This window comes from Clupea harengus, chromosome 20 (genome assembly GCF_900700415.2).
Source record: "Clupea harengus chromosome 20, Ch_v2.0.2, whole genome shotgun sequence".
NCBI lineage: Eukaryota > Metazoa > Chordata > Actinopteri > Clupeiformes > Clupeidae > Clupea > Clupea harengus.
In genome coordinates, this window is record NC_045171.1 from 17,014,189 (window position 1) to 17,158,367 (window position 144,179).

The 144,179-nt window shown below is 43.6% G+C and overlaps 4 protein-coding genes across 5 annotated transcripts; 2 read left to right on the forward strand and 2 right to left on the reverse strand.

Annotated features, from left to right (window-relative positions):
• Window positions 1-2,514: 2,514 nt before the first annotated feature.
• ccdc69 (coiled-coil domain containing 69) lies at window positions 2,515-16,019 on the reverse strand. 2 transcript variants are annotated; one of them, XM_031587390.2, is made up of 9 exons: window positions 15,671-16,019; window positions 11,073-11,139; window positions 9,142-9,320; window positions 7,478-7,565; window positions 5,178-5,251; window positions 4,953-5,054; window positions 4,454-4,573; window positions 3,264-3,361; window positions 2,515-2,890 (listed from the first exon to the last, which is right to left on the reverse strand). In XM_031587390.2, the coding sequence occupies exons 1-9, from the start codon at window positions 15,689-15,691 to the stop codon at window positions 2,713-2,715; spliced, it is 927 nt and encodes a 308-aa protein (XP_031443250.1). In that variant the 5' UTR covers window positions 15,692-16,019; the 3' UTR covers window positions 2,515-2,712. The 2 variants fall into 2 exon arrangements, with proteins under 2 accessions (XP_031443250.1, XP_012689829.2); XM_012834375.3 differs by having other exon boundaries at window positions 11,073-11,142; window positions 15,671-16,017.
• Window positions 16,020-23,711: 7,692 nt separating this feature from the next.
• gm2a (GM2 ganglioside activator) lies at window positions 23,712-26,639 on the reverse strand. Its single transcript, XM_012834387.3, has 4 exons — window positions 26,365-26,639; window positions 26,067-26,219; window positions 25,120-25,302; window positions 23,712-24,451 (listed from the first exon to the last, which is right to left on the reverse strand). The coding sequence occupies exons 1-4, from the start codon at window positions 26,470-26,472 to the stop codon at window positions 24,296-24,298; spliced, it is 600 nt and encodes a 199-aa protein (XP_012689841.1). The 5' UTR covers window positions 26,473-26,639; the 3' UTR covers window positions 23,712-24,295.
• Window positions 26,640-58,310: 31,671 nt separating this feature from the next.
• Window positions 58,311-111,605, forward strand: fat2 (FAT atypical cadherin 2). Its single transcript, XM_012834344.3, has 24 exons — window positions 58,311-58,793; window positions 63,892-67,181; window positions 67,773-68,084; window positions 70,019-70,077; window positions 70,814-71,125; window positions 72,114-72,324; window positions 75,012-75,151; window positions 76,031-76,306; window positions 76,653-76,863; window positions 77,242-81,279; window positions 82,194-82,390; window positions 82,860-83,013; window positions 83,629-83,862; window positions 85,277-85,666; window positions 89,398-89,609; window positions 90,307-90,444; window positions 93,177-93,320; window positions 94,861-95,058; window positions 95,960-96,782; window positions 98,853-99,007; window positions 104,182-104,656; window positions 106,447-106,600; window positions 107,153-107,661; window positions 108,754-111,605. The coding sequence occupies exons 2-24, from the start codon at window positions 63,911-63,913 to the stop codon at window positions 109,299-109,301; spliced, it is 13,161 nt and encodes a 4,386-aa protein (XP_012689798.2). The 5' UTR covers window positions 58,311-58,793; window positions 63,892-63,910; the 3' UTR covers window positions 109,302-111,605.
• An 8,249-nt stretch (window positions 111,606-119,854) lies between these two features.
• Window positions 119,855-125,805, forward strand: mtnr1al (melatonin receptor type 1A like). Its single transcript, XM_012834343.3, has 2 exons — window positions 119,855-121,047; window positions 124,265-125,805. Exons 1-2 carry the CDS (start codon window positions 120,765-120,767, stop codon window positions 125,032-125,034), a joined length of 1,053 nt encoding a protein of 350 aa, XP_012689797.2. The 5' UTR covers window positions 119,855-120,764; the 3' UTR covers window positions 125,035-125,805.
• The last annotated feature ends 18,374 nt before the right edge of the window (window positions 125,806-144,179 follow it).

Below are 144,179 nucleotides of genomic sequence, written 5' to 3' on the forward strand. Positions count from 1 at the left end.
TGTTCTGTTATATTAGTAATTTAATTAATTTTATTCACCTAAATGGGGGATAATTGTGACCGGCAACTCAAGAAATGTCTAAATGAGCCCTGTTGTTCTCGCATTTGATCAATTACAAGTAAGGTTGCTTTTGATTACCTATTTTGCAGATGTTAAGTGTGTCCCTGAAGCACAAAAGTCCACACTGGGTCACAAGCTAACATGAAGTGAGGCTTAAACCTAATTATTTGGTTGCTGTATTTGTAAGTCTGTCTGTCATTAATATATGATTTTTACACACTCTGTGTGTGTGTGTGTGTGTGTGTGTGTTTGTGTGTGTAATTAGCAAGTCATGTTCTTGCACAGGTGGGTTAACATCCAACCTGACACCGAAGAAGTGGCGGGCGCAGCAGTGATAAGAGATCTGTGCAGACAGCTTCCACCGACCCCCACGTCCTTCCCTCCACACACACACACACACACACACACACACACACAGGGCCGATGAGGGGTTCCCAGGTGGCAGGCAAATGCCCTGGGAACTGCCTGACATCATAACAGGAGGGCTTGACCTGCACTTCTCGCCGCGCTCCGGCAGGTATTGTCTCGACACGCTGGCTGGCCAAACTGTGATCTCCTTACACACGGGCAGGCCACAGCTAAAAGGTGTGTATGTGTGTGTGTGTGTGTGTGGGGGGGGGGGGGTGAGGGGAGTGTGTGAACGGATATCAGTGCATCTCAGAGGTAAGAGCTAAAAGGGGATTGAGGTGGGGGTATGTGGGGAGGTCAGACAATATGTCACTAAATAACACGTCAATCAATCAGGCAGGCTTTCCCATCAGTGCTCGTAACCGTCCAGAGAAAAGACAAAGGCAAAGGCAGAAACACCTCAACAGGTCACACTCTCTCTCAGGGTGACTAGGCACAGTGAAAGTGGGGCGATCACCAGCCCAGTCCTCCGTGTGGAGCAAACAAAGAGCTGACATGTTAACAGAGAAACCCTCTCACACATAAGGCATCATTGCAGGTGCCAAATACACAGCGAGTGAGCATTTAAAATAGAATAAAATCAGTTTAATTCATCCATGTCCTGGACTCTGCTCCTGCAGGTTACTGTCCAAGGAAATGGAAAGCATGTCCGAGGGTAATGACATGACTGTTTTAAACATTGACATGATCTCACAGTGAGACGCACAACCCTTTTAGTCTCTGCCAAGGGGCATACGATTTCCGAGGTATAAAGTGAGAGACTAAAATATATATATATATATATATATATATATATATATAAAAGGCTCATGACTGGTTCAGCTAGAAACACATACAAACAACACATACACAAAGTAAACCAACACACAAACACACACACACACTCACACACACACATAAATAAGCAAGCTTCCAACAATCCTACTCAACCTTTTCTTTTCATCATACTGACTCTGTGCTGCCCTCTAGTGTTGGTTTGTCTGTAAACATCCAGCATTAGAGAAGTACACTGACTAGCCCACTTAATCCTAATACCAACATATCGCTAAAACTGTGGTGACAAGGCCTTTACGGTCTTCTGTTTACTTCATTCACTTTCAAGAAGAACAATTCTGCTGGGAACAACAGAAATCAACAACAACAAATCCAGAGCCTGTCTACCAATGCAGTGGCTCATCTCTCATCTCTACTCTTCTGAACCATCAGATGTGACCCATTTTGCACAAAATGCAACATCATTGTGATTTAGATGCAGCCCTTTATTGTGACTTGATCTCGCAGACAAACAGAAAGGAATACAGGCACTAGTTTAAAGGTAAAACAAGTAGACGGGGGGGAAAAAAACATAACATTGGGAAAACCATAACATTGGGAAAACCATAACATGGGGAAAACCATAACAGAAGGTACAAAGAACAAGTCACATGGGGCATAAAAACAAAAAACAATCCTGCATGTCGCTATGCAGGCACACACACACACACACACACACACACACACACAGAGACACTCTCGCTCCCTCTCCCTCACACACACACTCACAGATAAAATACTGATTGGGAAAAGTGCCAGTGCATCTACAATTCTGTATGCTTTGATTCTACACTTCCAAGTGCTGTTGACTCCTAGAAATGAATGAAAAATGTTCTAAGTCAGCAACTCAGCCTCAGAAACCCCACAGCAGCTGTCTATTTAAACCAATATAAAGAAAGAAACAAATAAAACCCCTAACCCTTTATTGAGTGGCATTTAGGATGTAAAAAAAAAAAGAAGAATCTTTCCATGGCAACAAGCAAACAAAACTGACTGAAAAAATATATAAAAAAAAACAGACTAAAAAGTAAAACATTAAAAATGAACAAACAAGTCAAACCAATGAGTCAAACCAGACACTCTCTTGCTTTCCTATGACAGCTACTGTGAACACCAGACCTAAGGGGGACCTCAGGCGGCAGACACCGCTAGTCAGCTTTTAAAGGCACAATCCAGACAGTCAGTTTTAAAGTCTCAGCCATGCTAACAGACATGGCTTCTCCACGAACCCCCCCCCCCCCCCCCCCAAATCAAACCAGACTACACCCAGAGGCACCTTGCTCTTGTGTGTACGTCAGTAGACCACTTGAGGTCAGGCTCAGGACTTTGGTTGAGGGTTGAGGAGTGGAGTGGAGTGTTGTGATCGGGGGGGCAATTAGTAATGTGCCACACAGGCGCAGCGAGGGGGCAGTTGAGGTAGGGGCAGTGGAATCAACTGGGGGACACCTCGGAGAGGATGGGGGGCAGGTGGAAGGAGGAGGTGGAGGAGCAGGAGTCTCTGTGCAGCAGTTTGAAGAGCAGCTCCTCCTTCTCCTGCTGCAGCCTCTGTGCCTCAGAGGACTGCCTCTCCAGCGCCTCCTGCAGGCTGTGCTGGTCTTTAGACAGCTGCCTGCACAACGGATCAAATGAATACACCTTATTAATCAATTATTAACATTATTGTATTGTACTCAAATCTTATTGTATAATGCATCTGTGTGTGTGTGATTATATATATATATATATATACACACACACACACACACACACACACACACACTGTGTACAACATGAAAACTATGATTATTATTTATATGAATTATAACTACTACCGCTACAGGTCAATTGTAAGGTCATTTCTGCATTTTAGCTCATGAGTGCAACAATGCAGCATCTGCAAAATTAGTAACCAATATGATCCACTGGTCATGAAGTGGCCACTAAGATAACCATTACACTGAGGAAACTAAAAATCAGCACAACTGGTTTATAATGCCACGTACTGGATGAGGGATTGGTAGTTCTCGATCCGAACTCTGAGGTCTTCATTCTGTTGTAGGCCGTGAACCACCTGGTCTTCCAGTGAGTGATTCTTTTCAACCTGTAAAAGGTAAGGAAGCTCATTTTATTTAAAGGATTTATTCTGACAGTTTGCATTACACACAAGACACAGCAAGCACAGACCACACAGTATTCTTTGATTGCATGAAAATACCCACAATTAAAATCACTCCCTAGGCATGTTCGGCGAACTGAGGCAATGAGTTCTCATTTAATTTTTTTTAAACTTTTCATTAATCTACCGAATTTCATGACTTTTTCCAGAGCTGGGAAATGGGATTTCAAAGTTCCATGAATTCCAATTCGAATTCCATTCCATGACCGCAGTAACCCTGATGTTTGCAGTGTACTCAAAGCAAAAAATAGATAAATACATTGAAAACGTTGTCTTACATTTGGCTTTGACATTTTGACCGCACCTCTGGTCATTTGCATCACATTCAAATTAGTTTACTCCTCCTCTGTGGTTTCCCAAAGAACCACCTCACTGTGGCAGTCCAGTAAGATCATTAGTAGGCCATGAGGCTTCCTACACACTACAGCAGAAGGATGGAATCCCTTGAATAATCCCTCATGTTACATCCTTCTGTCTGTGTGTCAGTTTGAGTGCCACACACACACACACACACACACACACACACACACACACACATACACCTTGATCACTACTCTGATCATGCATATGCAACCAACTAATTGAGACAAGCACACGGAGCCCTTGACTAAATTGATGGATTTGTCACGAAAGAAATTTGAGTGTCGAGCAGGCACATCCTATCCTGACGCTATTTGAGAAGATGCACACTTTTGATGGGAAAAAAAAAAAAAAAAAAAAAACACACGCCTACATTGGACCTTTAAGCACAATGTCATCACCATGCTGAGCATTTATATGCAATACACCCACAGTCGCTCTACAAAATACACTAAACCCTTCGCATTGTTTCATAACAAAGGCATAAATACATTTCAGAGTCGACCATCCTATGCTGGCCCTCTTCTGCAAGAGACTACACACGCCCACATTCGGCCCATGAGAAAACCCCTCTCCATACTCCTGGCTCGCCACGCCACACCATGCCACACCATGCCACACCATGCCTGCCTAAACAAAGCCAGCAGACGCCCGTACCAGTGTGTCCATCTGCAGCAGCTTGCTCCCCAGCTCCTGCACGCGCTCAGTCTTCATCTCGATGACGATCAGCAAACTCTCCTGCTCCTGCTCCCAGAATTCACCGGGGCTGCCGTGAGTCTGAGAGGGGGAACCAGACGAGGAAGAGGAGAGGGCAAGACGGGTTTACGCACCTGGGTAATTCAAAGTGCTTTTCAAAATGTGTGTTTGAGTGTTTATCAAAAAAGAGTGAAAGAATATAAGGGAGAAAGATACAGAGAGCTATACAAGGACAGGAACAGGAACGGGTATCGAGAATAGGAGAGGTATAGTGCAGGTCAGAGAGAAGCCCAGGGCCCATGCTGTATGTATCTGCAGGTGGTAGTTATTCTCATACTAAACATGCATAATTATTCAGCACATATTCACAATATTAACAACACAGTTGAAATCAGTGATCACACACACACACACACACACACACACACACACACACACACACACACACACACACACACACCTCTATGTTCCGCTGCAGGTTCCTCTTCAGCATAGACTTCTCCACTCTCTGTCTGAGCTCATGGAACACCTTCAGATCTACCAGCAACTCCTCCATCTTCTCCTGCAACATAATGGTCCACACACACACAAAGTCAGGATGCCTACTCATTTAAAAAAACAAGACAATTGAACTTAAATGGTTGTATCCCTATACTAGACATTCAGTCCTGGATAACTGGCTGACCTTCAGAGTGTTCTCTATGGCTTTGTGCGTTGCGTTCAAGGCCACCTTCTCTTCTCTGTGCAGGCGCTTCGTCTCTGTACGGCGCAAAAGAATGATTTACTGTTAGCTTTCATTGGAGAAAATCCTCTAAGGCTCCAGCAATGAGGACCGACCTCTGGTTCGAATTAAACACACATTTTTCCACACTCTGGCACTAAACTTCATACTGACCCGTGCTTGATTTAGGAAACTATGGGGATGTCTGCTCTCCCGAGTTATGGTGCTCATCTGGCGGCAATAAACCGGAGAATTCTGACTAGATAAAGCCAAATGCTGTGGGTGTCCCTCTCAGCTTTTAGAGATAGAACTCTGATTCTGACTCCTGTGCAGTGTTTAGGGTCATCAGTGTAGAAACAGCAATGCGCTCTCTTTCAGTTCATCACCCTCACAATCACAGATCTACATTAATGTACTTGTGTGTGCTTGGGGGTCATGGTTGTGGCAAGGGGGACAGGGAAGATGAAAGTTTCAGGGGGCTTAGCACGGGACGAGGAGCCTCAAGTATGCCCAGCAGTGTGGACTTTTGAGATTTAGGCTGCATCTGAAAGACATATGAAGACATATGCCTGCTGCCTCGCTACCTTCAGCTGTCTAATGAATCAGTTGTTTTACTAACCCTACCTGCTTTAAGCTACCCGAGTAGACAGCATTGGTTTTCTGTTTCAGACGGAGGCTTAGTCGATACAGATTGAGATTTTTCAGGGAACCAACCCATTTCGAACTGCGTCCCTGTTTGGAGTGGAGACTGGCCATCAGTTGAGGGCCAGGTTTAACTGGGACACACTGTATGCTGACACTGTACAGAGTCCAGGTGTCCTCACAAAATAACTTAAGGGAGACTGTGGCCCAGCTTTCATAACAATGTCCAAGGCATCTTACGGCTAAAAGTAGCTCCTAACTTGCTGATTTAGGATAAACTCCTAAAAATAATGTGTGTGTCAGTCTTAACTTTGGGGACTCTTAATTGTTTTTGACTAAGAGTAATTCACAAAGCCCCTGAGCGCTAAAACCAGCACATAAGTAGTCGAGAGGACTCCTAACTCACTAAGACCCAAACAAACAGTAATTGGCCGTCCACGTCACAATGTTTTGCAATTCAGATTCAGAATCACACACACACACACACAAACAGTGTCTTAATCGTGAGAGAATAATTATGGAGCTTGTAAAGGATGCAATAACCCCACCAACCAAACCAAACTACCCATTCGTTGCCAAAATTGTAACATTTTATTGTAAAACTAAACTAGCTACTGTCCACAAACATGTCATCATACAGATGCATTTTGAAAACTATGCAAAGATACTGCTCAGTAAAAGTTGGTCTTAGTGGCTTTGGCAATAGGATTTAGGAGAAAACTTTGAGTTAGAAACTTTTAGTGCAACTCATGAGTACTCTTGGCGGTAAGATGAATTGCTTTGTAAATACGGCCCAGAGCTATAAAGGCCATCTGCAAGATTGACTTCGTTTTTACTGGAGTGCTCATAAGAAATAACTGCAGTAGTGTACAATAGTTATGTGTCAAAGTCTATTCAGATAAGCAACTAAAGAAGCGAAGCAGTAAGACAAGTCATTGACCAGCCAAGCATGAACAGGTGTGTGATTCCTTCACGTGTACCATAACAATGACATTGGATATGTTCTAAAAACTAGTTACCTACATGAAATATACCCATCAGACATTAATTTTTTTTTTTTTTAATACCTTAAACACCTTCTTTTTTGGGGGGGGGGGGGGGATATGATGTGGATACAAGTCTTGTATCCACATCATATCTAGATATTATACTTCATATCATATCTGTGATTTTAACCAGATTAAATTTACACCTGTTATTGATATGTCTCTCCAGTGTCCACATTGAGATCGAAGCACTATCCGAATGCAATCCAAATAACCAAAACACATTTTAACGGCAGGTATAAAAAACCTTAAGATACAGAATGGAGGGTTCTGCAACCATCTGACCCACTGTGTACTTTGAATATGATAGATTGGTGGTAGATAAATACCTAATGAATTATTTCTTTAACAATTCTAAGATATCTTTTCATCAAGGGATGGCACAAGCAGTATATTTAGTGCATTCATGTAAATAAAAAATAAATAAAAAAAGCCAAAAGTGTGTGTATTACTCATAGCTTTCAGTCTTAATGCGTCCCACATTTGGAGAACTGGCCACTGAACAAATAGACAGGTAGCTAGAGCCAGCCAGGTCGTAAGGCAGGCAGGGGGAAGAGAGGAGGAGAACACTCTGACCTTCTGTTCTGCTTTGGTACTCCTCTGTCGTCTTCCTTATCTCCTCCTGGTGTGCTGCACTAAGCTCGGCTGCCGTTTCACTCTTGACCTGAGGGAGCACACACACACACACACACACACACACACACACACACACACACACACACACACACACACACACACACACACACACACACACACACACACACACACACACACACACACACACACACACACACACACACACACACAAAAACAATAGATCTACTGTATGCCAAATCAATTCTTATGTAGCAACCCTTCCATGAGTAAAGCGTAACCCGCACTCATTTAAGAAAGGCCTTTCTGTCAGATTGAAAACATGTTTGAAATAGGTGACGCAGGTTTGTGAGAGACAGTGATTGATGGAGTCCTGTTTGTGTGACTGGCACTAAAACAGCAGCCACTGTACCTTACATAAGACATCATCCATTCAAAGGCAAACACCTGCTGAGAGGGGTACGGCAGGTCAAGACGGACTCTTTTGTTCCCTCTCAGAGCGTGACTGAGGACATGTTTGACTATATGTTTACACAGATCAACTCTGCCTCCGTTCTAAAGACAAGGGTGGACCGACACACCTTCCAGGAAAACAGGTCTGGCTTTGTCAGGTCAGGGGGGTTTCAAAGCGGGCCGGGCATGCCAAAGATTTAGCAGCGCGAGCAAACAGGGTGGCAAGAATGGGAATCACGGAACACGTGGAAGCACAACGGGCACTGAATGTTGCCAATTATTTGGTAATGGAAAAGGAATGGCTCGTTTATGGTTGCCAACAGCTGCCTAATGTGTTCCCTGACATCACCGCCGTTGTTTGTTATTTGTTAGGGCAGCAGGGTGCTTGTAGCTACACGTCCTCCACAGAGACCAAAACTTCTAGCAGGTGACTTCCACGGGCGACTTTGGCAAGTAAACCTAACTGTTACGAGTTCCTCTATGGGGTCAAATCAAGGAACACAGTCTGATAGCATCTACATTGCTGCGTGGAGCGAAATAGGCCTCCAAAAGGTGATACAGCAAGCTGCTTTTTAAGCAATGTTGCCAGGCAATGTTGCTGAGCAGTGTTGTTCGGGCACATTCCCATTGATATTGGGAAACAAATGTAATTGTTGTGATCATCCAATCAGAACACTAGGAACTGGTCATGTGATTGCCCAGCAACATCCTTACTACTGCCATATCAGTTTGGAGACTTGCTACCATCTCTGTTCCGTGCCTTGGTACCTCGTTTGCATTGACATAGACCTATGGAACATCCTGCTCACTTCAACCATGAAACATGGATCCAAAAGCAGCACCTTTACCTCCTTGACAGCAGCCATAAAGTAAATGCTTTTTGGCAGCCAGGCTACCTACCTAAGCATTGATTGTGGAATTTAATAACACAAACAAACTAGCTGAAAAGCTATACAGTTATACATTTTTCCCGCAAAAACTGAATTTTGTTACTAGCCGTCACATGTCATGTCTATACAGAGTGAAACAGGGAAAATGTAAAAACCTACTGTGAATAAAATAAATAGGTAAACCTTCATATAACCATCTTTACAAAATAAACAACTGTTTACAGAATATGAATGGCACTCAAATCTGCAGGCAAGTATTCAAATTGAGATCAACTCGGGCAAAATCCATTCGTTCATCTGTACCTTCGCAGCGATGTTGTGGACCACCTTGCAGAGCGGGCCGTTCTGGTGTGACTTAAACAGGGTATCTCTCTCCGGACCCCCAGGGGCAGCCAGAAGGGCATGGAGGACCTTCAGCTGCTTCTCATACTGCTCCAGCTGCTGCTCCACCCCTCCGCCGAGCTCAGCCAATGGGACCTTGGCTGGGTCGAGACAGAACACAGGGAAATCCAATCAGCAATGTTAGAATGCTGATGTCACAGAGGCAATCTCACTTGATCCAAGTTTTGCAGAAGAGAGCAATTTATCCTTCAGGGCCCGTATTCACACGGTATTTTATCTCACCACTAAGAGTACTCCTAAGTTACTAAAGGTTTTTAAAGACCCACATTGCCATTACATAAACAATAACACCTCATTGGCCAAGAAGGCCTGGATTAATTGAAAGCGCAATGAAAAATGACCTAGGAAATATTAAAAACACAGAACATGCATGCATTCAGATGTTAACATGTAAATACAGGTAATGAGGTAAAGATTCAAGTAAAATTCCATCTCCAGCCAGTTGGCCCACTGGGTCCTTTTCTGACAGCCCTTCACTAGCCTGGTCTAAAGCATGGCCATGTAATATGACCTCACCAAAATGCAATGCAGACATAAACAGTGACCCAGCAGGCATGTTTAAATAAGACAAGCGCTTTATCTCGCACCAGCGCTCCCAAAGGGTTAACAAATGACCATGGAGGGGCGCGAAGAATCCCAAACTATTTAGCTGTTGAAAACAACAGTGAGGAAAGCAGATTTGTTTTGTTTGTTTCTCTCGCTATCTTTCTTTCTTTTTTTTTCAAGACATACCTTAGGGGAAGGACATGAAATTACACAGTGAGGGTGCCAGAATGGTGTTAGTCAGAGAGGAGGGAGCTTGTAAATCACAATCATGACAAGACCAGCCATTTTCACACTAGGAGGTGGAATGTACCCAGTCAGTCATTGTTAAATGGGCCTCTTGCTCACCCAACTACCTAGCAATTACAATTACCCAATGGCTGAGCGTCTCATCACACAGGCAATTTCGCAATTCATTTTCTATCAGACAATCGGGAGAAAATAAGGGTGTTTAGGCACAACATCACTTCCCGTCAGTTGCTCAGTGCGTCTCAGACCATAGACATATGTAGATATATGTCTATGGTCTGAGACACCTCCAGTTGTTCTTGAGGTACGAGATGCAGGTTTCTTTATATAGCACAATTCATACACACTGGTACAAAGTGTTTGCAAATGAGCAGATAGAAGAACATCAAATGTGTTAAGTAAATTAGATATACATTTGAGAGTGCATTAAAGGAGCAATATGTAGTGCTGTCCCAAGCGATTCAAATCGGTACTGCATTCCAAATTAAAAATATTGGAGAACATGGTCTCCCCTCTCCCCTCTCCCCTTCCCCTCCTCCTCCTCCCAGACTTGAAGCTCACACAGGTTGAGGACACTGATCATACACAAACGAGCACAAGACAAGCTCAACATTAAACTTTGACAATGGCAAGCGATGACGAGTCCTATACTATAAGCAGATCAGCTAATGTATATGTTTACAGTGATTCTTTTGTTTACAAATGATCAACCAGCTCATATGGATGTTTTTTTTTATACTCGGTCAGTGTTAGCTAGAAGCGTGGCTGGCTATGTACATTAGCCAAAGCTAAGCCTGTCAAGTTAACCTGACTGAAATCCGTGAAGTCAGTGAGTCATCCCCTCCGCCCACACATAGACACAAAGGACAACACAGACTCAGAGCAGGGCAGAGAAGACACATCTATTGATCGTCACAAAATTGAACAAACTCAAACTCATATATTTCAGTCACGCTGGTTGTGTTGTGTTTGTTCACAAAAAAGGATCTGAGAACAGCTAGGTTTCGAGTCTAGATTTGCAGGAGGAAACCAGCACTCACCACATCCACCCTGAGTGCTGTTGTTGGCCTCACTCTTCTTCTTGTCATCCACTCTCGACTTGCTCTTCTTCTGAGGAGAGACACAGAAGGAGGACTTAGTTTCACTGCCAGTTCACACGGTTCAAAAGCATGGTACATAGCAAGGAAATGAAATTTCAATGTCTTGAGGGGTAAAAGTCAATGAACTGCATCAGGCCACAGACCAGTTTTTTGAAAGCTAGTCAATAAGGCTGTCACTGTCAACACTTTATTACATTATTTGTCATCAGCTAGTTAAGCCAGCATGTTGTGGGCATCATTATTACATTTTATTACCATCTTCTGGTCAAAGAGGTTTTTTTAATTTTTCAAATAAGAATACCTTACCTAGCCATGGCCATCTAAACAACATAACAGGGTCACATGCTCTTCAAAACAGTGTCATGAGAGTCTACTTATAACATAGTGATTCTGGTCTCATCATGTCAGAATCTTCATTCAAAACTGAGCATGTGTACCACACCTCAATGTCTCCAGCTCCTCGACTGACAGAGAAGACTGGATCGAGACTTTTTCACAGGCAGTTTACCCATACCAAACTTTTTTTTATAGCGTACTTCAGACTTGTGTTCAGGGTAAAAACAGACAAACAAAACAAAACAACTTCAGGGCAAAAACATTATGTAAACACACGTAGACAACAAATAAACTGTTCATTATGGCTCGAATTGCAAAACAACAGCAACTGCACCCCTGAAGGGAATATCTATTTAATGGGTATTAAAACAATATGTTTTGGTAATTGGAACACGGCTGAGTTTAGGCTTCATCCAAGAGTCCAGGCAATACAATGGCTTTCGTCATCACAGTTTAAACATTTACTCTAGTACATTGCCTTTGCCATTGGGAGAATACATCAGTGTTCAACAGTGGCAGTTTCAACAGTCTCTAAATGACTGACGCTTGAAATGGCTGACTGGCAACAAGAGGAAAACTAAGTTAGCTAACAAGTTAGTTCAAACATCAGCCAGACATTGAGAAGAAAAAAAAACATATCAATAAATCAATAAATAGTTATGTCTGATAACACTCCAAGCTCCTCCTGTCAGTGTTCCTCATCAAAACAAAAAACATCACAGCTTCCTTCTCAAGCCTACAGTTTGAAAAGCACAGCTCCCACCATGTGACACTTGTTCAGGCAAGCGCTTTTGAAATATCTGACTCAAACACTGAGCTCATCAAACCGTCACGCTAAGTCGCTTCCTCGTCGCGTCAAAAACGGCAGTGCAGACGTGCCACCTCATCACTCACAGTGACAAAACAGATGTGGCTAATTTCCTCCAGGCCAGTGCAAAACAATGATGTCACCATGAGCTTTCCACAGGACCTTGGTCTAATCACAACCTTCTTCATCCACTCCTCTCCCAAGGAAAATAATACTGGGACATGGACACAAGGTCTAATCACAGACTTCTTCATGGATGCTTCATTGCGCAACCTGTTTGGAACTGCAAAGATCGCCGTTTGTGGTGATCATTATTACGTTAACATTTTTATTTAAACTTAAATGAAGATGCTTTGAATAAAAGCATCTGCTTAAAAACATACTTAAACCCAGAAGGAAAACAACATTGGAACAATGCACATGATAATGCAAGCTCCATTAGGCCTATGTGTCATCTAACCCCTAAACTATGCTGGCTGCATGGGAACGTCTGCAGCTTGCCTTACACTCCCAACAGCTCTTCAAGTGCAAGAGACAGTGAACTCCCTCTCAGGTATAAACAGACGCCTTCCACCCAGCGGCCATTACATAAACACTTATAAACACAGCACAGATATTAGAGTCAGATGGACACGCAGGACACTGAGGACTATTAATACATTCACACAGACAGCCTCACACAATGGCCGCCCTGGGGCTAGGTGTTTGCCATGGTATCCAACATGTTTGTTTGGGGAGTATGTGAGGGGGGGGTTAAAGTTTGTATGGTTTCTATGGCAACTTATACGTATCTGCCTAGAGTATGTGCAAACTCCTTATAACATACAGCCCACAGACGATCCCCAGACATTTTTCAGACTTCTGAACCACTATCCCTAAAACAAAGACCAGTACATGGCTACCATGACACTTGGTGCATTTTGCCTTTTAAATAAATAGTTGGCTTAATGATAAAGAATGCAGAAGCTCTGATATAGTTTCATAAAATGCTAGTGTTTGCAGCTTTTACTTTAAGTCTACAGAACACCAACTCTTACTGCTTTTGTAACGTTAAGAATGTCTTCTTAATTCCAACAGACTTGACCAAAGAATCCACCTCCTTCTTTTAATGGGTGGTGTACCAATGACAAAAACAAAACAAAAAATACATTTTAAAAAGTATCTTCCTTTTCTTTCCTTTCTTTACATATTGACTGGGACATAATTCATCCTGCCATGCCTCTCCATAGGCTACATTGTTAACAAGCGCTAGACTCAGCCAGTGTTTATAGTCACGCAGGGATATATTTACCATCCACCTGAGAGAATGTGCAGTTCTACAGCAAATGTTTAAGGTTCCTCGGTCAGGGCAGCTCTGCCAACGCAGCAAATTAAACTTTTAAAACTCTTGTGTTAAGTGTGATGTGATAGGCTCACAAGAGCAGAGATACTTTCTGTACAGACTGTGCAAGATATCACACATACAAACAAGTTTGGGAAACATAAAAGAAAAGATGCAGAAGATGCGATGGGAACAAGATAAGTTGGGCCGGCTGACAAGAATTCTGTGAAATGAGTTAAATAAACTCATCTACTTTAAACTCTGAATATTTTCACTATGCATCAGTGATCTCCTCCCCTTTAAAATCTGCTGCAACTCACCAAGCCTGTTATCAGTCAATGTATAGAACGAAGCTTCTGGTTTCCTGCGGCATTTCACCTCTAAGATCACGAAGTGCTCATGAGACAAATCCCAAGGCAGTGTGCAAAGCACACAACACCATCACATGAGACAGCTTGCCATGATTTTAATGTTTTCATTTCTTTTCTTAACTATACTTTTCACAATAACGTCCCACTGTTTGTACCCCCTGGAGGACAGCTATATTTCACTGGCCACATGTAAGCAATCCTGAGATGTCCCCTCTTCAAATGAACTTGATCTGCATTGAACTTCCTCTGGGGTGCTGCCAATGGGAAGTTCTGTGGATACGGTTCAACATACTGAGAGAATGCCAACGAAGAACAAACTAACAGGCTGGCTTAAACTCCTGTGAAGCAGAAGCTCACTGTATGTTACATCAAAACACAATACAGTGTCATAATACAAACCAAACCAACCAACAGTATTGACACACCAGCGTCAGTCCAGGTCATGGCACCTTGGATTGATGCTGTGTGTGTTACATAAATGTTGGCTTCACCACAACAGAGCTGCCCTAATTCTCCTCTCCTGGCACAGAGAAGCACAGGCCCAACAAATGCCCTTGTCGCCTAACAAACAACTAGTGAGCTCACACACTTCCCAGACTTGCACAGGAGTGAGGCTGGGGGAAAGAGCTAGTCTAGGTTATTGCTGACGTGAGTTTGTAACCCTCTGTCCCTTGCAGGGGTCTTACCACTACATCCCCAGTTGGTCATGTCTACTTTGGGAACATATGGCTGTGTGAACTGATAGTCGAGGCTCTGCCACCACTGTTTATTGTGTGCCTGTGCGAGAGGGCGACAGAAATTCCGGTACAGTACACGGACTGTGTCAAACATAACACTGGCCCCAAAGCCACAAACAATCTGGGCTAATCAAAGCTTTACACTGCAGGTTTATCTGGACTCTGCGTAAGGAGGAGGTGTAATGGAGTCAGTGGTGAATATTTAAAAGGATAGAGGGAGAAAAATAAATAGCATGCAAAATTCAAAGCTGTGTGCCAGCAATCCATCATTCACCGAAACCTGGCCAGACTAGCCGCGGAAAAGTGAGTTTGTAATTCATAGGGCTGCATCATACCAAAGTCCTGACCATACGTTGGCGCTGTAGCGAATTGCTCTTAACAACACATTTTATCACCGCACATGCTGAAGACAATAACGTTAAGCACATCTTGATTTTGTTTTGGTCAGAATCGTAACTTCAGCGGAAATGAGTGCACCACTGATTTGGCAACTCATCTGGGAGGGTGAAATTAACGCATAGCCAACGCTTGAGACATTTGGTCCTCAAATCTATTAACTTGCCTCAGTAGTGAAGTTGTTAGATTTTAAAGGCATATGTTTCTAATTAACATTCACTGTTCACGTTGCCCAGTTCACAATGTGCTTAACCCTTGGTAACTTCAATAAGTGTAAGAATTGTGTGGTGTCAAATATTTTTAGCAACTAACACATTGCCAGCTAGCCAGCTAGTTAACCAACAGTAATTATCAACGGAGAAATTACCAATAGTGAAAAATTAAACAATGTTGAGCTGTGGCATTGATAACATTAGGTATTCCAACTGCATCTGGTAAACATTAACATTTGCTGTCAAAATCTGGAGTAACAAAGGTACCGTTAGAGTGAAAGTGCAGTACAAGAGTTAAGGTCTCCGACTCTGAGAACGGGGTCTTCAACCTTTTCCTCCTCTAAATTGAATACACACCTTGCTTTGGACACAACCCATTCCTGAGCGCCCGACCTGCTTGCCTTTACCCGAAAGGTGAAGCCCGCTATCTCCAGATTCTCAGTTTGGACCGGTCACAGAGTTTACCCGCTATCTAACGCTATCCTCTCCACGAGCCAGTTTGATACCTCAGCAACCGCGAATTAAATAGGGCAGTTACGTGCAACACCAGCGCACAACTTTTTCAAGCTGTGAAGACGCGCCCCCACATAAACCTGTGCCGTTGCGTAGTTGAGCAAGGTATGTTAAGTCTAAAAATTGAGGAGCCGAGCATCAGTTCAATGCTCATTGTTATCGGTGGGGATTCGCTGGCACGTTATAGAATTTGAACTCTTTTTTTTTTTTTTACCGTAATTCACTGTGGAAATGCGCTAATACGTTGTAGACTAGAGAGTGAACCAGCTTCAGTTTGGTACGTTTTACTTAGTAGCCTATAATCAACAATAAACAGTTTGTGGGGAAGCACTCTATTGTAATTATGTAAATAATGAGTAACTGCACAAACAAATTATTTGTATCTTACCATTGGGCTATGGCAAGCCAGTGAAAATCAAATAAACAAACAAAAAATTTGATAAGTCCCCAATAGGAGACTAGACTGCTAGTCTACTGTATTAGTTGTATTGAACTTTAATTATTGTATTATATTGTAATATTTACACACTCTTATCAACAACAAAATTGATTCAGTATAGACCCTGAAATCACTTAAATAAACACAAAATGAATGTGTCCACTGCTACTATGTACTGGTGATGGGTACGGTCATGTTGACTTGACCATGTTGACAAGTCATTAGCGGCTCTTCAGTTCTCAACTGGCCGTCTGCTGTGGGAAGCAGTATAGCCTGAAACGCTGACCCTGTAAGGTGGAGAGCACTTGTAAAAGTATATAGCCTACAATGGTTTGGCCGTGCTTTTCAATAGCTTCTCAATAGCTGCTGCAACATTTATATCTGCGGCCTCCTTTGCATGCAGTATGTGGGAAAGCTGCGCTGAAGCAGAGCCAGGAATAGATCTGCAGGCAGAGAGGGTGTTAGTACCAGTGTGATTTTGTGAAGGGAGGCACTTTAAAATGGCTCATCAAGTATTTGGTTTGGTTTGCCCCTGGAACTGGAGCTAGAGCTGGAACATTAATTTCTGTACGAAATGAATGTGAATGGCGTCCTGAAAGAAACGAGAATCTCTATTTCGTGAAATGTCGTTATCACTGTCCGTGTTATCACTGTCGCTATCACTAAGTGTTGACCTTTTTAATTTAATTTGACACTTATGTAATTTTTTATAGAATATTTAATACAAATACTGTGTGTGCTTCTTGGGTGTTGAACTCATAGCCGTGGTGCTGTTAGCACCTTGCTCTACCGCTTCAGTTGCAGGAGCACAGATGGAAAGGATCATCCAGCATTGATAGGGCAGAGGTTGTTGCATCTGTGTTAGAGGACCAGAACTTGCTGCTCACCCCATCCATTTAGCTACATCAGCAGTACACACTGGCCATGGACACATACTTTTGTGTTTGGTTAATTGATTTCAGAGTCTGTGCTCAGGCAATTTTGTCAGAGTTGTTGATATGAGTGTTTTGTTTATACGAGTGTGTAGATATTGCAATATAATACAATAATTAAAGTTCAATACATGTAATGTAGTAGACTAGCAACCTAATCTATAATTGTGGCCTTATTTCCCCTTTTCTGTTTTTATTTCATTGGCTCAGTTACTCAGTATTTTATACACATTGATTGTAAAATCAATAGAGTGATTCCTCACTGTTGATATACTAAGTAAAATGTACCAAACTGAAGCTTGTTGACTCTCCATCACACCCCACAAGGCTACAGCAGTCCAGTGAAGTGACAGGGTGACTAAGCCAGTTTGGACTCGAGTATCTGGCACAGCGAACAACAGAATCACTGGCATGTGGAGTCACACGTGGAAATCATTGAGATCTCAGTTTGGGTCAATGGGTCCATGGCTAAGGGACAACTCTCAACACATTACACACAATTAACATTTTCTATGTTTAAAGAAAATATATATGCAATAAAAAATATTTCTGCATAATTAACTTCTTCCCCAATGATTCAAAGTGGAACTGAGAAAGTGCTGAGTTAATCTAGTTATGTATCAACTACATCATATCACCTGCGACGGAATTAGGTTTCATGGCTGAACTTTATATGGCCTAAATGTCATGAGGTCTAACTGAATTAGAAATGTCGCTTGGTACAGAATGACATCCCTGCATGCAGTTTGCTTGACTTCTTTTCATTCAAGTACACCTGTGAGTTATGGCACGATGTCTCCAATCCCCTTCGTCTGTGTCTGAGAGAAAGACAGACACAAACCAGGAGGAGAATGGCCCCAGCTTGCAGACACAAAGGGCCGTCAAGACAGTCTTCATGCCAGCTAGATGGGTCCAGTGGGACAGGAACGTTCTTTCTATGGACAGAAGGTTCTGCGTGGAACTTTTTGGCACCCTTAAAAAAGTTCTTCTGCATATAGCATTGAGCGGCGCAGCATACCTGAAGAATCTCATGAAACAGTATTGTGTGAGCTCTGGTGGGAAATCAGCAGGGCATTAATCTGTCATCATCTATGCCAACCATCTGTGAACGGCTGCAATCGGAGAATGTAAGCATAGGCACGACAAGATAACAGACCATAACCCCCTTTGTTTTCTTTGGCCCCTTGCTTTAGATTCTTATCAGGCCAACGAGGGTGGACACCATGGCTGACAGTCAAATTCAGGTCAAGGCAAGAGGGATGAAATGTACAGAACAATCAATTATCAGTGATTACATTTCAGACAAAATATCCTCAATGGTATTCCCTCAAAAGCACAGTAAATCCTCAAAAGTACAGTAAATCCTCAAAAGTAACAGTTTTGTTGTGGGGCAGCTCTCATTTGCACTTCTGAAGATACATCAGTTTATTCTGAGGTTGTGGTGTTACTGTAGTGTGCTGATATCAAAGATATCTTTGACTTAGTGGTTCACTGGTCTCTCGGGTTACATTTATATTAGGCACCAACATGATACCACCTCTAGTGTGGGTCATCAGGAGAATTCCAAACACTTTCAATTTTGTAAAAAAAGAGAACCCTTTCTATTTATAGGGCAGCTCTAATCTGACGTAAAGATACAGCAGTTGTTGCACAGGACGCTGCATGTGTGAGTGTGTGTGTGTGTGAGAGAGAGAGAAAGAGAGAGAGAGAGTGTGTGTTTGTGTGTATGAGTGTTTGTGTGTATGAGTGTTTGTGTGTGTGTGTGTGTGTGTGTGTGTGTGTCTGTGTGTCTGTGAGAGAGTGTGTGTGTGTGTGCGTGTGTGTGTGTGTGTGTGAGTGTGAGTGTGAGTGTGTGTGTGTACCGGGGAACTTTCCACGAGCTGGCAGCTGTGTAGTCAGTTACCCCTCAGGCCCTAACCTCAATGGCCGCCATAATAAAGTGACAAGCTGATAAATCAGGCCTTGCACTGCTATCTGCAGGAAAAACAATGTTGTCTTTTGCTAAAGACGTGGATTATTGAGGGAGTGAACGCCACTCGCTTGTGAAGTCATGGATATTTGAACGTAGGGAAGCCCCTAGATAAGGCACACAAGTCAAGCTCAAGTCTGTGACTGTTTAAGGATATCTAACATTTTCTTCTGTTGTGTGGAACAAGGATATTACACGGCATAATTCCTTCCAGTATGCCGTACAGCTCTTTAGAAGACCGATTAAGGAGATTGGCTTTCATAGTTGTGGACTTGAAAAATGCAACAAATTAATTAACACTAACCACAGCTTTTCACTAATCAGTTTTGCAGCTGTGGCTTGTCAGGGACCTCCCATGAGTAAGCCTCGCTCTGAACCGTTTAAGCATGTTTAAGCAGTAAAAGGAAATTGCAGTCACCACAACAGGCTAAGATGCTCAAATGTATGTGCTTCCTCTAGGATGTGTTGGTTATGCTTATAGCACATGAGCACATGCTTCAGTTTCATTGGTACATTTGAAGTGTCAGATGTTCTGCATTAATAAATAAATGAGAAAAAAACACACTCCGAGTTTCATGAGTTTTATGTTTTAGGTCAAAGAACCCGTAGGTGCGTAAGGAGGCCGGCTGGGCATAAATCTGTATAAAGGAGGCCCACGTGGAGAGCAGGGTACGGTGGTAGTGCCCCTAAGCTCCATGAATATGCCTTGTGCTTTGCTCTCTCTCTCTCTCTCTCTCTCTCTCTCTCTCTCTCTCTCTCTCTCTCTCTCCCTCTCTTGCTTTCTCTCTCTCTTCCAAAAAAAGAGTAAGGCCCAGTTTGACTTCACAGTCTGCCGTGAGATAACATTCTTTCCACTGGCCTCTGACCATGCGTGAACTTTCAGACATACAAGCACACACTGACAGACACATATACACACACACACACTCACAAACGTGCACAAACTCGACCCACGTACAAACACGTACACTCTCCCATACAAGCACTACACCCTTTTGAACATTTACACATAGAGGCACACAAACTCACACCTCAGGGTCGGGACTAAAGGGGAGATATCCAGACACAGCAGCTGTTAGAACAACGCCTGTAATTTTAGTCATATGCAAGACGAGATGTAAAGTTCCTTGTTCTCGATGTTGGGGGGCTCACACAACAGCCAAACAGATCTATCAGCATCAGAGGCGTATCTCTAGACATAAAGAGATCATGATATGATTTACAATATGCATTTTTATTAGACCTGGAAGAAAAAGGGCTGAAGAAAGGGGTAATCATGATGATATTAAATGAAAGCTGGAAAGCTTGAAAAACAAGAACTCCTCAGACACACTCAAAGAGCTTTTGTGCCTCAGGATGAAACAGACATGAAAGAAACCCACCTGGCCGTCTGCAGGGCAGGAGGTGATGGAGGACTGAGACCATCCTGAACAATCAGGCTGTCTGCAGGCCAGGAGGTGATGGAGGACCGAGACCATCCTGAACAATCAGGCATGAAAGGAATGGGGCTGTCAGAGAGGTGGTGTCTGAGAGGTCACGGCTTGACTTTGTTTTTTTACAGAGACACATAACATTAATGTAGAAAAATTATACCAAGAACCAAGTGAGAGTTAAGAGTTAAATTAGTGTAAATCAGCTTTATCATATGTATATATAGTAGTTCAGGAGGTAGAGGAGTCGTTTAGGAATCGAAAGGTTGCTAGTTCGATCCCGACTCCTCCTCACTAAGTGTTGAAGTGTCCTTGAGCAAAACACTAAACCTCCCGATGTGCAGGTTGGCACCTTTGATAGTAGCCTCTGCCATCGGTATATGAATGGGTAGATGTCTGAGGCATTCATCTGTAAAGCGCTTTGAGTGACTTTACTCTATGAGTCGAAAAGCGCTATATAAATTAAGTCCATTTACCATTAATATAAGTGTGCCCAAGTGGCGCATCACAATCATTTTCAAGTGTATTTTCTTGTGTCACCTGTTGATAGAACCCTTACTTTTTGAACGAGGACAAGTTGCAGAAGGTGATGATAAAAAGCAGTAGAATACCTATTTGGGGCTTTAGTGTCAATGTACAGCTGAATGTCTCCCTTTTATTTTTGGAATCAAAGAGCTACACAGGACACACACTGCAAGAAAACCCTCACACTGAATTCTGAAAACAGACGTGATATTAAGATTTCCAAAGTTGAGCACAGAGTAAAACATGGTAACCCTTCATTTTAATATCAATCAATCAGTAATAAGACCAATAAGATCAGGTATTCATCTTTAACCTCTGCATTTTCAAAATATTTAACCGTTTCTTATGCATTGGAAAAAAGTGGCAAGTAGACATAGAAGGAAATGGCGCCATCTAGTGTGTAAACAATAGAAATGGAGAAAAAAAATTGCACCATATCCTGGTTTCATTGCAGACAACTCATTGCACAAAGGACCATGGAAAAAGTAACCTCACAATCAGTGTGCATTCCTGAGTGCTGCATTATATTTTCACATTTGGTCTGTTCTACAAATGTTTGATTTTTACAGGCGCTGATAGCTGCTGCAGCTCCTAGCCAAGTGGAATGCCGTCCAGCTCCCTAATTTAACCACCATTTCACAAGCCCTTCCCTTTCGAAACGTGGAAAACAGAACCGGCCTTTATAAAAACATCCTGTAAAATGTAGTGGGGTCAGAGAAAGGTAATTAAGAAGAACACTGACAGTTAACCACTATGGGCCCTCAAGTTATATTTGTTAACTAATGTCAAACTATTCTGTAGAGGTTGTGGAATCAGTCTTAAGTAGCTATCAGTATCCATTTTAGTAATTTCAATTGTTTGTGCATGTTCAATCATATGTTCTCATCTGTAAGGAGAATGAAACATGAATGGCAGCCATGTTTTAACACAAGCTCTAGGCCGGCAAGTTGTTTCCTGTTTCACAAGAAGAGTAATAATGTTACCCCACACGGAAAACTAGAACATTTGAGTTCCGTGCGTCGTAGCTTGACAGATGACAAAACAGTTCAGAAATGAGCTGTCACAGGGATACAAGAGAAAAACAAGCCGGCTGTGAAGGTGCTAACAAGCGCTGTATGTCCAGTATATCAATGTGAAAAATGCATCACTGCCGAAAATATATCAGTGTCATGAATAAGGCAGTTAGGAAATGGCTTGGGGTGACACGCTGTCTATACACTGTAGTTTTCCATTTGGATTTACCAATGACCAGCTTGGTGGAGGCGTTCAAATATGCTAAGACCAGCCTGGACATGACTGTCACACAGTCTAAGGATCCAGTAGCCAAGAATACTGCTCCAATGGTAAAAACAGGGAAGAAGTGGTTCAACATGCACAAGGCGCATTACAAGCATAGGGATATCTTTGGGCAGGTAGAGAGTGGATGAGCAGGGTTTGGGCTAGGGACAGGTGGGGTACGGCTACTTTGCCGTACAGGAAGCAGATGGTAACTAGCGCGGAAACTAGATGAATAGCATCAGCTTCTCAAGTAAAACCAGGGCAATGAACAAACTGGCATGATGTTGAGACGAGAAAGATCAGCTGGAGAGAATATTGGGCTACAGACTCTAACCACATTAAATTCAATTCATTGTTGGAGCCACTTATGAGGTCCTCTGAGTAAGTGCGAGTGCATTGTTTACTTTAGTGAGTTCACGATTCCCTTTGAAGATGTGACTGAGGAAGCCTTTAAAAGGAAGAAGCTAAAGTATACTGAACCGGTAGCAGAAGCGAGGGGAACGAGGTTGGAGATTAGAGTGTTGTTAGGGTGTTAGAGGCTTTGAAGCTAAATCAACCACATCACTTCTGTCACTCAAAGGAGCTTTAAGGAGTTGTCTGAGGCTGCTGAAAAAGTGAGCCAGTGGTTGGGGCTGATCTGCTCGCAGACTACTTGGGGTCGTGAATTAACCTGAACTAACACTGAGATATGTGAAATCTTGTTGAGTATCTTGAGGTGTATCTGTTATGGTCTCTGGTAGTGGCACGTGTCCTAATCTATCATAAGTATGGAGGGGGTAGGTGTGGGACGCCAGACACCACTGAGCCTTCTGGCGATGTGCTAGGCCTAATTAAACAAAACACTGATAAAGGAAGGGGCATGCAGTGAAATGCTCATGAAGGCTCATGTTGTTGCTGTATCCTGCTGCTCAGGTTCTATGGCTGGGCAGTCATGTTGCTGTGTTTAGTAGTTGGCTACACACAGCGCATGTTGTACTGTGAAGGAGGGCCTTTACAGATCCCGGGTACGGCTGTTGTGTCCTTCTGCTCAGGATCTATGGTTGGGCAGCTGATAAATTGGTTAGGTTGGGTTGTTGGGTCCCCAAACAAAAACACAAAGAATGACACATATTTTCCTGAGTTTAACTAAAAAAAATTATCAATGATATTTAACATCCGTTTACATCTGTCTTTCCACATCATCTACTCTTTTAAAACAATAAAACAACCGTGATTTTCAGCTTGAACAAGAGATCCCAAATCCCAGACGAGCTAATTTAGGCACTAAATTTGTGTGAACTGACAAAAAAATGATGTACTCAGGAACACCCGCCGCAGAGCAGTGACTGTTTATTAAACAAAACAATAAAAAAATACTATTGTAAGTGCATTTCTGAAAGATAAAAACAGCAGTAATTCAGGCAAATTCTCTCTTCACCAATGATCACCAGCTGTGAGCACAATGTCCCTTATCAAACACAGAGACAGGCTGCCATCCCTACCACCTCCCAGTTAAAGCCATACACACATAAGACATACTGTGTGGTTGGAGATGAAATGACAGCTTTTCAGATCGTCAACTACAGATCACTAGCATTAATATAGGCTGTTGCAGTTTTAGGCCTGCATTTCCATCTGAAAAAGAGCTTACAAAAACTGACACAGCATGTGGTCTACTCCACGTCGATTCAGCCATTTCTGTGTTTTTTTTCCCCCCCAACCTCAATTCTTTTGGTTTTTATGAAACCCTGGTTGATTTGAAATAGGGTTAGGGTTAGAGTGTCCCATCTATGAAACTCTGACAGATACTCATTTAACTGTCCGTGCATCTCTTGGGGGAAATGGCGGACATGATTGTGCAGAAGAGTGATGGCCCCCTGTGCAGGTGACGCTGTTGGTCCAGCTGAGGACCTGGGCTCAGGTAGAGTGCATGGACAGGCTCACTTTAAGGCAGCCCAGCTCCTTCCCGTCTGCTCCCAGGACCCCCTGGGCTCTGTAGTTCCCGTTGGTGAGCCAGAAGGGCAGGTCTATGTCAGGCAAGTAGAACTCCGACTGTGGCAACGTGTAGTCCCCCTTTAAAAGGAAAAAAATGCAAAGAGTTGAAAGAACATCATGAGATGACACAGGAAATGGGTTGCAGACCACAGAGACTTGCAGAGAGAGCAATGTCTATGTTAAATTATGTGTCACTAAGAACGGCCTCTGAAAGGGATGTGAAACCAGAGCGCTGGCCATTTGAGCCCACAGAGACCCCCCACACAAAAACAGCATTAAGCTTCCTTAGGCCACGCAATGGGGAAGTTAAAAATGCCAGATTAGACCATGGCTGGGTATGAAGAATAAACGCAGATGTTACAGAAAACAGGCCAAGAGGAACAGTCATATGTTGTGAACCTCACAAGAAGCACTGTTCCAAATTCCACATATTAGCAATGTCATTAGAAAATATTTAACACCTGTGCTAACACTGAAATGCACATAAAGTTTGAGAAAAAACAAACACAGCCTTTTCTTATCCATACTAGATCATATAGCTTGCACAAAACCAAACACAGAAGGTGGTTAATGGTTAATGTTCGAATAGACTAGTTTTCCTCAGCAAACACTATTTCTAGTGGACGTGCTTGTGCTTTGTCAGTGCTTGTGCTTTATCTAAGGAACATCGGAGAATACCAGAAAAGATTTATTTATTTTTTAAAGAGAGAGAGAGAGAGAGATACAGGGGTGAATGGGCCACTCACAGCTTTGAAGGGGCAGTGGCATGGTATGCCGTATGTGTGCAGGGGCTCAGGACAGTCCTGCCCAGGAGGGATCAGCTGGTCAAGCAGGTCACAGGCGTCGGGGTAGTGACAACTCCCAATCTCCTCCAAGCACGGTATCTTGACCCAGAAACCAGCTACTTCCTTCTCCAAGGTCACATTCAACTAGACAAAAACAAACAAGGCCATTGTGTTTCAGAAAGCACTTGTGACTGTGACAAGAGACATTATTTTACAGCAGGGTTGTTGGCGTCCTAGTTTAACATGGGTCCTCGGAATTCGCTGACACCAACATGTTTGTAGCCTTATGAGGTCTCACAAGAAGTCTTGTGAGAAATCATGGGATAGCCTACAACTAATCAGGCACTTGAAAGAATCCCCTGTAAAAAGATTTAATTTCTGTATACCATAAAAATCTGTGTTGTTGGTCAGCTTTTCCCTCTATAAAGTTTACTGCCATCTGTCATTGGTCAGATGTTGAGTTTGCAAAACTTTCTCATTCTTGGCCTAAACACTGCTGCAATATTGCTGGAAAAAAGTTTGTTCCCCTTCTGAGGTCAAAAAAACTATTGTTAGACAATAGACAAATGAGCTAGACAATAGCACACATCCCCTGAAGTGAAACACACTCATGAACTACAAGTCAACTTCTTTCTAGTTTGGGCAGGTTACTACATGTCACAAGTGAGAAACACAGGGACAAGAATATTCTTGTTAGTCATGCAACCACAGTTCGAGCTCCATCTTTGATAGCTTGTGAAACAACAATAATTCTAGACCACCTTCACAGCAGCTGTTACCCATGCTGTTTAAGTACTGCAACATTAAAACAAAGCATTCAAAATGATTTCATTAATATACGCGTTATCAGTCGCGTCGTGAATTGCTTATCTCATCCAAACAGTGACCGAAGTCTTGACTTTACTCACAGACAGGGGAGAGCTGAGCGCAACTGATGTTGTCCCCATCGCACTTGCCATCAGGTTTCCTGGGACAGAGATTGGGTCTGGCGATATCGATAGGGTCTTCATGACAGCTGGGTCATCAGGTGATCCACAGTTTTTCCACGCAAACCCCAGGATCTATTTAACAGACGCTGTTAGTTCTTTCAATACACGGTGCTTGCAGTATTGATGGAAACGACAAACGAGCAGCAGTCACACACGAGCAAAACAGATAATGTAGAGTAGACAGATACAAATTAGGCCATTGAACTCAGTCACTCACCCCTTTCAATTTCGGACGCGGTCTAGAGTGCAAGGTACATGTGGACTGCGTTAAAAGGCTTGCGATGCACAATAACAACAATATACTCAGGTAATGGCTCATTCTCATGGCTGGTTATCAGAGCAATCTGCAGATAAAACGTAGGTCTAGCTAACTGCCGAAGAGAGAGTATGTTGTTCTGCTAAAGCGGTTAGACCACTGCCAAAACGAGAAGGAATCACCTACAAGATTCAAACGCGAGTGTTCACGCTGATGGTGTAACTTCTGCTTTGACTATTTGGGTGCCGCCTCTCCGCGTTTCTGGGTGAACGGGCGCATGAGAGACCTCTAAAGGACGGAGGACCACAGACGTGTCTAATAACTTAATTTGTTAACCCTGCAAATCATGCTTAGGAATTATCTGATTTTAAAAACAAAGATAACCTTGTGCATTGCTTTTTTTGTCCGTCCACCCCCCCCCCCCCAAAAAAATTGTTTCGAATTGCCAAACTCGCAAGATGATAAGCGTAGCTTCAGGGTGACAGCCCTTAGCAGATTACTCAACCAAGTTGCTTTGTTTCTACTTTAAACCTTTGCCACGGGTAAATCCAAAGGGACAAGTGTGCTCACATTTGTTGCATTGAGTCAAAACCCTAAATTATCTTGCACTGTGGGAAACCTGAGAGTGAGGTTGCATGCTCCGCATACATTTACATTGTGACCGCTAGATGGAGCAAAATACTTATTATTGCTTAATTTAAGGGTCCAGATTGTGTCCTGTTACCGGCATAGACATAGTATACATGTATACTATGTCTATGGTTACCGGTAACTGCCCGCCCCCCGCCCCCGTTTTCTACTATCATTGGCCCAGTTTAATTGGCTAATTTTGTGTCGTATAGGCTATGGGCACCATTCCCTAACAAAGTCTTATATCACTTCAAATTGTTGAGTGTTGTTTGTAGCATTCAATTACCCTACATGATTGTCATGGGGTTATCACCAGTGCTGTCTCACTGTCACATCAAAACTCCATCATGCTGTTAGTTTACACTCCAGCATGATAGTATAAACTCATGCAGAACTCCTTAGTGCAAATGAGTACAAAAATGTAAACAATCGTTATAATAAGTCAACCCCTCCATACATTTTTCTCTTTAGTTAAATGCTTATATATACTAGAATAATATGAATACCAACACTGATCATTTAAAGATTTTTCATTTTGAAGTATTAATTCAAATGGAAACTCTTATATTAGATCATATGGTATTCTAATGAGATAAAGATTGAATCCCAGGTTTTGACCTTGGCCTACAATTCAGATGGTTTTAGGGTGACTGTGTGTCATCGTAGGGCCACACGTCTGTGTGAAGATGAGAAGCTATTTCATCTCGGAACCAGAATAATTTCACTTCCAGCGAACCACTCCTGGCCTTACAGCATGGGCCAACTCTACAGGGGCCGCATGGTTGCAGTATGGATTGCATGATCAGAGTCATATAGAGACCGTTTAAAATATGGAAATTGGGACACTACCAGTTCTAGTTGGTGAGGTTAGGGCTCTTGTGATCTAGTGCTGTGAAACACGTTTTCCATACAGTTCCAAGTGCTCTGATAATGAATGCATTGGAAGAGCGTCTGCTGGAGATGAAGAGAAAAGAGAGAATTGAAATCCAGCCCCGGCGGCACTACTTGTTGATTATGCTTAATTTGCGCCATCTGTTGTTGGCAATTCATAATATCTGAAAGTCTGATTTGTATTTATCAACACATTTGAGAAGTGATTTCCTTATACTGTATGTTTTATGTTCTAATCAATAAGGTTTCTAATGTGCTAATGCTTTGTTTCTTTATAATATCTGCAGCAGCGGTGGTTTTTCTTGCCTGTAGAAGTCTCATACAATCATCCTTATAAATGTTGAGTAGACAGTCATGAAAAATAAAAGGAAACACAAACCAAATGATCTTAAAAACACAAATAGAAAAAGAACAGAAAAGAAAACTGTCCATTTTGTTGTATGAATTTTATATGACATCTGGTTTCTCTCTCCTCAAAAATGACTTGAAGACATGATGTAGCAATATCAGGCACTGCAGAAGATCCACGTCTCACCTGACACATCCTCAAGAATGCAGCACATTTCCTAACCCATTCCTCTTGCTCTGCCAGAACTGCCAGGGTGCAGTATGGCTTGTGCCTGCTGTCCAGCTCTGTCCTTCAGCAGCAGGAGGTCCCTGGGAAAGTGACGGATGTCTGGGTTTCACTGCAGCTCACCCCCCGTAGCTTCCCCCTGCTCTCAGTAGGGAGTCCAGGGGTTTATCAGAACATATGTTGGTTCAGGTGAGCCGCTCTGTCCTCCGAGGCCAGTGCCTTTAATTGATTAGACCTACACTTCCAGCACGAGTAGTCATCCTGATGACAGCCCGCCCCATCCAAACATGTAACTTATGTGAGGCTTTTTTTCTCCACTTTGGCACATAGAGTAGGGCAGGAATTTGTGCTTCGGGGCTCAGCCTTTCGTCTGTGTGAATCGTGGAGTGGGTAGAGATTTTCTGGGGATCAACTATCATTTGGGGGGGGGGGGGGGGGGGGGGATCAGTGGTCGCATTCATGTCAGAGGGTTGTGTAAGGTTGGTAGGAAAAGTGCCGTAACCTTAGTTTCCATTTGGCTGAGCATATACAGTAGAAATTGATCCAAGATAACTTGCCATCAATAATGCATAATTTCTTTACCTAGAGTCAGTCATTGATTTATTCCCCAAGGCAATCCCATGACTTGTTTGTGACCCACTGACTTTTTCTCTTGGGCCTCTATTACCATTCACGTCAGTGGCTCTAAACTAATACAAAAATATACATATCAAATCATGGGTCTTTAAAGAGGCACACATTTCATGCGTGCCTATGTTCAATATTCAATCCTAGCTGCCCTCCATTACAGCTGTCACTAACTCACTATAGATCAGATCACTCATGTGCATGGACCTAAAGAGACTGGGAGGAAGAGGGAGGGAGGGGGAGGGGGGAGTCTGAAGAGAATATTCTGCTGCATCATCACTGCTTGTAAACTGTAACTAGACAACAGGCTACTGAGTGTAGATTGCAAGTTTGCGGAGTGATTGTTAAAGTGTGCAAATTGTAGTTAGAGGTGAATGTTTTTCGCAAACAAGAATTAATCATCAATCTCTACTTTATAAGTGTCAATTTCTTCTTTTTTTCTTTTTTTTTTTTCTCTGTTTCAAATATGTTTATTGGGACATACAGCATACAGCAGTGAAATTGGCAATTGACAGCAACATGTTTCCTTTTTCATTTCACAAACTAAAACAACAGAGAAGACAAATGTAAACAAACATCACACAACATACAAAAAATTAAATACAAAATAAAAACCCCACCCAAAACAGACACCCTCCCACCACAACCCCCCTCCCTTCCCTTACCATAACCCACCCATCCCTCCCTAGGAGTGCATTTTACTTGGGTGTCAATTCAATTCTCTATCAAGATGAGAGATCAAAGGTTGCCAAATTTTCTGAAAGTCCCTCAGCTTGTCTTTCAGAATGAATCTAATTCTCTCCAAATGTAGAGTATCTGTCAAGTCAGTCAGCCAGTGTTTAAAGGCTTCTTTCTTTTTCCAGAGAAGTAAGATCAGCTTTTTTGCAGCTATTAGACCGTATGCCAGAAGACGCTGTTGTGCTACATTTAATTTCCTTAGTTCTTCAGATATTCCCAAAATTATTAAAATAGGGTCTGGCTCTTTGTGAACCTTCAAGATCACAGAAAGAAACCGAAATATTTCACCCCAATAATATTGAAGTTTGGGGCAAAGAGCATAACTATGTGATAAGGTAGCCTCCATGGACTCACATTTATCACACAAAGGTGAGACTTCTGGACACATTTTATGCAATTTTGTCTTTGAAAAGTGTAGCCTGTGCAGGATTTTAAATTGTATTAAACAGTGTCTGGCATTAATGGAACAGTCGTGGATGTATTCTAAACTCTCCTCCCACACATTAGGAAGTATAACGGCCCCAATCTCTTTTTCCCACTCCTCTTTTATTTTGTCCATTTTGGGAAGGCACATGCTTTGTAGTGTGTCATACAGTTGTGAAATTATGTAACGAGAGTTAGCAAACAGTTTAATAAAACTCTCTAACTTGTCTGCCACTGCCTTCTCAAAGTTAGGAAGATGTGTTCTGACATAGTCTCTAATCTGAAGGTATCTGAAGAACTGATTCTTTGGCAAGTTATATTTCTCTTGGAGTTGTTGGAAAGAAGCAAAAGTCCCTTCTATGTACAGGTTGCCAACATTACAAATTCCTATTTGCTTCCAGGTATTAAAGGTCCCATCCAGAACAGAGGGAGTGAAGGTGGGGTTTGCTGCTATAGGAAGCAAAAAAGACACTGCATTAAGTTTGAAATGTTTTCTTAGTTGTTTCCATATCCTAATTGTGTCGTGAATGATAGGGTTGTGTTTAAAACAGGTTCTAGGTGATAGCATAACTGCTCTAATAGAGAATGGTAGGCAATCCTCCCGTTCCATCTCTAGCCCATCGAAGGGTGATGGAGTGTCATCCAACCAGTGTGCAATAGAGCGTATTCCGGTGGCCCAGTAGTATAGAATAAAATTAGGCAGTGCCAGCCCCCCGTTGGTTTTGTGTTTGCAGAGATGGTCCTTTTTTATTCGATGAGACTTGTAGTTCCATATAAAGGGAAGAATAATAGAGTCCAGTTTCCTAAAAAAAAGATTTTGTAAGGTATATAGGCAAGTTTTGAAAAAGATAAAGTAGCTGGGGGAGGAAGATCATCTTAATAGCATTTACTCTACCCAACAGGGAGATAGGGAGTGTTCTCCAGAATTGAATATTGTGCTCTAGCTTGTTTAACAGCACAGGGAAGTTAGCCTTGTAAAGAGCGTTATAGTTCTTGGTAATTACTATCCCCAGATGCGTTGTCCGATATTATATGAAAGGGAAGCTGTATAAGTGTCAATTTCAATCAATGGACACAGAATAGGGATTAGGACGGGCACATGTTGCTGGCACAGAAAAGGCTAATACCTCTATTGCTGCTAGACATGGGCCTCCTAAAAGTGTCATGTCAGCCATAGGGGATGCCAGTAAAACAGTGTGCAATGAATGGGCTGTTTAGGAATCAACAACAACAGCAACATTCTGAACAGCAGTCTGCATATTACACCTCATCAGTCAATATCACAGGTGCACCTAAAGGCATAGACTTATTGGAATTAGCTTGTTATCACAGACCGATCAACCAGGCGATGTAGTGCTGTTCACGCCAGTACCACAAACTGCACAGCCTGATAAGCTGGCACGGACATAGACTGGAGTGTTGATGAACAGCAAAGCACTGTGTATGTGTGTGTCTGTGTGTTTGCGTGCGTGTTTGTGTGTTTTTCAATGGTGCCGAGAGTCTGAGCTATTTCTCCTGGCACGCGGACTGTGGAGGTTGAATGTGCTGCCAAGTGTGTGTTGCTCAAACAGACAGGGCTAGGGGCATGTGCAGTGCTCCCGGGCCCAGAGCCTTGCAGAGCACTGCAGTCTGACAGCACCCATCACTGGTACAGATCCAAACTGCAAATGAATGCTGCAGAACCCCCAATTGTTAAATATGTTAAATAAAAAAAAAAATGTACATTGAATGAATAAATAAATCAGGTGCATATTAATAGCTTTGAAATGATTGCATGTGCCATCTGTATTGTAACTGCAACAAACTGATTGTGGGAGTTGTTAGCAAAGACTGCTAAATATTTGGATTTTGTGCAATCATAGCTGCTTCGAAACAAGTCAAATGAGCTGGCAAACTGACCTGGTTTAAAGTCCTCCTTAAAAAAGATAAAGCATGCAGCTGTGCAGCTGTGAAGGTATGTTTGTATATGACCTTTTATTACTGGCAGTGTTACAGACAGCTTTAATGCATGGATCCAAATAGGAATACAAATACAATCAGGCAACATTCAACTCCAAGAGTAACTGTAACATGCTGTGCCTCTACAGTACACTACATACCCAAATATATGTTGTTATAAGCTGTTGTTGACCCTAGTAGATCAAACTGCTCAACAATCACGGAGTAACTTGGACTTTGAAAAGGGGAGCACAGTATGTCTATCTTAATGCTGAGCTTGAAGAAGACAGTGGGAAAATGAAGATATTAATCACAGAGGGAGGTTCTCAGTCATGCAAACAAGAGAACAGAGAGTTCAGGGCCGTGTTCTGTGTTGTGCTGCCGCCATGCTCCGACTTGCATATCTGAGCAGAAGTGTCCCCGTCCCTCTTCCCCCACTGAAGCCTTCAGCTCAACTGATAAGAGGAGAGGTCATGCTGGAACACCTAAATGCTATGTGCTTTAGCCGGTTGTAATGTTGAATCGTGTTGTTCACACCATTTTAAAGAGGAAACTTGTTTAAAAACAATGACCAAGTTATCATTGATCGGCAACTTTTTGAGGTCAAATGGGTTTGAGAGGGTTTTTTTTGTAACTTCAAAACCACTGGGTGCTACTGGAATAAAACAGACTGCTGAAAGGATTCTTTTTTACTAAATTCTGTTCAATATTGCCCCGCTGACATCAAGAATTTATTTATTATTATCTGCAATGAATGCATACAAAATTCAGTCCAATAAATGCTTACAGCAAGGTTGTATCAGGAAGGTCAAAGAGTATAGTTTACTTAGCAAAGTTAAGGCCCAAGGGGAGGGCAACTATGAGCCAGCATTTATAAGGCATATGTGTAGTTTTCTGGACAAAACCTAAAAATGAAATGATTTATAACACGTATACCGTTGTCAGTATTCCCCTTCCCATATGTAACGTATTGCTTCTGATAACCTGGGTGATAACCCTGGGGTTTCTAATCTGAGGGTGATGAGCATTAAGGTGGTTACACAAACGTTAGTCCATTGCTAACTAGCTAGCTAGCAGTCTTTTCTTGAATAAATGAGTGCTTCACCTCACCTTAAGAATCTATTGGATTGAGCTGAGTGACATGAGCCTGCTAAAAGTACTCCGCAGGCCTCAAGAAGCATTGATGTGGAGGACAGAATTTAACTTTATCCTCTGAGCTGAGATATCTGGGAACCAGTTCCCCAGCATCTGTTGCATGGTGAGTAAGCTGACGCATCTCACATTTGCTTGTGGTTTGCTTTGCAGTTGAGACTAATTAACACTTTAGTCACACCAGTTTTACAGAAAGTATATTTGCCAATATAGCATTGATATATCAGGAGATTAAAGTGCATACTTGACAAAGTAGGAGCAAGGCAGTTTTTTTCAATTCACTTAAGAATGCAACTCTTATAACCACCAGTTTACCAAGGCAATGTAATAGCAGTCTCACGTGACGGTATGAGGCCTCAAGAAATCAGAGGGGCTGATGTAGCCTGTTAGCACCCGTTTGAGGTGTAATTTCGTTGCAACAGGCACCTAAAAATATGGTGAGGTATGTACATACAGACCGCACATGGCAAACCCGAGTTTTGGGCAAAATTATGGGCAGAAAAGTACAAGGAGACTGATTACATGGGGGACAATGCACATTTTTTGCGGTACATATTTTCTGCCTTTGACAGTAAAAGCAGGTGTAATCCAGATAGTGAGTTATAGATGTGTTAATACGAGAAACTTACAGAAACAATTCAAGCAGTATGCTGAGCACAAGTTTTGCTAATTTATACCATGTTAAAGGCAACCTTACTTTGGTTGCCTTTCTATGTCTTGCCATCACTTTTTGACTTCATCCACTCTCCTGTGTTTAGATGCCCGCTGCAGTATTGACTTTGTTTGTTATAGCTGCACAAATAGTTCTAGCATTATTTATTCATTTATCTATTTTAGTGGTGTAGAATTACTGCCCTGTATTATCTCTCTGTTTGATGACACCATAATAGCACGTTTATTTCCTTATTGCTAAACATTTGACACGTTGATTTCGCGATCAGCCGCAGGCTTAGTAGCCTACATCCAACGTACAATGAAAAGGCATAATGCACTTTCTGTCGCTGTTGAGGCTGCAATCTGCCCCTCAGCGTAATTCAGGACCTTAAATATGGCCCTCATAATAATGTTCTATTTCCAATGTGAAGTTTGCCAGTTTAACCATGAGATGGCTACACATCCAGGTTATATTATTGGCAGGAAAACTGAGTTCCATTTCCAATGTGTTTACTGTAGCCTTGGCCAATAATGAGCCGCCCCTCTCCGTCAGTAATTCACGAGTACCTCGAGCTAGACTGACACAGATAATGGCCTGCGTTTATATTGATGGTCTTCAGAGTGACTGGGGCAAACATATAAGGCAATGTTGTACGGGTACACTTGAGAGTTCTTCCCCTGGCTGGATACATGGCTGGGGATGTGTGGAGGAGATAGATGGGGGTGTGCATTCCTGGCCGCTTTTCACCCAGAGACAAATCTGAAACAGCATAATGGCTGTTTACTGCAATTATGACGGTGTTAATCATGAACAATGATTTCGCTTCAAATTTCATAGCTCGAGGTACAAAATGACAGCTGACATGTCAGCCTATATGTTGAGACCTGCTGAGGGTTGTGTGTGTGTTTGTGTGTGTGTGTGTTTGTGTGTGTGTGTGTGTGTGTGTGTGTGTGTGTGTGTGTGTTTGTGTGTGTGTGTGTGTGTGTGTGTGTGTCGGCCTTGTTACCACGATTCAAAACCAATTTCCCCACTGAAACAAATGAAAGCTAGTGGTTCAAGTTGAACAAGCGTCATTAGATGGAGAGTACTGGATTCTCTGTCGGGTTCTTTTCTATACGAGCATAAGACACAAAGTGGTCTGACGTAGTAGAAGGTCATGAGACATGATTATGAAACTGAAAACATCAATCCATTAGCACACTATTGCTGTGTGTGTGGTGGGGGGGACGACGACGACGACCCTCATCCATAGCATTTTATTTGTAGTCTTTGTTTTGCATAAGCGCATAAGTAGATTGATGTATCCTCTGTGCCAGTACAAGGCCGTTTAAGTCTGAATCACTTCAAACTGAACCTAACAGAACGGCTGAGAACTGCATCAGTGCCATCAGCAATACTTACAAAGAGACCAGATTAGATGCACAGGTAGGCTGCATATTTGTACCGATACTGGAACTTAAATCTACTTTTTTAATAGTGTCATAGTATATATATATATTGTCATCTTAAAGGGATGTTACATTGTGATGTTTTTGGCACGCTGTGTTGATTTGACTTTAAACTTTAAATAGTTTAAACACTTTAAACACCTCTTCCTCCTGGAAACTTGCAAGTGTCAAGCATGGCGGTGTTCTTCATCAGTGTTACCCATGCACAGGGTTCAGAAGTGGACTGCAGTGAAATGCTTAGTCGAGCAAATCCACATTTAATTTTATAAAGCGGAGAGAAGAAGATAATGGATAGTGTCTGCTTTGTTTGAAATTCAAAATATTGAATGACACCTAGAGGAAAAAGAAACATAATGAATTAGTTATTAATTACTCCCATTTAAATAATTCAATAATTCACAAAGACTGTCCTCAGTGAGGAATCTGATCTAATGTTTGACCCAAGTTATGATGTTTTTTTTTTTAGTGCTTAGTGTGATAATAATAATTCAAAAAAGTTGTTCCTCTATTGCAGTTTCTCCGACTGAACCCCTGTGCTGAGGTGAGTCGTGGCCCACAGCAATGCTGTGCAGCTGTAGTGGATCGGTGGAGCCTGTGCCCATAGAGTGCTCCTGAAACTTGCCAGGACAAGGCGAAGGCAGGAAACAGATACTGTCCTACAAGAACGTGCCTGATGTTTGAAGAGAGTCTAGGTGAAAGGTTGAGGAACATGCCAGGGGTTTTCACATGACATATTTGAGTGATATGTGTGTGTGTGTGTGTGTGTGTGTGTGTGTGTGTGTGTGTGTGTGTGTGTGTGTGAGTGTGTGTGCAAGCGCGCTTGTATGTGTGGATACAATATGTACTTTTTTTGTGTGAGCAGCTTGTGTTTCAAAATGTGTGTGTGTGTGAGATTGTGTGTGTGTGTGTGTGTGTGTGTGTGTGTGTGTGTGTGTGTGTGTGTGTGTTTGTGAGTGTGTGTCTGTGAGTGTGTGTTTGTCTGTGTGTTTGTGTTTGTCTGTGTCTTTTTGTCTCTAAACATGTGTGTTTCTACATATATGCACTTTCAGTGAGGTGTTCATGTCCATAAACATGAGCATGTTTACATATGTGTGTGACTTTCTATGCTTGTGTGTGCACGTGTGAGTGTGTGTGTGTGTGTGTGTGTGTGTGTGTGTGTGTGTGTGTGTGTGTGTGTGTGTGTGTGCATGCGTATGTGTGTGTGTGCGTGCATGAGTGTGTGTGTGTGTGTGCCTATACATCTGTGTGTGCACAATGCAGTAGAGGATATCTTGTGTAAACATCAGTGGGACTGGAATGCATTTCCTGAATCGCTTTGTCATGTGTGACAGATTTACAGTGACACCATAACCTACCCTATAACCAATGAGCCATTACCTCATATACTATATGTATCCATACTGACTATGGTGCAGCCATGTGCGTTTATGAGCTCATCTCCACTGACAAACAACTTTAGCTGCATTATGGAGCTAAATAATGATAATTATCATTTATTCTCCTTGGAGAATACATATTCACAGCCAGACCTTTGCTCCACAGAGGGGCAGGACTGTGTGTGTGACTGTGTGTGTGTGTGTCTGAGAGTGTGTGTGTGTGTGTGTGTGTGTGTCTGAGTGTGTGTGTGTGTGTGTGTGTGTGTGTGTGTGTCTGAGTGTGTGTGTGTGTGTGTGTGTGTGTGTGCAGGGTTGGGAAGGTTACTTTTGAAATGTAATAGATTACAGGCTACTACTAGTGGGGGGGGGGGGGGGGGGTTGTGATTTGGCTGTGCATGTCTCTGTATGGGCTCTGTAAAGCGGCCCTCTGTAAAGCGGCTCAATGGGTAACCGTGTAGAGAGTCTTTTAGGGAAGGCACAAAAGGCAGCAGGGAGACAAAAACTCTGTGGTTGCAAATGTATTTGTCCTCCACCAAGTGTGTAATCCAAAATGTGAAAAGTATAAACAAAAAGACTAATAATATAAATTTAAACCAAAGATATTTACAAACAGCTGTATGTGTACAGTCAACAGTACAATATAGGTACATCTCATGGTCAAACTGGCAAACCTTTATTTTTGTTTTTTAAAGACCTGAAGCACCTTAGTTGCAGTGTTCACATATCCCATATTTAAGGTCCTGAATTACACTGAGGGGCAGACGGGCGTACGACTGCAGCCTTAACAGCGACAGAAAGTGCATTATGCCTTTTCATTGTACGTTGGATGTAGGCTACTAAACCTGCGGCTGATCGCGTAATCAACGTGTCAAATGTTTAGCAATCAGGAAATAAATGTGCTATTATGGTCTCCCAAAATGTACAGCACAAAGATATCAGCCTCACACTTCTGAGGAAGATAGAGCAGAGCATAGATATATGTAACTCACCAACCAAACTCTCATCAAAGAAGCTCTCAACACAGAAGCTCCCTTACTACTACCACGCAACTACCATTTTAACAGGTAACTGAACTCCCCCTAATTGGCCCATACCATCACAGGCTCACAGCACAGGGGTGATGTCATGTGGCAGAAGAAATACACATCATACAAATTTAAAATGGTACTAATACAGTTTTTCTCGATTGCTTACACACATTTAGCGAATCATGGGTCACCTTCATCTAATGCTCACATCTACTTTGCACAGCAAGAGTCTTCTCTGGCGAATGGGTTAACTATTTCTCATTGCTTTCACACAAATTTCTTTGAGTTTTAACACACTTTTCAAAACAGTTAACACACTTCTCAGAGAAAGACACAAAACCTAATTGAATAACCATGTCAACACATTGCAGACACTTAGTAGCAGCCTACTGAAACTGCTCTCTATATTCTAAATATTGTCAGCACCTGTGTGAACTCTTTGTGCAAAACTACAGTTTTTCTCGATTGCTTTCACACATTTAGCGAATCATGGGTCAACTTAATCCAATGCTCACATCTTCTTTGCACAGCAAGAGTCTTCTCTGGCGAATGGGTTAACTATTTCTCATTGCTTTCACACAAATTTCTTTGAGTTTTAACACACTTTTCAAAACAGTTAACACACTTCTCAGAGAAAGACACGAAACCTAATTGAATAACCATGTCAACACATTGCAAACACCTAGTAGCAGCCAACTGAAACTGCTCTCTATATTCTAAATATCGTCAGCACCTGTGTGAACTATCTGTGCACAACTAATCAAGTAGTTCTCAACCTCTAAAAGAGGTCAAAAGATTGAAGTTGATACCAAGCATGGATCGAGGAGGCCGCCACCAACAACCTCAGCAAGGACAAGGACGAGGACAAGGAAGAGGCCGTGGTAGGGTAGAGGGGCCCCTTCAGGGGACGTGGCGTTCGTGTAAGATGCTCTAATGAAATTACAGTAGGGCATCAGTCATTGATCACGTAGTCAATCATGACCTCTCCATGAGAGAGGCTGGCCAAACGGTTCAGCCATACCTGAGCCGTCATACTGTGGCATCAATTGTTTGTACGTTCGGCAATGACAATGACACTTTGCTGGCCTTTGCAGTCAATTTACTGTACTGTGTTTCACTGTATTTGCACTCTTGGCAACAACCATTTCTATACTTTTGTAAAGTGTGTTGCCACAATACAATGTAGTACTGTAGTTTCACTAAAGTAATTTACAACATATACGGTAGAAGTCTGATTACTGTATATTTACAGCCTATTGCACTATTTTTACAGAATCAACACACTGGCCCACACTGGTGGCAGGGGGAGAATGTTCACTGCAGAACAGATTTTACCTTTTTACTGTAAATTGAAACCTGTCATTTTGACTTCTTACAGTAGATACATGTAATGTGGAAAAATGACTGCAATAAATATTTTTGTGTCAGAATCTTTGCCATTTTGTACACAGTAGAACAAATGTAAATCAATGGTGTTGACAGGTCCTTGTTTAGAATATCTTTTACATGTATAGTATTTAGCAATACAAAAACAGAACAACAATATTTTTCTGTATACAAATTTTCAGATTTCAAATACTTTTTGACAGTATATTCCCTAAGTAAGAGTGCTCAGTACAAAACCCAAATTGTAGTATGTTGTCAGTGGTAAAATAGTCAATACTGTGAGGGTGTTGCACAAAAGTTGAAGTGATGGTTTCAGAGGTTGATATTGATAGCTGTAGTTTGAGTTTTGTTATCCATTGTTAAATAAATGAGAAAACATACATTTTCAATTGTACACAAATTGTAGGTTTTGATGGAAATATTTGGTTTTGATGGGTGTGTGATAAGTTTTGAGAAGGTGGTGTCATTCTGCAAACATCATAAAGTGTTTTGGTCATTTCAGCTTATGTTAAGGGCTGTGTGTGAGCTGTTTTGAAAATGTAAACAGTGAATGGAAAAATGTGCCAAAGCAATCGAGAAAAACTGTAATCAAGTAGTTCTCAACCTCTAAAAGAGGTCAATAGATTGAAGTTGATACCAAGCATTTTTCGAGGAGCCACCAACAACCAACAACCTCAGCAAGGACCAGGACAGGACAAGGAAGAAGTTGTGGTAGAGGTAGAGGGGCCCCTGTCAGGGACGTGGCGTCTGTGTAAGATGCTCTAATGAAATTAGGGCAAGAGTCATTGATCACATAGTCAATCATGACCTCTCCATGAGAGAGGCTGGCCAAAGGGTTCAGCCAAACCTGAGCCGTCATACTGTTGCATCAATTGTTTGTACGTTCGGCAATGCAAATGACACTTTGCTGGCCTTTACAGTCAATGTACCGTACTGTATTTCACTGTATTTGCACTCTTGGCAACAACCATTTCTATACTTTTGTAAAGTGTGTTGCCACAATACAATGTATACTGTAGTTTCACTAAAGTAATTTACAACGAATTCTGATTACTTTATATTTACAGTATTTATAGCCTATTACACTATTTTTACAGAATCAACACACTGGCCCACACTGGTGGCAGGGGGAGAATGTTCACTGCAGAACAGATTTTACCTTTTTACTGTATATTGAAACCTGTAATTTGACTTCTTACAGAATATACATGTAATGTGAAAAAATGACTGCAATAAATATTTTTGTGTCAGAATGATTTTGTACACAGTAGAGCAAATGTAAATCAATGGTGTTGACAGGTCCTTGTTTAGAATATATTGTATAGTGTTTAGCAATACAAAAAAAGAACTACAATATTTTACTGTATACAAATTTTCAGATTTCAAATACTTTCTGACAGTATATTCCCTAAGTAAGAGTGCTCAGTGCAAAACCCAAATTGTAGTATGTTGGCAGTGGTAAAATAGTCAATACTGTGAGGGTGTTGCACAAAAGTTGAAGTGATGGTTACAGAGGTTGATATTGATAGCTGTAGTTTGAATTTTGTTATCCATTGTTAAATAAATGAGAAAACATACATTTTCAATTGAGCACAAATTGTAGGTTTTGATGGAAATGTTTGGTTTTGATGGGTGTGTGATACGTTTTGAGAAAGTGGTATCATTCTGAAAACATCATACAGTGTTTTGGTCATTTCAGCTTCTGTTAAGGGCTGTGTTTGAGCTGTTTTGCAAAAGTAAACAGTGAATGGAAAAATGTGCCAAAGCAATCGAGAAAAACTGTAGTAGCAGCCTACTGAAACTGCTCTCTATATTCTAAATACCATCAGCACCTGTGTGAACTCTCTGTGCACAACTAATCAAGTAGTTCTCAACCTCTAAAAGAGGTCAATAGATTGATTTTGATACCAAGCATGGATCGAGGAGGCCGCACACCCAAAATAGTGCAATAGGCAGTAAATACTGTAAATATACAGTAATCAGAATTCTACCGTATATGTTGTAAATTACTTTAGTGAAACTACAGTACTATATTGTATTGTGGCAACACACTTTACAAAAGTATAGAAATGGTTGTTGCCAAGAGTGCAAATACAATGAAACACAGTACAGTAAATTGACTGTAAAGGCCAGCAAAGTGTCATTGTCATTGCCGAACGTACAAACAATTGATGTGACAGGCTCAGGTTGGGCTGAACCCTTTGGCCAGAATCTCTCATGGAGAGGTCATGATTGACTACGTGATCAATGACTGTTGCCCTAATTTCATTAGAGCATCTTACATGAATGCCACACAGGGGCCCCTCTATTTCTACTATGGCCTCTTCCTTGTCCTCGTCCTAGTCCTTGCTGAGGTACTGTACACACTGGCCCACACTGGTGGCAGGGGGAGACTGTTCACTGCAGAACAGATTTGACCTTTTTACTGTATATTGAAACCTGTCATTTTTACTTCTTACAGTATCCATTCTAATGTGGAAAAATGACTGCAATAAATATTTTTGTGTCAGAATCTTTGCCATTTTGTACACAGTAGAACAAATGTAAAATCAATGGTGTTGACAGGTCCTTGTTTAGAATATCTTTTACAGTATTTAGCAATACAAAAACAGAACTAAGAAATATTTTATGTATACAAATTATCAGATTTCAAATACTTTCTGACAGTATATTGACATCATATACTCAGTACAAACCCCAAATTGTAGTATGTTGTCAGTGGTAAAATAGTCAATGCTGTAAGGGTGTTGCACAAAAGTTGAAGTGATGGATTCAGAGGTTGATATTGATAGCTGTAGTTTGAATTTTGTTATCCATTGTTAAATAAATGAGAAAACATACATTTTCAATTGAGCACAAATTGTAGGTTTTGATGGAAATGTTTGGTTTTGTGGGTGTGTGATAAGTTTTTAGAAGGTGGTGTCATTCTGCAAACATCAAATAGTGTTTTGGTCGTTTCAGCTTCTGTTAAGGGCTGTGTTTGAGCTGTTTTGCAAAAGTAAACAGTGAATGGAAAAATGTGCCAAAGCAATTGAGAAAAACTGTAATGGCTGTGTGTGAGCTGTTTTGAAAAAGTAAACAGTGATTGGAAAAATGTGCCAAAGCAATCGAGAAAAACTGTAAATAAATGAGAAAACATACATTTTCAATTGAGCACAAATTGTAGGTTTTGATGGAAATGTTTGGTTTTGATGGGTGTGTAATAAGCTTTGAGAAGGTGGTGTCATTCTGCAAACATCAAATAGTGTTTTGGTTATTTCATCTTCTGTTAAGGGCTGTGTGTGAGCTGTTTTGAAAAAGTAAACAGTGATTGGAAAAATGTGCCAAAGCAATCGAGAAAAACTGTAAATAAATTAGAAGACATACATTTTCAATTGAGCACAAATTGTAGGTTTTGATGCTAATGTTTGGTTTTGATGGGTGTGTAATAAGCTTTGAGAAGGTGGTGTCATTCTGCAAACATCAAATATCGTTTTGGTTATTTCATCTTCTGTTATGGGCTGTGTGTGAGCTGTTTTGAAAAAGTAAACAGTGATTGGAAAAATGTGCCAAAGCAATCGAGAAAAACTGTAATAATTATAACTCAGTCAGGCCTTCAAAATCATGATACCAATAGTTATAGGTCACATTCACCATTGAAAACCTAACAAGATAGTTTATCGAATTCCCGAGGGCGAAACCATGTTCCTCGCGAACCTGCCCAAACCATAAATAAAGCACTTCCTAAGAAAACAAGGAAGATGTAATGGCGGCAAGGTCATTATCCAACATTGTCCATTGAATAAACATGGTCAGTATATTGTGTCATTCTTATATACATGCTATATGCAAAGGCAATTTAACAGTAAGTTGTCGAACAAAATTTGGGCAATAAAATGGAGATTTTGAGCAACGGTAAATGAATGAATGTGCAGTGAAATGTTTGGCGTAGTCTTAGCGATAAGCAGAGGTGTAAAGTAACGAATTACTTTTACTCACGTTACTGTAATTGAGTAGTTTTTTTGTGTACTTTGTAATTTTTAAGTAGTTTTTTGAATCGGTAATTTTACTTTTACTTAAGTAGATTTTGACTGAAGTATTGTACTTCGCTACATTGGAAATTACATCCGTTACTGAGTAAAAAAAAAAAACATAGTTCAAGGCAGGAATCGCGCACCACAATGCTCACTGCAGTGGTGGATGCTGCATAGAGTGGATGATGGAGTCGATGCAAGGCACCAGTACGGTGCCGAGTCACGAGAGATAGATATGGAGGAAGATGATAGTGCGGACTACCAACAAGCTGCGGACCACCAACAAGCAGAAGCACCGAAATTTCCGCCAGTTGAAATTAAAGAAGATGAAGAAAACCCGTGGCCACATCTCAGCAAGCAGTTTGCCTTCCAACGTAAAAGAGGCAACAGCTATATGCTGTGTAAACTGTGCCTAATCCGTCAGTCAGAACTTTCTGCTTATACAAATTCATCTTCAAATCTGCGCAAGCATGTGTTGGTAAGTACAGTATTTGTCCCTTTCCATTAGTAGTTCAGACAGCGTTTTTGTCATTTAGTTAGCTTTGCTCCATTAAGCAAAATATGCGTTTCATGGCACTAGTAGGTAGTAGCCTAATTTTGGCTAGCACTTGCAACCGACCTGAGTATGCTAACGTCGACAGCGGTCATCCAATAGACTAATAATACCATTCCTGTCTTCCATTCGTTTCAGGTCATAGAATTATTATGTTCAGTCTCTCATATTGTGTTAAAAACTGCAGATCAGTCATCAGCAATGAAATACACCACATAAACTGATATTAGGCTAATCATTTCATCATCATCATCATTGTTTATTCAGGGAGAAATTGACTGAGCACAGGGCTCTTTTGCAGCAATGCCCTGATTGAGGCCACATAGTACAGAAGAACAATACATAAACAATTTGGCTGCCTCCCATGCCTTGAAACAGAACAATGTATATGCGCACACCATCGTTTTCAGACAGTTGGACAAGTCAATGTGTATGTCGTTATCTGCAATTTATCACGATGTTTAGTCAGATATTGATAACGATAAGTGGTGGCTTTGCAACGTGCACGTCTTTCATGTTCATGCTAAGGGGTCCCGGTTAGCAAGAATTGAGGATTATGAATTGTGATGCATGTAGAAATAGAAAATAATGCTATAATTCTGTATACTGTAGGTCTGTCATCTCAAGTAGCTATTTATAGCTATTTCTGTGTTATGATGCACTCTTGAATCTTGATGGCAGCTCAATACTTAATTGTCAGAAATGTTGTTTGTCATTCTACAGGTCTAGTCTATGTCAGACAACACCTTGACCGGATGTTGGAGGCTGGAGCAAGTTGGACAACATTCATCAGATGAAGATGATTTATTTTCCTCAATGAAGTCCAGAAGGTACAGGGGAGTTAGAAGGGTACCTAGCCTGTGTCTCAGTCAATATGGATCTGCTGAACGCCTTTCAGAATATCAAAAAACTGTCCCTGAAACTCAATACTGGCCTACCTGCCTCGGCCGCGTGCGAGCGACTCTTCAGCTGTGCTGGATTGCTGTTCAATGCAAAGCTAGCCCGGATGAACTCTACTCATCTTGAAAATCAGCTGCTGCTCAAACTCAACAAGAAGTTTGTAGACTAATGCTCTAAAGGTGGACACAAGTAAAGTAACCAAAGTTTAAGTGGGGCAGCGGTATTTTAACTTTTTATTTTAGCTGTCATGTCTTGACATGTTCTCCCAAAAGTTCTTAAATGTTGTGTTGACATGTTTAATGTTTGACATGTTTAATGTCATTGCACTTATATTTCTAAAGATTCTCCTTTAATAAAAAATAACTAGTTTTTGTATTGGATTTATGACCCCTTGTCCTTTTTTGCACTATATAGGAGCGGCCCCCATCAAGTTGTTGAAAGTAACTAAGTAACTTTTACTTAAAGTACATTTTAAATGAACTACTTTTTACTTTTACTTGAGTAGATTTTTAGATGGGTAATTTTACTTGTACTTAAGTAAAATTTCATCAAAGTAATTGTACTTTTACTTGAGTACAACATTTCAGTACTTTTTACACCTCTGGCGATAAGTGTGCACCCCCTATGCTTGCACACACGCAAGCCAAGGTATACCAGTTCAGAGAGTTATGTAGACAGTGCAGAAGTCTCTGTCGACAGTTAAAAATGTATAACAAAAGTCTGGTGCGTCAGCCATTAGGACGCGGTGAGGACGCGCTTAAGAAACAAAAGAAATAAAGAAATAAATAAGAATTAAATTGAGTTGAATGTGTCCGTGTATGTTTTCGTGTGTGTGTGTGTGTGTTTGTGTGTGTGTGTGTGCGCCTGCGTGCGTTGTGCGTGCGTCTCAGGTTCATGGCCACTCCCACGTCTCACACATTGGGATTTGTGGCTTTTTTCCTGCGCACTGCACACCCCCTCCATACATTCCTCTTTATCTGTTTGCCGATGCTTTACAAAGACTCTCTTATTGGTGCTATCAGTCTGGACGCATCCCTAACCCCCCCCAACCCCACCCCATGCCACCCCCATACCATCATCTCCACACTTGCCGTCTTTCTTCCCAACACGAGCCTGGGCCGCTAATCTTATCAGAGTCACACTCTGGCCCACCCCACACACAGGCCTGTCAATTCCGTCTGCAGTGGGGGAGACTCCTCAAGGTTGCGCAGGAGAGAAGGGGTGGGAGTGGGGGGCATGAAGGGAGCGTTTACTGTATCAGTGCTGGCAACTAAAGAAGTGTACTCTTGTGTTCATGGAGGTCACAAGCAGCAAGTCCCAGTAATATAGTATCAAGTGGTGGGTTACAGAGAGCGAGAGAGAGAAAGAGAAAGAGAAAGAGAGGGTTTGTGTGTTTGTGTGTGTGTGAGAGAGAGAGACAGTGTGTGTGTGTGAGAGAAAGAGAGAGAGAGAGAGAGAGAGAGTGTGTGTGTGTGTGTGATAGAGAGAGAGTGTTTGTGTGTAAGAGAGAGAGTGTGTGAGTGTGTGTGTGTGAGAGAGAGCGAGTGAGTGAGAGAGAGCGAGTGTGTGTGTGAGAGAGAGAGAGTGTGTGTTTGTGTATGTATGTGTGGGAGAGAGAGAGAGTTTGTGTGTGTATTTCTGTGTGTGAGAGAGAGAGAGTGTGTGTGTGTGTGTGTGTGTGTGTGTGTGTGTGTGTGTGTGAGAGAGAGCGAGAGAGAGAGAGAGAGAGCACATAAATCTGCACATAAATCTTTTGGGAAAAACTATTTCATAAATGATATGGTGCGTATTGAAATGGCCCTAAAGTAAAACATAGGCTGTGTTCAGCTTGGGCTATATAGTAAAATATATTCCAAAGATGTGTGTGGTGTGTGTGTGTGTGTGTGTGTGTGTGTGTGTGTGTGTGTGTGTGTGTGTGTGTGTGTGTGTGTGTGTGTGTGTGTGTGTGTGTGTGTGTGTGTGCGCGTGCATGTCTGTCTGTATGCGTGTGTCTGTGTGCGTGTGTGTACTTTATAGTTAATGTGGCGCTGGCAGTGATTGACAATAAAGGCCTGTCTCACCTAGTGCCACTCCCTGTGGCCCGTGTTGTCTCCAGCTAAATCAACACGAGCTTGAGATGTGTACGTATGTGTATGTGTGTGTGTGTGTGTGCGTGCGCGTGCGCGTCTGTGTGTGTGTGTGTGTGTGTGTGTGTGTGTGTGTGTGTGTGTGTGTGTGTGTGTGTGTGTGTGTGTGTGTGTGTGTGTGTGTGTGTCTGTCAGTCTACATCAACACGAGCTCGAGAGGGGGGAGAACAGCGGTGGCACTCTGCAAAATATTTATTTAGAGATTTCACTGATCTAATAAGTCTTGCTGCTGTGCCAGCGCATGTAAATGTCAGCTTGCGATGGCAGGTGAACGAGACAATGAATGCCCTCGTCTGAGTTTAACGCAACTCCAGGAAGACGGATGATCCGTCTCGGCTGCAGTTTGGGATCTGTGGAGATGGATGGATGAATGGATGTGTGTGAGGTAATGAGAGAGTGAGGGACAAAGAGAGAGAGAGAGAGAGTGAGTGAGGGAGGGAGATAGAGAGAGAGAGAGAAAAGAGTGTAAGTCACTGAGAGACACAAAAAAAGAATGTTTTGGTTGCATGCACAAATCAGGGGTAGAAAATAGTTATAAACTGAGCATTATCTATACTGGAGAGGATGTCTGAAGTGTTCAATTGTTTGAGTGTGTGTGTGTATGTGTTGAAGTGAAAAGTGTGTATGTGTGTGTTTGTGTGTATTAGTATGTGCACACACGTGCATGTTTGTGTCTGTTTGCATAAGATTGTCCATGCGCGCACGTGTGTGTGTGTTCATGAGTGTTTGAGTCTGTGTGTGTGTGTGTGCGTGTGTGTGTGTGTTGATGTGAGGTGTGTATGTGTGTGTGTGTGTATTAGTGTGTGCACGCACATGTCTGTTTGCATAAGTGTGTCAATGCGTGCACGTTTGTGTGTGTTCAGTGTTTGAGTGTGTGTGTGTGTGTTGATGTGAGGTGTGTATGTGTGTGTGTGTATGTGTGTGTGTATTAGTGTGTGTATTCGTGTGTCCATGCATGCACGTGTGTCTGTGTTCATGAGTGTTTGTGTGTGTGTGTGTGTGTGTGTGTGTGTGTGTGTGTGTGTGTGTGTGTGTGTGTGTGTGTGTGTGTGTGTGTGTGCTGGAGCAGTGAGAGGGGTGCGGTCTCTGTGTGTGGCAAGCTCAGCACGTCTGCTGGGAGTATGATTGAGTTTCCTGGACGTGCTGTGCTGGGACACAGCCCATCCCTGGTGCCACCCTACTCACCTCCATCTGTCTGCACTCCTCCCTCTCCTTATTCTCTTCCTCCATCCATCCCATCCCATCCTGCTCTGATGGGCTTGTTAGTGGCTGGGTGGTGTGTGTGTGTGAGTGTGTGTGTTTGTGTGTGTGTGGGTAGGCTTTTGTTTGTGTATTTTCATGCTGTGTGTGTGTAGGTATATGTAAGTGTGAGTGCATTGTTGTGTATGTGTATGTAGACGTATGTATATGTGTAAGTGTGTGGTTGTATAGGTACATACTGTATGTGGTTGCGAGTGAACATTAGTGTGTGTGTGTTCGTGTGTGTTTGTGTGTGTGTGTGTATGTGTGGTTGTACACTGTGTGTGTGTGTGTGTGTGTGGTTGTGTGTGGTTGTACACGGTGTGTGTGTGGTTGTACATTGTGTGTGTGTGTGTGTGTGTGTGTGGCGTGGTTGTACATTTTGTTTGTGTGTGTGTGTGTGTGTGTGTGTACAGTATATGTGTGGTTGTACACGGTGTGTGTGTGTGTGTGTGTGTGTGTGTGTGTGTGTGTGTGTGGTGTGGTGTGTGTGTGTGTGTGTGTGTGTGTGTGTGTGTGTGTGTGTGTGTGTGTGTGTGTGTGTGTGTGTGTGTGTGTGTGTGTGTGTGTGTGTGTGGCGTGGTGGATCTCCTCTCCCAGTGAATGGGCTGCTGACGCGTGACACACTGAGGTGTTGGGCCTCTGCTGGGGTGCGGAAACCTGCCACGTGGGGAGCCCAGCTGATGCGCTGACAAATGCGCATGTAAAGCTGATCTCTCTCTCTCTCTCTCTCTTCCTCTTCCTCACACACTCTCTCTCTCTTCCTGTTCCTCTCCCTCCCACTCTCCCTCTCTCTCCCTCTATCTCTCTCTCTCTCTTCCTCTTCCTCACACACTCTCTCTCTCTTCCTGTTCCTCTCCCTCCCACTCTCCCTCTATCTCTCTCTCTCTCTCTCTCTCCCTCTCCCTCCCACTCTCTCTCTCTCTCTCTCTACTCTCTCTCTCTCTCTCTCTCTCTCTCTCTCTCAACAGTATGGCTCTTTGAGACATATGGCAGGCTGCAGCGTTTGCACTAATAACGTAATGAAGATTTGAACAGGAAAAAAAGCAAAAGTGCAAACTGGGGAAAGTCAAAACCGGCAAGATTTTTCTATTAGTAACTGGCGTGAGCTGATGGTCTATTGCCAGATTCAAAATGAAATAATTTAAAAAAAACAAAGAGGAAATGATTTCTAAATTATCTAGCGAAAAGCTATACTTTCTCAACTGTGTCGGCATCCAATGCTGACCTAGCCATCACTCACTGACATTTGCAAATGCGTAATGCTCAACTTTAGCCACTTTGTAAACACAGAAGCTGTTTTCTGCATTGCAATGCTCAGTGTGAGCTTTTTAATTATGGGTTGGAGCATGATACTGATGGATTTCAATTGCTTAGGAAGCACATTTCATAAGAAACGCTGCCGGCTGTGTTGACTGAGTGAATGAGCGAGGATCAAACATGGATTATAGGCTTCTGTTTCATGCCTTTCAGCTTAATGGGACCAATTCTTTTTGGGATTCTGAAAGACATTGAATAATTATAATGTATGAAAAAGAGTCTGGAGTGCTATGTTCCACTTTGCCCCAGGGATTTCTATTATTTGTTGATGGTGGACTTAAAAAATAGAAAGAAAATAGGAAAAAAAAAAGGGAAAAGATGCCCATTGTCTGCGCAGTAGTTACTCTCCTTATCTGTAATTACTTGTCTAACATTGTCTCACACCAGTGATGAGATGCTTACCGGTTACTTTCTTCTTAAACCAAAAGGCTCTGGAACGATGTGCCCGAGGAAATTAGGTTGGCTTGAATTCAAATCAAGTCAAGTCAAGTCAAATTTATTTCTAAAGCATATTTAAAAACAACTCACGCTGACCAAAGTGCCTGTACAATTAAATCACGATAAAATATCAAAACAAATAGAAAAACAGAAACAAAACAATTAGATCACAAAAAAATCAATTAGAAAACCAGAAGCAACACACTCAACTAAGCATCTATATACACATAAAAGAACAGAAACACCTCTAACAGAAAGCAAATATACAAATTATCAATTAAATCAGGGGGATCCAAATGCTAAAGAATAAAAGTAGGTTTTGAGCCTGGACTTGAAGGAGTCAATAGAGGGGGCTGGTCTTATAGAGAGGGGGATGCTGTTCCACAGTCTAGGCCTAGGGCTGCAACAGCAAAAGCGCGGTCACCCCTGGATTTAAGCTTAGATTGGGGGACTGCCAGGAGCCCTAAGTTGGACGACCTGAGGGGCCTGCTGGTGGAATAAGGGTTTAAGAGGTCTGTGTTATAAGAAAGGGCCTGCCCATTAAGGGCTTTAAAAACGAACAGGAGCACCTTAAAATCAACCCTGAACCACACTGGAAGCCAGTGGAGAGAGGCCAGGATAGGGCTAATATGGTCTCTTTTCCGGGTACCGGTCAGGAGCCTTGCAGCAGCGTTTTGGACTAGTTGTAGGCGGGACAGGGACGAATGGCTAATTTCAGTATACAAGGAATTGCAGTAGTCTAGCCGGGAGGATATGTAGGCGTGAATGACCATCTCAAGATCTTTGGGTGACAGAAAAGACTTGAATTGTCTTTTATTTCCTTGAAAATAATCTGTATTGTTGAATTTCTGTATTTGTCTTTTAAAATCTGGTGATTATTTTAAAACGGTCTGTTTTTATTTTGCTGTCTCTGTGGAGCACTTTGTAACATGAATATTGAAAAGTACTATATAAATATTTGTATTATTATTACTATTATTTGTATGCGCCCAACCTGCCAGTAGGCACTCTGGTACATTGAGTAGAAAACACTGCTAGACACAAGTAAATAAGCAGCGGGCTTTCAAGTCAAACAAAGTTGACCATAAATGCACTGGATTGTGTTCTGTCTGTCAGTTGAGTGAAATTACAGGGTTCAACTATTTGGGAGAGACATTTCTGCAAGCTTTTGCCCTGGCTGCCTCAGTCGGGGGCTCAGACATGAGTCATGTTTCATGTTTAAACTTCCGCCGTTCCACTTGATTATAGCCTATCACAACAACAATGCACCAAGGAAGGAGCTTTTTCAAATCAGAAAAGACCATTTCCTTTTAGGTGTAAATTCAACCCCTCTTTTCTTGGACAGAATGATGCAATTTTCTAAGATGTCTGAACACTGCACCCTCTGAAGACTGGTACAGACAATGGAAAACAAAACAAAAAAAAGAATCCCCAAAGACAACGGCCAATAGACTGTGGTACAATTAGAGGCATCCTCGTCAATGTCCTGTTTTGATGTTCAAAGACCAAGTATGACCAAGAGTGTCTCCTCGAAGCTAATTTACTTTCCAGAAGGTTCTGCATCAGCTCAAAGACCTTGGCACAAAGACATTGTTTTTTACGATAGACAGGATATTACTTAAATGTATCAAATAAATCCCCCAAAACACATGTACCTTTTTATGTTCAAACATACATGAAGGGCCTGTGGGAGCCAGGTGTCATTTAAGCAAACTGTAAATCTACAGTAATTTGTGGGCTTTGTATAGACCTGGATTGTGTCAAATAGAGAACAAACCGAGTGGCCATTAAAAAGATATGTTGTCCTTTGAAGCTGATCAAATCCAAACTCGGTGAGGAGTTCCCCCTTGACAGTCCCAAGAGTTTATTCAGAGAAAAGAGTGACAGATAGAGCAGTGAAGAAAGGAGAAGGTGGAGAAAACAAAAGGAAAGGGGAGAAACATTTCATAAAGAGCAAGTTTGTCCGGCAAATAAACCTATCCTCAAGCCTTAAAGTAGTACAGTAGAATCTACCATAGACGCATTGATGATGAACTACCATGATTTTACTGAAAGCATGTAATAACCTGCATCTAATCCACTGGTGCCCATTTGAACCCAAAGGTGTATGGCAGTGAACCACTGCTTAATGTTACCCAAACAGCAACAGCCATTAAATGGCCTGATGGTTCAGCTCACAGTATTTGTTTAATTGAACATAATAGCCACTGAATACATAATGGGTCTGGGCATAAAACATGTTTTTTCATGTGTGTGAGGAGTACAGATGCTCTGTGTTGTCAGTGATTTCTTTGATAATTAGAAATAATACAAAAAGCAACTTTTCACTTTCAAACCCCGCACAGCATTCATCTCACCCCTCCACTCTGCTCTCTGCCCCTGGGTAAAAGGTGGGCGCATAAAGTGTTAGGGGGTTGTAATGACCCCGGCGTGATAATGGTGATAATGGTGCCTGTCCAGCATGCAATGCAGCTAATTGGTAACCAGACTTGTGAAAAGGGCCAGTGGTGGACTGTGTGACTGGTCACCCGTGTGGCGGAGCGATAGCCTGGTGGTGTTTGCGAGGAGTCGACAGCTGCAGGCTCCAGTCACTACAGCAGCCATCAACACAGCAGACACCTGGGTGATTGGTGGGGGGAGGGGCAGGGAACGGGTGTGTCTAGAAGGAGTGTGTGTGTGGTGGGGGTGGGAAGGGTGTGGAGTGACTGCTGTGTGTGTGTGTGTGTGTGTGTGTGTGTGTGTGTGTGTGTGTGTGTGTGTGTGTGTGTGTGTATGTCCTTTCCAGGAGTGCTGCCCCTATATGTGTGTTTATGTAGCTGTCTGAGTTTAGCTGTGGGTGTGTGTGTGTGTGTGTGTGTGTCTGAGAAACATCCCCATCCCAAGCAGGGGGGGTTGGTTGACTGACTTCATAAACAACGGTAAAAGAGGAAGCTGTCCACCTTCTCTCATGGAGAACCTCTCCTCCTGAAGAGAAGAACAGAAGCTCGTGGGTCAGGTCCCCCTTCTAAGACTCCATGAGAAGCCTGTTCTGTGTTATCAGTAGTGTCCTTCTGGATGCCACTCAAACACTCAGTGTGTTTACATGATGGTATAATTCGAATCTTTGCTTAGTCGGACTATGCTTTCTTTCGAGGGTAGGTGCTATTATCCCAATATACATGGCAGTGAATAAATCGAATCATTGGCCGAAAGCATGTCATATCCGATACGATAGGTAGCGCTGTTTTTATTACAACTAGTGGTGATACAGCCCTTTCCGCTTGACCTCTTCACCACTACCAATAACAACAACAGTTGATTGAGCATGAATCGCGTCTGTTCATCGGTCCAGAAATGCGTGTTGCCTCTTGGGTTGTTTGTTTGTTTGTTTGTTTGTTTCTGCCAGGCCGATGTGTTTATAAGTTACATTATTCAAAGGTGAAAGATAAAAGGCGAGAGAAACGCACGCACATTCACACACGCGCGCAAATAATGGGTTACAGCCTAAACGCATTGCCCTTCTGCCAGTTGCATCAAATTGTTTTAGTACTTCTTCGCTGTCGATTTCCAAATCTGTGTGAATATTCATGAGAGCAAGTCCAGTCAGTCTTTTCGTAGATAGATACAAACCTTCAGGACGCAATGAATGTTTGGCTAGAAATTTGCCGAACTTTCCAGGGCTTGATAAAGTTCACTGCGTAACTCATTTAGCTGTTTCCAGCTCTGTATCTGCATCGTCAACGCTGGGCATTAGTTGTCTGTACTCCGATTTTATAGTTTCCCCATTTTAATAAATATGCGTTCATGATATATTTTTCTTCTTCTCGCGTAGCAGAAGGTACGCACAGTGCGTACGGCTGCATGCGCCACTGGAACTCTGTGCAATTAATACAATACATAATAGGCTAATTGATACAATATCTCCTCGTTTGAGTGTGGTTGTTTGAGTGCAATGGGAGTGTATGATCGATGTTGTCTATAAAGGTATTTAGGTAAAGGTATTTACGGGAAAATATCTCGATCCACCTGTCACGTCTCTGTCTTTAGAGGGCAGCGCCAAATAACTGAACACAACTAAACTCACGCGTGCCTCGCGGCCACAATACCAAATTTCATCATATTTGATAGAATGAAGGACATATTAGTTGTGAATAGTATCACCGAGTTTGATAGGTATTGGTCAGGTAATAGCCGAGTGACAGCTGATTTGCTTTCTGATTTGACAGTACTAATTCGTGTTTTTTTTCAGCGCCAGATAACTGAACACAACTAAAGTCACGCGTGCCTCGCGGGCACAATACCAAATTTCATCATATTTGATAGAATGAAGGACATATTAGTTGTGAATAGTATGACCGAGTTTGACAGGTATTGGTCAGGTAATAGCCGAGTGACAGCTGATTTCACAAGCATTAACTTTAAACCAGAATATTTTAACGTGCCGGCATAGTCGCCCCGTAATGCCGTGCAGCGGGCGCATACTGTTATACTCTGTGATGCACTAGCTCAACGACGTTCCCTATATGTTCCTTACCGTTCTAATTACATGTCGTTGTTCTGTGTTGGGACAGAGCTTATACAGGTGGGTGACGGTAGCACAGTCTGTTCGTGGTAACTTGCACCAGGGCATAAAGCCCGTGCCATTGTGACAGTGTGTTGTGTTTTAGTGTTTAATAAAAAGCCATAACAAATATACCACGCTTCCGTGATTTGTTACAATATAATGGTCTTGCTTCTATAATGTATAAACACGTAGGTTACAGGGTGGGTGTGGCAGAGAGAGAGAGGGAGAGCGATGATGCACACGGATATATCAGATTTAGCGACCGGAGCAAAGTTATGTTGCTGTAACGTTGAACTCTTTGCAATCAATAAATACAGTACTTAATAGGCTAATTGATACAATATCTCCTCGTTTGAGTGTGGTTGTTTGAGTGCAATGGGAGTGTATGATCGTTATTGTCTATAAAGCAGTGTTTCTCAAACTTTTTCAGACCAAGGACCACTTAGCCAATAAAAAAAAATTCGCGGACCATTTAACTAAATATCCCCGGAACAACATGCCTCCTACCCAAGACCTGGCGCCAGACAATTGTTAGCGCACACATGATTTTCGCGGGTGGGCTCTCCTTTTGTACGTACCAGTAGGCTAGTTATAGATATGACAATGCGCAAGGCAAAGCATCTGGAACCCTGCTCCATGCGTGACTTGGTTATGTTACAAACTATAGTTCGCTCACAGCCTCATACTCCCATCACACACTCAGACAGACATCACAAAACACAACGATGCGCATACTGACCGCAGTATTTCACTACCAACAGTAGGCTAGCCCACTGGCATTAATACAGCCATCCTAGTAGTCAACTTTTCATAATTAAGAGCTGTCATTATCCAACGTCACACAACACAGAATATAGCCTAGTTATCATCTTGCTGTCTCAGCGGGAGAAAAACACAGTGTTTTGAATGCAACTCCGCGGCGAGATAATTCCCAAATGAGGCTGAACCACTTTCTCCTTGTCTATGTTAGAGGCTTTCTCATTTAATTTTCTTTTCATAGTTCCTGTCTTAAGCCACCAATCCATGACCTTGTTAATAGATTAGGCAACTCTTTATTAGATTAGGCTACTACTGGCTGTGTTCTCTTCGTTCTGAGTTGTATGTTAGAAATGTCGCAATAATTTACTTGTGGCCGTCGCGGACCACACTTCATCATATTTGATAGAATGAAGAACAAATTAGTTGTGAATACTATCACCGAGTTTGAAAGGTATTTGGTCAGGTAACAGCCCTTTGACAGCTGATTTGCTTTCTGATTTGACAGTACTGCTGTGTGTTTTAAGCAAATAAAATGTGGACTGTTTACAAGCGGGCACCTGCTATCGTTGATTATACAGTAAATACGTTGTGAAATGAAACAAAAACACATCACAGTTAAAGATGTATTAGTATTGATTGATTCACATCGATATGAATGGATGACATGACTAACAAGTGGTGGGAAATTAATATGAAAGTATTTGTTCGGTGAATTAGCGCGTTCTGTCCAAACAGTCGCAGTCAACGTTTTTGTCAACACTGGCACCACATAAGTATCGTAATTTGAACGTCCTTATACGTTTTTAAGGAGGGGTTGTAAAGGTACTCATATCTTCGGACCTCTTCTGTTATGTTTGTTCATAGTCAACAAGAATAAGCTTGTGAGACAGTCTGCAGGATATTCATAAAGTATGTTAGTATGTACAGTTGAGACAACGTATCGTCTCTTTCGTCTTCCGGGTCACGACCTGGCAGGGAGGGAGGGAGGAGGGCGGCGGGATCTCAAGCATGCGCAAAGACGCAAAGTCCAGTTCCTTATCCAATTCACCGTTACATGCCGCAATAGTCGAACTATCAACTGGATCGGATCGAGTTATCCAGGGGTGTTAGTCCGACTATGTGCGGTCCGACTACGATCCGACTAAGGTGCTTACATGAAACGGATAATGCGATTTCAGTCCGACTAAGGCAGTTATTCGAATCCATGTAACCACGGTCACTGAAGCCCTGTCTGACTGATGCAGACACAGGCTCTCTCACGCTAAGATACTAGTAATCAGTGTTTCTCAAGTTTTTTCCACCTCCATTTATTTTGCCCCTTCTTATGACTTTTTAATCTTTGTCAGAGTCACGGGAGCAAGCTGAGCCACATGTCAAATGCCCAAATAACTAACTTAACCTCTCAGGGGAGCGAGCCAAGGTGTCACTGAGAAGCATGGTCCATCACTCGCTCAGGGTGAAGGCAAAGATAACTCTGACAGGTGTCAGAATTCCTTCCCCATTTTGAGCACTTCCATACTCTGCAGGGCTTCATAAACCATATACCGCACACTCCTTGATGTCTCCTGACAAAACAATCCCTGGAACATTATATGGCAAGGTGTCCTTGCTCTGCAGCCTAAACCATGTAAACACGAGCGGCTCTCTCTGTTCGACCGGAGCCCAAGGTACAGTGGGTGCATGGAATGTTTCAGCATATGTGCTCTCTGTGGTAGGCGAACCCCTGACCTCCCTGATGCCAGATTCATGCATGTCCAGCAGGGTGGCATGAGCAGGACATGATCCGAGGCCAAAGACTATAGGCACCATGACAGCATCTATGTAATGTTGCGTATTTACATGGTCTATACATCCAGTGCATGTCTGGATGTTGTATTGCGTGTGTGTGTGTGTTAGTGTGGGTATATTATATGTATGTGAGGAAATTAGAGGGTTTGTGTGTGTGAGAGTGTGTGTGTGAATATGTATGGGAAGAGGAGGAGGAGAGAGAGTGAGTGTATGTTTGTGTGTGTGTGTGTGTGTGTGTGTGTGTGTGTGTGTGTGTGTATGCAAAGAGACCTATTATCAAAAATCTTTGCCAACTAATAAGCCAGTTTGCTAAAGTTTTGTAGGTCATTTGCTATATTGCTTCAGCTCAAACTGAAACAGTATCCCATCTGTCTGTTTTTTAAAAGGGCTTTCCGTTACGACACACCATTCACGGGCTGGCATACTCTGTATCTCACAGTTGGCAAACAGTGCTACTAATCCCTCAACATTTTTATTAAAAATGACTAAAGGTTTTCGTGTAATCATATGCGGGTGGCTCTTTGCCTTTTTCTTCGCTCAATGCCCTCCAGCTAGCATTTCATTTCTCATTTATTTATTTTATTGTAAGAAAACGTCATCTTCAAAGTGCACTTCTGTGGTATCCACCTGCTGCCAGTGGACCCATGCCCACCTTCTGTTCGGGCTTATTTGTGGGCCATGAAGACACACCGCCTCCCCCCAGGTCCCTGTACCCACCGTGCACATGTCCCACATAGCTTCTTTCTTCCATGTAGGCCTCCTCTTTTCAGGTCTTCAGCTGGGGACTGAGGACATGTGTTGGCTATCCAAAGTACATAAATAAGACCTAAGTGAGGTAGTTAAGAGACTGTTAACGTCTGATTAATTTTTTTCTACCCACAATCCTCTGTAGACATCACTCTCTGAGTCACTTGTTTGAGTGTCGCACGCCACTCCGCTCACCTCACTCGACACGCGGCAGCTAACTGGAGCATGTTCAATGATCTCTGTTTACAAAACAGTGAGACAAAGACCATGGGCTCCAGGGTGTAAGTGGCAGCATGAGAACCAACAAAAGGTAAATACTTAGCTATCTCTCAAAAATCACTTGCTAAATCCTCCTCCTTAGGGATTATTTCCCCCTCTTTAGGGATTATTTCTCTGCAATCAGCCACATGATCCTAAATCAATCTATGCATTTTAACTGAAAATATTCTTAGGATTTAAGTTAATTTTGTGGATCCAAGTGTGTCCCATCATTATTTGTTTACATTTGACAGTGCAGAGCCATCAGTATTTCCCATGAAAAAAACCACCCATCATTTTTCACACAGTTTTTGTTGGTCTTACTCAGTCCCTACCAGTCATGCTCATTAATAACGTGCTCCATTTGTCTTACATGTGAATCTCTGTGCAGGGCACTAACCATCAAAAAGTCTTGTTGCAACACACTCTCCTGGAGCACTTCCCTGGCCTGGGCCCAAAAAACAAACAATGTGAGAAAGAGAAAGAGAGAGAGAAAGAGAGAGAGAGAGAAAAAGAGAGAGAGAGAGAGTTCCACAATCTGTGCACATGTCCCTGGAAGGAAGGAGGGAGGGAGGGAAAAAGAGGGAGGGACGGTGTCAGTTGGATGTAGGCGGAGTGATGGGACTCCTGAGGGAAGAAGGTGTCTCACTCACACTCCAACTCAGTCCTCAGGAGTACAACAAGTTAGCCGAAAAAAGTGCTTTGGGAATTTCTTTGGCACAATGGGACACTGGAGATCAAAGTCCTTACCGTGCCGGAATGCCAATGCCACAAGAGCATAAAGGGCCGGGAATCTAGAGCCGAAAAGTTTGCTGGAAGAGCGTTCTCAGGGAGCCTCAGGTAAGTGTACCTCGCTGGCTGTCAGCTGGCGGTTCACTGCTTCAGCTGTAGCCTCTTCTCCGGTAGCAGCTTCAGTTCTCAGGGCTAAGCCTACCTGCAAAGTCCTGCTTTGGAACCAAATTAGCATGATAAGGTGTGCTTCCCTGAGACCTTGGGTAATATCTAGATTGGGATGGGTAGTTGGGTAATATCTGGCGGGGGGGGGGGGGGGGGGGGGGTGCTGTGGGGGTGGGTAGGTATTGAGGTGCCACTGAATGAAAGACACTGAGTCACAGTCAATGCATGGCACCTTGTATGGCTGGTTACTTTTGATTTGAAAATGTCATTAGCATTAGAAACTAGTCCAAAGTTTATGCATTTTTTTTAAACAAAACGATTTTCTACTTTTAAATTTAAGTCACCAAATCCATTAAGAGTTTAATGAGGTTGAATTGGAATGAAATTTACTTTTGTTAATTCATATATTGGAATCATCAACACATATTGTATTTTCTCTAATCAAAATGTATTGTGAGATGGTAATATAACTCCGATGAATGATACATGCACTTTCAGATGTAAAATGTTTGTGTGGGTTTGGCTGATTTTGTTCACGTATAAACATTCTAACCACTAGAAATATCAGACAAGGTTTGAATGCTGATGGTTTCTGTGCATCCCCAGAGCATGGGCTATGGTTACCCAAGGCGGTGATCCGAGAGCTCATTCCACCCTACGATCACACACACACACAAACACACACACACACACACACACCCTCTGTGGATATTGTCTTGTTCCTAATGAATCAGAATTAAGCCATTTGGCCTACCTGTTCACTTTGAAGACCACTCCCAGCAATTTGGCTAATGGCCCCCTGTGGCAAAGGGTGTAGGCTGGGGGCCTTCCCGGCCCCTATAACCATTATCAGAGAGCAGTCAGAGATGGTGCAGACAGTTGAATGGTAAAACCTCTATACCACTGAATCCCTTTTTAAAGTAACAGTGCCTCTGCAGTTCCCAAGTGACTGTGAAGCGCTTTGCAAATGTGTCTGCGTGTGTTGTGTAATCGTATGTGTCCTAATGTGTAATTATTGAAAAGTCTATTCCAACATTCCACTTGTTTAGTCAGTTTTAGTTTAAGGCTTAACAAACATGAATCTGCATGCAGAAAATGTACCTTTAAAGCTTGTTAATACATGCACGCCATACTGTAAGCTTACAGCTCATCCTGGTGATTTAATTCGAAATGTTTTATCGTTTGGAACTGCAAGCCTGAACAGATTAGTTTCTGACTAAATATACTGTATGCCCAGTCAGCATGCCATAGTACTTGTGGCAAAGATATACATCACATACAGAAATAAACTGGGGTCTGTGCAGGCGTGTTTCATCCAGCTAGTTTCAATCTGGAAGGTAAACTGACAAGACTCAAGGGCCATGCCAGAGATAACCATCTTGGCCACTCTGACTTCCATTCATATATATTATTACCAAAGGCACAGCCAACACACAGCTGGAGCCTGCAAAGGCTTGTGGGGCCTTCACTGAACAGTGATGTATGGGACAGAGCCCAGAGGTTGATTGGATCCCTCACATGGGTATGCACTGGTAACAGGAAGTTGTTCATAAAATACCTGTGGGGGGTTGTTGGCCCACAGAGACGTACATGATGGTTTTCCTCTAGTCCTCCAGGTGACTTATGTGTGGGAGACAGTGCTGATTTACAAGTTGCCTACACACAAATCTCTCTTATCAGGAGCTCAAAAGTGTCCGGAGATTAACACATCTTAGAGCTATGGAAGTAATGAAGCACAGTTAAAGAAAACAGTGAACACTGCTGTCATTGTTGGTTCACTGAACTGCAGTTCAGTCGTTCATCATTTGGAAAACCAAAAGTATGAAAGCAAACAACAGCAACACAAATCCAACCCAAGTATTACACACAAATACACTAACATGGGCAAGCTACTGAAGATGTTCAATCAAGTTCAATCAAGTGGTGGACAATAGTTTTTTGTTAAGGCTGGGGGTACTTAGTGTTGATTTACACTACATGTATTACATATCCTACTGTACATAATTCCTGGGTGTTCAGGATGTCTAAGGGTCGTGTTCGTTTTCGGAAATAGTGGAGAGTGAGAGTGAGTGTAGGATCGTGTGTGTAGACTTGTGTGTGTGTATTTGTGTGTGTGTGCGTGTTGCGGGAGGGCCTTCTCCGAGGCTGAGCGTGTGTGTACAGGTTGTCCTCTCCACGGTGTTTAACTCGGGGCATGACCACACAGAGCAGCCTCTACTAACAGACCCCACTGACTCATATGGATTTCACAACTAGCACTAACGCTTCAGGTCCTCAGGCCGGGGAAACAGGATAAGCTAATATGGGTACTAACATACAGGCATGAGACACAATGAGACACAGCATTTCCCCAGAGTATCACATCTAAATGTTTTGACCTGGTATACAGTGCAAGACTTTTCCCCTTTTGAACTAATATAAATTATATTCCAAGATAGTTCGTCATTTTTCAATGAATGTATCTTAAAAAGGTGTTTAAGTTCAACAATATACAATTTTTGAGGATTCATGAAATAATCTGTTGTAACCATTGTCCAATAACTCTTAACAAACACAAAGTGAGCTCAAAAAGTCTGATTCAGTCTTTTTCCTCCAGTTAATGTCAAAGCAAACTAATTCTTGTCCCTGAAAAGAGTTCATCAGAATTTCACCAATCAATTCCACTCTGTAGTCATATAATGTCTCCCCACATGCATGCACACACACACACACACACACACACACACACACACACACACACACACACACACACACACACACACACACACACACACACACACAGAGAGAGAGAGAATGCCGGAATACACAGGGTCTCTAAACATCAGTTACACTGTAATTGAACAAGCACATCTCTGACGAACAACTTAACGTGCGTTGTGTTAGCGCTATTGTTAGCGCTCGTCCGCCTCTCTCCACAGTTACTCTGTTTCCTCCACTGTCCCTGATAAGATTGGCTATAACACATGCAGTCTGATGCAGTCAGATAGAGCCAGTCAGGTCCAGTCCAAACATGTAAAACCTAATCATGACCAGATCTTCTGTGCCACTGCTAGAGGTGGCCAGGAATGCTCCATGTCCTCGGAGGCGTGAACTCATCAACAGCAAAGACTTATTGTTAACTACTCACCGTCCAGAAAGCTGGTGTCCTTTTACGCTAATGAGCCTGAAGCACAGATAATTGTCCTTTAGTGAAGAAGAACAAGTATCAACTTATTTTGAGGAAGAGCTGTGCAGATTCTTAAGCTTATTACACTTCACTGTAAAGTGAGTTTCATGCTGTGGGACACATTGTCGACAGACATGACTGATGTTAATATAACTATCAGTTGTTCTCTATTTGCATACAGATGCCTGCTTCTAATGCCAGGCTTCAGAGAGGACTTGATGGTTAAGAATACGTTTTGAGCTCTGACTGAGTTAATGCACTTTGATGTATTGAATGCACTTGTTGCACATGTCTACATTATGTCCTGCATATGTAAAAGTAGAGACTTTTAAAATCAAGGCACTTCAATCTTTTATTATTAGTTTTCTGTGTGTGAATCCTTTCCTGCTCTGACTGTCATATGAAATCATAGGACTAAACTGTATTCCTCTAAACTAAATGTTATCAGTGCTAACAAATAAATCACAGTATGCTGGCATAGTGTTTTGCAATCTACCAATGCAAACCGCCTACAGGTACTCTTCAGGCTGAAAAAAGTGGTTCCTGTTAGGAAATCTCTTGCTGTTTTGCGATATCTGATAGGCAAATCACTTACATCCTCCTACTTGGGCCTGAGTTAAAGCAACAACAAACCTCTAGCTGTTATCTCCTGAAACAACTTCTAATGTCCCCATTTACTCTGCACCGACTTTTAACATAACAGCCACTCTCACAGCAGGCAGACCTACTCAAGTCTTCAAAGAAAAGACAGTGTTTTATGTTGGAAAATACATACAGTATATGGACATCTCTGTATTGAGTCAGTTTGACAGGCAGCGCCGTTTATTATAGTGATGGCTAACACAAACAAGGATTCCATAAGTCTTTTTTTTTTTCAACCCCTCGAAAGCTCAAGTATGCGGACGCGACCACAAACATGCCACAGGCCAATCTATTCTCTGTGGGATGGGAGCAAGGGTCTACTCATTTCAGAATGGGCATGCTCTCATAGTCACAATGAACAGAGCCTGTCAAACAAGTAATCAGAGGAGACGCTCCAGTGCCGTGACGTTGACATGGCGTTTATTCGATCTGAGCAAAAACTGAGGATAGAGAGGGGAGAGAGAGGTGCCGTGCCGACACTCAGAGGACGGCTCCTCTTTTCATGACACCTCACGGCCAAGGCCTTTGAGGAGGCATGATTGTTGTGAGCCGATGCAAAGCAGAAGAATGAAACTGTCGTGTGAAAATGCAACACCTGTCTAAAACAGCTTGAAGGCTATTTTCAGGCTTAAACAATGTATTGCTTGCTTTTGTCAAGGCATGTCAGAACAGGAGGCCACATACCTCAATGCAGGTTTTCACTGTGCATGTGTGCAAGACCTGTATGAGTGTATGAGTGTGTGTGTGTGTGTCTCTCTGTTTGTGTGTGTGTGTGTGTGTCTGTGTCTGTGTGTGTGTGTGTGTGTCTCTGTATGTGTCTGTGTGTGTGTGTGTGTGTGTGTGTGTGTGTGTGTGTGTGTGTGTGTGTGTGTGTGTGTGTATCTCTGTTTATCCGTCTGTGTGTGTCTGTGTGTGTGTGTCTGTGTGTGTGTGTTTGTGCCAGAGTATTTGTGTGCATGCACTTTACAACTATGTTGCACCAAGAACAGAAGTTATTGAAAAATCGGTAGCCAGAGATTGTTATGTAATGATTTGTGATTTGTAAGTTATGCCAGAGAAGGCTGCCTAACAGGAAGTAACTGCAATCATGCTTGAAATTAGAATACAAAATATATTTGAACAATGAAAAAAAAAGAGTTTCTCAGGTTTTCACTCCATTCCTTTTTCTTTCTGCCACCCTTTCCTCCTGTCTCCTCCTTTGCTTCTATCCCTCTTTCCCCCTCTCTCTCAAAGGCTGCGGTTCCCTGAAAAGATGCTGAAAATGGTTCCCACTCGAAGAGCCTCACTTCTCGGGCTGATGGTGGCAATGCTGATTGTAACTGCATGTGAGGGAGGCTTGGACAAGGACAAGGACAGCTCCCCGCTGAAATTCACCCACCATCTCTACAACGCTACCATCTGGGAGAACTCTGCCCCCAAGACCTACGTGCAGAGTTCCATCCGAATGGGAATCGTGGTGGTGGATCCGTTCTGGGACATCAAGTACAATCTCGTTGCGGGCGACGACGATGAACTCTTCACAGCGGAGGAGGTCAGTGTGGGAGACTTCTGTTTCCTGCGAATTAAGACACAGAGCGGTCACTCGGCCGTGCCAAACAGAGAGGTGAGGGATGTTTACACAATCACCGTCGAGGCCATCGAGAGCACCCACAACTACCAGGCATGGACAAAGGTTTCAGTCCAAGTTCTCGACACCAATGACCTCAAGCCCCTCTTCTACCCGGCGTCATACAATGTGGCAATCAAAGAGGACACCCCGCTGAAGACGAGCATAGTTAAAGTCAGTGCAACAGATGCAGATCTGGGCATCAACGCAGACTTCTATTACTCCTTTTCCACCAGGACCCATCCGTTTGTGGTCGATCCTTTCACAGGGGTCATTACACTTGCCAAAAAGCTGAATGCCAGTCGAAGAGACAGGTACGAGCTGAGGGTGCTGGCCGAGGACAGGACAAAGAAAATCTTGGGAGCGCCGAAGTATGCCAACGACGCACGGGTGATTGTGACGGTCCAGAAGGTCACAGCCGATTTTCCACTGGTCATCCCAATTTCAGTCAAGGGACCTGAAATGGACAGTGACAAAATCAGCATTGATATTCAGGTTAAGCCTGAACCACGTCAGATCGAGTCCTTGAGCATTGTTTCAGGGGACCCCCAAAAGTGTTTCCAGATTATTCCATCCAATATACAAGGCAGCGACTACCAATTGGTCACAACCAAAAGAATGAACTGGTCGGAGAACGCATTTGGGCTGAATTTAACTCTTCAAGCAACAGACAGAAGCAACCCTCCTCTTCTTAGTCCAAGACAGGAAATACATATTCCCTCACCTCAAGTCACGCCGCTGAAATTTGAACAGGACGTGTATTATACCACCCTGAGTGAATTTGCCCCGGCTAAAAGTCATGTAGTTAGAGTAACAACAAACCAGATACTTCCAAATATTACATATCACTTGAAAAGTGGTCCAGACAGTAGTAAATTCCACATAAATGCAAAAACTGGTGTAATGATAACAACAGAGACTCTCGACTTTGAGAAAAAGTCTCGCCATGAGTTAATCATATCCTTAAATCAGAATCAAGCTGAGGCTCGTGTTATTGTTGATGTCACTGACGAAAATGACAACGCCCCCATTTTCACCCTTCCATCTTATCAGGACAGTCTCCCCGAAAATGTCCCCATAGGAACCAGTGTCTTGTCCATCACTGCCATAGACGTCGACCAGGACAAAAACGGGTTTGTGACATACGCCATTGCAAACACTGGTCCTCTCCCGTTCGCCATTGACCCATTTACTGGTGTGGTAGTCACCACAGAGGAGCTGGACTACGAGGTCATGAAACGCTGGTACCATCTCCGCATCTGGGCCTCAGACAGCGGCAGCCCCTTCAGTCACGTGAGTGAGGCGGCCGTCACCATAACCATGAGCAATGTAAACGACAACGCGCCTCTGTTTGAGATGGTGAACTGCAATGCCTCCGTCCCTCCGGACTGGTCGGTCGGGAAAAGCATCGGTATGGGCTTGTCCGCTGTCGACCTGGACGAGCTGCTCCAGATCAAGTACGCCATTTCATTTGGCAACAATGACAATCTGTTTGAGATTGACCCCACTAGCGGGGTCATCACACTAGCCAAACCCCTTCCTGCAGTGTCAGATGAGAGCGAACCGCTGTCATACAAACTGAAAATTATTGCAACTGACGGCAAGTATACCGCTGACCCGACCACTGTCACTGTCAGCATAACTAGCAAAGTCAAAGAGGCTGCTATGCATTGCCAGGAAACTGGAGTTTCCAAACAGCTGACAGATAAGCTAATTGAATCTATCATGCCTGTCCTGTCCGCACAAGAAGAAGAGTCGTTCTCAGATGTCCACATCATCAACCGTCACTCTCCGAAATTTGCGCTAGGAATGCTGAGCACCATTGATGTCAGGGAGGACACTCTAATCAACACTACTGTCCTTCACATCAAGGCCACAGACAATGACACAGGGTTTAATGGCAAGCTTGTCTACGCCATCACAAATGGAAATGAGAATGGGTGCTTTGCTGTGGATATTGACTCTGGAGAGCTGCGTCTAATCTGTCCATTAGACAGAGAGTCCAAGGAGTTTTACATTCTCAATATAACCGTGTATGATCTGGGCACGCCACAGAACTCTGTGTGGAAGTTTCTGGCTGTAAATATTTTAGATTTCAACGACAACCCACCACTGTTTGAGCAATCCAGATATGTCATAAACGTTCCAGAAAATGCCGAAGTAGACTCAAGCATCTTTCAAGCACAAGCTATAGATTTTGACCTGGAAGACAATGGAATCATTAGATATTCTCTGTTGACAGAAACTGATTTATTTCAGATTAATGAGGAAACTGGTGAGGTTAGTGTCACAGGGCGACTGGACAGAGAGATCATACCTAGGCATGACCTGCGGATAGAGGCAAGAGATCAGGCCAAAGTGGACCCTCAGCTTTTCTCACTGGTGGATTTGGTGGTCGTGGTGGAGGATGTCAATGATAATCCTCCCAGATTTGCTCCCAAAGTATACAGGATTAAGGTGCCTGAAGATCTGCCCCTTGGCACAGTGTTGTTGTGGGTTGAGATCTACGACCTGGATTTAGGGTCTGGGGGGTTAATCAGCTATAATCTCAAAAACAATGAGAACGGGATCTTCTTCCTTGACACCGCCACTGGGTCCCTGACCCTGGAGAAGGAGCTGGATTTCGAGAGGAAGCAAATGTATAACCTCACCGTTCGTGCAGTTGACCACGGCCTACCCCGATCGCTGTCCTCCTCCTGCTTCATTGAGGTTGAGGTCCTGGACATCAACGAAAACCTGAACAGCCCCACCTTTACAGAGTTTGTCTCCACGGCACATGTAATGGAGGATGCCGCAGTGGGAACATCTGTCTTGACCGTGACTGCTGCAGACAAGGACCTAGGCAGAGATGGAGTTGTCAGATACTTCATTCATGACGGCTCTGGTCTGGGAATCTTCACTGTTGATGAGGAGACAGGTATGTGCATGTGGTGCCTTGTATGTTTGTGCATACTTACACAATGGCTGTTTTCTTTTCTGTACTGATCTGATGAAAATGTCTTACCTGAAAAATGGAAAAAGAAACCCTTGAGGGGGTTTTGTGTGCTTTCACGCAGTTTCTAGGTGATGGATGCCTTATGTTCAACATTTTCAAGTTGCTGAACACATTTCCTGTTACTCAATCACCCAAACCTCTTATTTAGTGCTAGTTGTTAAATAAAAGACTATGGTAGTGTACTGCTGTGATAAGACAGAGTATGAATGCACACAGAGCACTTAAAGCTCCTTTTATCTTTCATTTCGATTGTCTTTGTTTGATGCAATTATCATAAATTGTTTGGTCGATCACATTTCTGTTTTGCTGCTCAAAGTGCAATGAATAATTCAGCAATGCAATTCAGCAATTCAGCGACTACTCCATAATGTTAAGTTATATCCCTGTAAAATCTGATTTTTATGTACTTTGCTGTGTTTATAATTACAGAAACCCTCATTATGGTTTTGTATTTCTCCTTCTTCTTCTTTTTCTTCTTCTTCTTCTTCTTATCATTTCTTATTGTTCCAACAGGTGTAATACGAACTGGGGACCTACTGGATAGAGAGACCATCACACACTACTGGCTGACTGTCTACGCTACAGATTTAGGCACTGTCCCCCTGGTGTCCTGGACGGAGGTCTATCTGGAGGTTCTGGATATTAACGACAACCCTCCAGAACTGTCCCAGCCCATCTACTTCGCCTCGATACAGGAGAATTTGTCCCCGGACCAGTCCGTCCTACAGGTGTCTGCCACAGACATTGACAGGTCCTCAGAGAACAAGCTGACATACCAGATCTTGGACTCGCAGCGCACATACTTTTCTATTGACTCTACAACAGGTAAATATGTCTCCATTAGAGCCTTTTAGAACACTGTCATATATGACAAAGGCCCTTTAATAATCAGACAAGAGGTGGGTTTGCATGCAGGGTGTACTATGTCATTACTGTGTGTCAAGGGGTCATATTTATTTGGTGTTTTTACTTTCCAAGCTATGTCTTAGAAGCTCCATGTAAAAATTATTCACCTTTAATCCTTCAAATTCAGTTGATCCTTGCTTGCTGGTGTGTTTAGACCCATTCAGCAAGTCCAGGCGCAGCCCTGTTTTTCACGGAGGTGTGCCGTCAAATAAGTGACAAAATTTGATCCGATTATCGTTATTATGGCTGGGTGTGGTGTTGTGTCTTCTTAAAGAAAAGCTCCTTAAAAGAACTTTGAATCCGAAACCCTAAACAGATGCTTTTCTGACCCCGTCTCTGTCCCTAGCTGAGGTGGAGAAGGCATCTTTGGTCCTTGCCTTTGAAGTGTACCCAGGGAAATTAGAGCGACATTAACCTGCATTGCAAGCTTGTACTTGTCCGTCCTCGGTCTCCCGCTGCTTTGTTGGCTTGTTGGCCCCGCCCGAGGGCAATACTGAGGGATTACTGAGAAAAAGGAGCACAGCCTATGCGGAGGTGACTACAGAAAGCCTTTACACATGCTGAAGCAACCTTCAGAAGCACTTATTAAACTCTGAGAGAGGGCATCACCGCTATGTGGCCCATTTTAGCGAGGGCTGCGTCGTAGCCTGTGTCACTGTAGTGAGCAGGGAAGGAGAGAGTCTCAGTCAGTCTCAGTAAAATATGGCTTCTTCAGTTGACTCCATAACAGAGAGATTTTTTTCTTTCTTTCTGAAGGTGAGGGCTCACTGTTTAGCTTTCTGAATGAACAAATTGCTCAGGGGTTAAATGTGGTTTACGAAAAATGTGGTTTGTTGTCTGGTCAGGTCTGTTCAGGATCTGCACGGCGATATTGTTCTCCTACCTCATGTCTGAACAGGAGAGCTTGTGACTCATAAAGTCAAGAGAGCTGTTCTGACTCAGAGAAATGGCTGAGCCCCATTAACCACTTCACAAACATGTTTGACTGTTATATCGTTTGACTAAAACAGTATAAACATCAGGCCACTCACTTTAGGATAGAAAATGAGTCAATTGAGGAAATGAAAGTAATTCACCCACACATGAGCAGGGTTGTAGAGAGGAAGTGTGTTAGAATTCACATAATCCTGTATATTTTCACATCAGCAAAACCTTCTCACTTAAGTGGAGGTGACCATGTTTGAAATACACATCAATGGTAAAGGACCCTTCCTCCTTCTCCTTCCAGGTGGATGTTTATGGCATAAACACACTTTCTAAAACCACTTGGGCTCAATGACCTGCCCAAATATTGGCGGCTGTAAAGGCCCAGTGGGGCTGTTTACAGGGCTGTGAAAGCGCAGCTCACCCCACGGTTGTCAGATCTCCTGCTGGTTGCCCCAGATTGGAACAACACCCTTGTTTGTTTACATGTCGCTGTTGGCCATTCTCTGGAGAAGCAGTTTGTCTTCCCCCTTCCCCTTCTTCTCGCATGTGTTGACAGAATTAAGTGTTGCTTAACTTGTCCTCACAAAGCAAGGGAAGAGAGGCTTCTCTCTTTCCCCTAGTGTTGGCCAGACCAGTGCATCTTTGTAGACTTCATAAAAAATAGCTTTTTTTTACCTCCCCCTTCTTTCTCTTGTTTTCCTCCTGTTCTCTTTCCCCGAGGCCTTTGTGTGAGTGCTGAACCTGGATAAACAGTGTTAAAAAAAGCAAGGGATTTATGGAGAGGGGGAGGGCGGGAAACAGACGGCCCCGGGCACAGTAACAGGTGTCCCATCCTAGCGAGAGTCTGACCATTGATCACTCTGCCTGTTCTTCCTGTGTGTGTGTGTGTGTGTGTGTGTGTGTGTGTGCTTTATTTGTTCATCAAGGTGTGATCAGTACCCTCGCAGCGCTGGACCGAGAGCAAAAAGCAGAGCATATTATTGAGGTGAGGTCACTTGCTGGCAGAAATAACATAAAATCCATCGCCTTTCTAATATCCTTCAACAGTGTATTAGTCTGAGCAAATACGTGCATTCACATTTCCATTCACCAGTAAAACACCTTTATTCAACATGCCTAACATATGTGCTGGGTTATGGAGTATGTAGTTACTCTAATACATTTGATTGTAATCCGTTACAGTTGAATAGAATTTTTTTTTATTAAATTTTTGTCACTAATCAAATTGTTGGTGATCTGAATATGTTTACAGCTAATATGTAGAATCTAACATTGCTTCTGTCGCTTGGCCTCTTTTCACCGTCTAGATAGTAACATCAACCTATAACCTTACCTGTAACCTATTACACTTCCCAACCCTGCATATTTGTCAGTCCACACAGTACTATACCAATAATTCAGCAGTGACTACCAAGGTTTGTATAGACTTACAGTCAATAAGGATGTATAAAGGTTTACATTGTAAATCAAAGCTTAAGAGCCACTGAGATGAATAGAATCAATGGAGGTTGTTTTTTCAGAGTGGCAGACTCCTTTCTGACTTCCACCATTGTCACACTTCTATAAAGAAGACCTGACCTTGCTTCTGTGCTTTTCATCGCGTCTCCTCTTGTTATTCAGAGTTGTTTCAAAGCTGCTTAAAGCTGTTTCCTTCTCAGCTCTGTTTTCTTCTAAGCTATTTGCGTCATTCTCTCTCTCTCTCTGTCTGCTTGCTATCACAGGTGATCGTGTCAGATAATGGCAGCCCGCCTCTGCACTCCACCGCCTCTGTGGTCATACAGGTGGAGGACGAGAATGACAACAGTCCCCTTTTCAGTCACAAGATCTTTCAAGTCAAGCTCCCGCAGCGCCATGGCAACAACACCCCGCAGGACGTCTACAGGATGGTGGCTCACGACAATGATGAGGGCCCCAACGGCATGATCACCTACAATCTTCAGGACAACCAGGAGGGCCGGTTTGAGATTGACCCAATTACTGGAGTGGTCACTTCCAGTGGTGACTTCTCTCAAGGACAGTACACCATCCTCACGGTATGGGAAATGTTGACAATGCAATAGGGCTGTCAAAATTGCTGAAACATGACGTTTGAATATTCCCTTTAAAAAAACACATACAGTATATTCGAACATATTCGAATATCTGGTTGCGCATTAGGCACGTCAATAACAGGACACATTAATACAACGTGACATAACTACTTGTATAGGTAATGTATTTAAGTTTAAACATATTTAACAACATATTACCTACTACACGCATTTGATCATATTAGGGGCTGTTATACAATTCTACGATTCTATTGGTGACTGTTCGACGGCTAGGGATACGGTACCTCGGTTCCAGTGCTTCACAGAACTCCCTGAAGCCTATCCCATCCACCACACTGATCGGCCTCATGTCCTTGCATATGAACGAAATACATTTTTGCGTGCAGGCCTCCTGTCGTGCCGCAGACAACGAACTTGTGGCGGACGGCGCAAAATATGTATCCAGACGTGGCTGTTTCGCTGAAGTTCCACATATTATGCCATATTCACTGCAGCAGAGAAAGTGATTGTAACCCCCAAAAATCTAAAGAGTGATGTCTGGAAATATTTCGGATTTTGGTCAGTTGATGGTAAACTTGTTGAGCCTACAGCTAAAGTAGTATGTAAGCTAGAGTTAGCTTACCATTCAACAACTAGCAACTTGAGGCTACATTATGGAGATGTAGCCTCAAGTTGCTAGTTGTTGAATGGTAAGCTAACTCTAGCTTACATAGCTTACACACTACTTAAGCTGTTACAATCACATTCTCTGCTGCGGTCAAGCTGGGTTCTGCACTTTCTGCCATCTTCTGTCAACTGTCAGCAGTGACGCTGTGCCAGACAGTGCGACTCCTGTGACCTGTCCCTGACCTCAAGTCTGGGTCTGGGCCTTTAAGTCTGTGTAACTTAAACTTAAACTTAAAACAAACAAACAACAAAAAAAAGATGACTTGAGTTTTTCGTATTACAATTGAACCCTTTTGTGCTGCAGATTAAAGCCAGTGATCACGGGAGTCCTGTAAAGACATCCACGGCACGCCTGGACGTAGAATGGCAGCCCACCCCTAAGCCCAGCACCGAGCCTCTGGCCTTCGATGAAGCCCACTTTACCTTTGCTGTCATGGAAACGGACCCGGTCTCGCACATGGTGGGGATCATAAGTACAGAGATCACATCAAGTCTGCTCTGGTTTGACATCACGGGTAAGAAAAGAGGATGGTTTGACCCCTGACCTGCATTCTTAGCAGCAAGCACAATTTACAGAGAACCTGCATGTTAAAGCCCCTTCTGAGAAATGCTGGTGCTTTTCAAGGACTTGCCTCATCAGACAAGGCTTGTTGTTGATTGGACTCTCAAGATTATAATGATCTTTCATCATCCTTACTGGCCAATTCAACAGAACACTAAAGGTGCACAACAAATAAGAAGAGGCCTCATGTTTATCTAGTATTTCATACTTTATTCTGTATAAATCCATGATAAGATCAAAATATTTTTCAATTCAATTCATTTCAATTTCATTTATAAAGCGCCAAACCAATAAGATGGTCTCAAGGCACTTTACAGAGCCCAGTGCCTGGACCCCCTTATATATATAAATAAATAAATAAATAAATAAATAAAGAGTACACTGCACAAAATAACAAATGGCTTGTGCAGATGGATAGCTGTGCATGTCGAGATCTATTCATCCTTCAAGTGACCTGTTTCTGGTAGGGTACATCTTAGCCGGAGGGTGCAGACTTCTACCCCTGCTCTGGAGGTAGAGGGGTTTGTGTGTGTGTGTGTGTGTGTGTGTGTGTGTGTGTATGGTCATGCAAGGATATTGTGTGTGTGTGTGTGTGTGTGTGTGTGTGTGTGTGTCATGCAGGAATCCATTCTCTCTGATGACAGGCCAGAGCCCTGGAGGCTCTCCTTGCTCTGACCGATCTACCATCCGTCACCGGGCCCCTGATGAGTCCCTGGTGTCTCAGACCTGTGTGTGTGGGGTCATGCAGGAGTATTGTGTGTGTGTGTGTGTGTGGGGTCATGCAGGAATATTGTGTGTGTGTGTGGTCGTGCAGGAATATATTGTGTGTGTGTGTGGTCGTGCAGGAATATTGTGTGTGTGTGGTCATGCAGGAATATTATGAGTGTATGTGGTCATGCAGGAATATTGTGTGTGTGTGTGTGTGTGATCATGCAGGAATATTGTGTGTGTGATCATGCACAACATTAAGTTTGTATGTGTGTGTGTGTGAGAGAAAGAGAGATCATGCAGGAATATTGTGTGTGTGTGGTGTGTGCGTCTCCAGGGCCCTGCTGTGTCTGCACCTAGGGTTAATCCGGCTTGACCTTCACCCCGCAGGTCACTTGCTCTGCGTCTGCGGAGCCAACCAGCCAAACACAAACCCATCACTCATTGGAATGGCACTGAAGTGGGGAGATGGTAATGGATGAAAAGTGGGGTTAGAGGGTTGGATAATTTGTAGGTTCAGAGACGTCAGAAGTCCAGTGACAGAAAGAACTGTGTTTAAAAAAAATGGCCTTGCCCAGATAAGTGCCTGTAAGTTATTGGTCTTAATGTTAGGTGGTGGACATATACGGGTGTGAGTGTTAATGGCTTTGTATGAAATGTGTTATCCCCCTTTTTAAAAAGTCCATTGAAATTCACATTTGGTCACGACTCAAGTAGCCAAATAGCCATGAAGGCCTCTGTGGGTGTGTATGTGAAGTCGGCTGGCACAATTGTATCAAATTCCTTTTTTCACGCCCGGAGTTGCTCGGCAGATAAGCAATTTACCACCATGGCTTCGCCGAAAGGTTGAATAATGTATTCATCTCTCTCTGCCGACTGACAGAGGCGGTTCTATTTCAACCCTCCATCTGGGTGACTCAATTAGATATCGATTACAAACAAAATAAACTAAACAGGATTCTCAAAGAAACCCGCTGTCTTCTCACTCTGCAAAGAACCTTTCATCAACCCCGCCTTATCTGCTGCTGCGTGGATTCACTGCCAACGGAGTCAGGGGCATCTGTGCCGCCAAAAGCAAACGTGACTAAAGCGAGCCGCTAAAACAGAGCTGTCAGAGTGACTCAGTCTCTTTATGCGTCCTGAATTTCCCCAAGACGAAGATGCTCAGAACAGATTCACAGCAGCATCTCATAAAGCAGCGCTGATGTGCGGGAGCTGATGCTCATAGACACGTTATGGAAATGAAAAGCAGACGAGTCTTTAAAAAAAAAAAAGGTGGGCCTTCTCTATAAACACCATCTGCCGTGGCAGGCATGAGTTTACCCCTAACTGGCTGAGACGTCTGTTGTGGCCGCGCTCGTGCCAAATGTTTCCCCTTAAACAATTGTGTTGTTCTCGAGCAGGCTACATTTCTACATAGGGGGCCGGGCTTTGAAGTGACCTTGTTTTCTGTCATTACTACTGCACACAACATTGAGCAAGAGAGCGAAAGGGCTGACGTAGCTTTCGTGAAAAGAGATGAAAAATTCATCTGCATTTGAGGTCAAAGTAGAGGTACAGCACTGCTGTCTATTACTGTTGAATGAAGGGAAGACGCAGGCTGCAAATGCAAATGCACGTAGCTCTGTGTGTCTGGTGAATGGCATGCTGTCAAAGGTGCGTTGGATACATATCATAACAGAAAAATCACAGACCTATAATTAAAGGGGCTGGAGTTGCTGGGTAATAAATCAGTCATCATTTTGCTGTTTGGCCTACACGAGTGCGTGCTAGTGTCAGAGTATGTTAACACAGTCCCTTAGCTCCCATGTGGGTCCTGATGAAAGCCTGCTGTGCCTACCAGAAAGGTCTTGTATTTATTGCTCTGTCCAATCTGCAGAAAACATGGAGGTAGCGTACTGATACTAACAACCTGTCGCCATCTCCTCCCAGGCGGTGACGACGATCTGGATTTTGACATCGATAAGAACACGGGGAGCATCGTTGTTGCGAGGCGTCTGGATGCGGGGAAGAGATCCAACTACAATCTGACCGTGAGGGTGACGGATGGATCACAGGCCATTACCACACAGGTGACCGCGGGGACACTCGTGTCAGAGCTATATTGGAAACTGTCATTCACGCTGTGGCTTCACAGAAGCACATCAATAGCCTACACAATTTTCTGGTTCGTTGGCTTTTAAGAACAGATTCACAGTGTTGTGTGGCTATTCTCAATCATACAGCCTACGTATGTATAGGGAGATATAGAAAGGTATAGGAATGACCATAGAAAGAAAAAAGGCAAGCAGCCTTGAGTTTGTTACATTTCATTTCATGGATTAGATGTAATTTCGTTCCATTTCTTTACAGAGATTACATACATTTCGTATCTTTCATACATTCATAGAATACAATGGCTAAGTTACATTACATAGTATGGAATATGAGGCAGTGAACAATAACAGTAAGACAGATTTCTATGATCACTCCCAGCCAAGCTGAACAACATTTGTTTGATGTTTCATGTAATTGTTCATATTTTCTTTAATTGCTAAAGTTTTGTTTAATCTCAGTTAGTAGAAAAAATGATAACATGGAATGCCGCTTGAGGCCAAGTCATCTTTCAGCATCTGTAATTCTCTGTATATTTCTTCCTGAGTGTTTCATGTGAACTGCTGCTGGCAACAGACTGCAGTTATCTCTGGAAATGTATCATGTCACATTGCTCAGACACTTTACCACAAACTCAAAGGCAAATCACAGCCCTCCAACCCAGCAGCCAATTTTCATTTTTCCCCTCTTCCTTCCTTCCGCTCCCTAAGAAAACAAAACCAATCTCTTTTTTATCTAATTAAATAGGCTGTTTTTTTGTGTATCGTGTAGAGATAGCACCAAAACTGGTTTGAACAGATGACTCACATGTCCATCTGACCTACTGTTACTCTGACCCCCGACCCCCACCCGCACAGGCCTACATCCGCGTGTTAGACATGAATGAGCATCGGCCGGTCTTCCAGAAGAGCCTGTACGAGGTGCGGGTCCCCGAGGACACGGCCCCCTGGAAGGAGATCCTGCAGGTGAGCGCTCAGGACGCTGACACAAACAGCCGGCTCATCTACTCCATCCACGGTAGTGTCAGTCCGGACAGCGGCAGACACTTTCGGCTGGATCCCAGGAGTGGCGTGCTGGTCATGACCGAACAGCTGGACTTCGAGACGCTGCCGCTGCACATACTCGTCATTATGGTAAATAATTTATTTCTGCCCCTTTTCTGTACCTCTGAAGTTGCTACAGCCCAGAGTTTGGCTTTACAGTAAAATATTTATAAGAAATGAACATGAACTAAAATTTCATTTTTAAGACACACTGTATGTTCCCTGGTTTCGAGTAATATAATAACTCTCCACATTTCGACTGCAAGGTTATAGTTCTAACATGTCTCAGTTTCCTGACTTATAACTATATAATGCAATTTCCACGGCACAGAAGAACATAAAGATGAGACATAGGATATGATTCAGAAGGGAATTTCCGGTGAGCTTGTAACCGATAAATAACAATGAACAAAACATGCGCTCTCTCCTTTTGCAGGTTCGGGACCAGGAGATCCCTGTGAAAAGAAACTTTGTGAGAGCCTTAATCCACGTGGAGGACTGCAACGACCACACTCCGACTTTCATGCGCTCTCGTTATGAGGGCAGTGTTGCTAATCTGGCCCCTGCGGGTACTGAAGTACTGCGAGTGAAGGCACTGGATAAAGACACGGGAAGCAACGCTGAGATAGTCTACTCACTTCACTCCGGTAAGATATAGGCCAGAGGGAAAAGGTTAATAAGGGCTGATTGAAAAGCGAAAAACTTTTTCCAACTATAAATCCTCTGTGCCTGTAAGTTTTGCACACCAGTCTGAGTGCAAAAGTATTAATTCATTAATCTTGAGCTGTCTTTGTGACAGTGCTGTATAATTAGAGATAATTGAATATGTCCCATAAGGCAGACAAAGACAGGTAATTATGATAACTATGATTAAAAATCACACATCCACATTCTTTCTCTCTCTCCCCAACCCCCCCCCCCCCCCCCCCCCTCCCCCACCATACACACACACACACACACACGATACACACAAACACACACACACACCTAACTCATATTTTTCTTTCTGTGCTCTTTCTCACCAGGGAATGGTGATGGGGCCTTTGACATCGATCAGGACACAGGAAGTATAAGTGCGGCTAAGTCTTTAGAAAACCCGCTGCAGGCGCAGTATCACCTCACCGTCAAAGCCACTGATCAGGGCTTCCCTCAACGCAGTGACCTCTGTCCCGTAGAAGTCCACGTCACCCTCTCTGACCTGACACCCCCCCGGTTCCTCTCTGAGGAGTATTTTGCTGAGATTAGCGAGGCCGGTCTGCCAGGCACTCCAGTGCTCTCTGTCTCTGCGCAAAGCCCAGTGGCCCTAGAGTACAGCATCAGAGATGGTGATCCTAATGGAACTTTCCACATCAATGCCTACTCCGGTCTCATCTCCATCCAGACAGAACTGGACTTTGAGAGGTGTGCCTCGTATCGCCTGCAAGTGCGAGCCTACACGTCAGCGGGGACCTCATCTGATGCGATAGTGCACGTGTACGTTGTGGATGAAAACGACAACCGTCCCGCTTTCCTACGTAGCAGTTACTACGGACAGATCAGCGAGGCCGCTCACATCAACGCCATGGTCATCGGAGAAAACAACACCCCTCTGGTGATCAGAGCCAGCGACGCAGACAAGGACTCTAATGCCCTGCTCTTTTTCCAGATCCTGGAGCCTGGGGCCCAAAAAGTGTTCAGAGTGGACCCCAACATGGGGACGATTTCTCTTATAGCCCCCGTCGACTACGAGTCTACTCCCGAGTTTCATTTAACTATTCAAGTAAGAGACTCAGGTGAGCCCTCGCTGTCGGCAGACACACCAGCCAAGGTTGTCATCCGCATCTTGGACTTTAACGATTGCCCCCCTCAATTCACAGCCCCCTCATACGGCTCCTCCATCGAATTCCCTCTCTTCAAAGACATGGAGGTCATCCAGGTGGTGGCGCATGATGCTGATTCGGAGGTGACATATAGTTTGATTGAAGGCAATCCAGATAAGAACTTTGCCATTCACCCCTCCTCTGGTGTGATATTTATTAGTAACGTGTCTGACATCCAGACTCACCATCAGCTGAAAGTCATGGCCTATGATGGCTTGTACAAAGACACAGCAACCGTCCAAGTAAATATCACTAACATGACCACGTCCAATCTTAAATTTGAAGAACAGCTCCAGGTAGCCACTGTGTTGGAAAATGTAACATTTGTGAAGACTTTGGCTGTGCTTAGAGCAGTGGGTGGCTACCTAAATGAGCCACTCGTCTACAAAGTGCTTAACGCCGGGGATAAATTTGCTATCATCGAGTCCTCTGGAGTTTTACACACCACAGGCATTCCCTTTGATCGCGAAGAACAGCACGAGTACGACCTGGTGGTGGAAGTGAGGGACACAAGAAACCCACCACACAGAGCAATCACCCACGTAAAGGTTTACATCGATGACATAAATGACAACACGCCCATTTTCCTAAATCTGCCCCATTCGTTGACGATTTCAGAGGAGACTGAGCCTGGCGACGTCCTGTACCAGGTGATGGGCAGTGATGCAGACGTGGGTGAGAATGGATCAATCATTTTCATGCTTGAGGATGACTTTGAGCTCTTCAGGATAGACCCTTATCTCGGAGACGTGTCTCTTCAGCGGCCCCTGGACTTTGAGTCTCTGAATAAATATGCTCTCACTGTGCTGGCGTCCGACGAGGGAGAACCAAGTTACAGTGCAGTGGCGGAACTTTACATTCAAGTGAGGAACCGCTCTCACCCTGTATTCCAGAGCCAGTTCTACCCGCTGAAATTGCCGGAGAACATATCGCCCTTCACTACTATTTTGCACGCTCAGGCGCGCAATCCTGAGGGCTATCGCCTAATCTATAACCTGGAGGAGGAAAATGCCACCAAGAACTTCCACATCGACTTCAAGACGGGGGTGCTGAGCGTCACTGACTTTCTGGACTATGAGACGCAAGCAATGCACCTGCTCACAGTGCGAGCGACAGACTCAGTGATGGGCTCTTTCGCCGAGGCCAAAGTGGAAATCGAGGTGGAGGACGTGAACGACAATGCCCCTGTGTTTCGGAAACACATGTATGAAACGCACTTGCTAGAGGGGCTCCCAGCAGGAACCTCTGTGTTACAGATCACTGCCACAGATGAGGACTCGGGGAGAAATAAGGAAATCACCTACGAGTTACTGGACACAGGCAAAAACGAGACAGACTTTTTTGAGATTGATGCACAGAGTGGCCTCCTGGTAGCATCACAGGAGCTGGACTTCGAGGCTACTCAGCAGTTCCTTCTGAAAGTCAAAGCGACAGATAGCGGCTCCCCAGCACTTAGCAGTGAGGCCTACATCCTTGTCAACGTGACCGATGTCAATGACAACCCGCCTGACTTCACCAAGACCCATTACAGTGCCTCTCTGGATAAAATGGCCACCTGTGGTCACATAGTGGTCAAAATTCAGGCCTTGGATCCAGACAGCACAGACCTCCAGTACAAGATTCTCTCAGGGAATGAGAACAGGTACTTTTCCATCAACGAATCATCAGGTGTCATCTCTTTCTCCAACATCTGCAAAAGAAACTTGGACCCTTTTTACAACCTCACAGTGGCTGTATCGGACGGTGTGTTTCAAAAAACAGCCCCTGTTAACATTGACATGATTCACAGCAACAGCCACAGTCCCCATTTCAGCCAGAACATATATGAGGCAGAGCTTGCGGAAAATGCAGCGGCAGGAACTCGTGTAATCCGACTGGCAGCAATTGATCCAGATGATGGACCTTATGGCAGTGTGGACTACACTATTATTAATAAGCTTGCAGATGAGACCTTCTCCATAGACCAGGAGGGACAAATAGTGACATCTCTGCCATTAGACAGAGAAAACCCTTTGCAGAGAGTGATTGCTATTAAAGTAATGGCCAAAGATGGAGGAGGGAGAGTGGCTTTTTGCACGGTGAAGATAATTCTGACAGATGAGAATGACAATCCCCCGCAGTTCAAAGCCTCAGAATACCAGGTCTCCATTCAGTCCACTGTCAATAAAGGGGCCCCTGTCATTCAGATAATGGCATACGACGCTGACGATGGCAAGAATGCGGATGTCACCTACACCATTGATGAAGCAGAGGAGGTGACAGAGGATGTGATCGAGATCAATCCCTTCACAGGGATTGTCACCGTCAAAGAGAGCCTGGTTGATCTGGAGAACAAAATATTCAACTTTAAAGTGAAAGCGCGAGATGGTGGTACGCCATTTTATAACTCCACGGTGCCAGTGCAGGTGAAAGTGCTACCACCTGAGCTGCCCTTGCCACAGTTCACAGAGCCACTGTACACTTTCACAGCATCTGAAGATCTTCCCATGGGAACAGAGGTTGGGACGGTGCGAGCCGAGGGTGACGTGCCACTAATATACAGCTTGGTGGAGGGCAACACAATTGAGAGTAACAAGGACCACGTGTTTGCTGTGGATGAAGAGAGTGGCATCTTGGTGGTTCAAAAGAGTATCGACCACGAGAGGACCAAGTGGTACCAGATCGACGTTGTGGCACAAGGGAACCACAACGGCACCGATGTGGCCTCCCTGGTGTCCGTTAGCATCCAGGTCCAGGATGTTAATGACAACGAGCCCACGTTTGAAGCCGACCCGTACCAGGCCTTCCTGGCAGAGAATATGCCAGCAGGGACCACGGTCATCCAGGTGACCGCCAACGACCCAGACACGGGTGACAACGGGCAGGTGACCTACAGAGTGGAGCCGGAGGACATGGGTGACATCTTCACCATCGAGAGCGAGAGCGGCTGGATCACCACCCTGAGGGAGATGGACTGCGAGAGTACGCAGATGTACCGCTTTTACGTGGTGGCCACCGATCACGGTGGCAAGGTCAAGCTGTCCTCCTCTGCCCTGGTGGAGGTGATGATCACGGATGACAACGACAATCCGCCGCAGTTTACCGAGGAGCTCTACCAGGGCTCAGTCATGGAGAACAGCCGACCCGGGGAAGTCATTGCGACGCTGACTACTACCGATCTGGATGTGACCTCAGAGAACCGCCAGGTCACATGTTACATAACAGGTAAGGGCTGTTGCCTCTAGTAGACTGTGAACCACCACTGAGGCAAATACTTCTACTGAACGTATTATGATGCCATGGGGAAATCACACTGAAAGTAAAACAAATATATATATATTCCGAAACAAACAGAGTTTATTATTGAACAACTAAACAAGGGCCAGTTGTATATGTTTCATTCTGGGCTCCTTGCAGTGGTGTAGTTGATCATTTTGACAACTGAGTGCTCCTATGAAATGCTTTTTAGAGGAACATGGAGAAACCCATGGCAAATAAACCTGAAATAAAAGAGAAATAGTACACAGTAGTCACTGTAATAGGTCCTAAATGGATGAACAAACCGTGTAAGTGGTTAACAGCTGAGGAGAAAAGTCATTACCAAATGTTTCCAGGCTTTGCAGACTCCTATTACCAATGAAATGTTTGCTGCTTACGTTAAGGTGTGAGAGACTATGGAGACTCAGACAGTCTGCTAAGATTTTGTGTTGGAGGTCAGGAACTGCTTTTAATCAAGCATTAGCAATTTTACAGGTCTTTGAAATGGCAAAGTATGATGCCTATTCTTTGTGCTGACATGTTAATCTGAAGAACCATTATTCTGGTTTTCTTAGTCAGTGTGCACTGAATAAGCAAGAAAATCCTGTTGTGTCTAGAAAATTAAGAAGAGAAAAAAAAAGAAAATTCTTAGACTTAACCATTGTGATGAAGACTCCTTCCATTATTGGTATCCAACATACACACACACACACACACACACAAAAGTAGGCAAAGGTTGAGGAGTAACTTTGTTTTGAAATGAACAGACATTTGATTTTATCTTTGAACTTTGGTTTGGTCCTCTGCTGTTTTTCTTTAATGACACCTCTGAAACAACACATCTTTTTACCCACTATCACCATCCTCACTGACACGTTTAGATGGAGATCCACTCGGCCTGTTTTCCGTCGAGCTGGCTGACGAGGAGTGGAGGGTCGTCCTGAAAGGCCCTCTGGACAGGGAAGCCAAAGACAAACACAGCATACGGGTAGTCGCCACAGATGGTAGATCTCAGGACACCGCCACCGTGGACGTCCACGTTCTCGACATCAATGACAACAGCCCTTTGTGCGAGCAGGTAAGGCTCCTGTGTGCTGTCTGTCTTCTCCTCTGCTCCAGCACAGGACACACCCTCAGAGTAATGAGACCGCAATCCTTACTCAAACACCACCGTGAGCCAAGCTACTTCGCCCGTCCGGGTCAAACCGCCATTTTACACCAATTTGTGTCCTTTGTATGTAAACAAGAGACACTCTGAGAAACAGGTTCTTAACTTGCACAACAAAATGAGAGAAACTTTAGAAACAAAATGTTTCATAATGTTTGCATAACAAAATGTTAGAAAACCTTTTTTTACATTTAGCTGTCGTTCTGTACCAATGCTGTCACCGAAAACTTGAATGGTCTTGTATGTTCTTGCACAATTTGATTAACTTGTATGGTCTTGTATAATCTTGTAAACCTGAATAATCTTTGTGTAATCTCATCATGGGAGCCACACATCCCAACATGAGAACAAACTTTAACTCTAACTTTTTTTTGAGCAGTTGCTCTACACTGAGGCCGTTATGGAGAACTCCCCGTCGGGCCGTTTCATTCTAAAAGTGTCGGCATCCGACCCAGACATCGGCACCAACGGGCAGATCTCCTTCACCCTTCACGGTCACAATGCTGACAAGTTCCACCTGAACCAGAGGACAGGTAAAAAACCCATTCACAATGTTTGCCTATCTCTCCCTTGAGGGGCCTGTGAGAAGTGTCAGGTAGCATCTGAATGGTGACACACCAACAAGATAGGATAGCAAACACTCCAGAGCACACCAGACTTGACGCTGAGAAAATCCCTCAGGAATTTTTCTTTGCCCTCATCAATCATATGCTCTTCGTGGCAAATCTATCATCGAGCCCAATCTATTCCACTGCCTCATATCAGAGCAGGGCGTCTTGCAAATATGGTTTATCAGGTAATCTAGATGGGAGTGATATGTCAAGCACCAATGCAGGAACTCTTTAATGAAATTTTATACGCATGGAACTCAAAAACAAATTCCTTGCATTTCTGATGGTTCCACAAACCATGAACCTGAAACCATAAATCGTTTAAACTGCATGCATTTCCTCTTAATGAACACAACATTCTCCCAAGCCTGCATGTAATGGCATTATTCTGTAGACCTCCAGCAGTCATATGAAACACTGGGAGATGCTGTGTGGCAACATTAAAAATAAACAAATATGAATTAAAACAATAAATAAGCACAAAAACAAGAAACAACAGCGCGTAGGTTTACTGTGTTGAAATTATTTTTTTTCCAGGGGAGCTGTTCACCCTAGCTGTGTTGGACCGGGAGCACGAGTCCGGGTATGACCTGGTGGTGAAAGCCACGGACGGTGGCGGGCGTTCTTGTCAGGCCGACATCGTGCTCATGGTGCAGGACATGAACGACAACCCACCCCACTTCTCCAGCAGCCACTACGAGGTCACCGTGTTTGACAACACTACCGTCAGGACACCTGTTGCTGTAATCTACGCAAAAGACCCAGATACAGGTACCAGCTAGGCTTTCATGTTGCCACCAAAGAGCCTCTGGCAACATGTACTGTGCACGTTGCCCTGCCCGTACATTCTGTTTACGGTTAGATGATAATGGGTGTAGAAGGCTATAGCCGTGAAAGAGTGCAGCATCGTTACAGTCACAGTATTGCCAAAAAAAAAAAAAAAACTCAAGCCCTCTTTCAACATCACCTCAGTGATATTTACTCTCAAAGACCCTTTACAACCAGTAAGCTATGTTCTCAAAGGTGCCTAGAGGATATTTTCTTTTCCACATCATTACACATTCCACCACACTGATGGTGAACGTGTCACAGCGCTGTTTAATCACGTCCAAACATCCACCATCCAGTAATTTACTCTCAGCGATACCGAACAAGTGAGGTTGAGGTCCGTGTGCAGTTCTCTTATTGAAGTGCGCTTAATTTATTTTCGCTTGCACAGCTGTGTGCGAAGTAGCTGCAGAAAAAAGGGTGAGTGCTGTTTGATCTGGGATCAACACGTTTAGGGAGTGACAGGGCCACTCCTGTTGATGTGCGGCAACATGCAGTGACGTCCCAACACCTCCAAGCCTTTTCTCATCGCCTGCTTTATTTTGTCTTATTTTAAGCCTCCTCCTCCCGAACTCCTCCTTCAAAACGCTGAAACTCACCAACACCTCACCCTGCGTATTAAATAGAAATGCAAATATGCTAGCTTGTACACGTCCTGGCATGACAACGGTGACACATTTGCAGATACTGAACGTTTCACTGTTGAGGCAGTGGCTAGTTTGAACGAATCTGGAGCATTTTTTTCCCCCTGAGGGTGTGTTAGATGGTGATGAATGACTCTGCTGATTGATCTTTAACAGGACTCCAGTGCTCTTATTCCAGTGTTTTTTGCATGTTCTTCAATTTATGTATCAAATTATGGACAAACAATTTGTGAACTTTGAAAACAAGATGTTTTTTTTTCTGGTCTTGACAAAAGTGGTCTTGACCACTCGTTACATTTTCTCTTGCCTAAGAGAAGAGCAAAAATTACAAAACCTTGGTGAATCCCAGAAATCAATGGGTACTGTCCAAAAAAAGAACACATTGTGGATACAAACAAAAATAAGAGAACATTTGTTTGTCACTTCTTGCATGAGGCCCAGGCAGTGTGTGTGCTCAAAAATACTCAAGAGTCACGGCTCTGTAATTGGGAAAGAAATATAGTGGCTCAGACCAAGCCATAAATTCCAGCTAATCACTACGTTGCTTCGTTGGAGTATGGAAGGAAGGTGTGTAAATTGATTGGCTATTGACCTCAAATATCAACAACCCTTCGCCAGAATCACAGGCTGTACTTTATTAGAGGTTGTTGTGGCAGCTGATTGTCTGTTGTTGACAGATCATTGTAAATATTTGTCCACACTTTTTGTTTCAGGTATAAACTCCGAGGTGAGGTATTCCCTCCAGGGACCAGATAGTAGCTTCTTCTCCCTGGACGAGACCTCAGGAGTCCTTCGCCTGGAGAGGCCCCTGACGGACGAGGCTCAGACGACCTTCGAGCTGAAGGTCAAAGCCACTGATCGCGGCCTGCCACGCCACCTGAATTCTTTCTCCACGGTAACGGTGACCGTGGTGGACCTCAGTGACTACCAACCAGTGTTCGTCAGCTCGGAGTACAGCACCTCAATCCCAGAATCCATAGCTGTGGGGACAGAGGTTCTCAGTGTGTCCGCCGGCACAAGAGACGGCGTGAGCAGCGAACCGATCGTGTACACCATCGTTGCTGGGAACGATGGTGGTAGATTCCAGATTAACCCTCAGACAGGTAGGCCTCAGAACTGGTTAACATTGTTTCTTTTTTTGTCATTTGACTCACCAAATAACAACCTCTACTTCTGTATACTCCGTCTTCTCTACGAGCCTCAACATCAAAAGCAAATGAAGGGATTAGAAGAATATTGAGAAGGAAAAAAAACTGATAATACGTCTGAGCATGTTCTTGTTTACGGTAGCTCTCCAAGTTGAAAAAAAAAAAAGAGAAAACATTGCGTAGGGGTTTTATCTTTACAGCCCCAGCAACTCAACTAATTAGACAAGGTGAGCGTGCCAGCAGTGTGTGTTTCTTGGATTCAGTTCCTCAGTAGCGCTCCAACTGAAGAAACATGTTGACTGTCTTTTATGCTACCAATTTTCCCAGCTGATACCATCCTCTAAATGGATTAATGTAAATAGCCAACTGCTGAACTTGAGTAAAATAACCACAACAAATATACAGCAAACCTATAGGTGAAATAAAATAACCTTGATGTCGCAGTCGCTCACGCCAAACCATTTAACAGTGTTGTGTTGGAGTCGTAACACAAATACACAAGATCACATCAGTCAAAGGCTCTCTGACTCTTGAAGCTTGCAACAACCCCCTTCCCAGGCAGAGAGCGGGAACCACCCGGTGTGTGTGTGTATGTGTGTGTGTGTGTGTGTGTGTTTGTGTGTGTGCCCGTCTGGCCGCCTGTGCGAGCATGTTCAGGAAAACCGCTGGAGCTTGATCTCATTTGTTTGTCTTCTCCTTTTCATCACGATCTCTCTCCTCCCTCTGTGCCCCTTTATCGCCGGCACCCAGAGCTGCTGACGCCGCCGCCGCCGCCGCCCGGCTCTCACGGTGGATTGAGCCTAATCTCTTTATTAGCTGTCAAACAGGCTGCAATAGTGTGCACCGGCTGACGCCACTGCCTGAGCACCAGGCATTTGTCGTAGAAAATCAATGGGCAATTTAGAAGTATTTTCATTCTAGAAGCTATCGGCCGGCTGCATAGTTGGTTATACTCTTGTGTCGAATGAACAAAGTGCATTTTTTTCTCTCTTCCAGTCCTGACGTTATTATCTTTAAGAGCAGACCAAAGCTTGAAACAAAAATGTTCTCTCTGTGTTTAAAATGACTTTTTCTTCCCCCTTCCAAAAATTGCCCTTTTTTATGGTCTGTTTGCTCAGAACATGAAAGACCAAAGTTGATAGTATTGCTGGAAGTTGAAGCCACTAAGAGATGTATTGGTGGGTGCCTGTGGCTTGTTCTGTGGTGATCAGAATGGATTCTGCTGTGTGTATTAGGGTTCCTTTCTGCCAGTAGGTGTCATAGTTCAGGCTCTGGGCTCTGTAAAGCACCTTAAGATAATTTCATTGTTTTGGCGCTATATGAATAAAATTGAATGGAATTGAACAGAACAGAACCAAATTGAATTGAATAGTCTTCAGGTACCTGTTTGCCAGGGGTCCAATCTACCTGTTTTTCAATTTATACAACACTGATTTATCAGTCAGGTGGTGGTTAACTTTGTTTTTGTTTTAAACAAATAATTCATCTTGAAATCTTCCCACAGTATCCCCATGGGCACAGTTAAGTCCTACTTAAACTCACGCATGACTGTTCCATCCCCTTAAAATGCTTCGCAGCACTGTGAAGTGTGCTCAGTTAAAGAGAGAGGGGGTGACACAGGGTCACACAAGGGTTCACCAAGAGGCTGCTAGGGAACAAGTAGTCACGGGAACAGCTCAGAAGTGCTTGTTCTCCACCAACATGTGGTGCCTGATTTTGGGCTCACCGAGGATGGACTCTGTATTGACTTCAGACATTTGTGTGCTGATGTATGTGCAGGTAGATACATATGTCACATAATGTCACAGGACAACCAAGGAGTAAGATCAACTCCTCCTATATAGCATTGAAAAAATAGCATTGTTCTGGAAATTACAGCACTTTCATTTTGAAGGGCTTTTTATGTATATTCTTTAAGCCTCTGTAAGGTCAGCTGTAGATCAAATCTTCATAAAAAATATTTATCACACTGTATTGAATCCCTAAAGCTACTCACCTAAAGTACAAGTCCACATCTTAAATGTGATAATCTATGTAATTTATACTTTCACATCTGATTGACCTCATCATCACACTAAGAAAATAATAAGAGGGTTATGGTAATGAGGACTTTGGGAAACATAAGCCGTGTTTGTACTATTGGGCCAATAGTATCTGGGCGAGTCGGTGCATGCCGGTGCCAGTTGCCAACTCTGGTTGTGATCCCCAGGGTTGGGATCATAAAGGGAAAAGTCTGAACCGGTCTTAGGTGTCATGACATGGTCTTTACTGCTCTACGGTATGAAACCATTTCTTTTTTTTATATGGGAATACACGTACCTGTTTTGTGCCATCATAGATAACCGTAATGCAGAGTGCCCGGCCCGATGACTTCTCCTTTCTCCAGAGACATGTAAACATACTATGGCAGAGAGAGAGAGAGAGATTCATTTGGGGAAAATGAGGAGATACTGTAACAGGTAACAGAATGACTAAAGGGAAACGACTAAGGACTGATAAAGGGGAGAGAAAAGTAAGGCTGACAGACTGAAATGGATGATGATGGAGTCAAGAAAGAGAAGAGAAATTAGTAAATGAGGAAGAGAATAAAAAAGAAAGAGAAGAGAGTTACACACACAGAGAAATTAGTAGAATAAAAAAGTTGAGAAAGTAACAGAATACAACAGACAGACAGTAAGACAGAGACGATGAGGAGAAAGAGAGAGAGAGAAGGAGAGAGAAAGAGAGGTGCTGGAAACCAGCAATCTCTAAGCCCACACAGCAGTGAGCAAATCCTCTCCGCTGTCCCCTCGCAGGCCTGTCGCGATACGGCTCTCACAGCCCAATCAGCCGCATTCAGCGTGCAGGGACACGTCGCTCAAAGCCGGGACCCTTAAATGCCAGCGGACTGCCAACAGGAGTGTGTTGCCTACGATAACACACCAATGCGCTTTCCCATGCCTGCTCCATCCGTGATCTTTGTGCCAGCGCCACACATTTTTCAAGTGTCTCTCCAATTTCAATGACTGTGTGTGAAAATAAAAAATAACAAAAAATGAAGAAAAAAAACAGAAGACAAAATATGTTTTTATTTGGAGGGAAATATGTAAAGCTTTTTGAAATCTTCATCCCTCTTCCACAACATTCTTGACAAGAGCTCAAAGAAGTCTTGAAGTATTTTTTTTCCATTTCTATTTCTATATTTATACCTTTAAACCTGTCAGGGTCGGTGTTCCATCAAAATCATGTGCTGTTAACCTTCTCCTTAAGACTGATTATCCACTGGGTCACACTCCGGTTCCAAACCTCTTCTCCACTAAGTGAGACTCTTTTCTAATTGCCATTTAGGATTGACTCTTTATTATTTGTTGGTTTGCATCCAAACCTACTGAAATCACAAGAAACCTGTTCTCGACAAGCTTGTTGTGTGTTCAGACGCCAGTTGTCTTCCCCCGACAAACTGCTCTACATATTCACTTGATTTTAACCTGAAGACTGAAGTTTATTGAACTGTTGATATTTCTCTCTCTAATGCTTCTTAAAAGCTGTCACTCAGTGACATAGTTTAAGGTGTGTGTTTTAGGTTTTGATGTGTTTTAGGTTTTGATGTGTGTGTGTGTGTGTCTGTGTGTGTGTGTGTGTGTGTGTGTGTCTTTGTGTGTGTGTGTGTGTGTGTGTGTGTGTGTGTGTGTGTGTGTATGACACAGGTGTGCTGTGGGTGAGTGCTTCCCTGGACTTCGAGCTGAGCCGCGAGTACTACCTGTCAGTGGAGGGTTCCAGAGGCCGGTCCTCGCTCAGCGACGTCACCATGGTGATTATCAACATCACTGACGTCAACGACAATGCACCGGCCTTCGCCCGCACCGACTACGCCACGGAGGTCTCGGAGGACGTCGCCCCCGGAGACGTGGTGATGCAGGTATCCTTGACAGACTGTCACACACACACACACACACACACACACACAAACACATACGCACCGTTGTGGAGCAATAGTGCTGTCACAACACCTCAGTGAGGCCAAACCTGAGTGAGTTTAAACACAGTCAGATGCATCTCCCAAGAGGATGGGGAAAGAAAGAAAGTGAAATCTAGGCTAATATTTGATCTGATGGGATGCATTTGTGTGTGGGTGTGTGTGTGTATGTATGTGTGTGTGTGTGTGTGTGCGGGTGTGTGTCTGCATGTGTGTTTTGTAAACAGAAGTCAAAAACAGGGGAAACTGAGCAGCGTCTTAGCGAGACATTAAGATCAGAATTCCAGGGATTAACTATAAATCTGCAACTCTCCAGAACTTTAGTGTCTAATTACTGTAAACAAAGCCGTGAACCAGAGTAACGGGTGCGTCTCCAAAAATGCAACTCGAAAAGAAACTGAAATGAAAATCAAGCAGGCATTAAATGACACAACAAGAGCCCCATGATTGTACCTACAATCAATAACATAGACCTATTAGCATGAAAGAGGGCCCCAGCTCTGATATATTCCCAAGCATTGATGTGACCTTCTGAATAGAGGTGTCTTATGCCTTGCAGTCTCTGCACCCTCTTCTTCTCTCTCTGCTCACTCTCTCGCTCTCTCTCTCACTCTCTCTCTTTTTCCTGTGTCTCTCCAAGGTTACGGCCCGCGACCTTGACAGCCCTTTGAACAGCCTGGTGCGCTACTTCATCGCCAGCGGCGACCCTCAGCATCAGTTCAGCATCGATCCGCACAGCGGGGAGATCCGAGCACAGGCCACACTGGATCGGGAGGAGGTGAGAGCTCATGGAGGGAGATTACACACACACACACACACACACACAGACACACAGACACACAGACACACACACACACACACACACACACACACACACACACACACACACACACACACACACACACACACACACAAACACAGACCCATACAGACGGTATGGGGCATATGGAGAGAGGAAGGAAGAACAACAGGATACAACACTTCACAATAATAATATAATAATATATCACAAAGTAGCAAGGAGGAAGGAGGAAATGTATCCAGTTGGAGCTGTTTTTAATGACTTGCTCACTGTGAAATTTTGCCTGTGGATTTCTGTACTGCTGAGTCACATCCCAGTGGCACATGACCGCAGGCCGGGCCTCAGACTCCTCTCTCTCTCTCTCTCTGCCCACCTCTCTCTCTCTCTCTCTCTCTCTCTCTCTCTCTCTCTCTCTCCCCCCCTCTCTCTCTCTCTCTCTCTCCCCCTCTCTCTCTCTCCCTCTCCCTGAGGGCTAATGAGTCTCATCCTCTTCCACATCGCACCTACGCCTCTCACTTCACTCGCTTCTCTCTCCCTATGTGTTCGTTATCGTCATCTTCATCTTCCTCGTCTTCCATCATCATTATTTATCCATCATCTTCCTCTTCTTCATCCATCATCACCATCATCTACATCATCATGCTCTTCATAATCATTATTGTCATCTTCTTCTTCATTCATCATCATCATCATCATCGCCTACTTCTTCTTCTCTCATTCTCTTGGTACACTTCTCTGTACTCTCTTCCTCTCTACAGCATGCACGTCTGCATCATCATCCACCTATCTTGGCAGGGTTTCTCATCCTCAGCATTAACGGCTTAATTATCTTGGTTTGTCCGTCTTTCTTCCCACCTCCCTCATCACGCCTCGCTAAGCCTCTGCCTCTTCTCTCTATATCTATTAGCATACACAATACACCATCTTTCCCTAGCCGCTCACTCACTCGCACTAAACCTCTGTTCAAAAATATGTATGTATTTTTTTTGTCAAGGCTGTTGACAATGATCAATACAGATAGCTTTAGGGTTACGGGTCAAGGGTCGAGGTTTGTTTATGGGAGGTCAATATAAGAGCTAGTGTCAGCCCATGTTTATGGCTCAATAAAGTTAGTAGAGGCTAGTGCTAGTGCTAGTTGACACATGTTTGACAGTTTGGTGGAGATGATTTGCTGGTTGTTTGAAGTAAATTGTCTAAAACTCGCCATTCAAATGAAGAATTACACAGTCCTCTAAATATCCCAGATTTGTTACAGATTGTGAGCTCACTGGTGAAGCTACATTTGTAGAAAGAGCATGAGGCCATAAGGCAGCACTTAAGGTTAGAGGTCAGATTGGAGATTGACATTCTCTAGGCCTAGGATGTCAGTGGCCGTCTTAAGAATTTCAATGGCCTAGACATGACATGACTGGACAAACATAGCGGCGCATGCACATCGCCAGGTTAGATTTAGCAAGATAGTGTGTTTGGTTGTTTCCTATTCCAACGATGTTCCAAACAACGTGGTGGAACTGGCCTTCAGGGCTGACAGAGCCGCAGCAACGGGTTAAAGTAGGGGCGGTAGTTTATGAATCTATGTGAATAAATCAACGGGCACCGACTTGTTGCTCTTCTGATCTGGAATACCTGTTATTAAATGCAAACCCTATTATCTACCATGAGAGTCTACATGCATTCTTGCTGCCTCAGTTTATGCAGGCAAGTTACCGGATGCAAACGCTGATGTAGTTGCTGGGGACTTAAATGGCAACCTACGTACCGTGCTGTCAAGATTTGACCATATGTCTGATGCACACACAAGGGCACATAAAACCTTGGGTCACGTCTGCACAAATATGGCTGGCACCTACAAAGCTACACCAATCTGTTAAGTTAGACACCATCTCCTCCACTCTCCATTCTGAACACCGTTGTGCCACAAGGCTGTGTGCTAAGCCCTCTTCTGCACTCCCTCTTCACCCACGACTGCATTCTTGTCCATGGTTCTAAATGGTTCTAACACCATAATCAAGGTTATATACGACCCCATGGTGGTAGGCCTGATCAGAAAAGATGACGAGACGGCCTAAAGGGACGAGGTCCAGCACCTGGCTCTTGGTGTGCCGACAACAGCCTGGCCCTTAAGACCCACAAGACCTAAGTAGATCATTGTGGACTTCAGGCGAGCTAGGAGGCACGCACACGCCCCCATGTACATCAACAGAGCTGTAGTGGAGTGTGTATCAAGCTTCAGATTCTTTGGCATCCACATCTCCGATTTTCTCACCTGGTCCCTGAAACTCCTCCATCCTGATCAAAAAGGCACAACAGCACCGCTTTGCTTCCTGCGGAGCCTTAAGAAAGCTCACCTGCATCCCATATAACTGGTGGATTTTTTACCGCTGTAACATCAAGAGCATACTCAAGGGCATACTCAGTGTGGTATGGCAATGGCTCCACATCAGACAGTAAAGCACTCCAGCGGGTGGTGAAATCTGCCCGACGGACTGGTTAGATGCGAAACTGCATTTCATTGGCTTTGTACCTGTACTCTGCACAATGACAAAAATTGAATCTAATCTAAAGTTTCAGGCTGGAGGTCATCCTCACATGTTTGTATCCCTCGTGCTGCCCTCTTTCTCTGTCCAAGCTTTGACTCCTCTCACTCCTTTGACTCCTCTCACTCATTTGACTCCTCTCACTCCTCTGGGTCTCTCTCCCTCCCACAGATTCCCCACTATTCGCTGACTGTGCTGGCCACGGATGATGGACACCCTCCTCTGTCTTCCGCAGTCCAGGTGACGGTAACCGTGTCGGACGTCAACGACAATCCACCTATGTTCTCTCGGGTCAACTACAACCTCACGCTTCAGGTGAGAAAGACACACGTCTGCACTCTCCCTCTAAATCCCCCCTACACACACACACACACACACACACACACATTCTCAGGTTAACTATAGCCTAACTCTTCAGGTAAGGAAGGAACACATCTTCTCTTCTACTGATCCACTCCCTACACTCTCATACACACACAAGCTCATCACATGTTGGGACAACCTACCTATCCACAACACTGACAAGCTTTCAACACACACACACGCGCGTTCAAACACACACACACACACACACACACACTTCAAAGGTAGCCGTTCGGCTGTTTTTACAAATCCTTTCCCCCTCGTCAAACATAATAGTTTAATAGTACAAATGTCCTCTTCTTCAAAGCCCCAGCAAAGACAACCCACTTTACCCCCCCCCCCCCCCACACTCACACACACACACACCCACACACCCATAACCCTGTTCAGGTATCATTCTCTTCTCATCCCACCACAGAAAGCCTTCCCCTCTCTCTCCAGCCCCCACTAAGTCACTGTTTGTTGCACAGTGGTTTCCCTGTGTGTGTGTGTGTGTGTGTGTGTGTGTGTGTGTGTGTGTGTGTGTGTGTGTGTGTGTGTGTGTGTGTATGTAAACACGTGTGTTTGTGCACGTGCATGTGTGTGTGTGTGTGTGTATTTGGGAGGTTACTGACGTGCTCTGGAACATGGTTCGTCTCCACTGATTACAGGGGCCAACTCTGCTGACTTGGAAATACTTTTCACAGACCATTTACCTCCACCCAAGGCGTATGTGCCGGGGCAATTTGGCAGGGGCCTAAGAGGTGTCAGTGTGTGTGTGTGTGTGTGTGTGTGTGTGTGTGTGTGTGTGTGTGTGTGTGTGTGTGTGTGTGTGTGTGTGTGTGTGTGTGTGTGTGTGTATGGGGTTGTTGGACAGACTAGGTAGGGAGAAGAGAGAGAAAGAGAGAGAGAGAGAGAGAGAGGGGGTGTGTGTGTGTGCGTGTGTGAAAGAAAAAGAGAGAGAGAGAGAGAGAGAGAGAGAGATGTGCTTGGCCTCCTCTGCTTTGGGAACGAGCTGTCAGACACGTTTATCTGCCTGAAAAATAAATGAAGAGAGAGACACAAAGAGACAGTGAGGGAGGAAACACTGTATTCTGTCAAAGAAAGCATTCTATTCATCTTAATATTGGAGAAAATGCCAGTGCATGATAGAATGAATGGATCCATTATTATTTTCACTGAGTACTTGCTGTTATATTGAGTGATATTGAGTGCGCACATACACACTTATGTGGCAAGGGTTTGATGGAATATTTATGCACGTTGAGCTCTAAGGTGCCATTACAAAAATGTATATAAGAGTAGCTCGGCAACATGCCCAAGTTGTGTTTGTCTTTGTGTGCCTGTCTTTGTATAAATATATATATAGTGTATATAGTATAGTATATATTATTATATTTATTATAGTATATATATACACGTATATATATATAAATGTATGTACGTATATAGTATAGTATATATTATCATATTTATTATAGTATATATTCTAAAATGGTGTGTGTTCTCACAGGAGGGAGAGCCAGTAGGCAGCAGTGTCCTACAGCTGGTGGTCACAGACAAGGACACACCCAAGAACGGCAATCCCTTCTCCTTCCACATCGTCTCGGGCAACGAGGGCCGGCGCTTCCACATCGACCAGGGGGGCCTGCTGTCTCTCGCTGGTCCCCTGAAGAAGAAGACCAAGGCCCACCACCTGCTCAAAGTACAGGTAAGGCAGGAAGAGAAAAAGAGAGGTGTTGGAAACCAGCAATCTGTAAGCCCACACAACAGTGAGCAAATCCTCTCCGCTGTCCCCTCACAGGCCTGTCGCGATACGAGAGAGAGAGAGAGAGAGAGAGAGAGTTAAACAAAAATCACAGAAAAAAAACATAAAATCCAATCCCCCAACATCACCAGCTAAATGCAGGCCATTACTAGTCATTAATGGTAGGTGAAAATATAGAGAGAGTTGCTGTAGTTTGTGGTTGAAAATGTGTGGGTTCTACAAAACCATGCTCAGGCTGTTATGTTAAAATGTTGCCTTTCCGGAGCGCTCCACAATTTATGAAAAATGTATGGCAGTTTAATTGCAAGTTTGTATTTGGAAACATATGGTGCATGGAGAGTTGGTTGTTCATAAATGTGTGCACTATGTCTACTTGCAGTCACTACACGGCAGATTTAGTGCTTGTAATAGAGAAGCAGGTTTTGAGAGATGGATTTGAATGGCATTTGCATAGAGCAGCAGCTGGCGTGTCAAATGTTCAGACTGTTAACAGAACCTACCTAAGATTTATTTGAATTTGAATTTATTTCACATAACCCTTTTTGTGTATTTTCCCACTTACAACAAACAAACAACAAAACACTGTGTACATTCTAGAAATATATAATCAGAAGAATTAAATAGTTCATAATAGTGCAAAAGACATTGAATATGTTTATGTGTGTGTGTGTGTATGTGTGTGAGTGAGTGTGTGTCTGTCTGTGTGTAACTGTGAGTGTAAGTTGGGATCAGTAGAAGTGTCCCTTCCTTACCTGAAGAGTGAGGCTGCAGTGTGTGTGTGTGTGTGTGTGTGTGTGTGTGATTAACAGCTTAATTCACGCTTTGTGTTTGCATGGCTCTCCAGGTTACCGACAGTGGCCACCCCCCTCTGTCCTCCATCTGCGTGGTGAAAATCGACGTGACGGAGCAGAGTAAATACCCTCCGGTGGTGTCCCCTCTCGAGGTCTTCATCACCACCGCCGAGGCCACCTTCTCCAGCCGCGTCATCGGCAAACTCCACGCCTCCGACCAGGACCTCCACGACGTGCTGACCTTCCAGCTGGTGTCCGTGTCCCCCGCGAGCAGCCGCTTCTCTGTGGACTCCTCAGATGGGAAGGTAGTGGCCGAGGAGGATCTGGAGCCCGGTGCCTACACGCTGAACGTGAGCGTGTCCGACGGGAGCTTCAGCGCCTGGGCGGCGGTGCGGGTGAACGTGTGGGCGGCCAGCCAGCGGGCTCTGGACCACGGCTTCAGCCTGCGGCTCGCCGGCCTCTCCCCCGAGGAGTTCCTGGGCGACCACTGGAGAGGCCTGCAGAGGAGCCTGAGCACGGCGCTGGACCTCCCCAGGCACGAGCTCCACATCGCCAGCTTGCAGCAGGAACCCAACTCCCTGGTCCTGGACGTGTTGCTCCTATGGCGACCACAGGACGGGGGCGGAGGCGGAGGAGGAGGAGGAGGAGGGAGCGGGCTGACCCAGCGTCTGGCAGGGGCGGTGGCGAACGCGGAGGCGGCGCTGGGTCTGAGCGTGCTGCGTCTGCACCATGATGGCTGCCTGGAGCCCGGGTGCCCCCCGCGGGGATGCAGGAGCTCGGTGCTCATGAGCGAGGAGAGGCTTAGCCACTACGCCACGGCCAGAATGGGCTTCATCACGCCACACCACCACTGGGAGAGCGTCTGCTCCTGTAATGGTAGGTGCCTGGCCCACCACCGGTCAAGTCCAGCCTTTCCTAATAACCCTTCAGGATCAATAAGTATCTGTTTACCTATCCCACTTCTCTATTCCCCACAGTCTATCTGTGTGTTTGTCAGTTAATCAAACAATCAATCAGACAATCAGTCAACCAACCAATCTACCAACCGTCCATCCATCTAGAATCAGATGAAAGGATCACTGTAAATCCACTACTCTTCATCCATCCATCTATCTATCAGTTCATCCATCACCAGATTCAGAGTTCACCAGGGAAAAAACAGACTTCAACAGTCCAACAGTCTCCCAATACCACAAGCAACTAACATGATTAATAGTTGCATAATAATTACATAGCTCAGCTGTGTGTGTGTGTGTGTGTGTGTGTGTGTGTGTGTGTGTGTGTGTGTGTGTGTGTGTGTGTGTGTGTGTGTGTGTGTGTGTGTGTGTGTGTGTCAGTGAAAAAAGCATAGAATAGTAATTGTGGGTAATTTATGTGGCACAGATTACTGTGGTAATATTGTGGCATCTCCAAGGTTAAGTCAGTAGTGGTCAATACTCCTTCAGAATCCTCAATTCCCTTCCCTCATCCCCACATCTTCTACTCTTGAATGTTTCCTCTCTGCCAAAGGGGATTAGAGAGAGATGAGACTGGAGCCAACAGGAATAATGATCTCCTTATTGAAGTGTGCATTCCTCATGGCTTGGCAGATGCCACAGTTAGTTACCCTGCCCCGAGCCCCCAAGCCAACATACTTATCGTACTGTTTTGACTAGTCTGACCAGCATAAGGCACAAAAGCGTAAAAGTATGCACCAAGACAAGCCGAACGACAAAAAAAATCCCCTTCCGAGGAATGCATATTGGCGATGGGGGAATCTGGAAATCTTCGCAGAGGAGAAGAGCTGTGTTAATCCCTAACTGTTTTATCTCCGGAGTGTGATTCTTCGATGTTTATTACGATCACATATTGGGCAAGTGAGTGTAGTCATGCCACAAATTCCTAATTCCTAGATTGATCCTAACAGTGTGTGTGTGGTGTGTGTGTGTGTGTGTGTGTGTGTGTGTGTGTGTGTGTGTGTGTGTGTGTGTGTGTGTGTGTGTGTGTGTGTGTGTGTGAACGTGTGAACGTGTGAATGTGTGAACATGTGAACTTTAAACAGAGGCAGGGAGAGAGCAAGGGTATGGTTTTGGAACGATACCCACTCACCTCAGAAGATTTCATTCAGCTATTTCTCAAACAATAAGTGGGCACCAGCTGTAGTGCAGGGAGCGGTTTGGCAAAGCCGCAACGGCAGCTGTGGTGCATTTGGCACGCGTCCGCTGTTGTATTTTATAAGCAGAGGAGGAAATGCATGGGGCGTTTGGACATGGGAGGCAAAGCAGGCAGTTGTCTGGGGCCTCGAGCTGGAAGAGGGCCCCTGAGGACAGCTGATTATGTCAGTCCACAGCAATTACAATGCCGTGAGAGCCCCCTTGAAATCTATCAATTCGTGCAGGAGATTGCAATGCGATGTCTAGAAACCCTATATGGTGTACATACCATCCGCTTGCTAGGAGCTTCGTAATTAGGCTACAGAGCTGGATACAGGAGCCCTGCATCAATTCAAAGACTATACAACTATGATGGGGTTGGTCTCAGCATGTAGAGCATAAAAATAATTATATGATATAAAGATAACAATTGGTCTTACCTGATGCAATGGTGATGAATGAATGATACTGATGATATTTTAACGTTGTTGTTACCAACATTTTACAGTAGCTCAGGATAGAAAGTTTAGTTCAGTTTTTTTTCCTTTTTCTTTTTCTTTTCAATAAGTGTTGACAGTTGGGAAAGAACATTTGGGATTTTCCGTTTTATCATAGACCTTCCATACAACTGACTTGGCCCTTTGCTGTTGCTATCCTACTGTCTGTTTTCTAAGGGCTGGAAACTGAGTGCATGCAGTGTGCGAGGTCCAGCATCACCTGAATAATGAGTACTTAGAGTTAATGTAGAAACTGCTCGAGTACTCTCCAGTAGTGTATTAGCATATGTGTTGAGATGCTTTGCTCTGCCTTTCAGATTCGGCGATTCAGTTTGATGGCCACGGCTACCTGAAATACCTGTATCAAGCCGACGAGCAGGTGCAACAGTTCCATCTGTCTCTGCGTATCAAGACATTTCAGAGAGAAGCTGTCATCATGGCCACTAATGGCTCGGACTGGGGAACCTTAAAGGTAGGCCTGGTTGAATGTCTCTCGTTCTCATGTCTTAAGTGGAACAAGACCTGGTTGCGGCGAAGGATGACCGTTAAAAGTCAGAAAAACGTCAATGTATGTTGCTTTTAAAAAAAAGTGCTCTGCACAGGATGCAGGAAACTGACAGGAAGGGAAGGTTTGTTTGGAATACAAATAAACTCCTACTCATTCCCAACTCATGGAATGGACTTCTCTAAACACATCTTTGTGAGAACTACAACTAAACAGCATAAAATATTCCTCACACTACAGACTGTGACAGCGCTGTGTTCAGTATCACAGTACATCATTAGGCATCACATATCATGCTGGTGACACCAGGAAGGCAAAGGACCTTTTGAAGTCATTTTTTTAATTCGAATACCGTTGACAGGATTTGGCGTGCCAGTTAATCAGGATATGGGCATTCCAGAGGGGATTTTCGAGAGCAAATACAGTGATTTGATATCGCTCCAGTCACCCTTTGGTGTGTCTGCTCATTCTCTGTGTCCTCTCTAGGGGCCGTGCTATGGCGGCAGATTGGGTCGCTCAGTCCGGTCTTTCTGTAGCATGCTAGGGGTTATGGTTCATACGTCCGTGTGCGTGTGTGTGTACTTGCGTGTGTGTGTGCGTGTGCAAGTGTGTTTTATTATCTAGACCCTCATCATATTTTTGGAGCTTATGGGAAGGGAGGATTTCAGCTTAGTTGGAGCACGACTCGGCGACTATGCAGTGGGCTTATGGAAGGGAATAACAATGTCATTGTAAATTATGAGACAGATAAAGAATTCTCAGAGCAAACCTTGATAAAACAGCCATTCAGCACATCAAATGCCTGCCACGCTATTCCCACAAGCCTCCTTATTTATACATCATAATAGAATATTCTATGTAAGTGGCTGGAAACTATTTTTCATCTTTTCTTTCTCTCCCTCTCTCTCTCCCCTCCCTCTCTCTCTCTTCTTGCCCCTTTATCTCCTGGGTATTGAGTGCTGGCACACAAGTCCATTTCATTGTCAGGGAGGCGCTTCAAAAAGAATGGTTACACATGGTCATCCAAGAATCCTCCTGCATACATTTCCACACGAGCTTCACTCTCTCTCTCACACACACACACACACACACACACACACTTTGACGTGAGACATGGCAGGATTTTTGTCCCCCTCCTGCGCGTGCTGCACCTTGGTACCTTAACAAATGAACATCGGCCTCCGTGAGATCTCATCAATATTCAGACTTAGCACAAAAGCTCCGTTCATCCCTTCGAAAACTTGTGGAATTACAATCACACCTGACTCCCCTGGGTCCTGGCTGCTTCATTTTTCTTCCTCCTGTGTTTATTCACTCTTTAAGTAATTACCTTTCAAATGGAAATGGCTTCCTTTCGGACAAAACCGCCCCAGACAAGCGAGACAGAAGAAAAGGTGACTTGTCAGTTAACCAGCACAGGCATTTATGAAAAGTGACAGCCAGGATGTAACATTATTAAGGGGAACAAGATCTCTGATGAGATAAAAACAGTTAAGAAGATACCCTTTGAGATGCAGTGGTCTGGGCTCACGCATTGATTGTGGTAATTAGGTTTTCCCTTGACTGGACCTAATTCATATCAGGTCTTTGTGGAAGCTCATATGTTTAATGTCGGCTTCAACGCTTAAAGACAAGAGAAACACCTCAAGTCTGTGTCTTTCTCTTTTATGTTGGGACATTTCTGAAGCGTCACCTGAAAAGAGGATTTCCAGTAATTGCACATAATGAGGATAATGAGGATAATGCCAGCCAACTTCAGCCGTTACTTCTTTAAACACACACACACACACACACACACACACACACACACACACACACACACACACACACACACACACAGACAGTCCCATGCAACACCTGTCATAAGTAACATAAGTTAATGCTCGGGGATTTATTGGTATATACACACACTTAAACATACGTGTACATATACAGACAAACGGACAAATCAAAACCACCCACACTAATAAGCGTATTACATAAGCGTGGTACTCCGGTTGCACTGCAGCAGACAAGAGAGCCCTCCAAAGGGTCATCAACACAGCACAAAAAATCACTGGCTGCTCACTGCCCTCCCTGGAATCCATTGCCCGCTCCCGCTACCAAACCATCTTAAAAGACTCCTCTCACCCAGGCCACCACCTGTTTACTCTCCTGCCCTCAGGCAGACGGTACAGATCCTTTAGAGCAAGGACCACGCGTCTTAAGAACAGTTTTTTCCCGACAGCCATCAGAACTCTAAATACCGACATGCACTAAACACTAAGCACTTTATTGACTACAAGTCACATACCATCTCAGTCACCTTACACATGTGCATAAACAAAGCTGTATTAATTGATGTATTTATTGAAGTACTTTAGTCTATGCCACCGCACTTTGTTCTACTCTTAATGTATATATATATATATTTTTTGGGGGGCTGTTCCTACTGTTTTTGGATAGTTGGAGTATTGTTATGTTATATGTTGTTTTGGGGTTATATGTTGTCCCTCGTCACACCAACAGGAGAAGCACTCAAAATTTCGTTGTAGAAATACAATGACAATAAAGGCTTTTCTGTTCTATTCTATTCTAATAAACTGCCACTGGAAAGTTCCGGTCAATGCAACAGCGAGAAATCCGAGCCCTCGTCAGTAAAATTAAATTTAAATTATAAAATTTAAATTATAATAATTAATAAGTAAAATTTTTAATTATAATAATTTTTTGGAGGTTTTAATTGCTGGGGTCAAATTGACCCCAAGAATAAAAGATGTTAGTACATTTGAAGGTAACAGGAGGGTTAATAATGGATGCGCTGCACATCATTGTAATGCCTGATGGCGCAAGCCATGTATGCATTTTTAACGAGGGAATTTTTAGTCGTTACCACTAGCCGTCTAGGCTATGCACTATGTAGTTTTCTGGTTCGGGTGGGAACATCCCTCGAAAATGTAAGAAAAGCTTTCACAGCACGCCATCGCTAAGACTATTGCCAAAATATGTGAGTGCCCGTGGCAAGCTTTTGTCATTGCCAACTAGGCTGTTGGTGTTGTTTGCGAGGTTATTGCTTGCTAGTTTTAGACAAAAACTCCATGATGCTGCTTTTTAAGATCTGGATATCACCAGGACCAGCATTACCTTCAGCTTTTCAGCTTAAAGTACTTTATAAAGGTCTTTATATCTAACATGGGTTCAGATTTGGGTCTGATGTTCATAATCACTTTTTTCAGCAAAGGATCATTATAGGATTTTGCATTGAACTTTCACCTTTAACATCAATAAGGAACCATGGAAGGTGTTCAGGTCATGTTCCTAGACAGTGTTTAGGTCATGTTCCTAGACAATGTTCAAGTCATGTTCCTAGACAATGTTCAAGTCATGTTCCTAGACAGTGTTTAGGTCATGTTCCTAGACAGTGTTTAGGTCATGTTCCCAATCATGTTCCTATTCTAATAAACTGCCACTGGAAAGTTCAGGACAATGCAACAGCGAGAAATCTGAGCCCTCGTCAGTAAACACACGAAACACCAAACAACCACGGGTCGGTATGCTGCCCAGTATCGAAGCAGAGAGCCCCGTACCCAACTCTCCGTATCTCAAGCCCCTGTGAAGACTTCTATAAAGCAATTATATCCTCCTGTGTACAGAGGATTGCATTAATAATGGATGCGATGCACATCAGTGTAATGCCTGATAATTTTTGGAAAATACAGGCGCAAGCCATGCATGCATTTTTAACGAGGGTAGGGAGGGAGGCAGCCAAGGCCTTGGGGAAACGTATGAATATATTGTTATTTATCTGCTAGAACTAGCTGATGGGACAAATACCAGAGTCTATGCAAGTTCTATGGGTCTTTTGAAACAGAGTGACCTTGCATCCTAAGGCTTGACCGGAGTAGGGGAGATCCATACTGCAGCTTGTCAGCTAAAAGTGTCGTTATCCACTCACAGAATAATGTAGGGCTTTGTGTTCTTCCTTTGACTAAGAACATACAGGTGAATATGTTGTTTAACCTTGGATGGAAAGTGTGTTAGGTCACTTTGTCTGCCAAATGCGAGAAGAGGACTATGGGTTTTGGCAGTTGAGTCTGCTGAATTGAATAAAATGCCAGGGTCTATTTGTCTGTCTCACAGATATCTCATGACCATGAAAGGTGTGTAGTCGAACTTCCATCTTGTTTTATTCATAAAAGACATAAAGATATAGATAAACTTTCATCATAATGCTGAAAAGCCGTAGTATTGTTAAAAATACTCCTCTGAACTGGATAAGGATGCCAAGGTTTTGAGCAGTTATTGCTTTTATGAGCCAATAGCCTTTCATTGCTTGTTAGCAAGATCAACATAAATCAACAAATTAAAAAGACAGAAGACACAACATATGTGCATCAGACATGTACTAAATAGAGTGTTTTCGGGGAATTTTACCCTAATTAAGTCTCCTGCCTTACTAACCATTTGCATCTGAATAACTGTGGGGATATAGCTAACCAGAGAGGTAAAAGCATCTAAATGCCACTCCTTTCCTTAACAGTCATGCACACTGCATCAGACACATGTTATCTGTGTTATCTGGGAATTTTACCCTAATGAAGTCTCCTGCTTCATTTAATTTGCATCTGAATAACTGTGGGGATATAGCTAACCAGTTAGCTAAAAGCACCTAGATACCAGTCCTCATTCTGGCACAATGGAATGTTTCAGTGAAAAGGACAGCATCTCATCTTTGACATCCTCATCAGTGCATTAAAGGTGTTGGAGAGGATTCCATGTCAATCATGTATCTTTAAACATGAGGTGTACATTTAAAAAATAATAGTACTCAAGTTGGCAGAGGGTGTCTTTTTCTGTGTGCTCCTGATTTCTGCATTTCCATGTTCCATTATTGATGCAGGTCCCATCTTCGACCCATTTTTGTCAGATCTGATCTGTGCTTGATGTATGATTTGTAGAAATATATTCCTGCTGTAGGCCACCAATAATCAATTGGCTACTCCAGCAGGAAATCAATAAAAGCAAACATACTGTAACCCAAATCTCTCAAGAGACCAGTTACAAATCTGAACATCATGACTGCGTGATGTATACTTTTCTAAGACCCCCTCTTTTTTAATTAAGTATACCAGACGCTAAAGTTTCCCCTATTCCCCCGACAGCTGGAGGATGGAGAGCTGCGGTTCCGGTACAGTTGCGGCAACCAGCTCCCCGGCACCCTCCACATGAGTGGGTACCACGTGTCTGACGGCCGCTGGCACCGCGTCCGCCTGGACGTCAATGGCACGTCCCTAAGGCTCAGCGTCGACGGTAACAGCCATGCGCCGCCCACCCACGCCACGCTCCTGGAACCCTGCCGGCTGGTGAGGCCCCGCGGAGCCCTGCTATTGGCCACTGCTGCCGGATCGGAGTCCCAGCTGGAGCAGCAGCGCGGGGGGCCGCAGGGCCTCAGGGGATGCCTGGAGGGAGTGGAGTTCAACGGGGAGGCCGTGAGGAGAGCCGAGGCCCAGCTGGGGTCCAGCTCCGGGCCCGGGGGGAACCGCGTGTTCGGGATCTACCAGTGCTGCTCGGCGGAGGGAGGATGTGCCAGTCAGCCCTGTGAGAACGGAGGCTCCTGTGAGGAGGGCGACGGCGGAGGTGAGTGCTTGCTTGGTGTCTGAAATCACTGCGGTGGATTCAGCCTTTTTTCAGGTGTTTGAAAGGATGATTTGGATCAATTAAGGATGCGTCATGTTTTTTTTCATTCACTAACATGTGCATGGATAGGCCGACATGAAGTAGATTCTGGGGAGTGTGATTTGACATTCTTCCACAAATTGAATTCAGTTTGAAATCAATTGAAAACTGTAATTTAGCCACTTTTCATTATGCTGACTAAAATTAAATGTATGCAGTATATTACTCTGAATGTTATACTAGCAGATTCTAGTCAGCCTGTTTTTGTAACGGTCTTAAACCCTGAAATAGAAATAAATATAAATGTCATTGACAGTCTGTGCAGGCAGCTGCACGTGACAGATAAAACTTTGTGAAATGTCACAGTGGGATATCTGGGCTGTCTGTTTGTGTGCTTTTGCTCTGTGAACGTAACCATGACGGGTTAGGGAAGCAGGTAGCTTGCCTGACAATATGATAATGGATGATGGAAAGAACATAGGACAAAAAAGGCTTGGGGATAAGCTTCAGTGTTATTTGGACTCTCGTCATTCTCTCCCTTTCCTTCTCGTCTGGAGGAAAGTAGTCATTAGTCACTATTGTCAGATGGCACAATACCATGTGATTTGTGGATTGTGCTTTCTCTCAGAGACAAACATTCTATGTGTGGCTTTGTAAAGCATCCACCCCCCTCCCCCTCCCCCCCCCAAAAAAAACCCTGTGAGCAAAATGAAAGTGTGACATCTTGAAATACACCCACACACACAGACAGACTGCAATAAAAGCACTGAAACCAACTTATCAGAGCTGCGATTAAAGTAGACGTTGCCCCAGAAACAGCAATTTTCACAGCCTCCGTTGTGTCTTTCCATGAGTGGGTTGTTGAGGACGCCACAAGAGAATTTCAATTAAGGCTATTTATCCAATTTCAGAGAGGATCAATGGCCCTATAACAAACGCTTGATTCCTCCCTTTTGACTGCCAATGCAGATAATAGCTATGCTAACTAAGTTCATTACATGTTAGGCTAAGTGGAGTACAAGTTTACTCACAATGCACTCAGTTTTAGCTCACACTTTTCTCAAAGCAATACTGTGCAGCAATTTGCCACTTTTTGAGGAATGTTTTCATGAGCAACCACTGTTGATACGATCTTCAAATGAATTTTGATGGTACATGGTCATGTGAAGGACAGATAAACACACCTGTTGTTTCCACTAGCCGTCCAGGCTATGCACTATGTAGTTTTGTGGTTTGGGTGGGAACACCCCTCGAAAATGATAGAAAAGCTTTCACAGCACGCTATCGCTAAGAATATTGTTTGCGAGGTTATTGCTTGCTAGTTTTAGACAAAACTCTGTGAGGCTGCTTTTTAAGATATGTATATCCCCAGGACCAGCCTTAACCTTCAGCTTTTGTGTATAGGAGAAACCTTAAAGTTCCTTATATCTTTATAAAGGTTTGATATCTAGAGATATTGCATTGAACTTTCACCTTTAACATCCATGAGGAACCATGGGAGGTGTTTTGGTCATGTTCCTAGAGAGTGTTTAGGTCATGTTCCTAGAGAGTGTTTAGGTCTTGTTCCCAGACAGTGTTTAGGTAATGTTCCTAGACAGTGTTTAGGTAATGTTCCCAGACAGTGTTTAGGTCATGTTCCTAGACAGTGTTCAGATAATGTTGAAGTCATGTTCCTCAGCGTGTTCAACTTCAGTCTATCGGTGGCAGCCAGTCTCAGTCATCCCTGACTGGCCTATATTTGTGTGTGGCAGACATCCGCTGCAGCTGTCCAGGACGCTTCTTTGGCTCGCGGTGTGAGCTGGCAGACAACCCCTGTGCCTCCCAGCCCTGCAGCCACGGCAGCAAGTGTGTGCCAAAGCTGCAAGGTTACTTCTGCAACTGCACCCAGAACAGCGAGGGAAGCAGGTGAGGTTTGCACACACACTTACACACACTCACACACACATCATACACAAACTTCCCTCTCTCACAGCCTCACACACACACCATACAGACACATACACGCACACACACACAAACACACACACAGACACACACAGCATACACAAACATCCCTCTCTCATTGTCACACACACATACATACACACACACTATACAGACACATAAACAGCATGCACAAACATTTCTCTCTCACAGTCACACACACACACACACACACACACACACACACACACACACACACACACACACACACACACACACACATACACACACACACACACACAAACTCACTAACTCACATACTTACACAAGCACTTGCTCAAGGGCCCTTGTATGCACAAAATCCCAAAGTACAGGTACTGAAAGCATAATCAATCATTTTACACTAACACCACTTCAGTTTCACATAACTAAGCCACCTTTACTATAGCATAATCACTTGTCTAGTGAAAATACTCGTAGTGCTCCAAAAACACTAATTTGCCTCTTGTTTCTGTCTTTTTCGCAAACGCTTAGGTGTCAGAACCTGGTGGACCCGTGCTCTCCAAACCCTTGTCCCAGTGGGTTTGACTGTAAGAGAGCGGATAGGTCCTTCCACTGCGACCCGCTGCCCCTGGTGTCTCTCGGCATCACTTACCTGGAGATGGTGGAGATCGTGGGGGGCATCCTTGCCCTCTTCATGCTGGTGGCGGCGTTCGTGTACCTGCGTAAGCGCTACGTCAAGCAGAGGAAGCACAAGCCCATCTGCGTGCAGGACTCCAACGGCTACTTCCCACCGCACCTCACGAAGAGCATGATGGCGGCCGACGGGGAGCACACGCCTCCCATGGAGATGAGCACTCTGATTGGCTCGAGGAGCGACCTGGACCATAGCCCCTTCCGCACACTGAAGCAGCTCAGCGCCAAGCCGCAGGGGCCAGTGGTGTGCAGCGTGGCCCCCAACCTGCCGAAGCCCACGCCCCCTCCCTCCACCTCAGACAACGAGTCCATCGTCAAAAACAACAACTGGGAACTCAGCTATGAAGGTGTGCACCGTTTCACCATTTATTTATCGGTTTCTTACTCAGTCCTTTTTCAGTTGAGGTTAGACTGAGTGGAACACTATGGACACTGAGAGAGATTTTGAGTTATAAAGTGAATTATTTTCTACATCATCAGATGTCAATGCTACCAATCCGTCTCTTCTTCTCTCTTTCTTTGTCTCGTGCTCTATCTGTCTTTCTCTCTCTCTCTCTCCCCTCTTTTTTCTCTGTCTGTTGTTCTCCCGCTTTCTTTCTCTCTCTCACTTACTCACTTTCTCTCTTTCTTTGTCTTCTCTTTATCTCTTCCACTCTCACTCTGTCTTTCTGTCTTTTGTCCTCTACCCTCATCGTATCTTTCACTCTTAGGCTAAAATACAGCCTGGCTCAGGCTGCTCTGTTGCATACCAAACACCTGCGCAGTTGATAGACTGGCACACACAAGTCGAGTATGCCTCACGCCGCCAATGAGTGTATTCTCTCTGTGCTCAGTTGATGTTAAATGATGCATGACCCAGCTGCGTCACTGTTTGCTCTCCCAGACCTGCAGTAAATTAAACGCTCATTAAGCTCTCAAAGAGCACTTTCAGACGGACAGAACCGCTCGCGGCATATACGGAATGTTCTGCGGGACCTTGTTTTTATTAGGCACAGGCCTGGAGAGAAAACTCTCAAGACCGGGAGAGCTGACTGAACCACGGTCACTTGGGGCTCTCAGCGAAATGAGCAAGGTCCACAGTTTCATATATGACCACCGTGGGCCACAGGCTGTTCTTCTTAGCGCCACATTGCAACCTGTTCGGACAGATTCTGCTGTGCATTTAGACAACAATGTGAAATGTGCAGGGGTTTTGGTGTAGGAAATAGAACAGATTAGCATTTAGCTCATGGTGAAGCTGTGCTAGTGGTTTTGCATTCGAGGGGCGCCTCTGCTTTCCTGTCCTGACTCCACTCAGCACATTCACCAGCCTTTGATCAGCTGAATGTGGGATGTCAGGCCAGGAGCAGATCTAAGGCACGCGGTGCTTCGGGGAGTCCTGCAGTGTTGGGTATGGTAATGAATCACACTCTGTCTTCTCTCCCTCTCTTCCCCTGCAGTCTACCCAGCCGACCCAGATTACTTCGGCCGCCCCGCGGTCCAGGAGTTCCCGCAGTTCGACATTGTGGAGAACACCTACCCGGCGTCAACGTCTACCGACTCGCGGCGCGACTCACGGCGCAACTCGCGCTTCGGGGGCTTTCCGTTCCCGCTGGATCGCGGCGGTGGGGGGGACCGGCGTGCCCCCCTCCCACCCTGCTACAGCAACCAGAATCTAGATGACTTCCTGGGCCCCGACGGACTGCCCCTGCCCAGCCACCAGTGCCCCAACGAGTACACGGCCATCAGCTACTACCCGGCGCAGCACGCACGCAGCATGGACAACGTCTCCGGCAACGACGGCGGCACCTACCAGCGCCTCGGCATGCGCCTCAGTGTGGCGCAGCCATCCTACGCCGACTGCCGAGACGCCGCCCCTCAACCGCCACGGTCGCGGCAGGCTGCGCCCCAGCCACCACGGCACTCGCGCCACGGCGGCCGACGTAGCTACGCCGGCTCGGACATGGTGGAGAGCGACTACGGCAGCTCCGAGGAGGTCATGTTCTGAAGGAGGTCGCGGATGTCAAGTTTAAAGGTCGTGATGTTTGACTTTGCATCTAAAACGACCTGCTAGTGGCCTAAATAGTTTGCCAACAATGTATTAAGGGTGCCCTTAAAGCCTGGCATATTGAGACTACAGGACAGTACAGTTCAGACTACAGTCTCCAATGACCACTGATGCCGTACAACTTCCCAGAATTGTTGCAAACATCTGTCATTCCCCTAGTTTTGCTTCATGTCTGAACATGCAGGAAGGACACATGGCACACTACAAGGTCGATCTTGTGCTTTTGGATGCTGAACATGTTTATTAAGGATCTAAGAGGCCTAGATGGTCTTTTGATCCTAAAAAAAGTCCTGCCAATCTTTTAGCTACCAGTCTGCACTGCACTGAAAATCCCAAGTGGAAGTGGGCCTCAAAGCTGGGATCCCGCTGGACTATCCATGCTGAACACTGAACAGTATTATTATAAAGTGTCTTTATTCAAGTCACAGACAGCAACCAACTGACTGCTTTGACTGCACCACAGGATCAGACCAAGCTCTCAAGAGTCAGCTCACAGTGATGTTGAAAGTTTGTTGTATTCCATCCATCCCTCCCTCCCCTCCCCTCTACTCGCAATCACCTCAACCCCCTCCCTCCACCCATATTCCTGGAGTGCGCTCTCTCTGTTTTTCCTGACAGGAAATCTGGTCCTATTTTGCTTTTTATTGTCTCTGCTTGTCCTCCTGTATTCTCTCTCTATCTCTCTCTCTCTGCCTCCACTGACACCCCAGCAACAAATAACTACAACTACAAAAAAAAAACAAGCTGTGTTTTGATGAAGGCCGAGCAACCACCACACACATCAAATGTAATCACCACAGAGAGTTCAGAGATGCAGGAGTCACAGAGTGGAGAGGGATGAGAGTCAGACGATCAAACCCTGTTTCATCAGGGCGTCACATTAACTTGCAAAGTGCTGTGGGAGGGTGAGGGTCTGTGTGTGTGTGTGTGTGTGTGTGTCCTGATAGCTCTTTTATAAAATTAAAAAAAGTTTTTAGAGCTCTGCTAATCATCTAGAAATGCAACGCCACACTGCATAATCTCCCCCATTATTTAAAAAGAGCTCCACTTCCCCAGAGGTGCCTACCCATCTGTGTATGTCAAAGTCATTCAATTTCAGTCTGTGGGGGCAGGCCCCTCACTATAAGGAGTGGGAATGCACACATTGGTTAAAGAAAACTGAATTGAATGTAGCATATACGATTGTGTGGTTGATGGGCGGTGAGAAGGAGCAGTACCGGGATGGGGTGGGGGGGTAGCAGATGTGCTTAAAATGTTCACTTAAAGATGTTAGGAGTCTCTAAAGACATGCACTGATGTTTGGTCACACACTGGAGGGGACCCTATCCCACTGAACTGGGTCCCTTTCGCTGAATAAACTCGCTTTTACCATCGCCAGCAGTCAAAATAGAATGAGGTCATATAAAGTCTAATGTTTAATGTTTCCGTTGTGCCTGTTCAAATGAACAAGCCAACGTGAAACAGGGAGTTGATGTTTCGCAGAGAGATCAGCTCTTCTGAGCACTAATGTGTGGAGAGAGAACTGTAAAGAAAAGATTCCACCTCCCCTCTGTTCTCTTCGCTTTTAAACAACAGTCAGCTTAATATGACAGCTTAAGGAAAGTCCGTAAAGAAGCACCTAAGTATGTGCTGCTCTATTACAAGTTTCAAAATCATTCCAAAAAATGTCCTTTGCTGACTCTTAAAACTACACCAACTACATTCCCTCTCAGCTTTTCAGCATGTAGCAGTAGTTACACACTGATTTTCATATGGTTGAGGTGTGTGAGTGAATGTGAATTTCCTCTTTGGTATGTTTGGTATGTTACATCTCAACTATGTGCTTTGTGATTAGTGACCGTACGGTTAGTTAATGCATGCACTGTTTCATGTGGACGCCACAGCCCCTTTCTTTCTGGGCCGTCTTCAACGAGCGAGGTCCATTGACTTAACACGGAGTCTGGCAGCACAGTAGTGTGATTACACACCTAGCCCTCCTGAATAAAGACATGGTTTGTGTGCGGAGGTTGAAATTTTGAAGTGTTGTGTCATTGATTGTGTAAAGGGCAGCTCCTAATCGGGCTGTTTGGCTTTATAAGCTGTGGTTGGATCACAGTGTTTTGTTCTCTGTTGTGGAGAGTTGTTCCTGTATGGGTTTATATGTGTATGCGCGTAACATGTGCCAGTCCAGTGAATTCAACAGAATGTAAAAAACAATATATATATGTAAAGTATATATAAATAAATATATTTGATTTTGAAAAACCGTGTTTCATTTTTTGATTTTGTGTGCTGTGTTTGAACTGGTTTCTCTGTGAAAAGAGATTTAATCAAATGTGTCTCTGTTGTCATTTATCTTCAGATCATTGTGGCAGAATATAAGGACATGAATAAATGCTATCAAAAAGAACAACTGATCCATGCAGATCGCAAATCACATTCTCATCTGCTGTAGGGAAGAGCAGAAGATGTCTGAGTAGAAGTATGCGGAGATGTGATCTTTCTTTGACTTTTCATCTGGTGCAAATCTACTGGTGTTTTGTTTCATTTTGTCATACAGTTAAGCCCTCTCAACTGGCAGTTAGATTTAATCACTATTCCTCTCGATGAGATGATGTTTTTAATCAGGTGGAACTAATTTAGATGGTGACAAGTAGTTTCATGTAATCTCTCCTCGCTCTCTCTCCTCTCACTCTCTCTTTCCTAATGTCTTTCCTATCTTATCTCTCTGATTTTCACTTGTTTTATCATTCTCTTCTCCTTCTCCTTTTCTCTCTGGCTCAGTCTCTCACTTTTGCCCCCCTCATTGTCTTTGTGTTTTGATGTCACTCTGATTTAAGTTGTTCTCTCCTTCCTATCTAATTATTTCTCTCTCTCTCTCTCTCTCACCCTGACCCCTGCCCATTTGCCCTGGCTGTTAAAGTAACGGATGGAGATGAGAGAGGAAGGTCAGCGTGGGCTGGGAAAGACAGAGAGCACAAAGGGCCTCGTCGCAAAGAGGTTCACTCTTTAATTCTTTACCCGTGACTATCCGCCAATCCAGAGGATTTATGACCTTTCCTGCCACTCCCACGAGGAGCTATGATGGAGAGGAGGAAAAGAAATATCAAAGAAACAGAGAAGATATGAAAGGCATTACCTACCTCAGGGCAATGAAAATGTCCTTACATATCCATACAAAAAAAATATGGTTCCCTGAAGAGATACGAAATATCATCACACTGTCATAAATAGAAGTCATAAATATTACCACACTGAAATTGTCATGTTCAATAGTTTTTATTAACTTTTATAGCTTTTAGAAACTTTGTCTATCCATGGGGTGCTGCCTGAGTAGCCATCGATCTTAGTCAACTGCCGTCTGTGGCCGACAGAGAGGCCTCTGGGAAGTTTGAACCGGAGCGATAGATAAATTCTACCTGTTGAGAAGCGCTGTATGCTGTCCTCCACCTGCGTGGTTCCTCTAAGCAGGCTTAAACAGCTAGCTAACACTTTTCCTGAATGAATAAAGATAAACTACAAGTCTTGATTTTCTTGCGTTTACTGTTTTCCCCTTCTGCACTTATTCATACAAGATTGACGTTTTGTAAAACTGGAACAGACAAAAACAAAGACATACATAAATACCACGTAAAACAATGTGGCACAAAGATAGCATGAATGCGAGAGCTAGCATCATTTAGCTATTTTCTAGCTGTGAATTCGCGACATTTGTAAACGTACATTCAACTTATTTCCAAAAATGTCTAAACGGCATTTATACAACAAAACACACTATAATATGCACTTACAGACAAATACTATCCAAAGCTCACGCGTGGAAGAATGCTCTTCGAGGATGACTTCAGCTTAACCAGTGTGTTCTCTCATGGTACAACTCAATAAGTGAAAACCAAGCTTGCGCGTCTTGCCTTGTGTGGGCTGTCCACTAGGTGGCAGTATTTCCTCATCTATAACTACTAAAGCTACTAAATTTAGCATTTCCTAGAGAAGGCAGAACACTCCCCGCTTGGTATAATAATATTATGCCACTACAAAATTACTTCAACACAAATTACACAACATTCATTTTGAGACGGTGCTCATCTTCTGGGTAAGCAGCATTGCTGGGGTGAGGACTGTCCCTGTCATGATGGCCCATGGCCCGAAGACACCATGGCCCACGTTGGTGAATGGAGGCTTGGGTGTGAGTCTGTCTGCAGGCAGGTCTGCCGTCTTCTGGTCCTGTAACCGTCCGCGCAGTTTGTGGCGGGTCACACACCTGGAGAGTGGCGATGTGGTGGGTGTGGTGAGTGTGACTTTGAAACGGCTCCGGCCTTTGCGATCTGAGCAGACTGGATTCCCCTTTAAAGATGTAGCGACGTGGATGAGTCTGGATGTAGCATTGCAGAGGTTTCTCCAGCTTAGGAATCTTTTCTCAGCGTCTGCTTCGGGCTCCAGCAGCGTGAAGACATGGGGCTCCGGGGTTTCCTCTGTGTTGTTGCGTGTCAGGAAACCAGGACCGGAGTACCAGCTGCTTTGCTGTAGCTGTGGTGCAGGCATGTATCTTGTGGTATGGTCCGCAGGATTCTGGTCCGTTGGGACATATGACCACTGGTCCGGGTGCATGGATCGTCTGATGAGGGTCACCCTGACAGCGTCTACATGAATGTCCATCTTGTCTCTGATCTTTTTCTCCAGTGTTGTTCTGAGTGGGCCAGGATGCTTGATTGCTGGTTTGATATCATCTTTGGAGCTCTCGAACACTGAGAGGCGGAGGCTGTCTCTGCCCGCTGCCCAGCCTGTGTCTTCCTCACAGGGGAGTGAGAGAGAGTTGTGTCGCTGCGGTGTGTTGCTGTAGCCTTCCTTCGCCTGGGTGTTATTTGGACAGGGATGGAGAAAAGATGTTTGGCTGGTTTGCAGCACGTTGGCTTTGTACACGTTGACTTCGGTTGGTTTGTGGGCTGTCCCCAGGCAGGTGTCACCCACGATGACCCAGACCAGGTCGAGCCGGTGGGCATAGGGAGCGTTGTGTGGCCCGTTGATATGCTCACGCACCTTATGCACTCTGAGGATGTCTCTTCCCAGGAGCACGAGGATGGGTGCGTTCGGGTCCACGGCTGGGATCCTGTGCGCTACTGGCTGTAGGTGGGGGTGGTGCTTTGCGACATCTGGAGATGGGATTTCAGATCTGTCATCCGGGACCATGTCACACTCGATTAGCGTGGGGAGAGGGAGTTGTAGTTTCCCATCCATAGATTCAAGCATGAAGTTGTTGACTCGCCTGCCAGAGGCCTCTGTCGTCCCCGCGCAGGTCTTCAGTGTGTATGGGGCTGGGCTGGCTTTGAGGCCAAAGAGATTGAAGAACTCTGTCTTTGCGAGTGACTTGTTACTCTGTTCATCCAGCACTGCATACATCTTGACGGCTTTGTCCTTTCTCCCAGCAGGATCAGGCAAATCTTGACACATGATCGTGGGCTGTCTTCATTGCCGCAAATCTCTGTGCACTTGGAAGTGACTGTGGGCGTGTCTTCATCCGGCTCCCCGCTTTCCTCCTTCTCCGTGACGGTACTGTCGTTGAAGACAGGAGGGCCTGGGTGTAGAGCCGCGATGTGTCTCTCGCTGTTGCACTCGGCACATTTGATTGCCACTCTGCAGTCTTTTGCCATGTGCTGAGTTGACCCACAGCACTTGAAGCAGATGCGGTTGTCTTTGAGGTAAGCCTTACGTTCTTCAATAGGCTTGGATCTGAATGTCCTACACCTTTTGAGTGGGTGTGGCTTCCTGTGTATAGGACACTCACGGTCTGGGTCACCTGTCTTCATCTCCGCCGAGCTGCTGTCACCGTAGCTGGATCTAGGTGAGACCTCTGTCTTGTGCACACTTACTTTGTAGCCGTGTTTCACGGCACTCTCTGCTTTTGGTGGTGTGTGGCTGCTGGAGGTGGCGAAGGCGAAGCTTGGGTCATTCCGCACTTTAGCCTGTCGCCGGACAAACTGTGAGAATATGGAGAATGGAGGGAAGGCTACGCCGTTTTCCTCTTTGAACCTGAATCCGGTCGATATCCATCTCTCTTGCAGGCTGTATGGTAGCTTCTCTGCGATTGGGTTCACCCCGCGAGCTGTATCCAAAAAGGCAAGGCCTGGTAGGTATCTTTCTTCCTTGGCGCACTCCAGTTCCACTAGCATGTAGCATCCTACTCTCCTAAAGCTTCCTTGTAATGCTTGAACTCGCCGTGCTCTTGTCTTTTTACTATGCTGTCCTCCACCTGCGTGGTTCCTCTAAGCAGGCTCAAACAGCTAGCTAACACTTTTCCTGAATGAATAAAGATAAACTACAAGTCTTGATTTTCTTGCGTTTACTGTTTTCCCCTTCTGCACTTATTCATACAAGATTGACGTTTTGTAAAACTGGAACAGACAAAAACAAAGACATACATAAATACCACGTAAAACAATGTGGCACAAATGTCAGAGCCTAGGTGCCATTAAAACTAGCAGCTAAATCTTTTAACCTCGAGGGGCAGTTTAAAACAGCTCTATGTTTTTTAGCTTTTCTGTAAGCAAGGCAGACTCATGGCAGGCAAGCTCTGATATTCAACTATCCAATTTTTGGTGAAAAAAGGGTTACTATCTCAAATCACAAATACCACATACAGAGAATGAACACATCTCTAAACATACCACTGTCAGATATGAATGATTTAACTCTAGGGAGCATCTCTATATGGAAAAGATGTTGCTTTCTCTACCCTTGAGAACTGTTCACCCGTGATAAAATGTAAAATTGATTGAATATGTTGAACTGTTCAGAAAACCATCTAAAATGTGTGTTTGTGTGTGCGTTTGCCTGTGTGTGTGTGTGTGTGTGTGTGTGTGTGTGTGTGTGTGTGTGTGTGTGTGCGTGTGTTTGCATGTATCTGTGTGTGCTGGGTATACAGGTTTGTGCACATTCATGAATACCTATTATTTGCACATATATGTTTTCCACTTTCTGATGCTTCTGATGATTTCCTTGCGGATAGCAGAGTATTGGGAAAGAAAGAGAGAGTGAGATAGATAGAGAGAGAGGGAGAGAACCTGTCTGTCTATCGGCCACCTGCCAGGAGTTGCCTCGTCGCTAGGTCTGATCGCCTGCCAATCACTCATCTGAAAATCAAGTGCTGCCACTAACAACCATGACTGCTGTCACTCCGCCAGCAGCTCATCAAAAACGCCCAGCCCTCTCGTCTCACAGGGGGGCTGGGCTGGGGTGTTGGTTTGCTTCTCCTCTGGCAACTCAAAGTGTGTTTAAAGGTGTAGTGTGTGGTAATATCCTACTGAAACCTGCGTCTCACACCTCTGATTATCCCAGAGGTGTATGTGTGTGTTTAGTGTGTGTCTACAGTCTCTGCGTGTCTCAGAACAGGTGACATCTGGAGTGTTACCCTTGTGTAGTGGAGAACAAGCTCCCCGTGATTCTGATAAGTGTGTGTGTGTGTGTGTGTGTGTGTGTGTGTGTATGTGTGTGTGTGTGTGTGTGTGTGTGTGTGTGTGTGTGTGTGTGTGTGTGTGTGTGTGTGTGTGTGTGTGTGTGTGTGTGTGTGTGTGTGTGTGGAATGGGGATCAGGAGAATATTTGTGTGCTGTAATGGAACAGCAATTTTAGTGATGTCCTGGTGAATCTCTTGCATGTGAATGCGTGTGTGTGTGGGGGTGCTGTGCTTACAGGGTTGTTTGTATGCTGTGCATATGTTTTGTACATTCACGAGTGCATGTTATTTGTGGGTGCTGTATGAACGTGCTTGTTTTCCCACTGATGGTATTTAGTGACATCATGTTGACTCCCGGTACTGTGTGCCCATACCTATTAGGTCCTGTCTGTGGGTATGTGCTTTCATGTGTGTGTGTGTGTGTGTGTGTGTGTGTGTGTGTGTATGTGTGTGTGTGTGTATGTGTCTGTGTGTCTGTGCACATACGTATTTATGCTGCGCTTACAGGGTTGTGTACATCCACAAACACATTTATTCACCTGTAATGTATGGACGTGCTTGTTTTCCCACTGATGGTGTTTAGCGACTTCCTGTTGACTCCCTGTACTGTGTTTTATCAGGTGCTGGGAAAAGCCAGGGTCCCCATGCACAGCTGCCTGGAACACAGACAGAGATGCACTCCCTCACCCCGCACGCAGTGCATCAATTAGCATTCTTCACAAAGCAAGGCCGCGTGGGTAATAAGGTGACCTCTGAACAATTTTCTGGTCACCAGATGGACCGTGCCCACAGGCTCTGGTCCTGAAATTGCAGCATTTATGTTCAAATAACAAATAAACAAATAAACAAATACACAGCTAAATAAATAATAGGATGTGGCCAAAAATGGGTCTGTGATTATTATTGGTTTACAGTACGTGCCTAGGACTTATTTATATGAATGTATGTGCATACAATGCTTTTTTATATGAACCCTCCATCCAATTACTTAATTGTATGTGCAGTTTATTAATTATATATTGGGGACTATTTAGTTTTGCTGTCGTTGTACAACACTGTGTGACTATTTATACTGTATTAATTTATGACTTAATTTCTGTTGGCTAGCTAGTGCTCTACAGTTTAATCAGCAATCTGATCCTTGTCAATCTAAGTTATCTTTTGGGTAGGCTTCAGTCGGTCATACGCATTATACGCATGAAACTGCTAAATCACCAATTATGATGAACTGAGTGGTTGAACCTAAAGGGCATATCAGCCTTTAACTCAATCATTAACTACACCACTTCATTAACAACTCATAAATGAACTTCATAAGTCAAACCATTAAGACCAATACTCTGCTGATTAACTGTAATAAACATTAAGATAAAACAGAAATCTCAATACCAGATCAATACATTAAATGATCAATTGCTATTTGTCAAATACAAACACTGCTATGGAATGGAAATTACAGTACTATTGACACAGAATAAACATTATGGATTCTGGAACCTTAGTTCTGGTTCTGTAGCCATAATTGGAGCCAACTTGTAAATAACCTTAAATGGTTTAACTGCCAGATTTCTATTTGCATGAAATGATAGCAGTTATCTAGCTGACAGTACAGCCTTCCCAATTTAGCTCATCAAATTTGAATAGGACATGGTAAAAAACCTTCAGGGTGTCTGTGCAGTTTCTATGCTTGGCCCCCAAATGCATAAGTTTAACTTAGCAGCTAATTAGTTCATATTAACACCCGTAGTAGCAACTGCCAACTGTTCTAATGGCTTCTTAAATTAGATAGCTAGGACAGTTCATAGATACGTTACCTGGGAACACAGTCTACTGGGAAAACATGACACCAGTTAATTTGTCGTTATGGAGGACTGAGTGGGAATTAAATTTGGTTATCTATCCCATGTTGTTTTTTATCTGATACACTAATGGGTCTCATATGTGCAAGAGGCTAATGTCTCTCAGGGTTTACAGTGGGGTAGAGCGACTACAGTTGGTACACTTTTGACTTTTTGCAACACCACAATTAAATTAGTAGCTGAAATCATGTGGTTTTTCATATGATATTTCTTTTGGCTTGTCTACTAGTAAAAGTGATGATCAATGTACTTCGTATTTCAAGTTACCATTCAACAAAATAATTTAATTTCAGTTATATATTTTTTATATATAAACAATTGCAACAATGGATAATTGGTAATTAACACAAAAACACACAAAAAACACCAATATACAATACAATACAATACAATACAAGATACCAATTATTGGCAGACAGCTCAAATATTACAAATATACACATTTGTTTTAATTTGTCCTAATATTATCGGCATATAACTGTTTTGTAGTTTGATTTTGTAATCTTATAGGCTTGTAATCTTATAGGCTTTGGGCCGATACCTTCAGACTGGAGAAGTGCACATCCACAAAATGTCCTCCCATCAAAGAAGAAGCTACTAAGCATGTGCGGAGCGACATAACAGATGGGGCCTGCCGTGATTTTAAGTTATTTAAGATGTTCCAACTACACTTGGTTTACCCTATCACATTAAAGGTCTGTGAGGTGACACAGGAACATATAGGCTTGACCCAGCATACCTACTCAGTCCTATCCCTATCAATACAGCTGCCGGGAGGGTCAGAGTCACTGCTTACATTTTTTGTTTCAATAATAGATAGATGGCAGAGGAAAAATAACTGATCCAAGAAGTGATTTCCTGGGAATCATGACCCAGAAAAAAGGGAACACTCCATAGAAAATGATTGATGCCTAAACAGGTGAAGCATGACTTCCCCCCTGCTCCGTTGAATCATGTGATATCAATAAATTAGTTAAAGTTGTAATAATGTTATTGATTGTTAATTCAAAGATAAAGATACATTCTTGACCTATGTAAGGGCAAAATACAATGATGCAATGCAATGATGCAATGATGCAATGCCATTTTTTTTAACACAGGTCTAAACCTTAAACTGTCACGGGGCACATGTAAGTACGGGTAAAGACGATTATGTCAGTCTTAAAAACGTCATCAAAGGTTTGAAATAACACAATTTCTGCATCAGTATTATTGCAAAGCAGTTTACAGTAATTTCACAGGTGAACGGATTTCGTGAACTGCATGGTCAAAGGTTCCTCGAAGTGAAACCGAAGTGGAAGTGGCGCAGCGGTGGCAACTGGGTCCTGCTTGACCGATGCGCGCACATCAGGTGAATCACAGATATGTTACAAGAGGCAGCGGTGACGACGGAGCCTCTCCAATTCGTTTGCTGCGCACCAGCGGGAGAGTCTATACCAGGTGCAGTGAAACATTTATGTGGAAAGGAGACGGAACTCAGACACATTAGCAGGACAGCACATGCACTACTGTCTGATAGAAGATCAACTTTATAAGTTTGTGTTTTGATGTTTATCTCCATGGCATTTCTGAGACCGTGGAGACTATCGACGAGATGCTGTGAATGAAACATAAGGCGTATGAATTTGGAAGAAATTTATGAATGGTTGACTGAGAGCTATTTTACAGCTCGGGAGGTTGTTTCATGATTAAACTAGGTTGCTGGATTGAAAACATCGCAGAAAATCGGCGTTTGGTAACAACCGCAGCAGAGATCTCTCTCAAGGATACAGTGATCGGTACATCCCATTTTAACATGATTTTTTTTTTTTTTTTTACATCAATCTCAATTTGCTTAATAAATGAAAATACATTTATCTCAAACAAGTTAACAGAAATACGGAAAAAAAATAAACTGCATTAGATGTGTGTTGTAATAGGCGAATGATGGCAAGTACCAGGGATCATCTCATGATGAATTTTTGAAACTTCTGCTCTGGAATGGTTGGCTATATTTCATCAGGCAGGTGCGTGTGGCAGATGAGGTTTTTGGCAACTACATAAACTCAACGCGTCTGCACGGAACAACAACAATGATCGGACCGAGGGGCATCTGAGTCTGGGAATTAAATACTGCATGCATTCCATAGAAGGTAGGCTGCCCTCTGGATGCAAGTGGTACGGAGGACTGAGCTACTTGCAAGTGTCCCATGGATCGCTATATGAAGGGAGCATGGTAGAGGGAACCGATCCCCCTTTGAGGAACACTTCCTCCCAAGAAGGGGGCAAAGGAGAGCTCCACTTTCCCTGGGTCGCCACCACTCTGGCCAGTGTGCTCATCACCACCATTGTTGTGGACATCCTTGGCAACCTGTTGGTCATCATCTCAGTGTTCAGAAACCGGAAACTTAGGAAAGCAGGTATGTGCTTACACCAGTTCTACAGAGACCTCTAATTTCAGATAATTTCATACCTTTACTATGGCTAACCATACCATACCCAATGTACAAGGATAAACTTTAACTATGGCTTTACCATAAATGGCCATACCATACCCATATTAAAACAGAAGAGAACAGCCTGTGAACAGTTCAGAAATAATTAAGTGGAGTGGGTTAGTTGTGTCTAGTTCAGTTGCCTTTTCCACAAGTTTCAGTCGTGGGCTTATCCATGGAAAAAGTGTAACCTACTCGGTTACCTTTTCTTCTGGATAGTTTGTAGTAAGCATCAAATTGCGAGGCAGTCACCAGACTGTGTTGAGAACAATTCCACTCCAGGTTGCTGCACCTTCAAATTAACTGTAACGTTAATTGGGTTTAGCATAGGGCTGAATTAACGTTTTAAGCGTTTTGCATAATGAAGTACGTCTGTTTTGTGCATGCCACGTCTGGAGTGCTTCTCTGTGACACGTCACTCAAATCTAGTGTTCCCCTGAACAATATATACAGTATATTATAAACATAAAATAGGCAGATTATTGTGAACCATTTATGTAGGCTGCTGATAGCCGTCTCTCTCTTTGCCTGAAATGTACAAGCTGTCCCCTGCATTTTTCCTCAAAAGGAGAGAGAGAATGTTGAGCGTGAAGTGGAGCGAATACAAGTCTGTAATTTGCCATTGTAAAATGCAAAAGTGATGCAATTATCATCAATAACCTTGCCACCATTATCTTTTCACCATGATTACCGGAGCACTTCTAAAATGTTATAGGTTTCTTTGAGTGTCACGTGTATTCCGATGTTACAACTTCAAAGTGATCTCATCTGCGGATCCCATGTTGAGAGTTGCCTTGATTTAAGCGACAGCACGTGCTCCTTGCATTTCTATCAATCCAGAAGGGTGTTTAAGAATGCGGGAGCCGTTGCTTTGAGTGTGGTGACACTTCCCTAACCATTTCCTTTGGTCCCTGAAGCATGCAACCGGAACTGCCGATGCTCACGCACGCACAACCAGTGTCCCGCATTTGTCTGTCAAGGAACGTGGCCAAGTCAGTGGTGCGCGCCAACTCTCCCTTGTCAGTGTGCACCCGTCATGGCTAATTGTAGTCAAAAAAGTGGAATCGCTGTTGTTTTGTTTGTTTGGCCAAGACATGCAAGCTTATTTATATTAACATAGACTATAATGGGGGCGAAGTCAGACACTGAAGTTATTTGTTACAAACTCACACTAAATGAGAATCCATACTACCCAATCTTACAGTACAGTACTCAGGGGCAGTTTCGAGAACCGAGGAGAGAGAGAGATATGTTTATTTTAAGGCTTCAGAATATATTTTTCACTTGTAATATCAGTATGAAAAGTTGGCTTGTTTCGATTACTGTTGAATCTGAAGCCAGGTTTACTTTCCATAAAATAATTAATACAGGAAAAAAATAAGGTAAGGTATTTATCAAAGAGGTCTGTCCAATTTGCATCAAATCATTTGTATATTGTCTAAAGCTATCATTATGAGTAACCCTCATCGATAAAAGACTTTAGAAAGATTCTATTTGTATGAAACTAACAATGGGTGAAAGATTGGCAACTAATTGTCATCTGTTATTCCGCAGCAGGTTTTCCCATCACACTCAGAAAGAATGTGACGCACAGCTTCTTACTAGATTACATTAGCTTTCTATTCATTGCATTTGGGAACTAAAATCTAATTATCAGTTCATGCATGGGGTTCTGTCTCAGACCACAGAACTACATAGTGCACAGCCTCTGTCCTTCACATGACCATATACCATCAAAATTAATTTTGAAGATACCAAAACGAGTTGCCAAGATAAAGATACCTCACCACAAAAGAAGAAAAATCATGACACACTATCTCCTCACCATGATCAGGATAGAGACATATCATGTGCCATCTTATAGAGACATGTTTCTTTTTGTGTCTAAACAAATACCTGTTATTCTAGCCGTTTTTCGGCCGTTGAGATTAGGGTGCTTCTTTGACAACCCTTCACCTATGTACGCTCCTTCTCTACTTCAATTACATGCTTTTTGAGTAAATTATGATTTGGATTAGACCAAACGGGCCTATACAACATGTTCCTTGCTACTAAACATTTCTCCGTTTAAAGGGTAGAAACATGACGATTCATTTTATTGCAAATATTGTTGTATATTTTGAAATGGCCCAGCACTGGTGTATTTCTGAATGCCACATTGCATAAGCAGATCCACTGTGGCGTCCAGCCGCTCCCTCGTCGTCTGGGGCTGACTGCTCCTTTGAACTGCTCCCAGGTCAGAGGAATGACCACAACTGGCCTCTTCAGGGCTCTTTTAATATTACTCAGCGGCCGTTCCTCTCCACGCTGCAGACAGATGATCAGGTCCATGACGACTACTCTGTGTAGTCATCTTCAGCTCCATTGCTCCAATCCGCTTGGGGGCGTGATCCCACATCTGACATCAATGTAGAGACGACCGGAGTCAAGGCCTCTCTTTGGCATTAACCCTATTTATTGAGACGGAGGACAACTGCTACAGAATGAGTGAAAGGCACAGTTTACACAGGCATAGTTTACACAGGCATAGTTTACAGGGTAAGGGTGGACACAGATGCTAATACATGAGGAACTTACATCAGGCATCACATATAACACACAGTCTGCTTATCACTAACAGAAGATACACACTGACCTTAATGTCAGAGGGTAACACAAATGCACTCTTAATTCTAACATTATACATAGAATTACATTACACATTACACCTTTCAGCTACTAAACGCTTGAAATTATGGGTGACCTTACCATACCTGGAACACAAACTGTAAACAGAGCAATAATGAGTGCAATGATGTATTGGAGTGGAGGTGTACAGTTCAGCAGGGTGACCGCCTCAAGGAAGAAGCTCCTCTCATGCTGGCTGAATGGGTGAAAAGTCTGTTCATGCCACACTGCCTTATCAACCTGACCTGTTGATTTCCCCAAACTGTTTATAGGGCTATACAATAAAATAACAGATTCAAAAACTCCAAAGGGATCCTCTCATCCAGAGTTAGTCTGAGGCGCAAATGCTCGGGATGTATTAGACCTAATCCGCCCAGAGGGCTCGGCAACACTTGATCTGACTGCTGCTGCCTGCTGTTGAGGCTACTTTATAATATTGATTTGTGTTCATCTCTGTACGTGTATCTCTCTGCAGGAAATGCCTTTGTGGTGAGTCTGGCAATAGCAGACCTTCTGGTGGCTGTGTACCCCTACCCGCTTGTGCTGTCGGCCATCTTCCACGACGGCTGGATCGCCGGGAGCATCCACTGCCAGATCAGCGGCTTCCTGATTGGCCTCAGTGTGATCGGCTCCATCTTCAACATCACCGGCATCGCCATCAACCGCTACTGCTACATCTGCCACAGCCTCAAGTACGACAAGGTCTTCTCCAACAAGAACACCGTGTGCTACGTAGTGCTGGTGTGGGTGCTCACCATCCTGGCCATCGTGCCCAACTGGTTCGTGGAGTCCCTGCAGTACGACCCGCGCGTCTACTCCTGCACGTTCGCCCAGTCGGTCAGCTCGCTCTACACCATCACGGTGGTGGTGGTGCACTTCATCCTGCCCATCGCCATCGTGTCGTACTGCTACCTGCGCATCTGGATCCTGGTCATCCAGGTGCGCCGCCGCGTCAAACCAGACAGCCGGCCCAAGTTCAAACCGCACGACCTACGCAACTTCCTGACCATGTTCGTGGTCTTCGTGCTGTTCGCCGTGTGTTGGGCGCCGCTCAATCTCATCGGCCTTGCCGTGGCCATAAACCCACGCCTGGGTCAGGCTATCCCTGAGTGGCTCTTCATTGCCAGCTACTTCATGGCGTACTTCAACAGCTGTTTAAACGCCGTCATCTACGGCGTGCTCAACCATAACTTCCGCAAGGAGTACAAAAGGATTATACTAGCCATTTTTAAATTCCAGTGTTAAAAAAGCCTTTTATATTATTGTTATTGATATTATTATTCCACAAGGATATTATGAAGAGACATTCACTTTGTGGCTGTAGGAATGTTTGTTTGAGGGGGAATGAAGAGTATCAATCTCACTGTGAGTGGGGCATCAGTTTTACAGGTCACTGAGAGTTTCACTGTCACTTTTCCTTTGGTCAGGCTGCTAATATTACTTTTTTATTCAGGAGGCTTGAAGTGCTTTTTGAATTATGAACTTTCTTTAATGGCAATGGCAATCTTTTGCCTGGCTTTATATATTTGCACTGAAGGGTCTTATGAAAGAGAAAGTTAATTTTCCCAATTGGCTGGAAAGGCCTTTCTGTCCAGTGTAACACACAGTGATGAAGGCAATGTGTCTGAAGAGTTATTACTGCAGTAATACCATTGTATTTGGCAAAAAGGAAGATTTTTACCAGTGTTTTCCACATGCAGCCTCATGTGTAAATGAAATGATATACCATGGCTCTTGCATGTTTGATCTAACTAGTGGTGACAAAGCACCAGGAGTACCAGGAACTCTCATTTTGCCCCAAAGATAATTGACTTTTGGCAGCAACTGATGTTATTTTAGAGGGTAGTGCAAGGATCAACCATTATGAGACCATTTTTCTTAAAGAGGACCTATTATGCTTTTCCGGTTTCCCCCTTTCCTTTATGCCTAGTCCACACGTACATGGGTATTTCTTTTAACTGATATTTAGCCCCCCTGTTAAAAAAACATCGCATGACACATCTCACAAAAACAACTACAAATATGTCAACAATATGTCAAATACCAGAGAAGAAGTTTCTGAGCATGTGTATTGATCTTATTTTCCCGGCGAAAAAAAGAAAAAGAAAAAGTAGCTATGGCGAAACCTAAAGCAACAATGGGCATTCGCAAGTTGAGATTCATCAGCATCATTGCTCCCCAAAATCTCCACACGGATACAAGTAAACTGTTTTTTTTTTTTTTTTACTTCACTTTAGAAGGTATTTTAAATAATCTGTTTGAGTGCCCTAAAATGTGCCTCCCATCCACACCCAAACGTAGAGGAAAATATCCGCATTAGTGTGAACAAGGCCTTAGTGTGTTATATAGCAATAGGTCCTCTTTAAGAACATCCATTTGAGATTTCTCAAATAATTACAAATTGTTTATTATGAAGTGGGGCTTTTAGGTACAGCCTTTACTTGTGTGCATAAGGAAAACTCATACAACATCTTGTAATTCAGGAGGTTTTTTCACATGAAGACATTAGGCTTTGGAAGGTATAAACAATATATATATACGTATACTATATATGAAGTATGGCAAAAGTATATTGTTATCCTGACCAATGAGAAGCTTCCGCATCAAGCTGCAAACTCTTGAACACATCCAAAGAGCTCAATAATTATTTCATAAAGATTCATATGAATATTTGAAATAAAAAAAAATGGAGTGGTCGATTTATCTTGTAATTCAATTTCTAAGCAAAAACTCATTCCATCTTTGTGGGAAGAATTGGAGAGATTAATATATGGATGCTACTTGTTCGAAGCTCCCACTCAGGCACCTACCATATGCATTAAATGATCCATGAATGTTTTACAAAATTGAAGGCACAAGGATTGTTAAAGTCAATTCTTTTTTAATGGATATAACTTATGTTTGCATATTCAAATTACTGAAGCTTACCTCAGAAAACTGTCTAAAACAACCCCATTGGAGCTCATTTGAAGAGTCGAATCTCAGAAGACCAATGTCTTTGTTCTTTACAGCTTTTTGTACATTGTCATTCACAGGACGAGGGGTATTCTATTTCTGAGAATCATATTTTCATAAATCTACATAAGAGAATAGAATTATGGATGTAATATAGGAAAGTGAATAAAGTGTGTACAACACATCTTAAGGACTGTATTAACAAAGGACACTGTGCCGTTAATAATTTAAAAAAAAGAAATAATAAAAAACTTTTTATTCTGACTATTCAAATGTGTTTCATAAGTAAGTTTGGGATATTACAACAGTTCTGCCAATGTACTACATAAGAACTGCCCAGTGTAAAGATGAACTCATCTCTGATACCTGCTGGGTCAACGAAGAAACAAACAGTTGCCTGTTGACATGAATGGACTGGTGTGAGTTGTGCAGTGAAGGTAATAGGGTTGATGCTGAATGGTATAGACAAAAGCTTTGCCATGCATTAGAATATATACCGGGGAGAACTTGATTGAAAACCAAAGAACTTATGCTGCATTCCATTTACCTCAGAAATCAGAAGTCGTAGCTGGGAATGACTATCAGGAATATCGGGAATTCATTATTATGTGTATTACCATGACATGGCCAGAGGAAAATATACTATGTTCATGACACGTCGGAAATTGGGAAAATACAAGCTCAGACTCAAAATGATTCGAACGGGTCATGTCAGATTTTTTGCTGTGAAGAAATTCAGAGCCCTGATTTACTCAACGTCACAAAAATTACAATCATGGTGTTCTCTGTCGTGGCAGTAGTACCTGTAAGTAGACGATGGGTTGACTCAAAAACGATCCGCATACGGATGTAATTCTAGAATGTTGATTGGTTAAGATTAGTTACCAGGCAGGAACGGAAAACACCATTTATTTGATTGGCTAATACCAGGACCTCTACTTTTCCCGCTGAGCTGCAACGTTGTTTGCCTGACATTTAATGTGGTGTCACGTTTAACGTTGCTGTTCAACATTAATAGCAACTGAATTACACGTGTGGTAGGTGTAATCTGTAGCGTTAAATAACATAAACTGAGAGTGATTGATAAAGGATATATGTTACACATCACAAACACACATAATCGATGGGTTTTTTGTGTAAAGTTATTTAATTGGTTAGCTTACATTACAGTATCTTACATAGGCTAACTACCTATCGTAACAGTGTTAATTATCGGACAGCGTGTGTTATCGGCAAACGTTCACGTTGTCATGTTAATCCATTAGTAAACTGAGCATATCGATTGTTAATCCATTATTTAATTCAGCATTTTTATTGTTTATCTGAATGGCCGATGTTTGACACGGTCTGATAACTGACATGGCTACGCTAGCTACCGTACTGTGTTTGGTCAGCTCAAGCTAGCACTCTTACAAACACACATACATACACAATCGATACGCTTTTGTAAAAAATAGTTCATTGGTTAGCTTAAATGACAGTCATTTATGCAAGCTGAGTAAGTTTGGAAGACTTGAAAACTTCAAGACCTGAAGATCAAGACCTGAAGACAAAAGATCCTTTTTGAAGACAAAAGCCTCTGTTGAAGTTACCTAAACTTCATCAGCAGATTACACATCCCCCATCCAGCTAAGGTAAGTTGATTTACTTGCATTACAAATAACCTCAGGTAATGTTACAAGTCGCCAACAGCGAGCCTTCCCTTTAGTAGTGCTATATGCTTAGTGACCATGCTATTAAATAGAGGACCTTCACTTTTAATTTCGTGAATTTTTTCCTACAAGTAATGTTAGCCCACATAGGCCGCAACATGAACACTGTTTTCGTTTCAACCCGCTCCACAGGCGCGCATCTACACAATCTTTAGCTCATAAAAAAGAACGAGTCGTGCTTAGCTACCAAAAAAAAGTTCGTCGCTGACTTTCCAGTCAATTTTTGGTGCGTCTATGTTTTATGCCGAACTAGTTTCTTCAGAGCGCACAAGGATCTTGGTCGCGAGTGCTGGCACTTTTCGACACGTGATCGTTCTACACCAATGAGGTAGCTGCTTTTTGTCAACAGAATGGCAAGATGGCGGCTCCCGTGGTTAGATTCAACGTTACCGATAAAGAGGAAAACACCCGAACATCCTCAAAGTGGGCTAAATGGATTCTAAATAGTGCTGTATACATAGCCGCGTCCCATAAGAACAATGAGGCAAATATACGGTAATGTTATGCTTATGTTAAGTCATTTAGATCAAGTTTGACATACCTGGGAATACACCTTACTGACGATCTAACATGGACTGTGAACACCCAGCACACACTGAAGAAATCAAGGCAAAGACTGTACTTCCTACGTCAGCTGAGGAAGTTCAGAGCATCAGCACCCATCAGCTGTGTGTCCTGACAGCATCATCACTTGGTATGGGAACTGTACAGCCTGTGACTGCAGTGCCGCATCATCAGAGCACCTCTCCCTATTCTGCAGGAGACCTACAAGAGAAGACTACGTACCAGGGCGTATTGTAAAGGACTCCTAACATCCTGACCATGGACTTTTCAAAACACTGAGGTCAGGTCTCTGCTGCTACAAGACCAGAACAGAGAGACTGAGGAGGAGCTTCTTTCCTCAAGCATTCCGTATCCTGAACACACACAATGACTATATAAACAGCAATTATACTTTTTTTCACACTTGCACATGGACTGTACACACACTGCACTTTATACTTCCTTTTGCTATTTATGACATATTTCTTGATCTTTCTTTCTTCACACTCGCACAGAAAAAGCTTAACACTAAACGAAATTTCACTACATGCTTTACGTAAGTATTTCTATGTATGTGACAAATAAACCTCCTTCCTTGTATCAATAAAAGGCAGTAATTGTACTTATACCAATGACCATTTGTTCATTCATTCATTCATTCATTCATTCTTTCTTCCACAAATGAAAACAACACTGATGAACCATAAAAACCATCTTTATGAAAAATATGAAATATGATATACAAAACTGTACAAAACTAAATAAGAAATAACAGATTAAGGAGACTCAGTCCTCACTGTCAGTGTCAGGACAGTTATCATCCAGTTCCTCAGTTTCTTTTGTGTTGGCACAATTACAGCAACGACATAAGTCTGTGCAACACAATCCTGCAGAAAAACAGGAACATCTGCCTGTCTCACAGGTACCTTTGCAGCCGCAGTGTATCACATGCAAAACACTGTCAGGGGCCGGATTTCTGGTCATCCAGGTGATGTGCAAGGTCCCATCCTCTATTTGCCAACCATATCCAGCAGGTGATGGAGCACTTATGTTTTGTTTGAGACAGGACCTCATTATTGCAGCCTGGTAGTTTGCCCTTTTGCAGTGCTGATGGAGGGCATCAGTTGTAGGAGGAATGCATAATTCTGGCAAGGCTGATGATGCCATACAGAAAGCCTTGTACCTAGCTTCATTTACGTTATCGGCAGCTGGCTGATCATATAAGTGGCATACATACTGGCAAAGAAGTGCAAATGTTGACTGCTCCAAGTTAAAGTTAGTACCTAAACTTTTAAAAGCCTTTAGGTACTCACCTTTCTCACATGCAACAGAAAATGTCTTTCTTTTTCCTTTGCCATAAAAGGCACTTGTGGAGTCACACCCAGAGAATGTGTGAATTCCGATCAAGGCTGAACACACACTGGTTCCGAGAGCTGATGACACCTTGGTAATGTCAATGATACGTGTCCTGTTGCCAGTCCCTGTGAAAACATATAAACTGCATGGCAAATCTGTCTGCACACTTACAGCAATGACTGCCACATCAGTGTCAGAGCTCTTGATGATGACAGCTTTATGCTCCCGTGCAGCATGTTGTGCATGTAAAAACACCCTTGTGTCACATTCTTCATGATCACACTGCAGGTCTTCAACAACACGAACAGACTGTACACCCTCCTTAACAGTCACACAGTGACATTGATTTGTATGTGCTATGTACAAGCAGAGGTTTTTGCTCACTGCTGTAAGGTCTGCATTTTTCCATGCAACATACAGGAATTCGGCAAGTGCTTCCTTATTTGTTCCTTCTGAGAGAAACTTTTTCCATTGGGTTGGGGTCTTCTGATTCGGGCCAAAGATTTGCATGCGTTGTGACCCTGCATCAGCTCTACGTGACCGTTCTATGTTTTTGATACTGATGAGTGGATACTGGTCAGTGACAAAGTCAATGCGTGTACACCTGTGCTGCAAAGCGAGTTGGAGTATGTTCTGCAGTATGGTCTCTGCAAGCTCTCCAAATGTATCTGGTCTGGATCGCATGGCCTGCATGACTGCCATGCCATCAAAAAGAATGGCACCATCCACTGGAACTTGGTCAACCAAGCAGTCTCCACCTTTTTTCTCTAATAGGTCCATGAGAGCTGATTTATTTGTTTTGGCAAGTAAACCATCAGTACTTGCTAATGGATAGGACACAGTTCCCAAGGAATATGACAGAATTTCCCTCATTTCAATTTTTCTGCTCTGACCAAGGATGAGGAGCCTGGAAAACAACTTTTTGTCAGCACGCAAAATCACTTCCTTGCCTGCTGCCGAATTTTTTTTTGGCTTAACCTGATCATTGAAGGTCTTGAGTTTTTGTGATTTTATGGGGGCAAATATGTCAACTGAATTCGATAACAGTCTCTGGTCCATAAATTCTTTTACGGCATTTTCACCCTTTTCTGAGGCAACAAGCAAATCATTCATGATTTCTGCTGTTGCTACTCTTCCAGAGCTAAGACACACAATGCCGTCTTGGTACACATCAAAAGGGTTGAGCATGGAATCAATGGTGGAAATGATTCTGCTCACAGCCTTTTCATCAGCATCGATACGTGTGTTGTCAAGGTCTTTTCGAGTCCTCAGCTCAGGTGATATCCCTGCCATTGATTCACACTGTCTTGCTATAGCGGCTCTTTCATGCTGTGACAGTATCCAGCGATACACAGCAGACCGATTTTGTGTGATCCCTGTCCAACCACCTTTTGTCTTGGCATCTCTGTTAAGGGTTTGCTCAATAGCCTGGTCGCAAAGCAATGGAGGCAAATCCATGAACACTTTGTCGCTGGACAGTCCACTGGCCTTTCACATTCATCTCACTGTGGCAAGAGGGATGTGTGATGGGCAAATTCACCATTTCCAGCCAGTACGCAGGTAAATATCGAGCATAGTTTACTCGATCGTAGGCAAAAAACCATGGCATCATTAATCGGACTGTTGACAGGTGAAGTTGCCAGTTTGACTCTCGCGTTGCTCTCACAAACAGGAGGAGTAGCTGCATCATGTCAATGTATGAGCTCCAGAAAGCAAATGTTGCATTCTCTGTACTTTTCCTCTGCACAAAGTCAGCATATTTGGAACTCATACCATCAAACCTCTGATCTGCACTCAAAACATCCATCAATCTGTCTGGAAAGACACATTTCATGTCAGTGATGACATCCATGCACACAGCTCTCTCTTGTGGTGGCAAGGAGTCCAAGAAGCTGATGAACCTGATGCGCTGCAGACTCTCATAGAGAAGTTTATGAGCCCTCATGCTGCGATTGTAGTGATGACCATTTATTACCCCATTGATGGATCCTGGGGCAACAACTTCTGATTCAATGAGGATGTCTTGCAGTCCTGCATCTCCAAACATTTTGCCTAAAATACTCAGGTAGGACATGCATGTGTGGAATTCGCCTAATCTAATCACTAAACGTTGTGTAAAGTCATCATTCTTCCAGCGTATTTGCTGTGCCTTGGCATATATAGCCTGGTCAAACACTAAAACTATATGATCCAGTTCTAGCTGATCAGCCATCTGGACACTTCGCTTCAGGATAGTGTTCACTGTTGACATCTCTGTTGGTGAGGCCTCAATTACTGGAAGATAATACAATGCTGACTTCTGCAGAGTATTTTCACCTTGAAGCAGTGTATGGAAACCTGTCCAGCTTGGGATTGCACATCTATCCGTATCTGTGGACTTCACAAAAACATATGCCAATTCAGCTTGTGCAGCAAAGTGGGTGTCCATTCTGCATGTTGCTGCCTGCACTTGTTGACCCAAGTTCTGTGGCCCTTGCCTTTTGGACTGATGGTACGGTTCTATAGGCATTTTGGGGGGGGCTTTGAATGAGGAAACTCCCTTCCTTAGTGGCTGTCTGATTGCTGTGGACATAGGCTCGATGGTCAAACTCTGGAGCATGATTCCATTGGTATGGTGAGTAGTTCCACGACCTGATAGAGTCTCCTCCCCAAAGTCAATGTTATCCCACACAAGTGTTGTGGGTGCCCTCTTTGAGAATCCCTTTGGTATTTTGTCTCCACCTTCTTCTAGTGTCAGTTGGGCAAGGCTAGTGTCTAGATTCAAAACTGTGCCCCATGATGCACAATGTCCCAGTTTGTTTAGCAGTGACACAATGCGTGATGATCCTGTTAAATGTCGAACAGTCAAACCTAAAGTCAAGGACTTAGGTGTCTGCTTACGGCCCTTGGAAGCAAGGTACACAATGTCTTGACAAACAGACAACACTTTCAAGTGCAAGTCATCAGCAATGTCTACAAAATTATCCAGTGTTGGCTCCTCAGAGGCACCTATAATCCAGCTTACTAGATTGTATAGCGCAAGGGGAACAACAGTTTGTGCTTCAGTGACATTCAAATTTTCAGAGGTTGGAGGCCATGGGCATGACATGCCAGGAGTGTCACTAAGATGTCTTTTTAAGAACAACGCTGCTGTATATAGTCTCCTTGCGTCCTCTTGTGTTGTTTGGCGCTCTGTTGTCCCTTTTTCAGTCTCGCTGTCTGTCTGGCTCAACTCACTAGACTGTGTGGTTTCCGCACCTGATGGGTAAGGTAGCATGTCCACGAGTGTACGGGTTGACAGGGTCTCTGTAAAAACCAGCTCGCAGATGTTGCGCACCAAGGGCATGTGAAACACCAGCTGGGGGAAATCACGAGTCAGCCTCTTCTTCAACATATCCTGTCTGCAACACAACAAAACAGTGACAATTAGGAGTCACAGGAGTATCATGAAAAGCAGAGAGTGGTGGAGGTGGTACAAGACATTACAGGCTAGAACCTATCTGCCATACAGCACATTTAACACCAAAGATGCCCAAGAAAGGCACACAACATCACAAACCACACGTGCGCACACACACACACACACACACACACACACACACACACACACACACACACACACCAGCTGTTCTCCTTGTTGCCAACTGTCTGTGCAAACAGTAAGACTTAAAAACATTTTCTCAGGCCTGTCACACACATGTTGTGTGAAGCTGGACTTGCACATGACAAATAATAAGACTTGAGAGAAAAATACATTGCAGTTACCTGTAGTTTGAAGCATCAAGACCTTCATTTGCTTTCACCAGTTCAAATAAGACTTGAGAGAAAAATACATTGCAGTTACCTGTAGTTTGAAGCATCAAGACCTTCATTTGCTTTCACCAGTTCAATGAAGGCCTTCCTCAGATGGCCCATTCTCAGCACCTCTTGGTTGACAAGCAGCCTTTGGCGAATGATCCTCTCACAGAATATCTTATAGCTGACATCAAACGTGGGCTCATTCCTAGAACACATATGAATGAAAAGTGTTGTGATTGTGTGCACATACAACAGAATGCAGATTGAATGTTTACTTATATAATGTTAAGTTAGTAGCTCCTTGAAATGAAATATAATAAATAACTTACTGTTCTTTCTCTGTTTTTTCAGGCCTCGTCAAAAACCTGGTGTACTGATTATAACAGCCTTTGTGGTACTGCACCTCCAGAGCCACACAGTCTTTGTCTTTTATATGCAAAAGAATACTTTGGTCATCCTTCAACTCTGCAGCTTTCTGCAATTGGCCTTAACAAAACAAAAAGGATAACGACAATGAGTTCTCACACATAATTGTACCTTTCAGTCACTCAACCACAGTGTGTGTGTGTGTGTGTTTACCTGCTGTTAATGTTTCAGCCTTTGACAGAGGATCCCTTTGTCGTTTACCAGCTCGATTGATGAACTTCTCCTTTTTTTGGCAAATTATGCACAGGGCAGGAAGAACGGGGCCAGAGCCTGCGATTGGCAGCCCTGACCTGGATCGCAGTTTCTTTGTTGGACTCGTGGCCCTAGAAGTCGATGGAATGGCCTCGTGGTCTTCCGTCTCTTCTTGTCTCTCACGTGCGAGACGTCTTTCCACCTTTGCGATGGATTTTTTGTCCGTAAATCTACGGTAGCATGTGTGATGGAAACCAGCATCCTCGGGAATATTTTCAAACTCCACATCAACACAGTGTTTGAAGTTCTCAGCCATGTCTCGAGACTCACCCTCCAACCCGAGCCACGTTTGTAGGCTTGTCCTGTATGTATTCCATCGTGTAGTGGTGAAAGAATGTACCTCCTCGTGCTTGACTGAAGTAATATGCATAAAACAATGTTTGTTTTTTGATTTATTAAGACATTCCGGTGTATTTTCTTCGTCTTCCGTACTGCTCGACGAAGGCATGGCGGACGCCATCTTGCAACTCTGTTGACAAAAAGCAGCTACCTTATTGGTGTAGCATGATCACGTGTCGAAAAGTGCCAGCACTCGCGACCAAGATCCTTGTGCGCTCTGAAGAAACTAGTTCGGCATAAAACATAGACGCACCAAAAATTGACTGGAAAGTCAGCGACGAACTTTTTTTTGGTAGCTAAGCACGACTCGTTCTTTTTTATGAGCTAAAGATTGTGTAGATGCGCGCCTGTGGAGCGGGATTCGTTTTCTAAAGGACTTTTCGTGGTTCATGTTGCGGCCTAACAGTAGCATAGCCTGCTGTCAAACGCTTCTGGTCAGTGCGCATGGATGACATTTGGCACGAATCAGTCACGTTAAATGCAGCGATCAGGGATTTAAATCTCCCGGTGCTATTGCAATAGTTTCGATGTTTTTGCTCTTTTTTCACGATGTGTTAATGACATTGTACATTGTAGAATAGCCTGCTGTCAAACGGTTGTGGGCAGTGCCTTACCTTACCTGAGGGAAAATAAAGCTCTAGGTTGCGCTGCGCGCCATAACTTTATGGATGACATTTAGCACGTTAAATGCAGCGATCAGGGATTTAAATCTCATGTTTTTATATACATGTACATGTACATTTACAGACATATACATGAACATTGACAGACTTTCTATGTGTTCACAAAACTAATGCTGTCATGTTATCTCTCCCTCTTCTCGTTTGTGACATTGTGCTACGTTGTGTTTTGCGTGTTTGTGAAGTGTAAGTGACATATTGTGTTATATTTAGACATCCTTGAGAGATGGAGAGTTTTGCACGTCTGGACGCTATATTTTATTACCTTGCAAATGGTTCCCACCGACTAGGGAGTAGTAGGATACAGATGTCTCCTGTCGGTAGAGCAGCAAAGCAGTATGTGTTAGATATGGGTAAGTTGTACTATGTTAATTCAGGTAAGAGACGTCCCCCTGAGGAGAGGGACAGGGTACTGTATGAGTGCAATGACAGTGCAGCCACTGGAGAGCACGCTGGTGTACAGAAGACTGCACAGAAGGCAGTGCAGAATTTTTATTGGCTGACTTTGAAAAAGGATGTAGAGGATTGGGTTGGTTCCTGTGAGCCATGTCAGAGGCATGACAGAATTAAGACTAGCACCTACGCTACACCCTATTAAGGTCCAGGGTCCCTGGCAGGTCATGGGAGTTGATTTAATTGGGCCGCTCAAAACGACATCCAAGGGTTACACCCATATCATAAGTTTTACTGATTTGTTCTCCAAGTGGGTCATGGCTAGGCCTCTGAGAGGCAAGAACGGTCCAGGGGTAGGACTTATGGTGACACAAACTGTTTTGGCACAGGGTGGTGTCAAAAAGATTATCACTGATATGGGAAGAGAGTTTGTTAATGACTGTAACAAAGCTCTTTTTGAAACCTTTGGGATAGAGCATGCTGTAACTTCAGCAGCGCCGATCCAAAGGTAGATGACTTTGAGATCGCAAACAGTGAAGAGACGCTGCAGAGGAGGGCAGACTCACTTGCCAAAGTTCATGCCAAGGTTCAGGAGAACATTGCAATTGCCCAGGGTAGACAGAAATTGCAGTTTGAAACCCAGCAGAGGCGTAATGTTAAATGCTTTGATGTCAAGGAGGGCGATGAGGTCCTCGTGGCAGAACAAGAAAGCGGTGAAGTTAGGAAATGCGATGAATGAACGCTGGGCTGGACCGTTTAAGGTGGAGTCCATGACAGCCAAAGGAGTGTCCAGATTGGTTGACAGTGAGGGTCTTTCAAAGCGAAGTCAGATGGTGAATGTTTGCCATTTGAAGCCATATGTTCGTCGAACAGACACGCCCAAAGATGTCGGCATCGCTTCTGATGTCCAGGAATTGAGTGTATTGTGCAACATCTCGATGGAAGCTGTAGGTGCTGAATGTAGGTATTTCTTCATTTATACATCTCCACATATGTACTGTCATGTCAAGTTCAATGTAGAGTGTTGAATGTGTTTTATGTTCCTTTTTCCTAAAAGTTGCAGATGTTGATCACACACACAGCAAGACAGCAGAAACAGGTGAAGGCACAACCTTGTACAGAGAACAAACATATTTGTACATACATAGATGTATATGTATAGTAGATGCTGAATGGTTTGTGTTTGTGTGTGTGTTTTTCCCAATTTCAGATATTCCTACTGTTTCCATAAGTACAGAGGACGAGGTACATTTTCTAAAATGTATTAGTGTTCGTTTCAATGTATTAGTTTCTTCTGCTTTCTTCTTTTGATCTGTTGGTTATTTAACTCATTCACTGTTTTTCTGCAAAGGTAAAATGGTCTATAGTCTACCATGGTGAACCATCTTTTCCATTTAGTAGTAGTTTGGGGTGGACATTATGTGTAACTTCTGTACACATGCTTCCAATCCATCAGGTACTGACGCAACAGATCCGCAATGATGTGGACAAAGACGCGGTCTTGATCAGCATTGGAAGTTGTCGTGCCACGTTTCGCGACTTAGACAGTCTGGCAGGCCCAGAGTTCAACTGGCTGACCAATGATGTAAGTAAAACTTAGAAATACATTTTTATTTTACTTTTTTCCTATCATGTTGTCATCAAATTTCTTTTTCTTTCTTGTAGAATACGCGCGTTGCAGTGATTGCTGCAGATCACAAACAATGTTCCACTGTAAGTAGTTTCTATTTTCTCTCTAGTCTGACAACCTACCAGTATCTGTTATTGTTTTGTAGAAGTTTACTCTGGGTTTTTTTGTCTTCACAGGACAAAGCAGTGTTCCACACCCTTACCACAGACGCATACACGTTGTGTTGTCGTGACTGGACAGCACATAGTTGTGTTACGGAAAGAACTTTAAGCTGTATCAATGGCATTAAGCCAGATGGCGTGGTGCTACTGCCCCGTCTCGTTGGTCTGCGTTAAAATAAAGCTTTACAGGTTTGGTCAGCGGACACCTGGGGTTAAATGCGTTGTACTGTAGCTTTACAGGTTCGGTCAGCGGACACCTGGGGTTAAATGCGTTGTACTGTAGCTTTACAGGTTCGGTTAGATAAGGTGAAGTTGTGCCCTGCTGCTGGCGTTCCCTAGTCAATGCCAGTCACTTGGAGTTAGACGTGCCTTGCTTCTGTCACCGGTCACATGGGTTAGACTTTGTCTTACAGGTGTGGTTAGCGCACACCTGGGGTTAGAAAGATGTGCCTTGTTTTTACTGTCTTACAGGTGTGGTCAGCGAGCAGTGCGTGCGTTGCGCTTGTAGGAAGTCCTTCACGGTTCCCAAGTGCGGCGTGCAATCTGTCAGCGCACACCTCGGGTTAGACGTGCGTCACAGGTTGTATTTACTGTTTTTTGTAAGGGGACAGGTAAGTTTGGTTGTCTCTCCATTTTCCCCTTTAAATGTATGTTATATGTATACCATGTTCCCTGTGAAGTTTGTATGTCTGTCACACATGTCTGTTATACACATTTGTTATTTAAAAGTATCTAAGCATCCTTTTCTTTTTCATTAACCTTGTGTGGAGGCTATCCTAAACAGATCTTGCTTTGAATGGTGTTAGTAATCATGTTTTTAAAACAAGTATATGCTTTGCAGTATATTTCCACAGGTCTACTGAATGGAACACATCAAGACTCAATGAATTTAGACTGACCACAGCATACAAGACACTGCACCTGAAGACAGGCACCTATCTCCCTGCAATCACCCGACACTGAATGTTTTGCATCAAATAAAAAAAAAAACATACACTGTCATAGTTTTTTCAATGTTTGCTATTGAATTGTATTTAAATTCGTTCAGATGTTGTTTATCATGTGTGTGCATATACATCTGCACCTTAGTGTAATTACTGCACTTGGTTTGGAAAATGTATGTATTGCTAGCTCTACTGATGGCTGTAAAGTACTCAGCTGTCAGTCAAAGTTCAGAGCAGTTATGTGTCACTGTCAAGATTATGTCACTGAATAAATAGATTGGTTTCAAAGACGTTAATTGGGAACCTTTTTTAGAACCTAGTTTCTATCACCAATGTTTTCTATACCTCTGTAAAACTGTTGACTGTTTGTAACTAACATTACAAACAAATTGCAAGGAAGGTTGCTCTTTTCTTCGCAAACATATTTTTTGTTTGCCATTCTCGGAAACTAATTTCAATAACCTGTAGTATGCATAGGAGTTCAGGGGGCTTAGCATTTCTAGGTTGCTGCATTGATGTGCTATATTGTTTTGGATATATTTTGCATTTGCGCATAGTGTTACAGACAGTTAGTGTAGCAACTTCGTGACATGAGGAGTAGACGTTCAAGGTAAGAGACGTGTTTATTAATTAATTAAACCCGATGCGACCAAGATACGATGTCAACAGGTTGACTACCAGGCTAAGCTAACGCATCGTTTAGCTACGTTAGCTTGCTGCTATGTATTTTCCACGGTTGAAAAGTTCGGTTAACAAGTCGGTTGTTTGTTTAGCCGTATGACTTCGTAAAAATTCGGTTAACAAAACAGCTGTGTATTAAAACGTATAACTTCACAGAATTAAAATAAAAAATAAAAAACGATCGTTTAAAAGTCAGGCAAACGACGTTGAAGCTCAGCGAAAAAATAGAGGTCCTGCTATTAGCCAGTTCCTGCCTGATAACTAATCTTAACCAATCAACATTCTAGAATTACATCCGTATGCGGATCGTTTTTGAGTCAACCCATCGTCTACTTACAGTACCCATAGATATATATAAAGGCTAGATGTCTCGTCCGCGTTGCCAGCCAACGGAGTCGAACGTCCGCACATGGCGGCCATCTTGCCCCAGGCAGCTCGCTCACCCATAACATTGTGTTGGTAGTGGTATGTACTTTTTAAATAACCATAACTTGTTCAATTTTCAACCGATTTTTAAACGGGTTGGTTTGTTATAAACGTCAGAGGTGTAGTTATGACACTGCATACTTACGAATAATTATGTTATTTTCTTAAAAATATCCCAAAAGCATCCCGAATTATAACCACGTTAATAACGTTTGTAAGAAACCAAACCATTTGTAAATCCGTTGAAAATTGAGCAAGTTATGATTATTTAAAAAGTACATATCACTACCAACACAATGGTATGGGTGAGCGAGCTGCCTGGGGCAAGATGGCCGCCATGTGCGGACGTTCGACTCCGTTGGACGAGACATCTAGCCTTTATATATATCTATGGTAGTACCCTCCTGAAAACCAACCCATAGACTTGTGTCCTCTGTAGTTGACATTTAACCCTAACTAGCAAGGAAATCACAAAAAAAAGAGAAATTGGATGAAACTTTTTTTCTTGGTTCCCAGGAGGATATTACAAACGCTATTTAACAAGTCAGTTACTTTTGTTTATGATATGTTTGCATTCCTAATGTATTAATGAAGTTGCCAGCAGTTTTTCGAAGACATTTGCAATAATTGATATTAGCGTACTAATCTAATCGAGCTTGATTGCTTTGAACATAATTAGCTACTGATATGATTCAAATGAACAAAAATACTGTAGCGTCGGTACACTGATCCACACCGAGAAACAGGAGGCATTACAATTCACACAAATTAAATTATAAGTCATACACACTGGACACAAAAGGGAGGCAAAAAACACAAGATTCTAACTTCGAACATGACAGTTACAGTTTTACCCCACTTTTTAAACTGCATTGCATGATGGGAGTACCTCCTAGTCTCTTATTTACGTAATGCAGAAGCTTCGCTACCCCTTGCACATTACACAGCCCCGACCTAGCAGGTTAGTTGTCCCCAACAACACAACCATTTAGCCTGCAAAGTCCTGCAAATGTTGAGGAAGCTGCCGTTGTTGCTGAGCGTGCCCCAGTGGGACCTTGGTGGCTTGTGGCGATGGGAGTGGGGATAAGAGGCGAAGTTTTTGTGTGTGGATGAGCCAAGGGCTCGGAAAGTCTCTTGATAACAGTCATTGGACTGACCCATTGGCTTATCAATTTAGGAGAAGCCCTCTGAAAACCCATGCATTTGCGCTCAGAGCGGAGACCTCTACCCGGCAGTAGGTTTCATAAGCCGCTTCTGTCGAGTCCTGGCATCAGTAAAAGCTTGCCTGGCCAGCGCGTCCACCTTGTATAAGTAGTCCCGACAGTGGGTGTCATAAGCCGCTTCTGTCGAGTCCCGGCATCAGTAAAAGCTTGCCTGGCCAGCCCGTCCACCTTGTATAAGTAGTCCCACTCCCGCTGCAGATGGCTGGTCAAGATGGCAATCTGGGTGGCCAGGGTGGGGTTGAAATGTTCCGAGTCCCGAGTGTTTTTTATGCCCAGCCATCAGCAGACCTGGACACTGTGCAGCTCCTTAGGTGCACCAACAGCCACGAGGACCAACGAGGGACCCAGTATGTCCACACCCACCCTCTCCATGGGGGCCCCCACCTGGAAGTGCTGCAGTGGAGTATGAGAGCACTGGGTCGGCTCATTCTGAGCCGTGCAGAAGTGATGGATGGATGTGGAGCTGCCCTTCCTGGCCCGCTCCAGCCAGCAGAAGCAGGACAGGAGCTGGTGAAGAGCCTTAGTGACTCCGTGATAGCCTGCCCCTACTGAGCCATGGACCAGCTGGAGTACTCTGGAGCAATGGGCAGAGGCACCAGGAGCCCCAAGATGTCTCCATGGCGCCCAGGAGTCTGTCAGCATCAATGCAGGAGCCCATCTTGGCTGGATGTTACGCACTAATTCAGTACTCATTTTTACAGTACAGTCATTTAGTACATACATTTTTACAATGAATCAGGTCATTATTTGAATGGGTACTTCTACTTGAGTCACTATTATTATAAAGTAACAATACTTTTATTTACGTTTATTAAGTACAGCAGTTGCTTACTCTACCCACCTCTGGTGACTTATTGGGTCACTTCTTCCTCGCTCTCCTCCAGGTCGGCCTCCAAGTCCACTCCAAGTCTATTACCTACATAATACAGAAGCTTCGCTACCGCTTGCATGTTACAATACTAGTGTAAGGTTAACATACTCCAGAAGCCATGCAGGTGAGACGACATATGTTGCTGTGGGCATCTATATTTTCCTGGAGTTGATCAAGTGAATGCACATTTTTCTGAGGTTGAAAGTTCTCAAGTTATACAGTAAGTACTATGTACTATGTACTATGTACTAGAAGAAAGGAGGGGGGGTTGCAGTGTTTGTGAACAACAGATGGTGTTCCTGTGAAGAGCTACAAACACAACACCCGAATGCACTCATGGCAATTTCTGGCGACGTTAATCACGCTTCTCTCTGCCACACTCCCATCTTTTGAATAATTTGTCGACTGCCCCACCAGAGAAAATGAAATGCAGGACTTACTTCATGCAAGTGTGAGGAATGCATACAGCTCCACTGCCGCTGTGGGCAGGGATGAAGGAAAGATGACTGGCATCAAGGTGAAGCCTGGACAGAACCAACGAGTTGAACATGTTTTTCAACAGGTTCAGTTTGGGACGCTCAGCTACCTCCACCTCGAGCCAGAAGTAAAATACATACATACATACCGACTGCAGAAATGTTAAGATGACTCTGCAGTCGTGGGGTGTGTCAGTGGTGAACAGGAGACTGTGTACAGGGAACTGGTAGACTGCTTTGTGGCATAGAGTGGGAAGTGGCTCTGTGCTGGGAACTGCTCTGCCCTGGAACCCCTAAAGTTGGTTGTGGAGAGAAGGATGTTTCACAAGCTGCTCAACATAATGGAAAACACTACACAGCCCCTACATAACCTACTGGTCAGAAAAAGAGTGCTTTCCTGCCCACTGCAACAGCCATCTACAATGACTCCCCTCTGTGCTGGGAGAGGATGAGTTGCAATGCACAATGCATATTTTACATTTCATTTGCACATTAATAGGGATATCTTGGCTTAAAGTTAAATTCGTATTATTCTATTATTATTCTAAATGTTTGCTCTATTTATTTTATCTACTATAGTGGCAGTTGTGTGGATATATATTTATGTATACAGGGCTTCTCCGCTCAGGAGGAGGCATTGCCGCTGTGCGTCATCCGTTGCAGGGATGTCGGCAGGCATTAGGGAGAGAGAGCCGTGACGCGACACGTCTGGGGGGATGCATGAGGCAGACGGTTCAGAAAGTCTCCACTTGCCAGGTTGGGTTGTGCCCGCAGGCGTCAAGCAAAGGTAGGGACACGTCCCCCCCACCCCTCGCAGATGCTGGGGTCAGACACAGAGTTCATGCCGTCCAAAGATGGAGGTCTCATTGTTTAGAATTGCAAAGCAGAGAACAAGAAGTGCATCTGTCAAGAAAGATAACTGTTACAAATGGCTTTAGTGGCTTAATGGTCAAATAATAAAAAAGAAAAAAAGCTTGGAAGAGAAACATTGAGAGGGGAACACACGATTGTTTGCGATGTAGAAATGGGGTTGTAAACATATTTCCAGTGTGTGATCTGCAAAGGATCAGCGGTAATTTGGCACTCATGGGAGCTGTTTAAGAATATCAAATCAGCTGAACTTCAGGGAAGAGGAAGAAAAAAAAATTTAATTTCGCAATTTCCAGTAAGCCATGCATCAATGCTCATTATTTGTGGAATGTATATTTTCTGGATGAACTGGAAAAGTCATTCTCTGAGAACGTTATGATTATTTACACTGTTATATAGTAATGGTATCGCCCATACTCATCTCAGCATGTTAGCTTGAGTCAACGGCACTAGGGGTGTAAAAAATAACCGATACGTATCGATATCCGTTTTTAGCGTGTAAGATACGACTACATCAATGCGTATCGGTATTAAAATTACATGAAACGTTCTTTGCACGATTTAAAAGTTATGAAGCAAATCAGGCTGTATTCTCACAAATAACGCCCCGAGGTACATGGAGGTATTACGTATATATACCTGGAGAGAATCACAGATTACAACTCCCATTCATTT

Excerpts from the sequence above, each read along its gene's own strand:
- ccdc69 (XM_012834375.3), bottom strand. The coding sequence starts at position 15,691 with ATGGGTTGTGTCCAAAGCAAG. Across the intron at positions 9,321-11,072 it reads CAGCACTCAGGGTGGATGTG|CCAAGGTCCCATTGGCTGAG; the intron begins GTGAGTGCTGGT and ends GTCTCGACCCAG. Across the intron at positions 7,566-9,141 it reads TCCACAACATCGCTGCGAAG|GTCAAGAGTGAAACGGCAGC; the intron begins GTACAGATGAAC and ends GTGCTCCCTCAG.
- fat2 (XM_012834344.3), top strand. The coding sequence starts at position 63,911 with ATGCTGAAAATGGTTCCCACTCGAAGAGCCTCACTTCTCGGGCTGATG. Across the intron at positions 83,863-85,276 it reads CGCAAAAGACCCAGATACAG|GTATAAACTCCGAGGTGAGG; the intron begins GTACCAGCTAGG and ends TTTTTGTTTCAG. Across the intron at positions 93,321-94,860 it reads ACTACAACCTCACGCTTCAG|GAGGGAGAGCCAGTAGGCAG; the intron begins GTGAGAAAGACA and ends GTGTTCTCACAG.
- mtnr1al (XM_012834343.3), top strand. The coding sequence starts at position 120,765 with ATGCATTCCATAGAAGGTAGGCTGCCCTCTGGATGCAAGTGGTACGGA. Across the intron at positions 121,048-124,264 it reads CCGGAAACTTAGGAAAGCAG|GAAATGCCTTTGTGGTGAGT; the intron begins GTATGTGCTTAC and ends ATCTCTCTGCAG.
- gm2a (XM_012834387.3), bottom strand. The coding sequence starts at position 26,472 with ATGAGAATGAGCCATTACCTGAGTATATTGTTGTTATTGTGCATCGCA. Across the intron at positions 26,220-26,364 it reads CGCGTCCGAAATTGAAAGGG|ATCCTGGGGTTTGCGTGGAA; the intron begins GTGAGTGACTGA and ends TCTGTTAAATAG. Across the intron at positions 24,452-25,119 it reads GCCACTGCCCCTTCAAAGCT|GGGGACTACACGTTGCCACA; the intron begins GTGAGTGGCCCA and ends TTCCTTTTAAAG.